The sequence below is a fragment of the Harpia harpyja genome, chromosome 4 (assembly GCF_026419915.1).
Source record: "Harpia harpyja isolate bHarHar1 chromosome 4, bHarHar1 primary haplotype, whole genome shotgun sequence".
Lineage (NCBI taxonomy): Eukaryota > Metazoa > Chordata > Aves > Accipitriformes > Accipitridae > Harpia > Harpia harpyja.
The window spans coordinates 30,758,956-30,903,134 of NC_068943.1; the positions used below are offsets into that span (position 1 = coordinate 30,758,956).

General features: G+C 41.6%; 1 protein-coding gene and 1 long non-coding RNA gene across 23 annotated transcripts; one reads left to right on the plus strand and one right to left on the minus strand.

Annotated features, from left to right (window-relative positions):
• Positions 1-5,408: 5,408 nt before the first annotated feature.
• TSC22D1 (TSC22 domain family member 1) lies at positions 5,409-102,387 on the minus strand. 22 transcript variants are annotated; one of them, XR_008235002.1, is made up of 7 exons: positions 98,428-101,285; positions 69,723-69,829; positions 66,940-68,484; positions 66,024-66,313; positions 63,960-65,512; positions 62,727-62,918; positions 60,933-61,754 (listed from the first exon to the last, which is right to left on the minus strand). XR_008235002.1 is itself a non-coding variant. In XM_052786082.1 (4 exons), the coding sequence occupies exons 2-4, from the start codon at positions 101,250-101,252 to the stop codon at positions 6,581-6,583; spliced, it is 3,135 nt and encodes a 1,044-aa protein (XP_052642042.1). In that variant the 5' UTR covers positions 101,253-101,285; positions 101,924-102,387; the 3' UTR covers positions 5,409-6,580. The 22 variants fall into 22 exon arrangements, 6 of the variants coding, with proteins under 6 accessions (XP_052642042.1, XP_052642041.1, XP_052642045.1 ...); XR_008235000.1 differs by having other exon boundaries at positions 63,960-64,202; positions 64,699-66,313; XR_008234999.1 differs by having other exon boundaries at positions 63,960-66,313; positions 66,940-67,001.
• Positions 102,388-128,069: 25,682 nt separating this feature from the next.
• On the plus strand, positions 128,070-134,558 carry LOC128141091 (uncharacterized). Its single transcript, XR_008234897.1, has 3 exons — positions 128,070-128,547; positions 130,040-130,107; positions 134,088-134,558. It is a non-coding gene; the product is annotated as an uncharacterized LOC128141091 (long non-coding RNA).
• Positions 134,559-144,179: the final 9,621 nt, after the last annotated feature.

Here is a 144,179-nt window from a genome sequence, read left to right on the forward strand (position 1 = left end):
CTGCTGCTCCCTGAAGGCAGGAAAGCTCGCAGTAAGCCGCAAGCCACATCCACTCCCCGTGCTCACCTTTGCTTTTCACTTCTCTCCGGGTCTGGGGTTTTTGTCAACTGCATCTTTTTTTACAAAGAAGCCCCCACAAACCTCCCTTCTAACTGCTTTCACTTGTGATTTTGCAAGCCTTTATAATCAGTTTTTCGAAATGCTTTAAGACCACTGAAGCACTTTGTAACATCCTTCTGGAGCGTTTTTAAACAAGGTTGTGCTTCGTGTCAGGGACCAGCCTGCCATCGCTTAGAGGTCACCTTTACCTCTAGGGTCATGGAAATATTCCAAAGAGCTGTTCCTCACAGAGGCTCGGTGGTCTGGCCTGCCCAGAAGGTGTTTGGAACCTCGCCTCGGTCACTTCATAGGGTCACTGCAAGCAAGAACAGTGGCCCCGGAGCAGCCGGCACCACGGGATACGCACTTAGAGCACTGCAGACCGAAGTAAGTCGGTGAAAATAAAGCAGCCCAACTTCTTTTGGTATGGACATTCCTATCAATTCATTGTGCTTTCATGCCCATGCAAAAGGTGCAATAATTTACCCCTGGAGCACCTTTGGAGCTTCTTCATCCTACCTCCCGAGGCAGAAAGACACCACTCTGCAGCAACCACCTCCGATACGTTATAAAGCAGATTTTTGCGGCTCCCGAGTGATGCCAAGTTTCTAGCTTCTTTCCTGCTTTGCAAGGAAAAGGAAAGAAACTCCTACCAGCCTCCTGTGAGGAATGGGTCCTCATTTCAACCATCTGCAAGCAGGGCCAGCGGGGCAGGAGGGAGGACGAGCCGGGGGCAGGAGGCAGAAGTGCTGGGGCAGAGCCCGGCAGGCTGCAGTCCCAGCGAGCCCACGGCGCGGAGGGCACTCTGTTCTGGCAGCGGCCGGTTCCACAGAGATGGCGAGTTTAAGCACATATCTAATTGAATTGCAGATGTCTTTTCTGATGGCTATCTGGTAGCAAAGCTTTGATTAAAGCAGCAGCAGAGAGGCAGAACAGGCTGGTTCTCAGTAATAAAACTAATGGAAGGAAGAATGACCATTTACTGCAGCCTCCACAGGGAGCACAACGCCGGCAGATACTTTAAATAAGATTTTTGGGGCAGATCTCAGAGCTCAGCACAGATAGCCAGCTTCCAGCTTCTAGAGATCCTGATGTATGTTGGACTGGAAAGCAGCTGACAGTAATTTAAATAATCCACAAATAAGCTCATCTACCCTCCCTTCCCATATTCCATGATGAACAGCAGATCTGCTTTCCTTTCTGAAGGCCACAGAGGTTTGCTCTTCCTGACTTTGTTGTTTAAAGGCTGACAAATTTTATTTGCTGCCCTTTTGGTACTTCCAAGATTCAGGTGGATTTGCCCTGAGCTTGCACTTGCCAGATCTCAACCTCTCGTCTTTTCACAGTGCCTTTAGAGCTCCAAAGAGGGAGAACTTTAACAGAGCTCTCAGTCCACCCAAACTAGAAGACTGTAAATTGGAGTGTTATGACCTTTTTTTTTTTTTTGCCTGCAGCCACTTTCTCATAACAACTTGAACCACATCCAATATGTATTACCACATACACATCACTGAAAAACCACCCCCACCCAACGCAGCTGAAGAATCAAAGTTAAGCTTCAAGATGACCTAAGAACCTGGCTTAGCTCAGGCACAAGATCTTTGAGAAGTTGTTTTTCCTTTCCTCAGCTGGTCATTACGCTGTACCCAAATTCCCGTTGTACTACATTTTGGGGGCCTCTTGGCCACGTCCTACCCAAACTCTCTTGGCCCAGCACGACTCTCCTGGGGCACTTCAATGAACAACCACCACCCGGGACGCAGTTTCGAGGAAAGCCCTCACAGTTTTGCTCCTTTTCCCTTTCGAACCGCTGCCCTTTTCTGATGTATTTACAATGTAAGGAAGTTAGTTTATTCACAGCTTGGCTTTTAACTTCATTGTTGAGATTGGCTTTGCTCCTGTTGGAAACTGGACCCCGATTCAGGAGGGCAGTTGCCAGTGTCTGCTGGAAACTCCTTGCCATGGGATTTTCAAACATGCCGTTTGTTGGCCTAGCTCAGCACATACTAAATGCAGTGAGAAGAGTCTGCTTACTCATCGCAGGAGAAGGATCGGGCCACTGGCAGGTGTTTGTCAAGCATTTCAAATGCCTAAGCTCATTCCAGACTTCCCCAGAGCTCCCTCCAGCAACCACCACCCTCTGTTTAGTTTCATACATCCGAAGTTACGCTGACCAGCAATGGTTGGAATTGGGCTAATTTCCAGCTTAGGCAAAGCCTTGGATTTATAACTTGTTTCAGGTTCACCCCAGCAGAAAACTCTCCAGAAAGTTAAAATGCATAATTCCAAAGAGAGAGGAGAAAAGCAAGAAATAATGCAACGTCTGTACGACGTGAACTGTTACTAAAGTATTCAAGACGCTTAACGAGAGGTTTTGCGAATGCATATATTCAGCTAAACAAGTATGCCTTCAGTCAGCGAGCTCAAGTACTGCTATTTCACCCTACAAGGAATAAATAATAATTAAAATTCTTTGTATTGAGATAAATACATTCACTGTAGCTACAGAAATCAAGGGTGGTAATTCCCAAATAGCCTTGCTGGGTTCTTTCTCCAGTTGAAAGACGGGAAGCTGCCTCCCAGGCATTGATTTATTCCATAAGAATTAGGGAGAGGCATCTCTAAGGCACTGCATTTACTCCACTGCTGCTGGGAGGTTTTGTCTCGGTGCTCTCCGGACAGTTTCCAGGCGTGTTATTGAAGCATATTTTTCTTCCCCAAGTATCTACAGAGCCCCCAGAATTTGGACAATCTGGACTTGCCTTAAAATTATTTGCCAGAAATTATTGGTTAAAAAAAAAAAAAAAAAGCCATGAGAGGAAAAAAAAAATAGTAACTTGGTCTCCCTGATAATTTGCTTATATCAGTTTATCATATTGCTGTTAAAACAAAGCAAGTGTACAGCTAATTGTCAACAAGAAGTTAAATGACAAACAGCTTGAATATAGCCTGAAGAGTTACTGAATTGGAGATATGCAGAGAATAAAAAGCCTTATGTATAAAAGACGGATTACATTTAATTTGATTCTCACTGTGGATGAAAACCTGAGCATCTCAGAGTTTGTACAAAGAAAAATTCTGGTGGAAAAAGACGACACACTTGACTGTTGATAACATTTGATTTAAAGCGCTCTGAAAAATGATTTGTTCTAGAACAAAAGCAAAAATCAAAACAATTCATTCCAGAAGTATTACAACACACACAACTGACTGAAACATCTACTCTTTGTTTGGGTCTCAAGTGCCATTTTAGTCAATTTGAATCCGTTTCATGGAGAGAGGCTGCAGTTTTGGCAGAGCTGTTGCTAAAATCATCTCAGCAACAAAACGTTGCTCTGCCTAACTTTAGCAATCAATAAACAGCTCCAAAAACCGGCTCCGTAGTTCTAAAACTATTTAGTACCTAAGACTAAATGAACAGATTTGCCAACATTGAAGCACAGTGTACTAAAATTATTAATGTATTACCTAACTGAAAACCTTCAGACTTCCAGATACTATATTAAAGAACAGTTAAAAAAAAATAAATCTTGGATTTAGAATACACTCAGGCTGCTCTTCAAAGTAAAACAAATAAACCCAGAGGTCAATTTCTTTTTTAAACAAAAAAATAATTCTTTGCAAATTTTGGTAAGTGAAGCGGGTGAAAAAGCCGATCTGCATGTTAAGATTGACTTTTTTATATACTCAGTGTTATGGCCTGGAAGTGCTGAAGAGACATTCAGAATATAAAGGCAACTGGAGACAATTAAGCCATTTAAAAAGCACCAAAATTAGCATTCCTTTTGTCGGATCCAAATAATTCAAGTGCTGTTCTGTCACAAAGGCTATCATCAATTTCTAATTTTAGCTTAATCCATGAAAAAAAGCATCTCGCATTTCTCTCTAGCGTTTCCTTATTAAGAACACTCTTATATACTGAAATATCAAGAACACAAACTACGAATTCAAGTTGACACTCACTCCCACAGAGACACTCTCGTGCGTGCACTTTGAAATACTAATCCCAATAAAGGTAATGCAACTACTTGTGCTGTGATACAGCTAAGCAGTGCCTGAACTGCTGAACGATGAGTACCCAAAAAGCAAGAATTTAGCTACGAATCACACAAAAAGGTGATCTGTCCTGCCTTTGAACCCTCCGCCTTCTCGTTTCCTCTGCTATACCTGACTACTCTCAATAACATGAAGTTCCAAAAGAATGGTATCTCCTGATTTTCATTATATGGAGCAGGCAGTCATACAAGACCCTATTAAAAAAAAAAAAAAGATTGTAATTAACCCTTACATTTTAAGTTAAATTAATTCCTTGTATTCAAATTCTAGGACACCATTTTCAAGGTCAAAATACTGTCCTACTACTCCAAGTACTGACTATTTTAGCTCATTGTGAATACTCTTAAGTATCCAAAATTCACATCCTCAACACCAGCAAACACAATCCACTCTAAAAACTGCAAATTCCTTCGCTCCCCGGGTTGCAGGCTATCAATCACAACGTACCTAGCCATTCACCTAGACATTTGTAGGTTTAGATTCAGTTGTATTTTAATCATCATTACTAAAGAGGAAAGGAATTTTTTTTTTTCCCAAACTGAAGGGAAATTTTTATCTTCACACAGAACTGGAAATTCTTCTCAACAATTTCAGAGGGCAGAATTAATACAACATGCCGAGTTCACATGATTTCAACTCACAAAATAGCTATGAAATAATCAACGTAGGAGCTGTGGGGGTGAAAGCGAGAAATTCTTGGCCATTGAGATTTCAGCCTGGTCTCATCACTGGAAGTTTCTGAGAGACGGCAGTGCTATGGCTGACCTGCTGGGGAAGCTGTAATGCTCGCTGCCTTTGTCACCCTGAATTAAGGGTGTCGAAGCCGCTGCCAGCGTGGGACGACCTGTGCCCAGGCAAGGGTGCAGTTTGCCGCTGCAGGGAACAACTGCTGGTCGAGATTTATACGTTCATGGCTGATCATACAGATGTCTGTGCTCCTGCTTACCTACTACTCCCTGTATAGAAGGCAGCCAACAGTCCCAACTGTACAGGATTGGACCAAAACAAGGAGCTTTGCTTAGTCAGGCCCCCTATTCTCCCCCCCTCCCCTTCATTTGACTTCAAGCTCACTGCTTTTTTAAGAAACTGTGGAAAGCAGGAGCTGCACTTTTAGCTGAAACTAAAGCTCTGAAGCCAACAGGCAGGATCTTGCACCCAGACCTACGCTTCCTGACCTCACCACTCATGTAAAGCTGCACTGCAACGTGTTGAAAGCGATTGCACTTAACATTAGTACAATATACAAACAGTGATTTATCAACATTGTATGCTTTATTGAAAGTTGACAAGTGCAACAGTTAAATACATTGACGTGTTACAACTGTTTAGAGAACATGCACAAAAACATATGCATACTACTATACAGATCATATGCAAAAAATCCATACTGGGAAATCCAATTTTTTTTTTTTTTTTTTTTAAATTCTTTGCTAGCAGGGTTTGATAATTTTTGGAGTGGTTTTTCCTGTCTTGAACCAAACTACAATGAACAAAGATTTACTTCAAGATAATCAGCAGCCAGGGAACTTCAGAAGTTACACAAACAGCATAAATCTGCCAAATTCTGAACAGTTGCGTAGGTGCATTCTTATTTATGTAGCATTAAAAAAAAAAAAAAAAAAAGACTTTCCAAACTTCTTCAGATCAGCCAATGAAACAACTAAACTTCAATCTGTACAACCTAAATAGTTACAGTTTTCTATTTTACAAAGTAATTACACTAAATACACAAATATACAGTAGGCAAATAACCTTCATTGTAATTATCCTATGACCCAACAGTACGTCACCTACCTGCTTTCTATATATAATACAGCTTTATGCACCTGTCCACTGCTTCAGAAAACGGTGCAAATATTTGCACTTAAGGTTTCAGGTGACAGTTAAGTGTTAAACACTGAATTTACCTTTCTCCCTCTTCCTCTTAGATCCTATGCACCAGTCCTCACTTTGGAACCCCAGTGCACTATGGGGGATTGAGCCATTGCTTTTTACTCCAGTCTATTTCTTCATATTTCCAAGCTCGAAAAGCACTTGTATCAGTTATATCACTGGATGAGTGGAAGATTTAAAAACAAACCAAAAAAAATTCAGGCATGCAGCTTCGTTTCTCAGCCATTTGCAGAAGCTGCTCAAGTCCCCAGTGTACTTGTGCTAATTCTCTGGAAGAAGTTTATTTTATTCAATCAACCTAAGAACAAAGACTCCTTCAAGCCAAAGGGGGAAGGGAAGAAAGAGACAGACAGGTGAGTGCGTAATACAGGGGGGGAGAGGCCTCTCCTGATGAGTGCAGGGCATGGAGTCCTCAGTCTGGGTTGCAGTGTGCACTGAAATGGATGAAGGGAGGCTGCAGCGGACTCCCGCTAGTCCTTCTTGCTCTGGGCAGTCCAGAGGCCAGCGATCACGATGGCGATGACATCTCGAACTACGCCGAAGGCCCTGACCCCTGTGATGCCGGCTGAGCAGGCTGCTGTGTCGTGCCTTGTGACTGGGAAGAGGAAGGCGGGGAACCAGTCTGCAGCTGTGCTTGGAACTGGGCAAGCTGCTCCGGGCTGGCAAGTGTTTTTAGCAGAGTGTTTTCTTGCTCCAGCTGGGAGTTCTTCTCTATCAGCTCTTTGATTTGCTCTTTGAGGACCTCCACTTCCTCCCTTACCGCATACATCAAGTGACTCTTTACCAGATCCTGAAACGCAGAACAGACCACGTGCGTTAGGAAAGCAGTCCAGCGCCCGCCCAGGCTCCCTCCCAGCTCAGCCGGAGATCCAGCGGATCCACCTTCGCAGAGAGCCGGTGCAAACCCAGCTCCGCTCAGGCGCAAGACAGCATCCCAGCCAGGGCCTCGAGCCCCTTGCTCATGCCCCCGGGGCCAGACCGGCGGCCCTTCGGCGGAGGGAGTGGAGCCGGGCAAAGCCCGGTTAAGACGTGCCGGGGCGCGGCTGCCCCAACCGGGGCCGAGGACGGGGACCGGGGCCGAGGACGGGGACCGGTCACAACGCCGCTGCCTGCGGCCCCGCCGCACACGTGCGGCCCCGGAGCCTGGCCCCGCCCCCACTCCGCCCTGGCCCTGCCCTCCGCCCTGGCCCCGCCCCCGCCCCGCGCACCGGCTGCAGCCAGTTCTGGGCGCAGGTTGCCGCATTTCCCTCCCTCCCGCCGGCCGTGCGCGGCCGCCGGTGACGTCAGAGCGCGCCCCGGCCAATCAACGCCCGAGTTATTTATAGCCGGGAGTTAAAGCCTCGGAGTTTGCCTAGCAACAGTCGGCAGAGGCTCCCGTGAGAACGGCTCCGGGCACCGCTCCAGTAACAAAGGGCGGCCGGGCCCCAGGCGCAGCGCGGCGGGACCGCGCCGGGGGCAGGGCAGGGAGGGGGGACGGTCGGTCGGACCGGGCCGGCGGACCCCGAGGGTGAACCGCCGGCTCCGGGCAGCCCGACGGGGAAAAAAAGCCGAGGGCACGGAGGCGGAGGATGTGCCTCTTTAGCGGGGGGTGGCCCGGAGCGGGATGCGCTGGGAAGGGAGTTCAAACCAGTAAAACGCAAAGCACCCCAAAATACACTCCTCCCCCCCGCAAATAAATGCCGCTTGCTGCCCCAGCAGCGCCCCTCCCCCGCCGCATGGAGCCGGGATCAATCGTTTGGGGAGGCAGGAGCCAAAAGCGATGCCGTCATTCCTTCCCCGGCATCGATAGAGAAACGTGCGCATTCCTCCCCGCAGGAAGCCTTTGATCAATTAAACCACCACCACCAAAAAAACCCAACCAACCAACCAACCAAAAAAAAAGCAGCCCCCAAAGCCAAACCCCTGCGTCCACCCCTCCCTGCTCGGCCCCGCTATAAAAACCGTGTCTGCGCACGGGTTAACCATCGCCCGCCGCATCCCCATATTGTTTACTGCTTTAAACACGAACGGGGTTTTATGCCCCAATCGGTACGTACCATCGCTTGCTCGATTTTGTTGTCGATAGCTACCACGCTTGCACCAGAGGAGCTGCAAGAGAGAAAGAAAGAGAGAAAAAAAAAAAAAAACAACATACAACATTAGCGGCGGCTGAATTATTTAAGAGACAAGAGACGCGGGCATTGGTAGCCAGTTGGCTGAGAAAGTCATCCTCACGCTGCCCTGCCGCCGCCGCCGCCTCACCGGGATGCTCCAATGCAGCAAAGCAACCTGTGAAGCCGCCCCGACCCCCACCACCACCACCACTACCCCCCTTCCCCGCCTGCAGCCGGTTCAGATATCCCGGCGTTTAGCCCCCCAGCAGACCACAAAGATGGAGCTTAATCGCAGGGCTGCGGCAGAAGCGCTCGGCGCCGGGGATGGCAGCCCCTCCGGGGAGGCGAGGCGGGCGCCCGGTGCCGCCGCTGCGGCGGCTCCCCCGGACAAAGGAGCCAGCCCGGCGTTCACCTGCCCCGCTACCGCCGCGCCGGCGAGAGCCCCCTCGGACACAACACGTATTTACCTACTGTCGAGCCTCAGGGACGAGTTGTCGGTGCCCAGCAAGGACGATAAGAAAGAAATTGAGAAGTGTCTTAGTTGATAAACTCCTAGATCCATTGCCACTGGTCTACAACATCGGGCATTCATGCAATCGCGGCCAGAAACGCTCCCCGGAAGAAATCAGGTCTCCCTTTCTCCGGACGGACGGACGGGCGGGCGGCGGGGCAGCTCCGCCGGGCGGCGGCGGCGGCGACGGCGGGCGGCAGGACCCTGCGGGGCGCGGGGCTGCGCTCGGCCAGCTCCCAGGCCAGCGCTCCGCCGCGCCGCACAAAACCTGGCCATCCCGGCCCCCCCCATAATTTATGCGGCGGCGCCGGCGCCCATTGGCTGCGCCGCCACCCGGGCCCCGCCCCCCCTTCCGTCGCATCTCATTAGTAGCGCTCCACCCCCCCCCCCCCCCCCCCGCCCCGGCGGCCGGCAGCGCCCTGCGCGCCGCGCAGCGCCCACGCGGGACGGCCCCGCACGCGTGGGGGGGGACGGGACGGACGGGGGACGGGACATGGCACACGGACCCACGACAACACACACACCTTTGAAACCCTGACAGGTTCGCCGTGCCGATTTCCACGCGCGAGAACGAAGGGGGAATTAAAAAAAAAAACAAAAACAAAACAAAAACAAAAAACACCGAAAACCAACCAAACACCGCAATAATAATTACGGGAGCGGAGGGGAAGCCCAGCCGCCGCCGGCGGGAGCGAGGGGCCGGCCCGTCGCCGCGCCGACACCGCCACCTACGGGCACTGGGCAGCGCCGGCAGCGACCGGCCCCGCCGGCCCCCCCCCGCCGCAGATTCGCGCTCTGTCCTCCGTGGGGAGGCAAATTTTTAGCCCCGGAGATTGAAACCCGTACCCCGCTTCGGCTGTGAAAGGTGGTAAAAAGCAAGACGGGCGCACACCGTATGCGGGTAAACCCCTTTCTGACTCTTACGGAGCCCCCAGAGCAGCAACCGTCCCTCCATATCCCTTACGCAGGCCTCATTAGCCCATAAAACCATTCATGGAAAGAAAAAAAAAATATTCAGGCATCAGATCATCCACAAAAAGCGCGCACAGCACAAGCCTGCGGATTTCTAGCAAGCCAGCCCATACTTTTCTTCTACAGCAACCTATTCACTCACATTTAGATTCTACCATACAGCACTGAACGGTCTTAAAAGTTGCAGCATGTCCGTTAATCATTTAGGAAAAATTCTTCTCCCACCTAACTGCTGTGTGTTTCTCAACACACGTTATGCTCTCACATGTCATGGAACACAGCCACTGCAGTCACAACCCGTCCAAGGGACCCTCTCCACCAGTGACAGTTAGAAGACCCAACAGTTAGAATTAGACCACTGCAAAATACTGCCACAAGAAACACCCCACCTCTAAAAACCGTTATTTTCTAGACCTGCACTTTCATCAGGCATTACATGACTTAAAGGCACAAAAATGAAGTAAAAAACCTCTTTGATTCTCTACTGCAAACTTCTCCAAGAAATAGAAGTCACATCTATGTCACAGGTGTTGCTCCCAGAGAAGCAGGAAAGCCAGGAGGCACAGAATAATCATCTTAAAGCTAAATTTAGCATTTGCGTATCTGCATCATCCTTCTTAGTTTATTTATGTTGTCCTAGCACACTATTCTTTCATTCAATAATGCCAGCAGAGTAGTACAAACTAATCCTATTCACGAGAGAGGTCACATTTAAGAGTTCCTCATAGCCGCTTTCCTGCTACCACATACGATGCACATCCCGCAAGGGCACAGCTCTCATCTTGCCCTTCGGGCACCTGGGGAAGCTGCACAGGATAGCGCCTAACGGGCAGAAAAATTAAAGGAAGTTTTTCAGAACAACCCTTGCCTGTATTGACTTGCAAATTTAATAGCGAGTAAATTAGAAGCAACGCATTAAGACATATGCATCCACCTCCTGACAGACAAACACCCGTAACCATACCTTGTACGTACGCTTCAACTAACCACTTTCTTTGCAGAGGTTACTTACTACACACAATGGTACTCATCACATTCAGTGATCAAGCGAGCCATTTAATAAACAGCTCCAAAAGCACATCATCTGTACCAGAACCTGTATCAACTCCTGTCCTAGGCTTGGTCTAAATTAATGTTTTATGAAGGGTTGCGCTTGAAAATCAGTAACGTCTCAAATGACTGCTCACCATGGCAGTTACTGGGGACCCTAGAATTAACAGAATTGCAGCTGGACACAAGCTCGGGGCAATCTCAGTCCCCTGAAGCTCTTAATCAGAAAAGGGCAGAGTAGGTGTAAAAAGGGAGAAATCCCATTTCTGCTAATTACGTCCTTATAAAATGACACACTCAAGATAGCAAACTCACATGCCTGAACAAACATACCCTTGAAACGCCTGCTTTGCAGTTGCAGTACAGACAACAAACATTTGTATGTATATTTTTACATGTACAAATGAAAAAAGTCACAATGCGTTGTTGGTGCTGCCATAATGATAATTATTAAATGCCATCATGATAATTACTAAATGCCATCATTCCACTTATGACAGAAAAACGATAACGATTAACAAGAAGTAACATTGCCTTCTTTAATTTACATTAGTATATCTTCACGAAGAAGAGATACAGATATGATCCTAAATCCAATTCCCACTAAATTCATTAACCATCTTCCATTAACTTCAGTGGGCTTTTAGCAAATTCTTTCATTTATTTTTAGATGCCTACAAGCTGAGTTGCAATTCAACAGAAAGCTGTCAGCTGCATAACTAGGACTGCATATTAATATGCATGTTCTGCTTTGCCCACCCTATAAAAAGCAAACTGTAAGTGTCCCTTTATGGCTGAGAAAGCTCAGAGCTCTCAGATCATCTAGGAAATAAAAAACAGGACATGTATTACTTTCATCCCCAAAATCGGGTGGGGGGCGGGGAGCACCACTAATCTCCGATATTCGCCTCAACACCCCATCGTCTGCCTGATGAGGACAGAGACTGAACTCCGTATTTAAAGGTTGGGGGTTTGCTGTTGCTTTTTAAAAATATGTATCATTTATGAAATAAAACAATCTACGGAAGATCTAAGGAAAATAATCCTCCAAACTCCCTTTCCCCTTGCCTGCTCATCACTTTGTCTCCCCTCCTGCCTCCTCCACCATGACATTCAACATGCACTTCACTCAGATTATGGTGTTTTTACTCGCTCACCCTCCCTTAACAGCACTAGAAGGGAATCAAGATGACTGCTATTGTGTTGCTCAAAACCTTCTAACCATCTCTTTTAACACCTAATTAACAGATACTACACGATATTAGACTCCTGCAAAAGCTTACAGTTTTACATTCCTGGGAACAGAGGTGAGAAAGGCTGCAGAACTCCACATTTCTGTAAAGCCACACGAGGGACATTTGTCCAGAGACCCCTCACACGGAGGGCCACTCGCTTCGGAAGCCTGCATGTCTACGGAGCACCCCGGGTGTTCACAAACTGCATAAAGTAACAGAAAAAAGACTCGAGATGGGTGATTGAGAAACGAGTAGGGCAGAATACAATACAGTGCTAAACAAGTAGTTCACCGGCATCTCTGATCCTCAAATAAATTAACTGCTTAAGTTGAAACATACACGGTAGTCAATGACTTTTTAGCAACTTCACCTTTTGTAGCGTTTCAGTTCTTAAACACTGTTTCTCCCACTAAATAATTTCCTCTTGTCTCAATTCAATCATGCTAAGCACTTGAAAAAAGTGCTTTTCATCTTGAGCACATAATGAGGTAAGCTGCAGCACAGAATCATTTTGTCTCTATGCAAGTCTGGTTTGGCACATATTTCTGTGTGCATGTGAAAAAATTCTTTACTTAAATTTATCTTTCAAGTACCTTGTCAATGTATGCTGCCTTTAGATGCCAACATTAAAAGCCCTAGACAAGCATCTCCTGAACTTAAAATAAATCTTGTCTTTTGACTATGTTGCAAAGACACCACACCAGAAACCATATTAGAAAACAGCAATTTCTGTCACAACGCACTTTTATCTTACACGACAGACAGGCTCAGATCCTGTGGACTTCAGCTGCAGTTTTCAACTATAAAATAAAAGTACTGAAGAGGTTAAAAAAAAATCTGTTAATTACTCAAGAAAAGACTACAGTAATTAGATTCTACATGACATCTGACTTGACATTTCACTTGGCATCTAAAAAATGGTCAAGAAGTGGCAAAGTACTATTCTGCCTTAAAATTCATGAATTCAAAACTATGTTTATTGACAGCAACCACCCCAGTATCAAACTTACGCAAAATTGCTCCAAGGTAATAACCTAAAGAGGAAACTCTGGCTGCAGTTGACATCAAGGACTGAAGGATTATTCCTTTCAATAGGCTGTGATTTTTTTCTTCATCTCAGTAAAGGTACAAGATAGGCTGGAGAAGCTGCCCAATGAATTTTTTTTTTCCCCACAGTAAGTGAAAATTATGTTTTTAACAGACTAAGGACAAAAAGAAAAAAAAGAAAAAATCACTTTCAGATAGTCTAAATAAAGATCACAGCAGCTCAGCCAACCTCCTTTTCCAGCCTCAAACTTGTAGCTAGGATCTTCATCTAAAGAAACCAAGCCACTGAGAACTTATTGCTCAGCACCAAAGGCTAACACATATTTTATTTCTAGTTTGAATTCTGCAGATTTCAATTTACATACCTCTGCTAAACTGAAGAACCTCTCGCTACCAGATATTATTCTCTCAGTTTTCCTAAATGTGTGCTTTTCCTCCCCCACAGTAAAGTTATTTGCATCTATAATTTGGTTTGCTAGGAACTGGGTTTTAGTTCCATGAAAAACAGATAAAAGGGAAAGCTATGCAAGATGCTAGTGAAGTGCTGTATTTGTAATTTTTTTTTTTTTGCCAGATGTGCAAGCATAACTAAATAAATATTCAGCAGAAAGAATACATACACCCTACTGGGGTTCTGGAAATAACTTGACAGTATCTCTAATCGCAATGCGTACACAGAAGTATCACGCTGTGCTCTACGCACAGGAGACAGAAGGCTGCATTTAAAAGCAAGAAGATAACCACCTAAGATCAAAAGACAAACAAGGAGTGGTTCTCACTGGCTCCTCTGAGAATATCCTCTTTCCCTTTTACAGGCAACTAATTGCTAAGTCAAGCCCAGTTGGTTTTAATGAGAATTATAATGATTCTACCAATTTTAATGCTGACAAAATAAAACATAAGGTCTGTATCAAGTACCTGGATGTAGACAAACACAGAGATAATCCACTCTTCACTGGTCAGAGGGAACTCTGCAAGGAAGTATGAACCATCTTAAAGCAATTTTGATGCTCGGAGAGGGACACGGGGCATCCACTTTCCTGAGATCATCCATAGATGACCATCTAGCAATGCAGTCGGGATGAAGGACCCTGTTTCTGTGCACATCCATTGAGTTTCAAAGCCTCCTCACAGAGTCAAGTCACTTGACTCATTAAAAGTAAAAGCCCTCCTCAGTATCCCATAAACCGTCCTTGACCAAGGACTGCAAGTGGGAAAAGATCCACCAACTGTGTTAGCATCCTGAAAGTTTTAAGTGAGACATCTGAGCCAGGAATTGATTTTCTTTCCTCCAGAAAGCTGCACACAACATCACTCTGCATGCTGACACTGTCCCCAGGATGGAAGGGGAGAAAAACCGTCTAGTGCCATAAAGCAGCATATGTAGAAAAGTGATAAAACGTTACAATCTTTAAGTTTCACTACCTGAAGCATGGAGCTGAAATTTGCTTTTCCTTTATGTGAAATTTGGTTTAAATTATTTTAGATTTAACATTTTTCATAAAAAGAGCGTTCAATTCCCTAGTCTTACACGTAGCTTTCACGTGCAATGCTTTTCTCAAAGCGAAGGAGAGCATCTCGAAGTAAAAACCACTTACACTAGCATTTAATCCCACTTGTTCTAACTGTACAACAGATTTTTCAACCGTGTATTCCAAAATTAAATGAAGAGGGGAGGAAAGAGAGTCACTGGAGCATTTCAAGTTACACCTAACATAACAAAAGAAACATAGCAAGTATAGGAAGTGGTTTGGCATGACGAGCATTTGGAAAGCCAAAGTTCTCTATAATATAAACAGCATCTCTGACCCAGGGGGTCAAACAGCCCAGGAGGGACAGTGGCTGACACCCACCCACCCCACCCTTCCTTGATAACACACAGTGGGATTTAGTCATCAAATTAAAAAAACCAGCCAATTTAACCTGTAACTGAGAAGCGTCATCTTTTGTTATTTTTTAAACTCTTAATATCTTCTATTTCCTTAAGGCTACGGAGAAGTCACACCAAGTCACAGGAAATGGGACTACATCTTACTGACTGGTGCTAATTGTGGAAGGGGGCGGGGGGGTGGGGGTGGAGGACCTTAAGTCCCTCCATTTCCCCTGTCCCCAGCCCCCTGTAAAGCCTACACCTGTTATGGTTTTTTTTTTTTAACCACTTAATCCCTTCCTTCCTCTTTTCCCACCTCCTCCCCTCTTTCTAATTGTTTCCCTTGAAACTATATTGAAAATCTTGGATCAGCTAATAATTTAGTCATGCTCATTAAGAAATTATTTATATGGCATAACAGCTGGCCTACACGTCTCACTGAGTATCATTTTCCCTTTGATGGCCACTTTTCAACACTTGAAATTAAGCCTGTATTTCCCACAGAAGTTATCACACTAGAAGCCAACTCAAAGTTGCCAGGAACAAAGCTAAAACCCCTGCATTTAACCAGCATTGTCCTATGGTCTTCAGAAAGTTTGGAAAGAAGTTCCCTACTCCAGCTTCTATGGAAATTATTAAAAACAGTCAACGAAGATGAAAGGAGAATAGTACGGAAACAAAATACAATGTAAGACCGCAGTGAGGGAATGGAGCACACGGGCCGTGGAATCCAATCTGCCGTGAACGAGGATGAAGGTCTGCCACTGCTTGGCTTTTGACGTGGCAGATCACTCATCACCACCCTGTTGTGCAGAACAACTTTTAAGGCCGTTCTGTTAAATAGTAATAAACCTCAAACACTGCTACGCAGTTACACATGTACTAGAACAAAGACAATAAGGTGAGAGTTCAATGCCACTTTTCCTCCTCAGCAAACATGCTAAGACGACAGACTTCTATCCACTTGTCTGTTTACACTCCTACAATCTCAGTTTCTTCGCAATCACTGGCAAAAGGCTTCAGTATCAATGAACAACTAGGTGAACTGCTTTCAAATTAAATCCCCTGGCTCTAATGCATGCATATTACACAAATTTGTAATACCGCATTTCCTAATTTCTGAGTGGTCAAAACACTCTACTTCAGTTGTGCCTGAACCCACAGTTTATCATCTTTTGGAAACTTCCTAAAAAATTTAGAGAAAATACCAAACCTGCTGTTCCATCCAAGCAGAAGTGCACTTAAACAGGCTGAATTCACTCTAATGTATTTTAAGGTATTTTTATACCCAAATGGAAACTTTCCTGTATAGAAATCAAATCCCATGTATCTCCACCCATTCAGGAAGCATTGGGGGAATTTCCAGAAACACATAAGAATGACCTGATTTACCAGTTTTATTGCACAGTGTGGTATATTCCAAAGTCTTGCTTCCCTTTATAAACCACCAAGTCGGGCATTTGCTGGACAATTTCCTGCCCAGCCTGTGCTTTTCTTTTTTTTCCTCCTTTTCTTGTGGAAACAAGGATATGAGAGAAACCCAATGTATGCCTGTGCTTCAACTCAGTTCGGCGTTGAGAAACAGGTACAGCTAGACCCTGGAATGGGAAAGTACTCCCAGGCATAGCTTCAGTGACTTAAGAGACACAAATCCTGCTGACTCACTATTACAGAAATCCCAGCAGAGTATCTCCATGTAAAAAACATTAAAGCTTCCCCTACTGAAGAAAGAAATTGTAAAGCAATACTGGTTTGAAACAGAATGCAAGATACCTGGGAAAGTACATTAGACTATGAAATGAGGTGTGCTTTAAAGTTACTTAATTACCTAAAGACAGATAAATAGATATTTTAATCTGACCTGACTGTGCCTTATGGCTTTTGAGATGTATTACCCACTTCAGCACAACACTACTTTCCTGTAATCCTGCCACACTGCAAACCAAAGAGAACAGTCAGAATACAGATGTGCCGGCTCAGCATGTTTTGAACATGTCCCTGGAGCACCTTCCAGGCCAGAGACTGCAAACAGCTGGCATAGGTCCACATCGCCTATGGAAGGCTTGTATATCCTGAAGTCCTGGTTCTCCTTCAGGTGGGATTCAGTCTTCCTCAGTACCCTACTGCTGCTCTAGAGGAGACTCGGGCAGTAGAAAGCCCTCCTTTTCCACAGGACTGTATCTTCTAGCTTGTAAACAGCAAGTACCTCGAGACCATCGGCTCTGTGGTGGCCACTGACGCCACTGACATTTAGCCACCCTTGAGCCAGACATTCTGCAAACAGAAGATACACTCTTAATCTTTTAATACACAGCTTGCAAAGGAAAGATTACAGCATATTATTTCATACTTACTCAATAACCAGGTAATCGCTTTATGCAGAGTTGGCTAAATTTATGAGTGGCATCCTGTTTACGAAGCAGCCCAGTCCATTCCCTCATATTGCTGATGGCTGTTTTCTGGTGGACATCCACCTAAAATATGTTTCATTAGCTGTTCCAAGAGTCTTTCGTACAAAACAAGGTCTGAGCTCATGTATATACTGTGTCAGGCACCTAACACTTCTTGAAAACAATTACCTCATCCTCCAGAAACCACTGCCATTAAGATGACACCTTGAACCTTTGCGGCTTAAAAAACCCCACCAAAACTCAAAACAAAACAAAACCCAACCAACTCCAGTATCAGAAGTCTGAGATGAGTAACCCACTTAGTAACGCATGGGAGTCCAAAACAGCTGCCAGGGATGTTTCCTCATTCTCAGGCAGGGTGTTAGCCCAGATGCCCAGTGGTCCCCTCTTCCACAGCATCAACGCAGCGAGCTGCCACACCGCTGTCAAGTTATAGGAAGGAGAGAGAACTCCTGCTGTGGGACAGGATCTAAAGCCCCTCTTCCAGCTCCACTGTTGGAGCCAGGGAATCACTGCTGCGGTGTCCCACCAAGCAGAGGACAATTCACCTCTTACAAGAACAACCCTAGGCAGCCTTCCCTCTGGGGAGGCACTGCCTGCACCCACACAAGGTACAGAAGGGGGGAATTCCTCTCGGACTCTTCCCAGCCACTACTAATTGCTAGAAGCCCCAGGCAGGTAGACCGTAACAGCAATCAGCAGTTCAAGTACAAGCAATCATGACAGCTATAAACAAAAATATTTGTTAAGTGAATGTTTTGAGTCACAGGGTAGCACTGGTGCAACTGAGATAGGCTCCTGCCTTGAATTAGTTTGCCCAAACCTGTTTTTCAGCCCCATTACTGAAGAACTCAGCATTTTAAAACAAGCTGTTGATAAACTAAAACAGGTAGAAAAGAACCATTGAACTGATTCAGAGACTGGGGTTGAGGGAATTTACTTATACTGATAAGACTAAAAGATGTCAAGGTACTTCAAAGGATTCTTGAAAACCCTGGAAGGACCCAGACCTGATTTAACTAGCGTGAACAATTACTTTTAAATAGAGTAAATACTAGGTTTCAGGGGCTGTCAGATTTTTGTTTTTATTTTCCATATTAGAGGGCATCTATTTAATATTTATCTAATGATGAATTAAAGTCTGCCTTTTAAAAACAGTAAGAAGGACTATAGTGGGTTTTCTATCCCTTGGTATCATCAGATAAGAGACTGGATGCCCTTTACTCACACGGCAGCTCCAGGATAAGAGGGGGATCAGGCCCAGTCAGCATGGGTTTACGAAAGGCAGGTCCTGCTTGACCAACCTGATCTCCTTCTATGACCAGGTGACCCGCCTAGTGGTAGAGGGAAAGGCTGTGGATGTTATTTTCCTAGACTTCAGCAAGGCCTTTGACACTGTCTCTCATGGCATACTCCTGGAGAAGCTGGCGTCTTGTGGCCTGGAAAAGTGCACTACTCACTGGGTGAAAAACTGGCTGGATGGCCGAGCCCAGAGGGTCATGGTGAATGGGGTGAAATCCAGTTGGCGGCAGGTCACGAGTGGTGTTCCCCAGGGCTCGGTGTTGGGCCCTGTTCTGTTTAATATCTTTATCGATTATTTGGATGAGGGGATTGAGTGCACCCTCAGCAAGTTTGCAGACGACACCAAGTTGGGAGGCAGGGTCGATCTGCTTGAGGGTAGGGAGGCTCTACAAAGAGATCTGGACAGGCTGGATCAATGGGCTGAGGCCAATTGTATGAAGTTTAACACGGCCAAGTGCCGGGTCCTGCACTTCGGTCACGGCAACCCCATGCAGCGCTACAAGCTTGGGGAAGAGTGGCTGGAAAGCTGCCCGGCAGAGAAAGACCTGGGGGTGCTGGTTGATGGCCGGCTGGATATGAGCCAGCAGTGTGCCCAGGTGGCCAAGAAGGCCAATCGCATCCTAGCCTGTATCAGGAACAGTGTGGCCAGCAGGAACAGGGAGGTGGTTGTTCCCCTGTACTCGGCACTGGTGAGGCCGCACCTCGAGTACTGTGTTCAGTTTTGGGCCCCTCACTACAGGAAAGACATTGAGCTGCTTGAGCGTGTCCAGAGAAGGGCAACCAAGTTGGTGAGGGGCCTTGAGCACAAGTCTTATGAGGAGCGACTGAGGGATCTGGGGTTGTTCAGTCTAGAAAAGAGGAGGCTGAGGGGAGACCTTATCGCTCTCTACAACTACCTGAAAGGGGGTTGTAGTGAGGTGGGTGTTGGTCTCTTCTGTCAGGTGTCTGGAGATAGGACAAGAGGAAATGGCCTCAAGTTGAGGCAAGGGAGATTTAGGTTAGATATTAGGAAAAATTTTTTTACTGAGAGGGTTGTCAAACATTGGAATGGGCTGCCCAGGGAAGTGGTTGAGTCACCATCCCTGGAGGTATTCAAAAAGCAAGTGGACAGGGTACTCCAGGGCATGGTTTAGGGGGCATGGTTAATGGTTGGACTTGATGATCTTGAAGGTCTTTTCCAACCGAAATGATTCTATGATTCTATACTAAGGTACGCTTTAAACAAACTGAAGTTATTGAAGTTCGGATAGGGACGACCTAGATATAATAGCGCAAGACCCAGTAGTTCTTGCCCCTGCCTTCAGTATTGCTCATGTCTGTTAACCAACTACAGCCCACCTTAAGCATCCCAACAGTTAGCAGGTGCATCCAGCACGCCCTTCTCCCAGCTGATGCCATAACTAGAGGCTCAAAGATCTTCTGACTTGGTTTTTCCCCCCCGCCGAGGCTCACATCATCTGCGTTTCCAACCAAGTTTCAAAAAGAAATATGGAGGATGCCACACCACCATTCATTCAGTATGAACATGGAGAGGTGCTGATATACACCGGATCTCAAGTGGACACAGCCACTTGTCTGTGATCTGCACTACAAGAGAAGTAGGAGCTCCTGCACTCCCATATAATCGCCATTTCCAGCTGCCTAGTGCTAGACAGCTACCCAGTAGCACAAAGACATTAGGGATCACTTTTCCAAAGCACTTTGGTGGAGCTCCAGTGCCTGAACTCTAGATCTTGGACTTCATTCTGGCAGCCAACGCTTAAAATGAAAAAGTATAAAGTATTTAATTTTCTGAAGAGTAATAGCCCTTCTCAGTAGGCTGTAAACTGCCCTTGACCAAGGACTGCAAGTAGGAGAAGATCCACTGTGTCAGTATCCTAAAAGTTTTAAATGCGATGCCCGACCTGGGAACCGCTCCTCTTTCCTCCAGAAAGACGCACACAACTTCACTCACTCTCAAAAGAGGTTCTGCCTCTAACCAGGAGAAAGCCAAATGCTTCTTTGGATTTGGCACACGCATTCAGTAGGGTCAGTTTTGGAAAGAAAATACAACCACATGCAACATTAGCCAAGAACAGCTGCAAGAGAGGTTAAAGTTTCTCCTTCATTTGCAATTTATGGTGACATGACAGTCAGCCAGCCTTAAATCACCAGGAAAACAACTAGAGCAAAACCAGCATCTCTGCAAGAGAAACTAGAGGAAACAAAAGCAAGTGAGAAGTAAACAGGAAGTAGCTTGCTGAATAAGAATACAGGAGAAATCATCCAAATTTTCTATACAACACTAACAGATGCAGATTTTGGTTTATGATTAGAGGTGCTACATCATGCTGCTATGTGCATCAGTAAAAATCAGTTAGAGCAAAACCTCTTAATAATGCAGAAAGGTTAAAGAAAATCACGTCTACTCCATCACACTTTTTTCACTACGCTTTTGTGGAATAGCGTGGTTCATGGTAGGAAACAATCTTCTCAATACTGCTTTTCTTGTTCAGCAATATATGACGACACAGGTCATTGCTGTATACACACGCTGCTCAAGCATAACATAACTGTTGTCATTATATTTCAATTGCTATTATAGAAGATTTCCATTATGCTGGTTCCTTAGGCGTTCAGATGAATTAATTTAGTGTAATTTTTAACATTCATTTGAAACTTCAAGCATGTTTTCAGATACTGTCAATTGCTGAAGAAATTAAAAATGAGTTTTCAAAAAATAGTTTTCCAATGTATAAATGTATATTCTTTAAAGAGGCACCATTCACAGGGGAAAGCTATTCTCCACAGGCAATACCACAAACATAACATGACAAGAATATCACGTGAAATATATTAACTGGTATTTGTCAAAATTTACATGATAAGAGCAAAGCTTCTGGATTTTAAGGGCGTGGCATAACAAAAAGCACCAGTTCAGAGATCAGAAGTTATGAAGAACACATTCTGTGCTCCCTCCCACAGAAGGGTATTTGCCTTCTGTATACAGAACAACAACTCTGCAACATGAAGAGTCATGGCATTTTTTTCCCCCCACTGTCATATATTTTTAACTCAAACTAATTCTTCCCATTCACCAAGTTAATTGGTATTTCTTTTAAACACTAGAAAGGAACCAGATCAAAACCATGTATTTCATATTTCACTGTTTATACAGAAAAGGAGGTTTAATAAATGTAACTTGCAAAAGACTAAACTGTATTTCAATGCCTCTCCAAACATTTAACAAAACCAATTAACTAAACTTTTCTTTAAACATGTGACAAGACAGAAGACAGTATATATTATGTATGAAAAATATTTGAATGAATATGAACTTGTTTGATAATAAGTTTCAAATCATGTTAAAATTCTTATTTTTTTGTTTAGCATTACATTACTTAAGATTTGGAATAATTAGAATAACTTTTTTTGAAAAGAGGAAAGAAGAGTACTGTAATGGCAAACATTTTATAATATGGATTATTTTAAATATTGCGGTAAAGATTTCAAGACATGTTGATTTTCAGTGAATAAATAAACCACTCTGCGTGACACAGTACCCTCAAGCAGTATGACACTCCTAGCTTGAAATAGTTTGAAATAGTTTTAACAAGTGCCAAGCACCTTGGTTTAGGAGAAGCATTTTTAAGTACTTGCTCAAACAAAATAGTTTAAGAAAACATTAAAACAGAGGAAGACGAGTAAATCACGCATCTAAAAATTAAAAACTTTATAAATACCTTTTTAGATGCTGTTCCAGTTCCAAGAATAACACTTTCATGGTTATTTGGTCAGAGCCTTGTTTCTGGAGAAGTGTCACTTTCATTGATGTATCTATTTAGTACCTGCTGATTCGTTTCCCCCAGATGGAGGGTCCGAAGAAATACTTCTCGGTCCTTGGCAGCCGTAAGATTAGCATTAGCATTCCACTATTAACCACGGGTCCTGAACTCCACAGCTCTTTCAAGAATCACAAAGCCTCGCCCGTTAAAGATTATCCACTTGCTTCTATTCAAAGTTTGCAGAGTTTAATAGTGGTTGGTCATGATCAACAAAAACAAGAAGGGCGAACAGTGACGACACCACAGATCCTGAGATCACATGGTGTTCTGTTACATAAAGCATCAAGAGAGATTAAAATCTTCACGATTAGGTTTTCAAATCTCAAACAAATGCATCTTCTTTCAGCACTGCCAAATTCGCCAAGTCTCAAGCTGATTCAGCCTGCTCCCACTTTTTGTAAAGCACATGTTAATTGCTACAGGTAGCTAATTCTGCTTAGAGAAAGGCAGCTGAGTTGTACTGTTACTCAAATCAAAGTTCCAACACTTAATGGCAACTGTAATTAGACACAGAATCGACAGTACCCACTTTGGCAGAAATACTTTACACAGGCAAATCCTATCCCTGACTGCTATTATAACAAGAATCTGTGACAAAGTTACAGACATGCATCTAGTTACAGTCTTCTGCAGGCCAGATAAAGACAACGACTCATCACGTATCAAGCCCAAATTCAATCAAATATTGCATATTCTTCCTCGCAGAAACACAGCTCACCATAAGGAATTTTTGGTGCATTGTAGGACATCTATACCATGTTAACTACAAGCCTACTTGCATAGGTAGCATTATCCAACGTTGCTTCAATGTAAACGTATTCCTTCCTCTATCATGGTGAACACTTTTCAGTGCGAACAAGAGTCAACTGCCCATGGTACATTGTAGAGAAATGAACAACCTTCACTTTCCTAGTCTACACGTGAGCTGGAGAGCCAGAGGGAACCCCTTACGATGGAAATAGCCGGCTACTTGCAGCATGTGTGCAGGAACCCCCGCCACAGAAGGGAGCATGGGCACTGATGTACACTCTTCCGTCAGACCGAAACCACAAAAATGCAGACAAAACCAGAAATCAAACCTAGCAAATGTTACTTGGGCTTACCGCTGACTGCTAAAGCAATGTCAGATGTGTTTCCTCAAGATTTGCCTTGTAAGACTATGTAGGAAAGAAACCAAATGGAAAGGCCAAACAAGTTGGCTCAGAGCACAGCCATGTACTATTTAACTGCATTTCTGTTGTACCTTGCCAAGGCACTGAAGAGGTGACTGATGGTAAGAGAAGCAGGTAGTATACAATAAAAAGAAAATAAACTGGCTTGGGGGAGGGAGGGGTAAAACCAACCCTACTTATTAGAACCAACAAGTCTACCATCACACGAAGGAAATATTTTGGTTAGGAGGTGGAAAGGAAAGCAAGCAAAAAGAAATAATGCAAAAAATATTTTTTTTCTGGGGGTGAGGGGTGCAGTGGGATTAGTTCCCCATTCCCAGAGCCAAGAGGAAATTCAGGTAATTTAAACTGGGCATCAGAGCTACTAACTATGAAGCAGCACAGAATATTTCTAATGGTCTTCCCAGAGTCTGGTATGCCTGGCTTATAAGGACAGAGCATCACGTTCCTTTTAAAGCACACCAGGGAGATTGAAGCAGACAAGTTACACTTAACAATAAATGTTTCTCCCATTACATAAAATCCCTCTCCCTCAGCAGAGTATGGAAATGGGCAACAGCCACGGCTCATTTGAGCATTCTCCTCTCACTCCCACCAAAAAGCCACGGAGGTGGGACCACTCAGATGGCGAAGCGCTTGTACTCCAGGATCTCGGTCCTTGGAGAACAGGCAGACAGGTATAGTGGCCCTACGAGAGGGATGCTTGCTACTCCTGAAAGCTTCAAGTGGAGACTAACATGGTACAACCACATATAGAAGGCGGGGGGGGGAAATGATTTGTAGAAGGAAGTGGACTTTCAACAGGTTTTCAAGGAACAGTAAGCTAGGAGTAAGTAACAGTAAGCCATCTTTGTTGCCTGTATTCCCCTCTATAAAGCTGCACAATTGACATTCGCTAGGAAGACGATCTTTCTCTGTGACTGTTGTGCATATAGTACATTCACTGGTCACAGCTGTTTTCCAGGATGTCTAAAACAATGAATCCACATTGTGCTGTGTTGGAGCAGGAAAGGGATGAAAGCAGTGATGTTAGCCTTTCCCGTGGACAGTCTTTACTTTCTCCTTTCCTATTCCAAGATGCCCTCTGAGCAGGAGCTCCATCAGGGCTGTGTCAAGGCAGTTAAAAACAAGATACACTAAGTTGTGCACATCTGACCAACACATCACTCAGCTCCAACACCGCTCTGACTCAAATCTGGGTTTCCTTTATAGCCAGAAGGATCATTAAATGTTAGATTACATGGTGGGGGGGAAATCAATTTTTTAAGAGACACAAATCTAAGCACTGAATATAATTTATGAAAGATAAATAACCAACTGTACTATCATCTCATGCCCACTCAAAAATAAAAAAAAATACTGTAAAAAGCTATCTTTCCAGCATCCTCCTCATGAGCTTATGCTAAAATCCTTTTAATTTGCTCTGCTTGTTAAAAGAAGTCATGCCAGAGTCAGTTTGAAAATGAAAGGCAAATATATATAGGGAGATATAGATATGCATGCATGATGCAGGACTACTGAATATATTCAGCTGCTTCATCCTGCAGAGAAGCCCACGAAGAGAAGCCATAGGTAGCTCCATCTCTGGTAACACTCAATGACTTTCCTCATACTTTAGCCCCAATTCTAGTGATGACTTCACAGTAAGGCAACACTCACAGGCTTCATTTGATGCTAATTCTCCAATTATACCAAGTAAAATGGTTTCTATACCACTGATCTAAAAGCAGCTAATTCCAACTTATCACCTTTTTATTTGGGGGGGTTGTGCCCCAGAGGAGTCTTACCAGTTCCATTTATCACCTTCATGAAAAACAGCAAAGGATTTGCTTTGTCAGTTACCAGATTGAAACCAAATTAAATGTTAAAACATAACCACTTCAGAGGCAGGTATTCCAGTAATTTCGTGATTTTTCTCGTAAGCATTCCCATAAATTTGACAATTCTGGTTACAGTGCATTCAAGTAATTAAAAACATTGTTCAGTTATGTGTAGGTCAACAACTTACAGGTAATAGAAACCACAAAGAAATTGTAAGTCAACTGGATTAACTAAGCAATGGAACATTTTTACTGCTTTGAAAAATAGCCTCTAGCTGCAACTGAAAAATGCCTGAAGTACAAGGATCTTCTTTCTTCTCCTGTCACATTCAAGAATTCAGCACCAAGCTATGCTTTCCTTCCTTTGTCCTGAACCATTGTGGCTGTTATATAAAGTGACAGATTGCGCACAGATGAATTATCACTGTGGGTACACTAGGATGTCAGATATGCGTAAGTTTTAGCATTTAATGAAACAAAAAACAACAAGATTTCATGCATGATAGCATCAGGGTACCTAGGTTCCCCCCACCCTGCCCATACCTCTTATGCCCAAAGGGGAGGAGGGAGTGTATTTCGAGATACTTAACTTGCAGTACTCCTTGACAGTTTTGCTTAAAAAAAACCCCAAACAAACCAACATCAGCCCAAGTTTAGATTTAATTTGGTAAGTGAATGAATCTGGCATTCAGCCAACAGAATTTACTGTTTATGTCAGTCTGAATGAAGTGCAGCACTTGAGCACAAATTCCTGAGCATGTCACACATCACTGAGTTAGCTGACATACCTTCATGGGGTAAACATTTAGCAGGTTCATTTTCCGCATGCTATAGAAGACTTCAGAGACAGCTTGAATAATCCAGACTTTACCATAGGAAAAAGCAGAAAATAAAGCACAAGCCAACCTTTAGACTACATCCATAAAAAGCCCTCCGGTAACAATGTCAATTTTGATGCGATGCAACAAACTAAGAATGAATTTAAAATTCCGATGTGCATACAAGTGCTTGACAAAGCAGAAAATATACCAGACAAACATTCAAGCTCTTCTGGAAGCTTTAAAGTTACAAACATGCAATCCTTAAGATATTTAAGGGTTAAAAAATTACTAAAAGAGTGATCCGAGACTGATAAAAGCCACCAGTATTCAGGATTCCCAAAGTTTCTTTTGTGATTACAGCACAGTCTCCAAGACTACTACTTTAGGGCTTCAAAAAGAAAAAACTTTTATATGAAGCTACAGTGCTTATTGTTATTGGAGATGCCCCAGATACAATTTGCATCATAATATGGGGTTTAATGCTTTGTTCCCCGCCCCTCAACTTAAATCAATCTTTATGGAGTACTTTGGCACAGAGTGTTTTGCAAGACTGCTAGTCAGTGACAGCAGCACACAAAAACCAAATCTGACTTCACAAAATACTCATTAGAACTCATCAGTGAAGCAATGCATGCTGGATTATCAAAGGAAATAAAACTGAATGAGAAAAGGTAAAAAGTACAAAAAGCTGTACAAAGACATCTGCACCATAATGAAAACCAAAGCACTGAAGTGAAAGACAAGTGCGTGGATGGCGGGTTGGGAACTATCTCATTCCCAAATGCTAGCAGCAGTCACTGCTGTACCTTTGCTGTCTTTGTATTTTGAACAGATGTAATAAAGTGCAGTTAGAGAAGATAGCTTTATTTCAGTCCATCATTAAGCAACTCAAAAAAAGTGTGTCTTTAGCTATTAACATCCTAATTGAACATCTGAGGAATATTCTTACACATCCTTCATAGTCATCACCAAGCAATACATCAGGTAAGGCTTTCAGTTACACAAAGATAAGCATTACAATTGCACAGGATTAGTCTGTTGTTTTACACTTAATTTTTATTTTCATCTTGGTACCACTCCATACATTGCCAAAAAGCAAATCCTCCCTATGTGAAAGATCAAGAAACACATACAGGAAAAATCATACTGGGTCTGAAACACCCATATAGCCCAGGAGCCACCTCTAGGCATGGCCAGAGGCAGAGGCCTGGGGGAGAACCCAAAAAGGCAGGCAGATAAACACAACTTTCCTACAGTATCCTCCTGTCAGCAACCAGCAGCTTGAGCAGTTTGTGCACAAAAAGGAATAACTTAGTGCTTAATATCTCAAGGGAACTTTCTTCCAAGAACTGGTCCAGTTGTTTTCTTTTAAAGAAATTACACACACCACATAGTTCTGAGACTTTGAAAAACTCTGGTTGGCTAATTCTGAGTTAATTACCCAGGGAAAAGAGAGTTTCCAAACTACCAAATACGAAGCATCAATCACCCTGGCTACTGAGGAGATATGAATTTGAATCTCTAGAGCAGACCTGACTTAAAGAACACACATTATGAACACCTGGAAGCCACCACAAGCATGAAGGAGCAGCTACAGGGAGTCAGTCTTCTCCAAGAACCACAGTGAGCTATCTGCAAGCGAGTGCTTTACATTCCACTAACTGAAGTCACTGAACTTCTAGCATTCAGTCATACAAAAGAACAAATGTCCTCAAAGTGTATTCAAGCTGCGAAACTACGTTAGCATTGGGACAAAGAAAAATGTTTTAAAAATTGAGTAAAATATCTTCAGGGGAAGAAATAATTTTGAGCATTGGTACTGAATATGTATTGCCAACTGAAATATTTACTGGTTACTGCTTTTTGTACTGTAGAGATCAGTAAAATCAGATTCAGGAGACATGCCTAGCACCTCTACTTCTACAGGTAAGGCATCTCTTTACCCTGGCTATGCTATGCTATCCTAGTCTAAAGGGAGTGCTCCTTTCCTTTGCTGTAGCACCTGTGAAATCCAAACCACCAGAATCTCTGATTAACCAGGAGCCTGATTAACATGGACTGACACAGCAGCTCCACATTTTTTTGCTGCAAGGGATTGTCAATTTATTTTGCACATTACATCAGCTGAATGCAAAATTAATAATGAAGGATTTATGGACATTCAGCTAGATTGGAGGGGAAGGAACCCCCAACACACAAGCACATGCGTTTGGTTGTGTTGGGTTTTTTTTTTTTTTTTTGAACCTAGGTATGCAAAAGAAAACTTCAGAGAACTATGAAGCTGCTAGTCATACAGTCCATGAAATAGAGCCTCACAGTTCAAGGTAAATTAATTTCAACAGACAACTGCAGCACGAAGCAGGACTCTCAAGCCTTCCTACAGAGAAGGCTTTCCTATTGAGAAAACCTTCACAGGACTATTCCAACCCAATCTGCATCCTGCCCACACCTCCAAACTGAGACTGGTCACAAGGTATGGGCTAACAGGAACCAGTTACAGCTATTTCTGGTTACCAGAAACTCCTCGGTAACACAGGAACTTTATGAGACTAAATTACACCTGACATTCCTTAAGCATTTGGTGACATCCATATTAAAGGAGTAAGTTAAATTACAACAATGTAGTTTAACTATTATTGAGAGAGGAAGAGTTTTTAACTCTACAGCAATCCTCCTCCAAGTTGTTCCTTTCTTTCAGATTCCAGACAGCAGCCTGCACTCAAGCAGCAGTTCAGGCCCAAAAAGCTTTGGGCTCTGTGATGCTAGCATGTTATTTTTAACAAGTCAACCTGTTTCAAAAAGGAAGCAAGTAGCAGAACGATGCAGCATCACCTCTGAGACACTACACAAACAGAAATTCATACAGGAGTAACCAACCCCTTTTGGTATCGAGCACAGCAGTTGTAACATGACTTTCAACGGTCTAAAGCAAGCTGCGGAGACCAGACAGATGGGGCTTCTCTGCCACACTCAACTTTTTCCCATGGAGGAAGCAACACTTTGCCATCCTGATTCTCTTCTGCAATTAGGCCAAAGACTCTGCAAGGTGAGATCTAGCTAAAAAGTGATTCTCTGATGCTTAACCAGAATAAACCCCTCCAGAAACCCACTGCTACCAACAAGAAGGCCACTCTCCCAGGCCCAAGCATTCAGCTCCTGGACCACCAGGACCGGAGGTACGGCAGCAGGACCTCTCAGCAGCAGCACGACGCAGGCGATGCAGGCGCGGAAGGAAGAAGGGTGTCACTTGCTGCTCAAACTGAAACTTCAGGGTCTGACAAGTATTCTGTGCATAATCTGTTCTCATACAAGTAATTCTCACAGTGCTGTGAAACCTACTCAAATACACTGATTTCTCTGAATGTATGCAAGTGCTTAATGAGGTTTGACAGGAAAACAGCAGCAACAAAACAACACCGCAGGTAGCAAACTGAATACCTTGCCATTTTAAGCCACAGATACTGTAAAGTTTTTTCCTGCAATGAATCCCATCAGTGGCCCACCATGAATGATTAAGCCACATTAGTTCAAGTGTCAGCAATACCCTAACGTTAAGCATTAGTTCCTTCAGCAGGCATTAGAAGACACTGCTAATCCTACACTTGATTAGTTCTACTGTGAACATTTAACTCCTACACAGCTCTTACCCTATGTCTATTTTGGTATTCTTATAAAGTGAATGTATTCAGCAATGTTCATTTCAGAAAAGACTGAAAGTCACAACCTTCAGTTTTCTTATCTGGCCACGTAATAACAGCAAGCGGTTCTGAAATTAGCTGCTTCTGACAAAGCATTTTCTTCTGAAACCTTCTGACTATATTTTCATTTCTTCCCTTATCAGTAGGGAACACAGAATGTGACAACATTGCAGATGTGCTGAAATACCCCTCTTTTAAACCAGAAATTGGGACTTCAGTTCCATAACCAGTAATCATCAGTCGTTTTTTGAAATTAATTGCTCTAATCAGGTAAGTAAAAGTGATGGAGGTTATTTGGGAGACCAAAATAGAGGTTTGGAAGAGTATTACTGCATCTCACAGAGGAACAGAGATTATTTTTATATACGCTACTATTAACGAGACTGAGAAATGTATTTATCATTAAAATAAACATTAAATAACAGAATCATAAAAAAACCATCTAACTACAGATTTGGAAACTAGAAAAACATGTCAGTGAACTAAAAGATATAATAGTGAGGAGAAAAGAATAGAAATAAAAAGGCAAGTGGAAGCAGGGAAGGAACAGGGAGAAAAAGTAGACAGAGGCAACAGCAAGGAGAGCAAGGCATTAAAGACAGAAGGGTCAGGAACCACATGAGGGAGTGAAGAGGATAAAGGAATTATGGGCTAAATATACCCAAAAGAAAGGTAACAGCAGATGTTATTTTTTTGGTACATTTAATACAACATCTGAAAAACAGAAAGAGCATTTCTGGAAGTGCTGGGTTTTTCTGGAAAAAGAGAAATATAGGAAGGGAAGGATTAAGAAACTAAATCTACAGCGAGCAGCTGCCAAAGCCCTGCAATTTCCCTTGGCAGACCAGCACTTCGATTCATTACCCAATGCCATGACATCACTGTCTTACAATGACAGCTTTTGGAAAAGAGGAAGAAAAGGGAAAAAAAAAAAAAATCAGAAGTTTCAGATTCTCAATCTCTCTTCTCTGCATGAGCAAAAACAGCCAACCTGTGACAACTCTCCTTAGTGCATGCTCCAAATACAATGTACTGGAGAAATACTTCAACCTGTCCAAGGTACAAGTAGTAAAACAGTTATGTTAGCCAAGATCTTTACGTGGCTCAGCTTACCCCACTGGAAAGGGCTAAGGTTGCAATGCTAGGGTAGCTTATTCCAAAACAACTCATACAGCTCTGAACTGTGCTGCCCTGCACTTTGTAGCCATGCACAAAAGCCTCTCCACCATCAAGTTTCTCCTGCCTGGAGCACTGCAGTTCAGTATCACACCAACAGCCCACTAAGGCAGCTGCCATTCCGTAGAGGTGGGTTAAACAGTACAGCAATTAAAAGCAAAAAGCCAGCCCACACCCACCTTTCCACAATCACAACTGATTCAAGTCACCACAAGCATGAGGATTTTTTAAGAGAGTGGCACTCTGTGTGAGCTCCAAACAATACAGGGCTATTTTCACTCCTCTTCAGAGCGTGGGGAGGAAGAGAGAGCGAGCAGGAGTTTGAGTGGGGAGGACAGATGGACGGACACAAAGCTAGTTTACTGACCTATCTGCATTTCAGCTGTAGTTAATAATGGCTAACACTTCACACTGTTCACTGAAAAAAATGCACCAGAAGCAGTAAGGACTATGGGTTCTAAATGTATTCCAAAAAGTCTCTGTACCTCTGGCTTCTGAATACCAATTTATCAAGTTCTAAGAACTGAGAGTTCTTGTTTCCAAGGTGCCTGAAAAAAAATCAAAGTTTATTACTCTCTCCTTCAGCGAACAGTTCAATATCCCATTAAACATTTGCGGTGATCCCTATTGGTATATACATACCGATCTAAGTCCAAAGATGTAAGTAATCTGCTCAGGCATTCATGGCAACAGGCTTTCCATTGACAAAGGCTGAACTTTCCATGTTTTAATAAAAGGCACGAACGCAGCTAACAAGACCAGTTAAATAACATTCTTTTCCTCTCACTCCATTACACATATTCCACTATTGTATTTCACAATGGGCTCCAACTAATTGCCATGAAAGGTCCTCCTACTTCATCCCACCCACACGTTCTTGCCTTCTCCTTTGCATTGGATCTGATGGAAAACCAAAAATTATTACCTGCTATACCATGTGAACAATATAAAAGTGAAAGCAGAAATGAGTGACTGGCAGAGAGGGAAGAATGAGAATATAAAAACATTTTTCATTCAAGGCTGCTTTCCCCTTCCTTACACACACACACAGGCCAACTCCACTATCAGCATAAGGTCTTCAGGAAACACCAGACAGGAAGCGCTACCACCAAAAAGCAAACATAAAATTTTGTTGTTATTATTGTCTAACTGGATGTTTTATTGTTGTTGTTGTTGTTAAAAGGGGAGAAGAAACAAGAAAAACAGATAAGGAAGAAAATATTCAGGCCATTTTCCTGGCTAATCATCTTTTCTAATGATGCCCATCATGGCAGTAGGGTTTCCCTTTCCCAGTCTACAGCTAAGTGTGGCATGTCTGATTTAAGATTCATTGCAAACTGGCAAGCAGAGGGCATGCTCAGTAAATACAGATACAAACAGACTGATATTTACCTGTGTCAGAAGTTTATCAGAACAGTTGAAGAACCACATTCCAAAGAAGATAAGCAGGCAGGCAGAAAGGACAGCAGAAAAGAGAAAAAAAATCTAAATTATAATCAAAGCTATCATATTAAGAGATACACAACAGCAAGTACAATTAATATTAAACCTGTTACTTCAAGGTTACTTGAGAAGTGACTGAATCATTTGTGCCTAGGAACAAAGAGGTATTGACACAGATATAGCATTATCCAACTATTTTATTTAAAAAAACTATGGCTAAGTCATGGATTTGTCACTGTGACACTGTCTGGTCCATTCAAAGGAACCCTTCAAGAAAAGCACATGATTAAAAAAGTCTGTTTGCAATTTTACTGAAAGTAATTCATATATTGGCTATCAAGAGGTGCTTCCCAAAGCTCACTAACATAGGCAAGCTTTGATGTCTAGAGGGTAGCACCCAGCCTAAGGCCCACTGTCCCTGCCCTTCCCTCCACTAATCACAGCGGCAGCCCAACACAATGAATGTCCCGCACTAAGGTTAGCTTTTATAAGTATCCTCCACTCTTATAAAGCAGTTTTTCCAGTGGCCAGCATAAGCCAAACTCTAAAAGGGAAGCTCATAAAACAAACAAAAAACCCACAAACAAAAAACCCACAAACAAAAAACCCACAAACAAAAAACCCACAAACAAAAAACCCACAAACAAAAAACCCACAAACAAAAAACCCACAAACAAAAAACCCACAAACAAAAAACCCACAAACAAAAAACCCACAAACAAAAAACCCACAAACAAAAAACCCACAAACAAAAAACCCACAAACAAAAAACCCACAAACAAAAAACCCACAAACAAAAAACCCACAAACAAAAAACCCACAAACAAAAAACCCACAAACAAAAAACCCACAAACAAAAAACCCACAAACAAAAAACCCACAAACAAAAAACCCACAAACAAAAAACCCACAAACAAACAAAATCAATTCAGTGGACTAAGAGAATTCTGGTAGCTAAAAGCCATTAGGCACAGCACCTAACAACATTCTGACTTCACAAGGTTACTCAACCTGATGCCCTTACTGTGAAAGAGCTTAGTAGCACTTTTTCTGTTCCTGTGCTTTGTTCTCCTGGATTCTGACCCTGTCCACTTCTCCTTCCCCACCTCCCCTGTATTCTTTTCTCTGTCCTTTCTGGTACTTTTCCCTTTTAGTACACTGGCACACAGTAAACCTTCCAGGTGTTTCCCCGCCACCCACCAGAAGACACAATTGGCCACCAAGTTCCAAGCATGAGGGTAGTGTAAGGAGATCGGTTGAGGGTCAAGGGCAACAGATACCAAGCATGAATAATTCATCCGAGCTATGGCTGTCTCTGTAGAGAATGGAGAAAAATTGTTCCTCCTAGCGTACCACACTGTAAAGAAAGCTGAGATCCACAGCACACAAAAAAAGATCAGTCTGGCACCTCTAAAAAAGCCAAAGGTATTGGGGAAAAAAAAAAACCCAACACCCAGCAATTAAAAAACTTTATATATTATCCTGAACGACACAGACTAACCCTAAAACCATTTTAAGTTCAGATATTTTTACATTCAGCTCAACAGCTCTCAAGAAGTGCTCAAAAATCCAACAACTCCCATTGCCCTCCAGAAGAACAGCTGGTTTATGTTTTTTAAAGACCCGAACCTTTGTTCAATTGCACAGCAAAAGGTATCTGAAGAAACTGGAACATTACCGTCTTAAATCTGTTTTATCACTTGGCTCAGTTATTTTCTTGCCAACCTGAATTAGGGGAATTAGATAGTTTTCAGTCTCAAATTGCTGATTATGCTCATGTATAAAAGTAAGTTTTTACTAGAATTAAAAGGTATTCCACCTAGCACATTTTGTTTTTTAAAGCAAGTGGTTATTCATGCTGACTTGAGACTCCCTTCGTTCACCAGTTAGGGGGCTGCTTTTTTCTTCTTCAAGGCCTCTATTTGTAGAATAGCTCAGCTGCCTATAAAACACTCCTATGTCTCCATACAACAACCATGAAAGACAAATTACCCATTTTTGATACAAACACTCCTCTAAATGTACAAAAGCATCTTTTTCTGGTTTTCTTATTCTTTATCTCTGCACCAACTTAGTTTTATATTAAGATGAAACTGCCGCTGATAACAGGCACCTAAAACAGAAATGCACCTCTTAAAAAAAAAAAATCAAAACCCAAAACTATCCTTTGACCATGTACATAATGTTTGCGGAAAACCAAAGAGGTCATGCGTATTTTTAAACTTGCCATATAGCACACTGCACACAAAAACAGGAATCAGAAGTGCACAATGATTCCAGAAATGTGACCAGAAAGTCTGCAGTCTCACTGCAGGAAGGCTCAACATTATCCACGCCAACCCTGCCCCGGAGGGCTCTTTATATGTGGAATTAACTTTCGCAGTCATGACAAGACAAAAAAGCCTCCCCATTTACAACTGGGAACTTGAACATGAAAGATATTTTTCTCCCACTCACTATTTCTCTCCCAAGCATCACGGAATTCTATGATTCACGATTCTACTTGGGATTTATTCAATGACAACAATAATTAAGGATACCTTGAGAGTACCATACCTGAGCGAACTGTTCCAATACACTACATGACTGACAACACAGCCTCAGCAGAATATAACCCAGACCTGGCAGTTTTGAAGCTTTTTCTGCCTTTCCTTCCTTTGATGCTTCCCTCCTGTCAGGGTCTGTGGGCTTGGAGAGGCAGTCACTCCTCTAGTCAGAGACACACAGCTGGTTTGCAGAGGTCGGGCAAACGCCTAATGATGACTTCTCCCCAGAAGTCTAGCTCTAAATATCTTCTATGTTAAAAGCTAAATAAAAATTAAATTTAAGTAAGCAACCCCAAACCAGTACTCTGCAGAATCAATCACTACCATACGTAAATGCAAAATAGCCAGATGTGGCATCAGAAAAAGCAACTGCAATGCTATTAGCTACTTCCATCAACCACCCCACAAAATATAAGGTATATAAGGTCAGTGGAAAGCTCTGCCTAATTTACTGAGTACCATTTCACAACTGTCATATGCCAGCAGTCTGCATCCCTGTAGATCATAGTGGAGCATCACCGCTCCTTCCCTCAACCCACTGTTGTTAGTTTGGTCAGATGCAGATACAGCTGTGTTTCTGACTACCTGTACATGCAGATAGGAGTTATTCTTGACCAAAGCTGTTCTGGTTTTTACTGGCTATCAAATGGTGTTCAGACTGAATCCTGCTTCTGATGAAACAATCTACTTAGGAGTAAAATTCAAATCAACAGTTCAGGACATTTAAGATCTCATGGGGAAAATGAAGACGCCAAATTGTGCAAATGCCTCATATTCTGCCTACTTTGTTCACTCTGCACAGCCACCACTGAACTCCACCACCTTTTTTCAAGGAAATGAGGACTTGACCCTCTTCCCCTCTGCAGGGCCTTTCCGCTGGTACCGCATTCATCGCGGCTGCACTCCAGAGATTAAGCTTCCACCAAGAAAAAAAGCCACAAAACCTCAAGTTATGGCCAGTTTCTCGCAATTCCTGAGGATGCCACTTCCACACGAACACTGCTTTACTTATCCTCTCCGCGTTAACTCGACAAAATTTGGAGAATTTAGAAAAAAGTCTAGGGCCGAAACGTTCCTTCGCTGCTCAAACCGTTCATTCGCACCCCTCGGCTGCCGACGGCGCAGGAGGAAGGAGGGAGGCCAGCAGTAACTCAACCCCGCCACCTCCTGGCCGCTGCCGGAGGGAAGCCGCGCTCCTCTCCGCCGCTCCGTGCACGGTGGGCTCGTCCCCCCACCGGCTCTCTGCACGGATACGGATTTTGGGGGGCAGAGGGGGGGACACAGAGAGGGGGGACGGGACGGGACCCCTTCCCGTAGGCGCCGGGAGAGCTCGCCCGGCCGCGGGGATCCGCCGGCCGGGCCGGTGCCCCGCCGGGGCCGCGAGGGGGCGCCGTGGTGCCGGCCGCCGGCGGGCCGGGCGCCGGTTAAAGCCCGCAGGGCTGCCCCGGGAGCTGCGGGCACGGAGCGGCTTGTATACCGGCCCTAAAAACTCGCCATAAAGCGAACAAATCGATCACGATACACCCCCAAATAAAACGGGATGGAGCCGTCCGAGGTCTCCTTCGTTCCTCCGGAAAAAAAACGTTGCGTCGCCCTGAAAATAGTCTGCAAACACAGACCCAACCGGCCAGTTTTGCCTGCGTTCACACAGGGAATGGGCCAGAAGTACAGACACAGAAATATCTCTTTTTTTTACACAGCGGCTGGGTATGTAAGAGCCTCTGACCCCCGCGACAGCACTCGGAGGTGCTGCAGACAAAATCCAACTCGCAGCGCAAAGCGGGTTCTTGGATGACAGTGGAGCATGGCCTGGAGATGGGACACAGGGACCTGCCGGCCACATCTGTCCCCAGCTGCTCTCCATCCCCCCCCCGGCCCAGGCCACGCACCTCCTACCTGGTTTTTATATCCTCCTCCAGTTCATTTTCTTTTACTACAAGGTCAATGCATGAAGACCATGCCAAGGGGAAGCTTGCAGGGACAGAGAGCCCTAGAGAAAACCTGAGCAAGTAAATCTTCACCCTGGGCCATGCTGCCACCAGCAGCTCCCCTTGTTGACTGCCCGGAAAAAGTGGGTGCCTCCGGGACACAGCACCAACCCCACCAGCGTGCCCCTTCCCCAGGGCATCCATCAGAGTCACTTGCTGCACTTTCAGGTCTAAAAAGAGCTCAGGGCCAAAACCTGTGTTGGTTTTCCTGCTGAGTAAATATTTAAGGCTGTGTGCATGCAGAAGCCCAGATAAATCTCCGCTGTACTTCAAGTGCATAGAGGAAGCCAGCGCAGCTCTGATTGCAGGAGCCTGCTTGTGAATGGGGGCAGAAAGAGACCGTGATCCGAATCAGACTGGGAGCACACCATGTTTTTCTTGGGAGAGTTAACCTCCCAAACACCACAGCGGACAGGCTGCAGTACACCACACTTGCCAACTCAAGTCAAGCTAGAACAATGTCCTCCCTTCCCTCAGTCCTCTCATCAGCGACAAAGCCACAGACAAGGCTAGCAAGGTACTGGTGTCACACCAGAACATCCACACTTGATGAGAAAGGAAAAAAAAAAAAAAAAAAAAAAGAGCATTTCAATTTATGGAGGCATAACTTGTAAGAGAGACCTACTTCCCCCCCCTTTCAAAACACTGGATTCACAATATGTTTAAAAATCCTTCTCCCTTCCCCACTGAAAAGCCAATGTCACTTCTCAGATTAAAGTAATCCTTATACTAATTGGATTACTAGATTCCCTCCGGTGTCTTCCTGAAAACTCCCCTAAATTTACTACTTTCCATTGCTAGGAGGTCATTAGCTTACCCACAACAAACATGCCCACAGCATTGCAGCTTTATTGAGAAATGACCCTCATCCTTTGTGCCAGCCTCACAGCATATGACAGAACAAAAAAAAAAAAAAAAAAAAAAATCCAAAGAGTTGTTTTAGCCAAAGATGCCAAAGGGTCATTGCACTCTCTCCCCCCAACCCAGTCCAGCTTTGCTCACTGGCAGTTACCTTTGAGCAAGTACTAAGGCAGCAAGACGCTGCGCACTCAAGTCCTGCCACTATTCCCATGGATACTATGAGGAAGAAACAAGTCCTTGCTGAACCTAGATTAAGAAAACGCACACAAGCATGTGTGTGTATATAAGCACACAAGTGAGGTTGTTATGTCAGAACGCACAGATTTTAGAGAGTCTTAATTTCCGAGACTTAGAAGTATATTCTAGCAGTGAAAAAAGTCAGATTTTATGATTTAAAAAAAAAAAAAATGCTTCTTATGAAAGATAGGAAGCTTAAAAAAAAAAATAGAGTACTCCACCATGCAACCATTTTCAGTGCTGATAAGTATGTAATTCAGTGTTTTTCCTTTTTATGAACACCCAACACTTGAAGGTATTGTTTTTTGTTTTTTTCCTTCCTTTTTTCTGTTTGTTTGTTTTAACAGAGCATCAGCCAACATGGCAAAGGCTTGTTCTTCAACTGCCAAAAGCATCACTAGTATAAAAGTGATGTCAGCACTGTTTTGTTAGTAACGTTGGCCTTCCTCGAAGAGGCAGAGCATACACATTGCCAGGTCAAGCATTAATGGAAACTATTGTTAGTTTACTTAGCCCAGCAGCGTGAAAGCTCCTAAGACAAGACAACATCATCAAAAAAGCCCTGGGATCACCTCAAACAATCACTCCAACTACTTCTGAAGATCCATATGCTCAGAAATCCAAGTGACTGAAGACATGGCAGAGGTAATCACAAAAAAAGGGATTAAGTCTTGACTTTTTTGCGCTCCTCCACCTCACCTTCCCCCTCGCTGACTTACCTACACACGCACTGGAACACGGTATTTTGCAGAAAAAGATGTGCCTGCAAGATTGTGAACTCAATTAAAAAAAAAAAAAAGCCTTTTTTCACAGTCTACCCTTCCAAATTTAGTAATGAATCAACTGTCATAACAGGATTTGACACAAGAGTCTGAATCTTTTGTTACTGTGCCAAGCTAGAGCTTTGTCTACTACTGTAGTTTCAATACTGCACGTAGACTCCATGAGTTATCTGATCAAAATCGTATTTACACTTTTAATTATGAAAGCAATGTTTTATTCAATTATTTCAGTGAATTGCCTTAGTTTTCCTGGTTACTTTCTTAAGTGGCTGAGTTCTTTCTACTCTCTACTTTGCATAAAGTTACAAGAAAACTCTCTGAAAATGGACCTTGACCGGGATGCACAGAAAGAAGAATACTGAAGGGCAAGCATTCTTAACTGACCAAATGTCTTTTCCTATAGGTTCTGCCAGTTAGAGAATTGAAGTTTACATCTTTAATGTATGGGAACAAGTAATGACACAGCAGGTCCAATAAAAAGAAAAAAAGCAAGAAAAGTAGCTAAAAATAGAAGCCTTCGAAACCACTTAGTGAAGTATAATAATCCAGGTGCTACCAACCACAGAATAATAGAAAAAATTAGATTGGAAGTGTTCTTTGGCTTTCATGTAGACCAACATCCTGCTCAAATGAGGGCTAGCTTCAAAAGTAGATCAGGTTGCCTTCCGAAGCAACTGAACAAGAACAGACAGACCTCAAAGTTCATGAGCACTACTACCCTGACAGACCACCACAAGTTGCGAGGTGCCATCTGAAAGACTCAGCCTTAGGAATGCTGAAGAGCAGCAAACAAAAACGGTGCAGACTTCATATGGACCTTGCAATTCACATCAGCAACCCTCAACTAAAACAGCATGAGTTATTTTCTGAAACAGCAGAAAGGAAAAGAACAGAGCATCAGAAGAACTAGCAATCGGTTCCCAAATATTACAGTTCTAGGATATGAGAACCAGGAAAAACTGTATGGCTCATCAAAAGTACAGTTACAGAAGTACAGCAGGCAACTCCTCAGAACATACCTTATATTAAGCTATGTTTTAAAAATTACTTCAGCTATTTGGCTTCTGCACTCCTGGTTGGAGGCCAAACCAGAATCTCAGCTCTCCAACAGCAGTAGCCTTTAGCATGTCATACCCATTTTCTTGCAACAGTTTAAGCTAAGAGATCACACTAGCCTGAAAAATAAGAAGTATAAGTCTTCTCCCTCCTGGATGTTTTTAAGGAGAGAAGTCACATTCCCTCAGTCTTCCAGGGTAAACAAGGCAGCAGCTGAAGAGAGCAAGAAACTCAGCACATGAAACCTTTTCAGAAATGCCCAAATTAAATTTGAACTGCTGGGGGGGGATATCAAAGTGAAAAGACGACCAAATACATCAGTCACATAGAAGAAGGCAACTGGTTTTATGGTATTGTCCCAGATGAAACCCTACTTGCTTGCCTTGCAAATGTAAATATGACTAGGTTCTAGCTCCAAAGCACCCAGAAACCAAGAACAGTTTAACTGTTTAACACCAAGACAGTGTAACTGTACCACCATATCATGCTAATAAGATCCAATTACATATTTAAAAACAACGGTCGCAAACAATTATGTTGTAATTAGGTATGATGTCATCATCCAGGGTGCAGACAGCACTGAAAGAGGCTATATCCAAACTGGCAAGAGAGATCCTATTTAAAAAACAATGGCAAGAGACTGATCCAAAACTTTAATGCTCTGAAGACTGCAGACTTAAGACTAAGTACAATCCATTTTAAAAATGCCAGGTCTGTTTAACAGGCAGCTATAGGCAATATTAAAAAAAAAAAAGCAGGTGAAAATTAGAATACTTTGGTCTTAACTTTATGTTAAAAACCTGCCTATGAATCTGCATGAGTTTTATATGTTTTGGTGCTGTTCTGTAACACTCAAATGACCACTTCTACAAACACCTGCATATCTTGGGACTATTCCCTTCATAACATATCACCCTGTTTCAGTCCAAATGTTTAGATGAATGCTGCCCGAACTAAACCACGATTAACAGTTTGTTAAAGTGCAAAGATACATATTTGATTAGTAACTCTGTGGGTACTGCTCTCTACAGTCCCTTCTGGAACTCAAAAGCAAAATAAAGCAGAAAATGACAACAGAAACACTGACATTAAGAGATGTAGAAATGAATTTAAGAGACATAGAAATGAATTTCACCAATGGCTAGTTCAGGAAAAAAAACCACAGAAGAACGCAGTGTACATGAAGTATGAAGACTACATAAATGAACTGGAGACACACCTTAACCTTATATCATCCCATTTAAAATCGCCATGTTACACAACTACAATTTTAAGTATTTTCAAAGTCTATTAAGACCCAGTTACTTTTTGAATCCCAAGCACTCTTGCCTGCACTGACTGCCAATAGTAACCACACACTTAACCGAATGTCTTTCTATAGCTTCTATGAGTTAGATTGACATTTCTACTGTTTCAATAACTTGATGGTCACAAAGTTATGACAGAATTTTCCTTTATTTAATGCTAGAAGTTGTACTCCAGACTGAGCTCTAACAGCAAGGTTAGAAACGTGCTAGAAATGTTTGCAATACATGTTTGCTGAGGTTAAGAATAGCCCAAAGATAAGCAGTTGCCTAAACTTGGCAGTTATGAACTGGGACTCTACACAGGCACAAAACATTCTTCTGATGCTCAGACTCATTTGTTCTCAAACACCGACTGTCCCGGCTCCAAAGCCGTACAAAAGTTTAATGAGGTGACAATCCCCTGCTGTCACAAAGTTTTGAGATATTCAGGTCACAGAAAAAAAAAAACAAAACCCAACCAAAAAAACCCCCATGGGTAATCTGACACAACAGGAACTCACTGAAGAGAGTTAGATAATAGGTGCTGGGAGTTAGGTTTTTCTCATAAAGATAAAAATCCTGGGTTTTTTCCCAACTTTAAAAGAGAAGGCTCACACTTGGTAGCAGAAAACGTGCATATTTGATCCTTGAATCTTGGGGAGGATTTAAGAAAACCTCTGATAAACCCATTCTTTTCAGGGGAGTCACCATTCATAATCATTTCTTTACCAAAGCTCTCACAGAAGCTTCAAACATCTTAAAGACAGTCTTACCTTTATATGCATCCATATTAAAACTGGACTTGGAGATGTAGGTTAGCAGGGAAAGAAGAGGTGTAGCAATGCATATATCATCCATGGTGATTGAGTAAGTCTGTCTTTCATCAGCAAGAGTGCCATATTGAATTTATCTTCATTAACAGCATAGAATTTCCCATAGCATTTGTGGGAAATACTGATTTTGCAAATTTAGTAGTATTTGATCTCACATGCCATCTCTACCATTTCTCCTGAAGCCACTGTAATGCTATAGCTACTAGAAAAATAACTTAAAGTCATGGCAGCAATAAAAGAATTCCCTCAGCCCATAAAATACATCCATTTTGTCTACAGCGAAACACGTTTTTTTTTTATTTTACGTTCCACTTTCAAAAATAAAGTATACCGAAGGCCTTGTTTGTACCAGTAGAGCCCATCAGACTCATTATTTCCATTTAAAATTGATGTAAGAACATTCATAAACACCCTGAATACAGACACACTAACAGTAACTTGAGTAATTGTACCTGCCCGCTCCGCATCAATTTTATTTATCACCAGTTAGCGTAACATGTAAGGGTCCATTAAGTTCAAATGCTTCCATGTTAGAAAGCTGCACTGAATCATTTTTCAACTGATTGTAATTAAATAGGACTTTTCCCTAGAATTGGTGATCAGTTCTGAAAGCAGATCATGCACAACAGGACAGATTCTTCACCTAAATTAGTCAGACATTGAAGTTCTTTCATCTTCTTCCCTTTTTTCATAGATTCTTACTAGGAAGTACCCAGCTTTCCATTCATTTTAAAAGCAAAACCAGAAAAAATGGCATTTTGGTCTCTGAAAAGACAAGAGTGTTCTATTTTCAGTAAAATCTTCACATCAGTATGCAAGACCATTACACTGTCATTACGTTTCACAATCATTAAGAAAACAGAACTTCCAGATTAACAAAGGGCAGACACAACAATCTGGACATCTCATCACATGCAATGGACAAAAATTAAGTGATCACAATTTAGACTCAAGCTTTACTGTCTCCCTGTCTGCACACAGAAGACAGCTTTTCATTCTTCTCTAAAATAGCTGCATCTCAGAATTAGCTTTCAATGGAAAGTTACTCTAGCTAGTGATGGATACTACCACTATAAATACTTACTTGAAATAAAGTGATGGAATAAGCTGTTAAACTAAATGGAAGACTTGTTTTCATCCTCAGATTGACTCTCAAACACACTAGACATAATCAACAGTATGATCCTCAAATATTAGCTAATAAAAATGCCAAAAAACCATGAGAATTAACAAAAAAGTTAGCAGAGTCAGAAAGGCAGATCTATAAATATTCAACATCTACCAAAACACAGGAGAGTATCATCAACACAGAATAGCCAAAATTACATATATAGCATAAAGAGTATCAAAGATTTTTATTCCTTTCTTGCACTAAAGAGCATAGAAGAGAGTGAGAATTTCATTCAGTTTCTCTCCCCCCATATCATGGGATAGAAATTTCATGTTTTCGTCTAGATAATTACTACTTTTGTCTTTTGTGAATTATAGTGTCACCCATTTCCAACTGAAACCAATGCATTTATTAGCTTAAGCAAGAAGGATTTGGGCTTCAAGTCATTAAGTATTTCAGAAATATAGGTTAGCCTATCTATAATTAGCATTCCTGATGATTTAAACATGGTTTGATGATTACTAAATTCATCGTCTTTAAATAAACACTTCTGACTCAGCATCAGCAGAATAGAGACATTTTCATCAACTAATTTAGCTTAAGACTTTTTGGCAAGCAAGAATAGGAAAGAACCAATACTTTTATAAGATCAGTGAAGGCAGGAATAGGCATGCAAGTATGCTAACAAGTAAAAGGGAAAATATTATCATGAAACTGAATCCAGAATCACTGCAGACAATTGTTCCCATACTCCAGTGTTCTGCATTTTCAAGTGAGTAATCAGTAAGCAGACACTACATAGACAAAAAAAGTTCTTATCTAAGTATTCAGGTAAGGGACCTACCCTTTTTTTATTATGATTAAATACTAACATGCTTTAGAAGTCAAGTTGTATCTTGTAGGAGCTAACAGAATATAAAATGCAAAACATTTATTTCAGTACTTAGTGGTCAACGAGGATGAAGCTAACAACTTCTGAATCAAAGATTTAATCCCATAATGGAGCCACAGTGTTCAGTTGCCAACGATGAGCAGCAGTCATCTCAGCAAGTCACCTGCTAAGCAAGCCAGGAAACAATACAAAAATAAAAAGCGCCAAGTATCCATAGTGGAAGAATGTACGAAGAGTGAAAGGACATGTGCCCACTAAGATCCTCAACAAACAAACAAAAACCAAAATCAGGTACTAGAATTATTTCATCGGTTCATTATTGTCCAGAATTGAGACCTTCCCACAGCTCTCAAAGATCTGACCCATATTCCGAGGCCAGATCCAGAACTTCACAGGTCATCTGAAACACAAAATCTTGTTTCCAATACATCGGTGTCACACAATGTATTGTCAATCTTTCTAAACACTCACAAAGAGATTTTTTCAAAGATTCATATAATCCTTTACACTAGTTTATTGATAATACATACACACCCCAATAACTGCACTAGAACACAAGTCATTTTGCATATCAAGTCTTAAAGTCTGTTTTGTCTACAGACTCCTTGGAAACTTGGTTTGCATAACACATTCCTTCCAAAAGACTCCTCTGCTGAAATTACTTTCTGGTTGGTTTCTTTTTCTTTTATTAAAGATGAGGCAGTTCTCTTCTAGTTTCAAAAACTCAATCTAAATTTTTTTATCTTGAATTCAGCAGAGGACCCTTCCTTCCATCTTCATGAAGCAGGCATTCCACCCTACAGATTTTAACCGAAATCAATCCTTTCCAGATTCAGTAACCCCCTCAGCTTTTATATATTGCATTGGCTTATTTATTCCACATGGCACATGAACATATCAGAGACCTTTAACTCTCTTTTCTAGTGTGTTACATCAGTCTTCAGCTACTAGGCTGCATACCGTTCCTCAAATAGCACAAGTCATTCAGATTTTTTAGCAGTACTTACACATGAAGCAAACCATTCCTTATTTTCCCCTACATCAGTTGCTTTAAAATAGATGAGACCTTAGAACGATGCTGAGTGTCTAATGTGAGCTTCTCCAAAGGTCTGACCATATTTTAAAAACAAAACAAAAAAAAGGTGACAAGCGTATCTGTACTGGGTACAAGAATATGGCTGAATACAATAGCAACCTATTTACACAGTGCCTGTGACATTTTGAAACAGCCTTGCAGCAAAATATCTGGGGCTCCACAGAGTGCAACAGCATCAAACATTCACTCACCTGCTTACTTCAAGTAGCTTTCCACATTCCCTGTTGGTTTGGTTTCAGTTTTTTTTGTCTGGTGGTTATTTTTTCCAGCCAAATAAGTGCTAAGAGAATTCACCAAAGCAAAATATTTTTTAAAAGCTGTCAACTTACACAAGATTAGACAGCATTACTAAAGAACAGTTCAAGTATCTAGAAGGTTTTATGAATAATGGCTTTTGTTCAGAAGAAGTTTTTTATGTCATTACAGAGAAACTTATTACAGGTTTAATATGATTTGCAACCTCCACTAAACCAAAATAGAGGACTATCTCGGGAACTGGAGACACTTAATTACATGCTGCTTGTCTGGATTTTTCTTCAGGGGATGCATGTGGGGAGAAGGCTTCAAGGTCAGATTTAGGACCCTGAATTTTGCCTAGAGTAGTCCAAAACCGAAGCGTAACAATAATAAATAAATGACAATATGCTACCAAAAAGATTTCATTAACATTCTGAAAATCCACTTAGTAGAGGTCTAGCAGGGGAACAATGCTGTCAAACACTGTATGCCCACTTAATGTTGTATTTTAAACCAAACTTTATCTTCCAAATTATGTATGTTCAAAGTTAGTTATAAATGGTGTAATCTCGGGCTTCTGACTTTCTGTAAGCCACAGCATCCGTAAATCTTTACATTAAAATAATTTTGTTAGTCCATTATACTACTAAATTTCTTATGCTTTTCGTCAGCACAGTACATTTGAAAACTGAAGTCAGTATCTCCTGAAGTAAATGCTCTCAGATGTTCAGTTTGGGCTTTAATAAGGAGAGATTTTTCAAAGAGCCTCAGCATCTCTTCTCAGACCCACATCCCTTTATTCGTAGCTGCCAAATCCAGCAGCCCAACGGAAGCGACGCAGCCCCAGCTCCCTGCCCCAAGGTCCAGCCCAGGAGCGAAGCTGAGCACACGTTCCCTATAGGTGCACACGCAAAAACACGTGCACAGCACATACGTACACGGCTGGCCACACAGGGCAACGCAAACTCAGCACTTTGGGAAACACAAGCAGCACCACTGGCCTCCTCCTGCTCCTCTCTGATCATGGTTAAAGTCCATTAGGAGAATATGTACATGTGTGCGCACACATAGAGGGAACATGGATACCCCTATAACTGGCCTTGGGCTCACTCTGGGTCTCCCTAGCAGCTGTCCCCAGACCCTCGGTCCCCCCAGCTGCCAGCACGTGGCACACGAGCCCCTGTGGTCCCACTCCAGTTGCTGGTACTCACACCCCCTTGCAAACATGTAGATGCACTCGCTATGGATCCCTCCAGGACATGGCCTTGGACTCTCCGTCTACCCAGCAGCAGGTCCCCAGAGACTCTTGCCTCCGGTTACTTCATGCACAGACACACACACACAAACTGGGGTCTCCCCAGCAGTTGGGCTAGACTCCCAGTTCCTCCAGTAGCCAACTCCTCCAGCTGTCTCCTGCAGATGCACACATGTTTTGTCTGGACTTCACAGCCACTCCCAAGCCTCTTCTACTCCCTGGCTAGTCCTGCTTCGTAGTCCCTCGCGATCACACGCTGACACATGCACTCCCGCTTGACCCAGCCACGTGGGCCCTTGTCGCCGATGGACTGACTCTACCTGCTGACACTGAGACCCCCACAGGCACACGCAGTAGGCAGCCCCTTACCCAAGGAAACAATTAGAAATATAGTTTAATGAGAAGACAGGCCAGATTGTGCCGATGAGGACAGGGCATGGCCAGACAAACATACAGTCCAGCCACCTGCTTACACACAACCAGCCCCCTTTACCCCTTGGCCCCTCTATTTTGCCCATGGTTGTTCTTTCCCCCAAAATCACCCCAACCCCTCCTTTCCCCAACCTTGCTCCCTCCCCTAAGCATCCCATGCTGAGCTGTGTACAATCCCAAAACGTTCTTCCCTGTGTCCCATAACAAGTCCCACAGCGACTCTACCCCCCTTCCCAATCTGCAAGCTGACCCCGCAGAGTCTCTCCATTTTACTCATCAAGTGTCTGTCACCCAGGTCCCCGGGGCTGATATCCCCAGTGACAGCCCTGGCAGGAGCCAGGTCAGGGGCTTCTTTCTCCGACAAGGTTACTGGGGTTCCCCCGCCTGCCGCTGTGCCTCAGGGCTTCGCCGTGCGCACGCAGACAAGCCTTTTAATCACATAACCTATCACCCTCAATATCTCCAGACTGAACATCCAAAGCCGTTCCAAGAGTATTTATCAAAGCCACGAAAATAACATTTCAAAGTTCAAAGCTAATGTGTTTGGAAAATCATCATGTTCACCACTTGTTTTAAGTTGTGGGGTTTTAGATTAAAAAACACAAGCACATTATTTATCAGATTTACTTACTCAAGTTGTTGCTCTTAAGTGTCAGGTGCTTGCTCATGTGTAATCCTAATAAACGTTTTCCAACAGTTATCAGGCCACTTAAGTAATACAAAAAGCACCACATACCTTGTTGACCATATCATATTATATTTGCTTTATAAACACTCATGACTGTTAATGTTATTGCTAAGCAACTGGACTATCTACCATACAGTATTTGCATAGCACTGTCTATCAGCAAACAAATGATTTTGAACTCTTTTAGTTCACAATTCACAGAATTACACCCCTAACTAACACTGTACGGGTTATTTAAACATTTGATAAACTATTCAAATCATCAGATGACAAAAAACTCATTCACCGCTAGCATTTAAAAGATTGGAACTGTAAGGAGATTAAAAAATATGGGAGGTTTGGGTTGTATGGGAGATGACAGGAAAGCTGAAGTTTTAATCACACAGCAGCTCTGCAAGGTAGAGGAAGCAAAACTAAAGACATTATCTGGAATTTGTGAAGTACCTTAGCAGCTGCAAAGATGCAAATCTATTCATGCACAGAAGAAAAAGAATTAGTCAGAAAATGGAAGAGGAACAGATAGAAAGGAACCAGGGCTGTGTTCCTAATGTTGTAACTGAAAAGCTGCCCTTTTCCATTGTCTCCCACGTATTACTTTCTCCAGTAACCCTAATTGTGTCCTTCTCTACCAATACGTGGGGCAGTAGCTCTATCAGATCCCTCTTCCTTTCCATTTTCTCTAAAAAGCAAATGTTTATTTGAATTAAAACCTCACTGTTTCCAAATTATTTGATCCCAATGAAATAATTTACAATCTGGCAAAACAGCTACTATTACTGAATTATACTCTAATGCCCCCACCCCGATTTTCACTGTTACATGGTGCATTCCCTTGTGCAAACAATTCTACAAAAATTCATATTCCAAGAGAGTAATGAGCTTGGCCAGACACACTGAGTGAGGCCGCATGGCTGGGCAACCCCACTAAGGGCAAGCAAAGCAGGTTCTTGCAGGGTTTATACAGGGAGCAAGATTTTAACAGCTGAATTTCAGCGAGCGGCTCTGAAAATCTGATGTAACAAACAAGTTGTGCTCTCAGCACCGCAATGATGAACTGAAACACTGTCAGTCACTGCCATGGAAAGGTCAAATATACAGTAACAGTCAGCATATCATTTTAAATGCCCCATTCTTCCACGCAGAAGCATCACCTCAGTTGAATGGTGTAAGCAGCCATACACTGGCTGAACAGCAGCAGGAGGAGCTCACATATTCCTGTTACTGTCAGGTCAAAACAGTGGGTAATTTTAGAACTACTCCACAAGAGACACGTTTAAAATAGACAGATGAATGATAGGAATTTGGAGTGGTGGGTGAGACTACAAAAATTCTGATTACCAAGTGTCTGGAATTGAATGCTCTACTAGCTAGACATTAACCCAAATATTAGTTAGGCAGGTTTTCTAAGCATGGAGCTTCAGAAAGTCTATGGCCACCCACACAGCCATATGCTTAGGTTATACCAGACATTCCCAACATAAATTGCCTTATTTTTTGGTTTGGTCCTTCCCTCATCATTATTGATTTCTCACCTTTACTATTATCAGGGAAGCTGTGGCATCACTGTTAGCAGCCTACAGCTCAACACGGACATAAGTGCAAAGAATCACACACAAGAGGATATACAACTGATTTAAGCTGCTTTTGCACAACCACTGACCTGTTAGCATAGTTTGTGAAGTTTTCAGGACAGACTATATCTTTTCCGTATTGAACATGAGAGAGGAAGCTTCGGTTTGCTTGGAAAGTCAACATTATGACAGCTGGGGTAGAGGGAGGAAGAAGTTGTAAGAAGGATGTCATACCCACAAAGTGGAAGTGGGTAGCCAAAAGAGAAGAATATTGCTACGCTTTTTAAAAGGAAAAAAAACTTCCAAGGTAATGCTCTTAAAATTTTAAAGCATATGGCTAACAGCAAGAATTAGAAGTAGACAGAGTAAGGCTGAGGAGAAAGGACACAACTCCCTACCTCTCCAGCCCTACAATGTCTACTTAACATGCACTGCACTAGTAAAAACATGTTCCCAGTAGAAGAATTTAAATAATTGCTTCCTCGGGTGAAATAGTTTTACGAAACAATACACATTTAATATTTATACAATGACAGTACCTGGCATCATACAGGCCTGAAGTCTTTGTGGACAATGGACTGCACATCAACTGTCTTCATGTTAAAATGTAAGACATTCTGGAGACTATACCTCTGAATTTTTCCAGGGAGAGTTGGGGAATACAGGAGGAAATGGTACAAGACAGACAGATCCTTTTAAATACATTACATATGCTTACTCAGATCAACAGTCATAGGTTTTTAAATCATATCATAAACCCACATTGTTTTTCAATATAACAATAGAAGAAAGAGAAGGGAAACAAAGCACACACCATCAGTGTCAATGGAGAACTACTCACGTACTGATATACTGGGATAATTTTAGTATTAGAATGCAATAGTGTCAAATTTGTACTGGTTTAATTCCATTACCAAAATAACAAGTTGGACTAAATTTAACTCTAAGTCCTGGCACATCCGATTATGCTAGAACTTGGATATCACAGTGATAACAACATGAAGGCATAAAAAAAAGGGCTTTCAAGAAGGTATCTTTAGATACATGTAACAGTTACACATGGCCTAAAATTCTCAGAATGAAGTATTACAGAAAGAATTAAGAGAATTTAATCAATTTCAATGTTGTTGATGAGAGAAACACAAATTTAAAAATCCCTAGTCAAACTGTTACGGTTTTACCACTCAGGTTACAGAGGAAATGACTAACTTAACATCACCACGTATCTGTTACATTTACATCAACATTATTGTAACTATTCTTTGTGCAGATTCTACTTCCATGTAAAATCAGAAGTGCAGTACTTAGTTCAAAGCATATGTATGACAGAAGGAAAACAAAGTCTTTATGGCTCAGCAAAGACCATTTCCTATTCTCACTTACACTTTCAGTCCTATTTTAAAAGGCAGTCAACAAGACTTCAGTAAATTACTTCAGTAAATTGTGGTTCCTTTATTGTAACAACTAATCTGCTAAGAAGAATTTTATTTGGTCTACGTAACGTCAAAATAAGCTCTAGAAAAAGGATTGGTAGAAAACAAGAACTCCAGCCTCAGATTTGTGTTAGCACAATTAAAACCTTGCAACCAAGCTGTGTAAGATGTTAAGTCATGTATCTGCACAAGCAGAAAGCACATATTTCTGCATGTGAAGCACCATCTGCAAGCAATAAACTCTATCTTATTCTGGCCTCCAGGAACATGAGTAACGGCCTTTCACACAAAAGATACACAGCTGGAGGGGGTGCCAAGATAAACCTGCAGTACTTGTGTTTACTGTACCAAGTCCTACACAGTCATTAGGAGTTCCCACAAATAGTCTCTCCTAGAAGCCCATGTCTCACTTCTTTCTACACATGCCCCAAACTACACCATATATTCTGACATGCTGTAACAATTAGGTTTAGTATAACCCAAAAGCTGTTGTTATACCCCAGGAAGAGAGGAGGAGAGCCCCCAGATCTCTACGTGAGATGTTAGAACAGACCCTCTTAACAGCACTAGCAGGACTGCTTAACACAGCATTTGGGGAAGAAGCACTGCCTTATGTATGCACTGTCATCCTTCCAAGCAACAGTGATATCAAATAAGCATGTGTTTAGAGTTAGAAGGTACCCCATAATGTGTAAGACAAATACAACAAGCAATTATGTCTACCAGAAATACCAACATGCCCTGCAAGGGCACATCAGCTCACAGAGCATAAATCAAGACAAAGATTCCTAAAAGGTAAGATACCATGAGTTTGGTAACAGTGTTAGATAGTACCTTGTCTATCCGTAAGGACCACAATGTCTGTATGAAAATTCAGTAACCACCTCTCAGGGAGGCTGCACTGCAGTTAACAGGTCCTCTGCTAATGCCATACAGAATTCTTATGCCTTCCCTACAAACGGGAAATGAAAGTGGTATTAACGAACCCTCTTGAGTTTTTAGATGAATGAAAGATCTTTTTATGAAAAAAATCTTCTTATAGATGGCCTCAGGACTCAAAAGCATCTCCTCAAAATAGAAATCTTGAGTTGATGCTCTTGTAAATACACCACAAAAGCAGGAGAGCCACTTCAGCATTCAAGTCCACTTCTAAAGCTAAAGATTTGAATAATTTTTTTCCCTCCAGTGGGACCTTTGGTCTTGGTCTTCTATATTGCTATGGTTGTGACTGAGAAATACTCAAGTCCACCACATCTGAAGTTTAGAAAGTACTGAAAAGTTAAGTTGCAGGTCATGTTATTTCATTACCATTTCTAGAGGACTTGATTCCCACCTTCCTCAAGCCCTAGCCCACTTTATTCCAAGTTTCACTGAGCTAGCACTCAGGTACTAAGCCATAGGAGTGGCAAAGCCACCTCTCGATAAGTAAATCTAGTGTTGTTTTGTAACACAAGGAAATCCCTTCTAAAAAAAAAAAAAAAACAAACAAAAAAAACCACCCCACATTTACAAATACTTGTTCCAAACCAGGCTTGCACTCTTCAGATTCATTTACAACCTTCATCTTTAAACAAGTTAGTAACACATCTGTTGTTCATCACTGCAATAGCTACCATGAGCAAGCAGATTCAGCAACTTACTACTTTGAACTTCACAATTTAAGATTGAGAACTAAAACCACCAAACACCACACATGGTTTAAAAATCCATACTGCTTACATAAGCCATCTCTTTTACTTAAAATGCAAATCAGTGACTAACAAAACCATGCTAATACTTTATTTAAATATGAAAGAATTAACTGACTTAATGCCTTGTTAATCAGCCTGTGCTCAGCATTTAAACCTCACTGCCCTTACAGGGCAAGAGCATTCAGGTCAAGTCAAAAAAGCAGCACACAGGAGTAACAGATGGCAAAAAAAAAAAAAAAAAGCAGCTTCCTACAGCCCTATCTAGTGACAGAGGAGCACCACCACTGCAGTGACTGATCGCCGCTCCTTGTGGGGACAAAAACATTCAATTACACATTAGTGCAGAATCATCAATAACTAGATAAATGTAGTGTAATAATATTGTTTTGAAAGGCTGGGGAAAGTTATTTTAAAGCCCTTATCTATTTAATGATTAAATGCTGTGTTTGATGGACTTTAAAGCCAAAAGGAAGAAATTGAAGTTCTGGGTTCCCAAAGCTGTTTACAAAAGTGATATTCTGCACCAACAGAACTATACGCTATATATGCTATAACCATCTATAGAAATATACACACATATCTATATATCTATTTATATATAGACATATAATCTCACTTGCACAGAAAAATATACCTGATACTCCAACATACACTTACAGACTGCAAAAGCTTGCACTGAATATAAATTCATGCTTTTAACTTACCAAGCACTTAAAAAGATATCAAGAGTAATGGTTTTGAAGCTGTAAAAACCAATATCCTCTCTCACCAAATGTCCTCACTTTAAAAACAGTCATCTGCATCCTTAACCCAACCTCCTTATAACCAGAGGAATATCTCAGTCTGCTTTCTGCAGGCAATCACAGTAGTTGCTTTAAGTTTGAGCTTATTTTGGGTTTAGCTTTCATTTTAAAGGTCAGTATGAACGTCTAGTGCTATGAAGCAGCTCTTTAAATAAGTTTAAGACATCAGAATTTAATTTACCACTTTTCTTTCATGCTTCAATAAATGTCACACAATATACCATCTCCAAAACTCCTCCTCAGTGTAAGAAATAAATACACAAAATAGTGTTATTCAACTACAGATCCCTTTGTAACCTGATATATACATACTTGTGTATATATATGCACACCCCCATACAGATAATACTCACGGGTTGGAAAGATACTACTTTGATTTCTTCTATACACAAGAGCATAAAATGTTATATAAAACACTAAAAATATGTATTTAGTTCCCTTACCTGTAAGAATGCTTTAATTTAGCAAAAGGCTAACACAAACTCACAGCTGAAGCTGTCACTAACAGCACCGTAGAGAAAAAAAAAACAAAAACATATAAACCTATAAACTAAAAAAAAAATAAAAATCCTTCCACTACCTTTACAGGAAGAAGACACTACTACAAACCCAGTCAAAAAAATAAGGTCAGTGTGCCAAATAAGACAGGAACTAGGCAACAAGGGCAGAGGGCTTATTAAAAGTAGGTCTTCACTAGCAAAGCCTCACACCACTCAAGTACAAACTACTCCTTTTTAAAAAACCTCAAGCTGTGGGGGGAGAAAAAAAAAATAATCAGGGTAGAATCCCCAGTCTTTGAGGATAATTATTTTTGAGTCATGTTAAAAAGAAAAAGAAACATTGTATCGTACATTATATTGCACTTCATATATAGGTCTGGAAACTCCCACCGGTGGGATTTTTGTCTTTAAAAAACCTTGTATGACAGCCTATGCTTAAGTCAAATTTTGAGGGAACAATTTTCAATTTCGGGTGCAAGCGAGGAAATTCAAGCTCCTTTGGAGTGTAGATAAAAACCCTTGCCTTATAAACCAAATGAATTAGTGTTTGTACTGAAATACAATCCATGGCACTCATTTAATAGGCAAAGTCTCCTTGGCATTGAGAGAAAAAAAGGGGAAAAAATGACATCCTGAATTATTGTATACAGACTAAACTGAAGATTAGATTTGAGGGGGGAGGTAGAAACAGCATTCATATCATATTACAGACACTATAATTCTAGGTTAAAAGGTAAATTCCTGTATTTTGATACAGGTCAAGGCTTTTTTTTTTTAATCAAGATTAATATATTTCATACATTAGGTTATGGATCATATTGAAAGCAATGAATTTTCCAGGTTTATCTAAACTGCAAGGATTCTCCGATGGGTGGGGGGAGTTTGCTAAGTAAATAAAATTTCTCCATTATGCCAGAAATTAAAAAGGAAACACAAGAGCGAAGAAGGGGTGGGGAAATATGGGACTCTGGCAGTTTTATTGTATTTGCTTTTAGCTAGAGCAGAAAAAAGTTCCTTCAGGCAACAAGAACACCTGCCTTTCAGAAAGCCAGTTACTAAGTGATTTACTCCAGTGCAGTCCACATAAAAAAATATTCCAAGGAGTGTCCCGAGAATAACTGAATATCACATACCAATCAAATTGGTGAGACTATTCACCGAACCAAGGCCTTACACAATGTGGTTCTCAAATATCTCCAATCTATAATTCTGCACTCTGTGCAAAGAAACAAATACAAACAGCTAGTCAAGTCATAACATCTTACATGTACTTCCGTATTTATGTAAAGGCAAAAAGCAGACTTTCTTTATGAAGTACACTGAATTGCAGAGCAAGTCAGATTTTGAAACAGTAGGCACTGCAAGAGGGACACAAAACAGACGGTAGTTCAGGGTGACAAAATGTGGCAATATAAACCATTCTCTGCTTAAGCGTAAAGGCAAGTGAAGATCCTAGATTTATCACATCCATGGCATTAAAGCCCTTAGAAAAAGGTTTGACTTGCAAAGTCATAAGGAATGGGCAAGGAGCATAGGCCTTTGTACCATTTTATATTGCCACCAAGATTACAATTTTAAAAAGCCTTTGAAGAAGGCAGAAAATTAATCTGAAACAATAACTTAAGTGCAACTACAAGCAGGAATTTGGGTGTTAAGATTACCTGGAGAGACAAGCAAAATGCTCTGCAGCTGAAGTACTGCCACACTGGAAGCACTGGTTTGACTGCGAGCGGTGGAGACACATGCAAGTCTTCCAAGTAATATGTATTTTTGGAGAATGTGAGGACTGATATGGGGACAGAAGTTTCCTTGATTTTTCTTAAGCATTTATTCTCTGAACAAACGTAATATTGCTGTTCATCTTTCTCATTTGCAAAACTGCTTTATTAAAAAAAACAGTTCTGAGCTAGTTAAAAAGGAAGTATTAGAGACCTGACTAGTGTACCCTTTCAACAGGGATAGATGGGAAAAGTCTCCAAAGCAGATGCAAGTACAGGGAAGAATAGCTTAAAAAAAAAAAGTCAATAAAATCTAGCATTAATACAAGGGAACAGATACTTAAAAGATACCAGGCACACAAGTATAAAAGGGAACAAAAATGTCAATACAGAAATCACTTCTTGGAACACTCCTCAGCACAATACGTAACAGAATAAAGCATTATTGTTCCCTAAAATACTGAAAGAAAATAATTTCCTCAGACGCTTTGTAAGTAATGTTTTAAAAAGTTCAGAGATCAATCAAGCAATATATGAAAAATATTACTTGTGTTCTACGATACTATAGAGGTAAAACTGAGAAGAGATTGACACATGAAAAGCTAAAAAGTTTGTTACAGCACATTCATTTTTACTACTACTCTTAATTTATTAGGAAAGGAACTAATATAAGTTCTTTCTGTGAATGTCCCTATTCTCATGTCCCTATCAATTTTTTTAACCTATTTCTAATTTCAACCAGATCTAATAGAGGGTTACAGCTTCCAAAGATACACAAGCTCTTAAAAAGTAACATAAATATAAATGGACAAGTCCAGAAGCCCTTCTAACTTGTCCTTACTTCCCTCTTAAAAAAAAGCTGCAGCATTAATTCAACTGTTTTAGACACCATTGGGTGATAAACATAACCAGTGCCCAAGGCATAATAAAGCTTCAAACCGGCGCTTATACTTTATTAGACACCAGAGAACCTAACCACACAAGCTACAAATATATAGGAGTCCAGACTTTACTGGTGTCATTGCTTGTAGGGGGGGAAAAAAAGCTTAGCTGCTGCCAAGTGATTTTCTGTCAAGTCTACTGCCTATTAAGGGAGAGTTTCTACATTAGCTGGCTGCTTGTTATTCCAATCCCTGCACTGTCCCAGTAACCGTCTCAGCCTCAATTTCTCTGTAGTCCTGAAGTCACTCAGGAACATCCCATCTGTACACAGCAACTGTGCTGAAGTCAGCTGTTCTTCATTTACTTTTACAAGCTGCAGTCTGATTTCATTTCTCCATTGTTTATACACTTACTCAAAGATTTTGCAAATTATTTTTTCATGCTTTCTCATCTAATGCAAAGTTCTACCAGAGATCAGGAGGACATTTTAAAAGGTATTCCAAATTTTACTACTCTGAAGAGTTCTAAACACTAGCCAGCAGCAGGTGTGTGAAAATTCCCTGGAAACACTGGAACGGATAAGGATGCTTTCCCAAGTCATGGTGTATATGTGTTCAAGGTAATTTCCACTGTTTCTCAGAGATACATGTTTCACATTCACATGTTACTTCACTTATACTCCACATTAAACAGTAATTCCTTGCCTTCCACAATACCCTCTCTCACCAGTAAATGCCAGGATATACAACTGTGGGACAACATAACGAATGAGAACAGAATTAAACTTCTTCCTTAAGGAGCTGAGATTTCCTGATTTTATGCCTTAAGCCTTCTCCTAGCCATAGGGAACCAAGCTTTGGAAAAATTGGTAAGAATCTGTTATTTGTCAGCAATTTCTGCAAAATCACATGTCCAAACAGTCTTTCCGTTCTTCCTGTAGCCCCATGCAGAGTACAGAACAGCGTATTTTATCTCCTGTTTTTAACAAAGGTTTCCTACCAACAAGAAGCAAAACGTTTAAAGCTCATGCTGCCTAACCAGTTAAACCAATTTTAATCAAGGTAACATACAGAAAAAAGTGCATAAGCCGCAGAAAATTCCATCATTTACTAGTATTAAAAAGGTACAAAAATATACTTATCTACCACTTAACCTATAGCTTCTCTAAAGCATTGTTTGACAAGTCTTTTAATTTTTCACCAGAAAAGCTAACACCAGAAAGAGAAACAGTAGATTTCCATATATGCCATGCCAATAATTCTAAAGATTACCTAAAGTGATACTAATTTCTAAAGAGTACCTTTCCTCAATAGCAGTTTACATTTGCTGGCAATCTTTCTGCATTAATATTATCGCTATTTTAATGTGGGCTCCAAATGAGGCAATTCTACCTGGCGAATAAGCCTCAGTTCAACTCAGCACAAAGCTAAATTTTGGGGAAATCTATCTAAATCGCAATTCAATCTTCAAAATTCAATTATGATCACATGAACTATATTTATAATCATAAAAGTTTTGTTATTTGTTCAAATGCTACTTACTTCAGAATTAGAGATGATATCTTTACCTGAATTTGGCAAGAGTGGGTCAGATACTGGTAAGGTTGAAATTGTTGAAGCAGTTACTAAGAAGAAAACCACCCCAAGCCATATGCCTCTAATTGTTTGTGCAATATCTCACAACCGTCCATCAGGATAAAATCATTTTGCCCACATACAAGTGATACCCATTTGTGCAAGACAGATTTCTTCACTTACTGTTCTGTAACAGCAGCCTAAACCCCGCACATTTTCCTGACCTCCACTTGATCGGTACATAGAAAAAGAAAGAAACATCAGTTTCTACCGGGGAGAGAAAAGGAAAGCCACCCATGTGTGAGTGGATCAAGGAAATGAAACAATGTTTATCAGAACAGTAATTTTATATTCTTCAAAAAATATTAGCAAGTGATTAGGGAAACATCACTGTCATCAGTAAAAGAAGCACAAATTTAATAAGGTCTTCAAAACTACTTTTTAAATAGTTAATTCATCATGCCTTCCAAGTCATTTAGACAACCCAGCTTAAGTAGCACAACCCAACAATTCCTGAAACAACCCACCAACTCACCTCATGTTGCCGATATCAATTTATGGACCTGGCTTAGGAGCTGTGCAGCCACGAATTCTTCATAAAGTCCATGCAAGAAACAAAACTGGAATGGTTCAACCGTTTGTTACCATTGCTTTCAGAGAATGCCTTTTTCCAGTTTTCAATTAAAAACACTTTCCTAAACTAACCCCTAAATCCCATTCATTCTTTAAAGGATCAGTAACAGAGGTCTGGCAAACCAAGGTATCAACTTACTTTCAACTAAAAAAAAAGAGCTGAAAAAGGATTTTTGTCACTACTACCTGCTCAAATCCCAGCGCCCTGCCAACAGGACTGGAGAAATGAAATCCAACTTACAGCACACCACTGCTGATGGAACCAGTCTGGCTTTCAGAAGTTCACAGAAAACAGTTGATGTTTTGTTACCCATCTCCCTCACTGTAAAGTAAGGGAATATAAACACCCCAGAACCTATGCTCATTTTCTCCTTTATAAAATTAACATCATTTTCTGGTTTACAAAAGAAACACATTTTTTGATACATCTCCCTTCTTTAAACTACTCTAAACTGACAAAGCATCTCTCACACATGACAGGTTTAGCCCTGGTTGAAGTAGCAACATTAGCAAGATTTCCCCCCAAATTTCCTCATCTTTAAAGATTAATTCTTCACTCTCAAAGCATTCCCATAACAGAGAAAGAGTTGCAACATAAGCCACAGAGGGTGGACAGAAGGTGGAAAGAATAAAGCAAATCTTTCAGGTTAAACAAGATAGCTCTTCTGGGATAGGAAAAAAGGAATTGTCAACAGCCAGGATTTTACTGACTGGCTATGAAACAATTAGGAGGAGCTGGCATCTGGTCAAGAAGATGTAAAGGATTACATGAAGTGAGTTAGGTAGCTCAGATGCTCAAGGAATCTTAAAGGGAATAGAAAGAGGAAAAATAGGAACACTACAAGTCTATTTTGTGAAATTCTGTTAGTACTGGGGATTAAAAACCTCTAAAATCGTACAGTGTTTTTCCATGTTTCCTGGAATTCTGGAGTCAGAAGAGTCACTCAATACTCATACAATTATTTTAAGTACAATATAAACAAGAAGAAAATGGTTTTAGACATCTTTATTATTTAATAACACAAAGGCAGGAGTTATTGCTCTAAAGGTGTATCAAGAATCCAGAATTCCCGCTGCAAAACTCAGAGCATGATAGTAATATGCTAACACAACACTGATAGACAAGAAGTATCAAAATACTGACGGTAGAATAGCAACAGGTTTTTTGGTTTGGGTTTTTTTTTTTTCCCCTAATTGTGACTGCAGGGGGGGGGGAGTAAAGTCATTTTAGCAACTGAGACAATAACATTAGAAGCAGTTCTCAGTGCCCCTGTTATTTTACTATAAGTATTTTGTGTTCGTAAGTATGTGATGGTCTTAAATTTACATTATACCACAGAACAAAATGACCAAAAACTGTGGCTGAGGCAAGTATACCTATTAAGGAAGGCACAAAAGATATCAAACCTTAAATGGACCAGAAGTTAGAAAAACAGGTATTTTCAACTCAAAGCACTGCTGGTACAGATCTCTAGCCACAGATGTTAGTATTTATTTCTAAGACTCACAGATCTTCAGCTTATAACTTCTAGATTACTCCTGTTCAGCACACAATTCATGTCTATACCTATAACTACTCAATTTTAAGGTCATCACATACCTATTTCCACATATTAAAAAAAGTATTGAATTTGATACATTAAACTGATTTCTCTTTAAACTTCAAAGTTCACAAGTGTTACTGTGGTTGCATAGTTTAACACATGCATCTGACTATCAGTTTTCTAAAAATACCAGGTTATAAATCTAGCATTTTACTTGATAACCACAGAAGCAGCAAGGCAAAGAAGTTTGATATTCACAGCAAAAAAAGGATATTAAAAAGCCAACAGAGAGCCAAATTTCAGAAAGTCCAGTGAAAATGGCTCACTACATAAGTATGTACTTAAACAGCACCATCTGAACAATTATTTTTAGAATGTACTAAGACTGCAATGCATTCCAGCATAGTAAGAAGTCACAACCGCCATGAAGCAGTAGCCTCAGGGCTACGTTAAGACCGTTCAACAATTTAAATACGCTGGTGAATTTAATGAAAGATCTAGGCATTAGTTAAAAAACAATGTTTTGTGGTAACTGATTTAAGAAATTAATTGGATCCAAGCACAAGCATCTGACTAGTTTACTCCAACTGCCAGAAGCAGAAAACTGGAAAATAAAAGTGCTCTTTACCTACTGCCAGAGGGTCCAGTTCACCCTCCTGCCACCCCTTCTCACACTCAGCTTCAGAACAAAGCTTTCCCCTTCCCTAATCTGAATGTTAAAAGTAAGTCGTATTCTTCCAAAACTAATTTCCTATAGCGAAAAGAACAAAAGCACATGGGCATGCGTGCGTGTTGTTCACTACTGCCAAACATAAGGTTTTTATTTGAGATCTCGCAAGACATTAAGTTTGACTATAGAATCCCTTAGGGGGAAAACAATTAAAAGCTTTCTGCTTTCTAACAAATAACTTTCCACTCTCAAAGAAAAAAAAAAAACCACCTAAGTTTTTTCCACTTTCATAGCTCTCAAGACTTCCAACCTACCTTTTCTCGACACGAAACCATAGGAAACCTCAAAAGATGCAGTACTTCCCATATTGCCATTGTGACATTTTTGGCTCAAATTTATTTGAGTAAACTTGGAGAGGTAGAAGCCTAATTAAATACCATTTTCACAAGAAGCTTTATTATTTCCCATCATTTAAATGGACTGTAGTAGAAAAGGCTTTACAAATATAACAATCTGAACCACAGCAGAACCCTGTTTTACAGATTCACACGGCATCTCCTATGCAGGGGACAGCAAGATCCGATCACATTAGACCTGTGAACTCTTAAACTTGGATTTATTGACTTGATCTTCAGATAGGAAGATGCCAGGTTTAGGTTTTGTAAAAGACATCTTCATGACACTGTAACAAAAGGACCATGGGAGGCCAAACAAATTTCCTAAAGAATGATGCGTTATAAGTAATTTTCTGCCTAGGCCTCCATTTCTAGGGTGGCTCTGTGTGATGGAAAAAGTAGTCATTTCTTTCCCAATCCCATTTTTGTCAGGAGATCCTGCTTAAGGAAGGCCAAGATCCAAACCCAGTCATCTTCCAGCAACATAAATGGCTCTCAAGATCTTCTGCTGAAGGCTTGTGATGCAGTATAAAGGTTAGAAGGTGTCCTGAAGCAATTTGGAGGGAATGAAGAGGGAGAGAAGAGTCACAAGATGCACCAAAGTAATAATGCACGTAATATAGTTCCAAATGACTTCAACTCAGCATGAAAGAGGAACTGGTAAAAACTCCTTAGAATTTCATTGCCAGTTTTCAAGTGATTCCTTTTGCTAAAAATCAAAAGGAAATTTAGAATAAACTTCCTGTGCCAGCAATGACATAGCTGGAGAAAGAAAGGTCTGACCGATGTTTGCAAGGAAGCAGCTGTTGCTCTGCACAGCGTGAAGCGAGAAAGGCAGAATTTACCTGAGCTGATTCTACTGATTCCCCTTCTCTGCACCTGAGGGATTGCTGATCGTGTGGGTTAGTAGCACATCCCCTTAATCGGGGTGTTCCAGTCTATTTCCTTCACATGGACAAAGAAACAGGACTTAACAAACCCAGCAGCCACAGGCTCCTCTGAAGGAAGAATGTATTTACACATTTAGAACTGGGGAACTTTTTCAGCACTGGGAATCAAGTCGGATTTCAAACCCATTTGGCAGTTTCCACCTTATTGCTCATTCAAACCTAGCACTGGTGTAAAGAGACAGGGAGGAGATGAACATTGTGTGGCTATGGGCCATATACAATCACTGGCCTTACCTTGGCCCCAGCCACCAGTTTCTGCTCTTGACTTAGTTTCCTGTCTAAAAAGGGTCAGACGAAGAATGTCGTTAGTACTTCAAAGAACTGAAGTACCAATATGACCCATGGACAGGAAGCTTACACAGAGGCATAAAAACCATTCCTTCCAAATGCCCAGGACATTTTTTTCTCCTCTTTCTCTCCCCCACATTTTTTCTTTAACTGCTCACACTATTTCCCTCTCTCAGCCTGGAGAAGTGGAAGACAACATCAACAAAAAAAAGCATAGAGAAACAGCATAAAGTCCATCCTTCACACCTGAGCGGATGGCAGTTCAAAGGGGCCCTACCTACCTGCAACCCTGTTGTTTGCTTCAAGAACTCTCTTTGCCCAAGGAAAAAGAGACGAGCAAATCCTGGAAGCAGATCCTTCCCCAAAGGAAGTTTCTTTCTGAGTCTGCAACCTGGAGCTTTTGCTTGAGACTCAGTCCTCTGAGCGGGTTCTTTCTTCAAACTCTCACACTGGTTCTTTACTTTTGTGGGCAGCTGGAAAAAGAATGAAGCCGTAGGCTGAGGCAGGGACTCCATACTTCCAGGATAGGGAGGCAGAAAGACTGGAGGGGAAGGAAAAGTGCTAGTTGGTAACTTCTTGAATAATGATCTGCATTCCCTCATTTTCTGCCACACAGAGACATACACATAGTCACTGCAATAGGGGAGGATGACAAGAGATGAGTACTAGACATGCAGTTTTTTCATGCTCTGATGCCAAAAAAAAAAAAACCCACAAAAACCCAAAACCAAAAAACCAAAGTGTTGAGCCATGAACTTTCAAGACTTTTAAGACATCTACCAATAGATGAGATCAATCATAAGATGTTTTGTCCAGAAAGTTCTCTCAGTTTGTTACAAGTAGATGTAGGTGGGGAGAAAAAAAAATAAAATAAAATTTAAGTGCTCACTTCTTGGAAAAAATTCCAATCTCTCCTCTGTTCACTTTCTCTGAAGTGAATTAAAAATGGCATCTATTGCAATGCAGTGAACGTCTCCCCATAATCTCTTTAAGAAGAAACGATCATACTTACCTGAATGTTTCCCTCACCACTTACTTCCTAACCCCACCCCCAAGTTCTCTGTAAAGGCCTCACTCCAATCTCAAGTCTTCTACTCTATTTGCAAAATCAGATCAATCAAACACTGACAGCAGTTTAATGCTCTTGTGACAACCTCTGACTTAACCTAGGCACATTATGATTGCTGTGGAAGCTAAGAACCTACCCAAGTTCCTGGATCAGGTTTCTGGATTTCTAGAATATTCCTCTTTTTTCCTGAAAACCTAGATGCCCTAGGAGTTAAAACCTAGATGTCCTAGGAGTTAACTGTCATTACTTGAACAACATTAATATAATGCATAAGAGAGCTTTTCTTCTTCACAAATCCTGAGAGCTGGTAAGACTCCTGTGAAATTTTATCAGCAGCATGGAGCTAACATGCAACAAAACAGAACTAGAAGTCACTGGACTTAAAACACAATTATATGCATAGCCTCTCATGTATGCATTTACTCGTTATTATCCATTGCAATACCTTTTGCACAACAGCAACAGTGTCTGGTATTTGCAAGTCGGGCAGCCGTTGTGCTGCGTGCCTCAGATGAGGCACTATCATTTTACTTGCAGTGCTCTTCATTGCTCTCAAGACAACAGGTAGAGTATTATCTAATAGTTAACCAAGGAGGTATGCTAGTCATTACGTCTGATGCAATTTCACTTAATTAATTTGGGGGCAATTTTGGTGGTGTTTCTTCATTCTCTCCTTTAGAGAACACACCTAAACAAAATAGCTTTATATGGTTAGGTATCTCATGTGTCCTTCAATTATAAGCTTTCCCCTACTCAAAGAAACTTTCCTTGATTGTGCTCCAAATAATACAAGGAGAAGTTGGAAAAAAGCTAGGCTTTGTCATTAAAACCAGAGCAATAATATATTTTTAAAAAGGCATCTTTAATTTTTGCAGTTAGAGTAGCAGACAGGAAAATTTCCTTTTTATTTTAACAGGTGACAGATAAAGCTGTCAAGGACAGAACCCAATATCCTACAGTAATTAAAACAGAAAAATCAGCAAGCTTCTTCCAGAGAAACTGCTTGGGCATGCAGAAAGATACTCTGCTTCTTGGTTCCTCTGAGGATATTGAATACGGTGATGGTATCTCAATCTAAGAGATTTACTCTAAATAGCAAGACTATATCACAGAAATAATAGGATTGCCTTTTGGTGGAATTTCATGACTTTTCAACAACATGAGACTGAGATGTGTTCCTATACCTTTACAATTTGATACAACATTGCCTTTTTGATTATTTCAGATCAGCTTTCAAAGGTTAGAGACTCAGGTTCAGTCTTTTCATCCCACGTGCATTTTTTTTTTTGTGAAAGACGGTCTTTCTGTTTGGAAAGAATAACTGACCAACACACACACATAGGTACTTGGCCAACAGATGTCCCCAGGCTGACGTTTACACTCTCCTCTTCCAGTAAGGTAGAGGATACAAGATAAAGATAAAAAGATAAAACATAATAAACAGAACATATTCAATGCAAATTTTTACTGCTCTGTACTTGCTGGCTAAGAAGCTATCATAAAAGGACAGCATAATTAAAAGCACATTTCTTCTTAACATTCTCTTGTGAGTAGAAGGTTCTTTTTTACCAGGTAACTTGCAATACCTTGAATCTCAGGAACTTTTCAAGTTGCTAATACTTGTTACTTAGAATTCATAACTACAATGCCACATAGAGCATTATAGGCTTAATTTCAGGTGATGTGTTGAAGCCTACAAACACTACTAACACTTCTGAAGTCAATATTCTTTTCCAGCTCTTAAGCAATAGAAGGTATCAGAGCAAATCAACCCAGATGAAGCAGCACGACCCAGCTTATTGCAGGTTCCTTTCAAACAGGAATCTGCCTAGGGCCTGTAATATCAAGACAAGGCTGTCTTTGAGAAATCCTCTTTCACCAGGGAAAGATCCTACTCACTGGAAAAAGACTCCAGATCACCTTCAATATACTGCACAGTATGAAATCACCTATTGAAGTTTCAGGAGTGTAGAAGAGAGGATTACTTGGTCTTATTCTCTTCATGTAGCAGTTCAGTAGAAGACACAAAGATCCAATGTAAAATTTAAGAAGAAAAAAAGAGCATTTATGAAGATTTTGTCCATTGCTGTTTTCCCTCATGGAAATAGCTGAACAACAAAACAGTTTCTGGAAGATCAATCTGAAACATGCTGTTAGGAATAACTTGTTTTTAAATGCCTTTCCTTACACCAAGGTCACAGTATCTCTCCTTTTCCAAGAAAGGGAGAACCCTTTACTTCTGATTTTTATCCTTTCATACATCTTTCTTCCCTTGAACAGACTTGTCTTGAATTCTAAAGAATACACAAGGCTGATAATTTTTGTGTTCTAGCTATCAAAAATACTAGCCTGATTATTTCCTATATGCAGATATGTATTTCAGGCATATGATGTTGAAACAACAACATCTTTCTGCATTTTGAGATGAGAAATGCTAATAAATGCTCCTTTGCTCTTCGAAAGATTTAAAAGAATGGAAAAGAGGTCTAGAATAGACCATCCAAAGTACCTGAATCCCTCATGGGAATTTTGGGAGAGGTTTTTTTGTTGCCTCGCATCAGTCATCAGAAATGATTCACGCTACTGAGATGGGTAAGATGTATGTTCAGCTCCTTAAGCTGGCTTAACAACAGCTCTTCTCAGTCACTGTACCATAGAGTTTGCTGATTTACCTCAAGTGCAGGCTGTGATGGGATCCTTCTAGTTGGAGCAGGAAGAAATTATGGCTGTGATGACACAAGAACAACATATGTTGATGATCTTCAGATATAGATGAAGTCAGGAAAGGCACTGGTAGTTCTGTTTGTGAGCATACAGAAGATGGTAAGGAATCCTGTAATCAATGTTCTTATCTCCTTTGGGCAAAGAAAGGAATCTCTGCAACGTCCTTCCATAGCGACCTGGCTGTTGATAGATATTCTGGGAGGAAAACTCCCTTTAGTGCTTTCACCCACCTTCCTTCTCTACACGGCAGGTTTCACTGCCAGTGAAAGAGCCAGTGAAGAGTGATCCCCATTTTTCTGCATCAGTGAGCAGAAGCTCAACAGCCAGTAAAGAAAAGTTTAAATAATCGTGAGTAAATTCTACAGAATACCATCTGCAAAATAAGCAAAAAACTGAATCTATGTATTTGGTAAGTGGTATAGAATATAAGCAACAATACTTTTTTTTTTTTATTTCTAATACTGCAGCTCCAACAGCTGCAGGATCCAAGTGAAAGAACATATAAACAAAACAAACTGCCACACCTGATTGAAGTTACCTGCAGCTAGATCAACTATTTCTCAACCCTCAAACTTAAATTTTAAAGCATCATGCATTTATTTTAGATTTAAAGTGCAACTAGCCATATGGAGTATCTGCAGTTCCTAAAATGAAACTTGTTCTAGGTTAAGTAGTTGTTGCCCTGCTGCCATTAGTCATACCTCTAGAAATATGTGCAGGCTGCAAACCCACTGCAGGATCTATGCACCAGCATCCAGTTGAACTGTTATTCAAAATAAACATTACAAGAACAACAAATTTTAGTAAAGCATCTCTCTCCTGGAAACTAGCACCAACGTGACATGCATATTAAAGTATCAACAGGAGTGATGTAAGGCTGACTGTTTAAATTCCAAGCTACTGACACTATGAAAAAAATACTAGTTTCTCCAACCTTCCTAGTTTGGGGTTTTTTGGAGAGAAGGGGAGGAGGGGACTTGATGAGAAAGAAGGGAAGAAGTCATTGAGCATTACAACAGCTATACCAGATAATGTTATCAAGTCCCAAGATGAAGAAAAGGCAGCAAAACATTGATCAAAGTGTTGATTTCAAAAGATTGTGTCACACAGCCCATCATTAAAAGCTAAACTTGCAGAAAAATAGAACAGTAGGAACCTTGACTTTCTGAATTTCAGAATTTGTTTTAAAGCAGTTGGCCTCTCTCCAGAAATGTTTGGTGCTCAACTTCTCTAAAGGCCTACTAAAAACCAGAGAGGGCCACAGCGTTGTCTAGATTATCAGACAAGGCGTCGGACAATACCTACTCAAGACCAGCGTAGGTACCAATCCCTGAAAGACACTTCCTATTGCCAGTTTAGGAGTGGTAAAAAGCTACGGCTTTTCTGAACTCAGGATGACAAAGAATTCCAAAATTGTATATAACTGTCACAGCAATACCCATTTGAGAAACACAGACAGTATTTCTTGGCGCATATGTAACAGCAGGAAAATGCTAGGGCTATAAAATTGAACGATTGGTTGATTATAGAAAATACTACCTTTTAAACATAACTCCCATTAATAGATGCATCAATTTCATAGATTTTAACAAATACCCATTTCTTTAACGATGTTATAATTACTTTTCGTTTTTAAAACTGTTTACATCACAAGAAGATTTTTAAATGTCTTTATTAACACGCTTTTTGTTTCTTGTCAACTTTGTATGCCAAGTACAGTCGAGAGCAAACCTTTTTTTGGCCCAACTAAACCACATTTTAAATCAGTTTCAACAGACTTTACTGGCCCTAATATACATTTGTCATAAAGACAGACCTTCATTCAGCCTTAGGGAAATTCTATGCTTCTGGTCAGAGTGCATGAGCCAATATTTAAAAAAAAAAAAAAAAAAAAAACAAAAAACCACACCAGTGTTTCTAAGACATTGTATGATGTCAGATTGTTCACTTTTTTCCTCCTTAAGAAAGCCAACTATAGCAACAAACGTTACAGTATTTACGTATACCTTGAAGAAACTACATATAATCTGTAGTTTAATATTAACAGTGTCTTTGTACTTTCCTTTTTAGCTCTTAATACATGGCTTGCTTGATTTAATCCAATTCCGTTTACATGCAATTAGCTTACATGAATTTCTTACACTTTTCTTTTTTTAAAGCATCATTTTTCATAGTGAGTTCTCAATCTTCACATAATTCCCTACACTTCTCTGGTCAGGGTCTTTCAGCCAGTCTATCTGCAGAACCTGGAAGGTGAAATACTACACATAAGCAATGTTAAGAGGAGCAATTCCAGTACTGTTCAACAGCCACACCGTACTGGATGCCTGTGATTTGGGGTTTTTTTGGGGGGTGGGGCAAGGTCCAGACTGAATTTTCGGGTGAGAATAGCTCAAGACTTTTCTCTGCAGGTTTTGACCCTTGATCATCTCCTTCATGACTTTCCTCTGGTGTTTGGGATCTCTGTAGAACTCAAACACAGCAAAAATGCCCCTTTCACGCAGTATTTACTCAAACATATTTTTTTAATAGATTAATGTTAGTAAAGGGCAACATGGATGCACGGGAAAATAAAAGCTAAACAAATGATTTGGTTTTTTAAAGTCACCAGTTTTAAGAAGTTCTACTTTGGAAGCACTCAAAACATGCATTTCAGAATTGAGCACTTACTGTGTTACTTTCCGTATCAAACAGTAACTTCTACATCTTTTATGTTAAAAGAACTTCCTGACTCTAAAGCTTACAAATTTAGCATGCAATCTGACCAACAGGCTTGGTCCTTTCCGCATTTTCAGTAGCGGTAAGAACTCTACAGCCAAAGCTGGACTGAGTTTTCTAGTAACTGTTACTGCTGAGACACAAACTGATGTCAAATGCTACTGTAAGCTGTATTAGTTCTCCAGCACTAAGCAGTGCGTGATATAACTAAGGCTTATTTTTGTCTAACACAAGCTGGTGACAGCAGAGACAGAAACCCATTTAGACTCATGACTTGCAAATGATGCGCAAGCACACCATGATACCTCTGCAATATATAGTCTGACTCTAAGGTTCAAGATTCAAGTTTAGAAAGTCTCATGTGCAGTCAGTTACATTTTAGATTAGAGTTACATTTTTTTATTTTTACCCTGTAGGTGTTAAGAATACACAAAAAATGCATTCTGGATTATCTTGTACTGCTACCCACCACACAAAACATGCTGTCTTTAATTAGCTAGTTAAATGTTTTCTGAAGATTTGCTGACTTAACTTTCCTTACAGACTAGTGCCTCAAATTCACCCATATTTTATTATCGAATTAAAATTGTGTCATTCTCTCAAATACCACTTGGAATAAGACCACCCCAAGTTTTATAATAAAAATGTTCATAAGTCAACTGAGGTAAAGGCCATTTGAAATGTATCATTTGGCTTTGTTAAAGAAAAACTCTTTGCATTGAGTTGTCCCTGTATCTTCTCTCCATGCAAGCACCTTCACACCTACCTGCTTTGATCAGCCAGAACTCCCAGCTTTTGCACTAGAGACAATTAACTTTGGCAGTGCCTCTTCACAGGCATACCAGTGTGCAGTGTTTGACTGTCATTCTGTATCTGTTGAAATATTAGCACTTGGTTTAGGTTGCGTGTAAGAAGAAAAAAAAAAACAGTATCAAGTCATACATAAAAAAATACATATGAAAACACAAAGATCTATTTCTAGCCTAGGCTTACTACTTTCACAAAATTATTCAGAACAGGGAAAAAGACAGACACCAAACATCCATACCAAAATAGAAACTTACCCCACTGACTGATCTGGGTTGGAGAGTGTTTAACCATACATTGAATCTCACAGGACCCTCTTTCCTTCCAGTCAAGACTCCATTGACAAAAATAAACACAATCCAGGGCAGAAAAAAAAAAAAGCTTCCCACACACTCAGGCAAACACACAAGACGCTATGAAACCTCTTAAAAAAAAAAAAACACCATTTGAATCATTACTGAACACTTCTGTATGATTAGTATCTACAATATGCACAGTTTATTTTGAAGCAAGTTTGACAACAACATACATCAGAGATATTCTTGACATGACTCTTTTAGCATGAAATTAGTTGCCTGATCTCCGATTTCTGTGCCAAAATGTAAAGGCCAGCGTTTCCTCAAAACGGCTGTTATATTTAATAAAATGCTTCTGCCTTTAAGTTCCTAAGATAAGCTCTCCTATAAAAAAACAGCAAGGCTCTTTTCCTTCCATCACATTTTCTTTTTAAGGCAAGATTCTAAAATTAGCTTGCAGCAGGACCAAGAGATCTGCATTAAAGTTCTCATGTTTTAGCTGTATATTATATGCAAACCATTGTATTTTCTACTTAATGGCTTTCTAACTACCAAAAAAAGTAAAAAAATCTCACAAGCATTCCATGTTGCCATTATGTCTACATGCAAAAAAGTTCATATTAGAAAACTCTTAACACACTCTTAAGTCAAACTCCACCTTCTATTTTACTGAAATGTACAAAAAGAATAGTGCATGTGACAAAGCTTCACATAGCCAATGTAAAGAAAACCGCAACGCAGATGCCTAACAAAGTAGAAGTCCTTCATTGTTGGCATGTGTTCAAAATCCATTCTCTAGAGTTAAGCATTACATTATATATAATTCAACTGAGAATGAGAGTGTTTTTAAGTGTAGTTACTCTTCCAAATAGCTATTTCCCCAAGTTTTAAATGATGCTTAATTCACAGTTTAATATCTGCATAACTAAAATCCCCATAACAATTTTGCAAACTAGACCAGAGTTTAACATTGCGTAACTGCTTTTTCCCTCCTTTTTTTGCTGGACAAGCATTATATTCAGTATTACTTCATGTATATAATTTTACATGTGAACATCAAGTAATTTCCTGTTCTTTCATTTCCTAACTATTTTTATTGTAGACTTCAGTCCAGCAGAACAATTCCTCAAACAGAACTGCCAACTTCATACTTCAAGATGCGACTTACTGTAACAGTCTGCTATTCCTAGCCCGAGCAATCTTTTAACGTCCTTTTTCAAGTCATCAGGGAATTGTCATTTACCAGTCAAGTTCTTTCATTCTGTTTTATAAAATAAAGCATGCATATATATTTAAGCAGCCTGCATGACAGAAGGATCATATATGGTACCCAATAAAATGCATTCTAATGGTATCTGCGTAGGCAACTGCACAACTTTATTGGAGAGAAGCTATAGGAAGGACCTGGGTGAGAACTAAATGGCAGACTGGAATACAGCATTAAAACATTTTTTTTCACATGAATTGAATGCAGGCTTCAGAAACACAGCATATTCAAGCTTATGCTAATCAAAAGTTTGCTTTTCCAGCAATATAACTTGATATTATGACTCAATATTTTCATTCATTCATTAAATTTTTTCCTTCTTGTATGTAGACAGAAAAAAGGGGTGTTTCCATACTACTGCAGTTCTTTACGAAAACATGCAATGAAACATATATTCTGCATTCAACGGAACTATATGGAAGATGCTTCCCATCTCTAAGGCGGGGGCAGAGAGCATTGTGGGGGGAGGAGGACACGGGGAAGGGATACTCCACAACTCCAGTGGAATCACTTGAACACCTGTTAGCAGCATGTTCATTGGCAGATCATTTGCAAAGAGCCAATAATTTAACCATGATAACCTCGGCCTTAAGGAAATGAATCATTAACTGGACTGTACAGATTTTGAGCTCCACAGTATCTAGAGCTCTAACTGTAGTAAAATAATGCTGAGTATAGACTAAAAAAAAGTATGCAAACATATGATGAATCTTTAACTGCAACTTAATAAACAGTGGTAGAAGACATTATTGAGAGAGTATAAGTACTTCAAAAGGAAAGTAAAGAGACAAAATGTAAATCTTAACGCTGTTCAAAATGTAAATCCTAACATTCTTCTCACTACAGACAACCACTTCATGTCTTCTTTTCCTACAACACAACACATATTCCTTCCCTCTTCTTTATCACTTAAATCAAAGCAAATGGATATTCTGAGCAGTGTCCTAAATATTAATGTAAAAAAATTTTGTCTATTTAGCAGCTAGCTATTACAGAAGTCAGTATCATCTGAGTACCTGTTTTCCATCTATCAAGGCAAATTTAAACTATGACTACATGTTCATTTGGAGCATGAAAATATAGTGTAAACAGAGTTAATCTGAGGTAAAAACATAACACTATGGACAAGAACATCAGTAATCCATCTCTACATGGCCTACTCATTAAGTACACAACTCAATGGGAGGCTCCAGAGTTAACTATGAGGAAGCCAAATTCACCCAAGCTTAACAATCCAGTTCGGAATTGCAGCTAACATTAAACGCAAAAAACTACAAGTTACAGGAAAAGCGGGCTTATAGCTATCGTAACAATAAACTCATCTCCATGTTTTATTAGAATTACTCATTTTGTTTAGTAAATGACTAAGAGTTACTAGAAATTTCTTCAGTTTACATACACAGTTTAAAACTTGCAAATTTCTAGTTATTACACTTAAATGGCTTGCAGTGATAAACCACTCAGACTCCACAAGATCAGTGGCCATTACGCATAGTTCTATCTCAATTTTGATTGGGTCTTCAAAACAAAAACAAACAAAAGAACATGACAAACCAAGTATTTCTGCTGCGTGTTCCCTACAAAACAACCTCTGAAGCCACTGTTCAATTTAAATCCAGTTTGAGACCTCAAAGAATAGGGGTGTCATGAAAACAATGGAGTAGATGAGCACGGCCCTATTTCTGCCTCCACAAGCACAAGGCAAGGGATGGCAAGAGGCATCCCCAACATTACTCGTTCCGATGGACAACGACCAGCTATCCAGGTAGCACATCCCAAGCTGAGAGAGCAGCAGACCAGCCTGTTTTTTTCAGGCAGCCAGCAAGCCAAAAGACACAAAGCAAAAGGGAAACTACAGTGGGGAAGGCAGAGGAAAGAGGTACGAGAAGAACTTAAATTATTGGGGCAAAGGGAAGAGCAGCATGGCAATAGCAAAAGGATAACTGCAGTGCCACAGTCGAGGAGACTTCTGACAGAAACCACTAGAAGCCCTACACACAGCCCCCCCCCCGCCTTTTTTTTTTTTTTTTTTTAAACTCCAGTACTCCTGGAACTTTTTGTTTGCTTCTCAAACAAAAATACCCAGGGAGGGGAAGAAAACAGACTTGAAAGTCAATTCTTTTAAGGTTGGTTCCTACATCCTACACTCCCCCTGTAGCAGAACCACTGACTGGAATGAACTCCACTGACTGGAACGCTCTTGCAGCATTAACTTTCTTCATTTATGAAGCCACTGGCAGGACTGGAGCCAATGTTATGGGTATAATACTTGGGCTTCAACATTAGCCTGACTATTGCATCAGCCAAGCTATTTTTAAGTACAATTCAGCTTTTCTTTCACGATCTGATGCAAGCCTATATGTTTTTTGCTTTGTTTTTAAACACTGTTCAAATGCAGTTTGTTCAACACCACCTTATTTGCCAAATACATACGAGCCATTCTAATATCATACAACATCTACCGGTGAGAACATTTATTAAAAGCAGTGATTGCTATGCTTGACAAGAGAGCTGCTAATATTAAAATGTAGCCTTCTAAATAATATGCAAAGCTGGCAAAATATTTTTTGTTATAACTTCCATTTTACTATTTTAGGCTGTATGAAGGACAGTACCAAAATGTTTGGCATCACTGTGCAAAAAAGTTAAAAGGCATCACAGGTATTAAACCCTGAAACCAAAGCTTTTCTAACAGAGGCTCACACTAAAACAAATAAAAAGCACAACAATTTACAGTGGAAATTTTGAAAAATCAGATTATCAAGGTTTAAATGATCAAAGTAGGGGAGTTCTCAGAAAGACAACTTTCAGTCTTCAAAACTTATAACCAATATACATTCTTATTTGTGCTGTACTTCAAACAGCTTGATCAGTTAATATACAGCTTGACATTTTAATGCAGTTTTAACTTGAAATTTGTACATGCATTTTTTTTGGATGATCAATGCACACATTAGCACTTACCAGAGCTGGCAATCATGCATTTAGAAAAAAATTAGGTCCTGTCAAGAATATTTTGCAATAGATACAATTGTTCTTCCCCACATTTTTTTTAATTGCCTGTATTGGGGAAGAACATCATTAAGTTGCCAGTTTTTAAGCACCCAACATTTTAAAAAACCCTTCCCCTTTAACCAACCAAAGCACGGACGAATGTTTTGAAAGTGTTCTCCAACTGCAAATGGTTTTGAGTGCCCACTTTCAAGTATCCTTGGCTCAGCTTCAGGAGCATTATTCCTTTGAGACCATCAATACAAGTGCATTTTAGAAAATTATGAAGTAAGACTAGTCTGTGCTAGAATAAATACCATCCAAGAGACAGCATGAAATAAAGAATCAACTAAAACCAAAGGAGTTTTATTAGAACATGAAGCTGCAATAAAATGGAATGCAACAGATGAGTCAAAAGTACAAGAGAACTACACTAGAAAAAAATGTTTCTTCCCAATCCTCTGGGGTCAGGGAGGAACAAATGCCCTTCACTATATATTACCTTAGTTTTTGGTTTATCTAACCCAAACCAAAGTTCAAAATATTTCCATAGAAGCAAAACCACATTTATGGAACATTTATGAAAAGTAGTGCATACTCTCTTAGAAAGAATTCAACATAAAAAAAAGCTTAGCTAAAAGGCTACTTGAAAACAAGAGTTTGGGAGTTCTCAACCTAAGACTGCAGCAGAAATGCAACAGAATTCTTTATGCAGTTTTGCTGAGCTTTCCCCAGTTCCTACACTGTGTATGTAAAAAAGCACCTTCCTACAGTTTTCAGACAGTTTACAACCTCAGAAAAAAATTTTAGAGTCTGATTTGTCAGGTAATTTAACTCAATTAGGAGGCTACAATCACTGGTTTGTTTCTCATGCTGGCTTTATCCTTAGACTTGCTTTCATTTTCAGCAAGGTACATTCAGGATGACATTTGAAAGATTGGCAGTTTCTCAGCCATAACACTAATATATCTTAAAAATGTATCATGGGAAACCAGGCTTATCATGTGTGAAACTCCTGTTGTCATGGTGATAGAATCAGACCCCAAAATACAGGACCTGGCAAGGGGAAGACAGACTTGAAGATATCTTTTCTCTCCTGTTTCATTTAATACTTAACATCCTAGCTTTTTGAAAAAGTTTCACCAAAGTTCATGAAAAGATAATCATCAGGCTCAAGACAGGGTGTTTGAAGAACAACACGCAGTTGCCAATTCCTCCACCTTTGTTTTGCCTTGAGTTATCTACCAAAGCCATTTAGCAATTCAACAAACAGGAAAAAAAAAACCCAAACAGTTTGAATAAATCTGAACAAGGATTCCAAAGCATATTCCATTTTCTTGGCTCCAATACACCCACTCTGGTCTGCTCACTGGCCAAAGTAGAACCACAAAAAACCTAACAAGTTCTGAATTACTAGTATAACTAAAGTCTGAGCATGTTATTTTCACTCCATTATGCACTTACACCACATTCTCTACTAGTTCAGAAGACACAAAATGAGGAAAGGAAAGCAATGAACAGAAACTTTCCAATGCTAGAATATCTGGAAACAATAGGTCTAAAGTACCTCATTAGGCCTAGTGATCCCTTGAGACTTACTGAGATGCATACCACAAGTCCAACTGATATGCCTCTCCACTTCTGTGACGGTCTACACCTGCCTAGCTGCTGCTTCCTCTGGAAGGAGTTTCAGAGCCTGCACAGGTTGACAGCTGTCCAGAAGCTTGTAGGCTGCTGCCCAAAGCAATGGAGTAACAGAATACCACAAAAAGTGGAAGAGTTGGCAAACAAGTTGGACAACAGCATGTCAGCAGGTTCTCCTGCGATACTCTGTCAAACCTTTGGTCGTTACTTCAAGCTTCTGTTCTCCTCTACAAGCACCAGTGAAAAGGAATTCAGAACATAAGAACAAAACTAAGACTTTTTCTTTCCTTAGAGGTCTCCCCAAAAATATGCATAACAAAATAAAAAAATCCCTCAATCCCAAAGGATTGAACTCAAGGCAGCTTTGCTGATTGCATTGTGGATTCCAAGACTGGAGGAGCCAGGAAGAGGGACACGGTATGTCTTTCAGGCAACAAAGGGCAAAACAGGCAAACATTAGTTAGATATCGCAGAAGAAACAGTAAGTTTCCTTATGGTCCTTCTAGAAATTTTACTTTACAGAGCACCAGATGTTCGCACTCTCAAACCACAGTGTAGTGGAAAATTAAATTCATTAAAAATAAGTATTCACCATAGTACCACTTAAGATATAAAACTGTACACAAATTCTATAGCTTGCTAAGACTTACTACTTTTAAGTCAACCTGGCAATCATATAATGTATTAGAATAAACTAAATACAGACAACAAACAGTGCCAGAATTGTGGGCTTAACAGAGATAAAATACAACGGTGAATTCACCACACTTCCTTTCTCTTCCCCTTCCCAAAACATTCCGTCTGAAGCCTTCAAAGAAAGCAAACGAACAGATCAGGGAGGAAGGCAAAGATACAGGCAGCCAACACAGGTAAAGGGACCTTAGGAAGGAAGCAAGCTGTTTGAAACAAGCCAGCCATTGGAATTTACAGCAGTATCTACATCAAGTTTCTTGAAAAATGTTTCTAGGGAAAAAAAAAAAATCTAAATCAAATGCAGGTGTGTCAGGTATAAGTTAAAAGTGTTCTAGAGAAACAAGAATTAACTGCAAGCTTAAGAGGACTAATACATGTCAGGCTTGCAGTCTACACATCAACCTAAGATAGTTAAGGTTCTCAGTTTCAGTTCTGTGATAGGGGAAGAACATTATCTCTGTTTTAGTGAAGCACCACCTTCAGTTCCTGTTTTACCATCACAGGTCCCAATTTTTATGTTAATTTCTTCTAAAAAAAAAAATAATACAATAGCATCACCAAACAAGCTGTCATGTTTCATTGCTGCATAAGTAACATAACTTAAAAAAATAATTTAGAGAAGTGTATTGAATTTTTCACGAGATCACTGACTTGTTGAGGGTTGGAAGGGATCTCTGGAGACCACCTAGTCCAACCCCACTGCTCAAAGTAGGGTCAGCCAGCAGAAAGGAGTAACAAGCTACAAAAGGAATAGTAAGCTGCGAGATGTTCCAGTGTACCAACTTCTGAGACTCAGAAGCAAGCAGGACTAGCAACTAACAGACTACCTTCCCCTCTTCCTGCCCTTTTTTTAAAAGGTGGGTAGCAATAATACTTGTACTTCATTATGGGTAACAGAAGCTGCATTTAAGAGACCTGTATGCTAATTTTTGGAAAAGCAGGTTTTTTTCTTTACAGGAGCTAACACATATTCAGTGAAGCACAATTTGCCACAAGGCCATTAAGTAACTATATTTAACATATCATTCTGACATCTCATTATCAAATCAGTAAACTTTCTTGTTTACACGTGTCACAATTTGATATTTCCCAATTTAGGGCAAGCCTTTCTCTATCTGTCAAGAACCTCTTCCAGGCAATATACCACACCTGCACTGATGGGAACAGTCTATTATTGATTTGTAACTAAAAATCTATATACAGCAAAACTAGGGCATCACATAAAAAGCTTGCACTTGAAGTTTTAGTTTCAAGAGTGTAAAATGTTTAGTAAAGATGGTAAATTCTTCTCCAACTGATACAGACCTGAATCTGTGCAATAACTGTATTTTTTAATTTATACCTACTTGTTTTGAAACTGAAAAGCCAAGAGACAGCTACAGAAAATATGTGAATTTTCTTTTATCTGTCCGTATGACTTAACCCAGGAAACACCAAAAGACGTGAAAAAAAGAATGTGTGAACAGAAACAGAAGCTTCAAAGAGCCAGTTCCAAAAAGAGCAGAGATAGCAAGTAATATTCAGGGACACTATTTTTTTATTGTCTTCAAGAGATTTTCATCAGGATGCTTTGGGACACATTGCTTTTGAAGAGAATACATGCCAAGACTACTAAATAAACCAAAAGAGCAAGAAAGCAAATAATGTAACCTCTCTTGAAGCATGAATATTAGCATGAGTTTTTTTGGTTGGGTGGGTTGGTTTGTCTGGTTTTAAGTGTTGAGTTGTATTAACTCAAATTCATAAGCAGAATTAAGGAGACTAAATTGCTCCTCCTTAGTTGTCAAGTAAACACTTAGAGTCACTTGGGACCCTTTAAAGACAGTGATTTATTTAAACTGGGCCAAAGACTTTGAAATTATCACAGGCATTTCATATTATATTTCTATGTTACATATTATAAAATAAGGTTTTAAACATCAATGATTTGGAGATTTTTAAAGCTATGATGTCTGTTCTAGTTTTTATAAACTAAGTCACATTAATAATAAAGAAAACACTATACTGCAAATACAGTAGAACAGATGTAACATGATTCATGAATAAACCCAATGGCTTCAATAAAAACTCTTTAAGTACATATAAGTTTTCAGCTACAGCTACATTATTAAAAACCTTGAGGATATAAAAAGTTTCAGAAACCAGTCAAACAAAAGTCAAAGTTATAAAAAAATCAAAATCCTCAAAAGGAAGGTATCCAGATTACTATTTTGGGAGTTCACTGGTGCAACAGATAGATGAGAGGTTCGAAGAACAAATACAATCAACTCTCTGTCAAACCATGACAGTTCACATTTCCCCCCTCTTCCTAACGTTCCCTTGGAGAGCCATTCAGACAAAAAAAAAAAACCCACACATAAATAAGCAGTTGCAGTACAAAATCTCAATGAATTTTTAGATGGCTATAAGTAAAATTCCAACAGAAAATTCTTCCCTGGCTACGTCATTCTTTTTCCTCCAGGGAAAAATGGGTTCCAAATATCTAGAAATAATAAGCATTTTGTCAAAGGCTTTGAAATTAACCCTGCCTAGATATAGCACAGAAATAACTATCATATCATAAATGCTAAATATCTTAAGAATCCTTTTCCTAGATCTATGCAGCATTGCATGATCAGGTATCAATTAAAAAGTTAAGGAAATATTTGCTTGTCCATCTCCCTTCACAGCTGGGACTTCCATGCATTAAACCTCAGGTGTTGGGATTTTTTTAATTAAGTAGGCTTTCTATTACACAGCTAATTATTTGAACTGATTATATTAACCTTTAGAGGACAAAAACTATTAGTACAAACAAGAGAATTTAACAGCTTGTTTTGATACTGGAATGTGATGTAAGGTTCTTTTGTGCAGCAACTGAAAAGCTTAAATAACATGGGGGATCAGATCACCCAAACCAAAATAGAAAAACAGGGTTACACAAGTATCTGAATCAGGTTCCACAGTCCTCAGAACAGTTCCTATTTTCCATATGAATTTCAAACAATGCAAAAATTGCATTTCAGTCTCATTCCAAGGAATAATACACTTATTAGTAAATACAATCACTGAAATTCTACTACTTCTCCATCTGGTATCTCCTAAAGGTTCTGGATTTTGGCAGTTTACATTTTAAAGTAAGTCACATAATAACAAGAGTAACAAGTTTTCAGTATAGATCTACATAACATGCAAGTGTTTCTATTCCCTTTTGCATTTTTTAAGGGCACTGACATCAGGAGTCACTGATTTCAAAGCAATTTACACAGCATGAGTTACACACTGAGCCATTCTGGCTTCCTTATTTTTCCTCTGAGCTTTGTCTTCATCCTCACTCTACTTACATGATTTTTTTTTTTTTTCTTTTTTTCCCCCTACATAAAAGGACTTTGGTACCATTTTGGTATAGAGTTTAACAAAAGTATTTAAGCCACATTAATTAACCAAACCAAAGAATCTAAATACTCGGCAATACTAGAAACTCAGCAATCCCTTTCATAATTTTCTTCCATTAGTCTCAAACCCCTCATTACAAAAGCATGATTCTTTCCAAAACTCGAACAGCAGTGACAATTCTTTTCAAAGACAAAACAGAGTCAACACTTACTCTTCTTTTCAATTACTCGGAACCAAGAAGTGTATCAGGAGCACCTTACCTTAAGTCCTCATCCAGCAGAAACAACATTCCATCCATCCTCACAGCCCACTAACCAATACTGCATACTTCAAACACTTCTGCTGAAATCATAACTGATTGCATAACAGAAGTTTTTGCAAAAGACACCTATTAAAATTACTGGCACTAAGTTACTCAGCTAATTAGATTTATAAACTTATCCAACCCAGCAGCCAGCGTTCTACAGAATTACTTGGCTAGTTTAGAGCAGTTTAGCCCCTTATACTGTTGAACTGTTCATCGCAGGCATATCCTCTTGTATGCAGGAAGCAGCACATAAAGATAGAATTCTTACATGCACATCTTAAAAAAAATGATTCCACAGTATCATAAATGTGGAAGATAAAAAGACAAGAGTAACACTTGTAAGATCAGCAGAAAAGCCCTAGTCAATGACAGTGTGGAAAATGTTTCTGAAAAAGGAGCTAGCCAGTTTAATTAGATATACCTAAACATACTGAGTAAGTACAGCAGCTTAAAATAAAGGGCTAAAATGCCACATACTATTACAGAGTAATATCTGGAGGAAGAAGATATATTTACAGTCAATGCACTTGGCTTTATCTTCCTACCTGCCCCTCCCCACCCACCAGTGTTTATAAACATTCTCTACCAGAAGATCTCTTTCATAAGAACATACTCCTTTTAGTCTTGATTATCAGCACCCCTTTCTTGTCCTGCATTTTGGCTACTTAACCACCTTCATGAGCATAGTTTTCCCCGGCAGTCAAGCTTCTACTCCTGATCTTCAAAGGCCCAGCTGTCCTGCACTGCTCAGCAATATACAAATTAGCGTCTTTTTCATGATACAGGTCAAGTCCAAAAACCACAGATCAATAAAGTCACCAACTTCTTCAGACCCCTTTCTCCTAGGACACTTTACAGAGATATCAACAAAGGTATATTAGAGAGGTACATAAGGTCAGGTACATTTTCTTAAGAGTAAAGCTACACATAAGCAGTTTATACATGTGGTTGCATCCCCCTCCAGTTTATCTTCCAAGAACGCTAGATGCTCATATTTGTCCCTCTTTCAGTAGACATGAGCAAGATGTGGCACGTGTTAGGCGCCAACATAATAAGACATTATGGTTGTTATTTCTTTATGGGTATTTCATTCCACTTCTAACAACTCTGTACCTGTTTCCTGAGAAGTTTAAGATACTCAAAACTAACTGAACAATTAATTCACCACCTTACTGTTCCCATAACCACAGCATTTTACAGTATCACCTAGACAATAATATGATGCAAACTTCAAACACAGACTATCCAGCATGAGGAAGAAATAAATTTCCTGAATAGTAGTCAAAGCGTAAATAGAACATTTGACTAATCCTATTTTAGTTTGTGTTATACAGCACTTTCTAATCTCATATTCAAGATGACTCATTAAGGCCATGGAAAGATAGTCTGCATGAACTTATTACTGAAAACAGGTTATAGACAAAAAAAACAGATTAAGTGTGGAAACTCATGCAAAGACACTAACACTAAGCAAAACCACATTTACTAACTGGTCTTATACATTAGTTATATGTCATACAATGACTTGGGAGTATATTACCTTGGGTTTTGATTCTTGTATTTTAAGCCAAACATAGTAATTCCCTCCAATACTGCCTGATGGTGCAGCCAACAGGGAACATTTGAGATAGTTTGTATTTGATATCTACAAAATGTTAAGGTAATTTATTTGCTTTAGTAACTGCGATTAATTTTAAAAAAAGAAAAAAGTAAGTTTTGCCAAACTTTTTATATTTAAAACAAGATCAACAGGCTTCCTTCATTTCTGAATTTATTACTCATTTTACTGCTAACTTGCAAAATAATTGCATTATTTGTGTATAATCCACATCACACCCCTCTTGAAAACCTAATCAAACATCCTCTCCAAACACCAGGTACAATCCCTGAAAAGTCTGCAGACTCCTCCAGCTTTGAAGTAGGGTTCCTGGAACAGGTGCTGTAGATGAAATACAATACTAATATTTAGCAGATAGCCACATGATAAGGAGAGAAACAGGCAGATACAGTACCTGGAGCTTGTCTTAACCCAGGTTTTGACTTAAGTCCTTCCCACAATGATACTCTTTTGGGGATCATAATCAGGTCTTGTCCAAGCACAAACTCATTAAGCAAAACATACAGTTCCACAGACTGGACAAGATATACACATTCTACTCTGTGTAAGTATTCTGCTGTTGGATGGATTAAAACAGAAATACAACACAATTAAAAGAAAGCTATTTTCAATATATTACAAACTAGAAGTTCTAAATAAAGTCAGAAAAAAACTAAGTAGATTACTTGTCTCCTTTAGGGTTTAGTGAACTCTGACGTGCTTGCTGATCTGCAGAGCACCTGATACGCCAGCAACTCCAGAAATCTCTAAGTACTGAAAAACGTGCTCCAGAATTTATTAGTAGCATAAAGTCAAATTCCTCCTCAATTTTACTTACTTAAAGCATTTGAAAAAGCAGCACTGTGGTGAGAGAGTGTTTTGAAAAAGTTACACCAGATTTCAGAGTCCTGGTAACGCTCCTTAAAATGACTTATTAGTGCCCTGGTTGCAAATGTGACCACACAGGCATGAATCAAGCTGAACTGTCCTGTTCTCTTTTTTTACTACAAAGACAGTTCAGAGCAACTCTGGTAACAGCATTTACCTGACAGAATTGGAAGGGGAAGCACAGGAAGCATTTCACATCTTTTATTCAGAGTCCTTTGCTGGCAGCAGTAAAATTGAGAACCTGGTAATTTTAAATGCTTGCTACTTGCCTATTTATTCATTAGCAACAGCTAATGGACTTATCCACAGACACTCTAAGAGGGGTTATCATAACAGAAGGCATCTTTCCTCCCCTGAGGCAGGATGTAACTACCAAGGATGACTTTGGGAGGAGCAGGGAAGGAGGCTGCTAAAGGCCATCTCTCCTCCTGGTACCTGCAGCATCCTGCAAAAGGACAAATGACATTCTTCAATTCCATCACCTAACCACTAACATTTTTATGTTTATAAAGAACTCCTCACCTAGAAAGACCTACCATGTAGCCTGATGTACAACCAAGCATTTGAAAAATACACAAGCAGGGAGAACAGAAAAATCCAACTGCTGAAGTTTATTTCTTCTTACCTCACTGGCGCAGCTACCGCTTTACTCTGTACAACTTTAGTAATTCTTCACAGCTAGCTACCCTGCATGCACTCCTATAATCAATTTAATTATTTTGTGTTGCCAATAAAAATTGTTGCTACCTAGTGTGTCTTTACAGGATTTTAAGCTCACTCTCAAATATTTTGTTAAATAGGCACATAATTTTAAAATTTTAGAAAATTTAAACATCAGAAGCTGCCTTCTGAAGACTTGTTTAACATTTAAAGCATTTTTCTTCTTTTACAGGCCTCCTGGATGTTTGCCAATGAGGCTCTAATGCCAGTGCTATAGCATCCAAAATGCTATTTTAAGCCATTGTTGTTATGACCATTACATTTTTCAAGCACGAGAACAGCTTCCTGAAAAATAATGACTGCAACTAAGTGTTTTTGTTGTTAATGAAACCTTAAATATCTTGCTTCTGCTTACATGTCATCTTAATTTCTGACCTATGCTTCGACAGAGGAGGACAGTTGTTACACTTTTCCCTACTTTAAAGGTGCAACAACGTCTAAACTTTTGCTACTCCATAAAGTCAATAACACATCACTGCATCCCAGCTAGCTTTTAGCAGCTATGGGATCAACTGCGATCATTCGCATTTCTATAAACAACAGTCAAGGGTATGTATGGCCGCCTTCTGTATGTCTGTTTTTCCATTTGACTGGATTAGTTTCCTCTCCTGCCCTCACACTTCAATACTATTTTCAATAAAGTTTAAATAAAAAGAATTTTAAGTTTTAATTTATTTCTAGTTTGGAATAAGAAGGTATGGAGCAGTACCCTGTCTTCAATAGTTGCCAGCACCGACCACTCCAGAAGTCACTGAAAAAAGTGAAAGTAGCAGCTACAGTACATCTATCTCAAAGACGTACTTGCTTCCTGGGAATCAGCTAGAAATAGTCCCAGAAGCTGAAGCCAAAAGTCATTTAATTTTTCATGTACTATTATAATTCTGTATCATTTCCTACATAAACATACACGTGTCCACATATTTTTTCCTTTAAATGCTGTTAATTTCTAGGCCTCCACAGGATCTTGTGGCAATGAGCTCCATGGACAAAACCTTTCTTAAAATTAGCCAAAGCAATTTTATCCGTGTCCTCTTGTTCCCAAATTATTTGAGGGCACATAAGGTCCAGATCTTGTTCTAAACTAGTTCTCATTTATAATTAAAAGTACAAAAAAGTGGATGTGTTATCATAGCTTTAGGCTCCTTATGAGTCATTGTCTCAATCAGAAGTCTGACGGAGGTTTACCATTCAGCTTTAGAGATTTGTTTCTTGGTTTAGGTATTGCTTTGTCATTTCATTTTGAATTCCTTCTAATACCTGTAGATCATCTTTAGTCATTTTAAAAAAAAAAACACCACCACAACTGAATTCTGAGATATTGTAGGACAGGCTCCAGCAACACAGCAGGCCTTAACTCAGTAGCTTTTTGTTTTCAAAGGCTCAAGTTAAACCACTTGTTTAATTTACATGATGGACATTCTGGGCTTTTTATCTGTCCACACCAAAACCAAATGACCATTTTGGCATATTTGGCAACAGATTTGGAACTCTTAAGCATATTAATTCACCACAGTAATAGTGGTAAGAGTGGAAAATCCTTAGGAACACAAAAGTGACCAGATAAGACACTCCATTGTACTTGGAGAACGTACGCGTGAAGTAAATTACTCTATTACATCTATTACTTATACTTCTGGAAGGTGCTGGCCTCAACAGTTAAGCATCAATTAACACAGTCGCTTCCAAGGATATACAGCATCCCCACAACACTCTAGTCATACTAGCCAGACTCTACAAAACCCACTCTAGCTGGCCAAAAGCTTCTCCACTAGTCACTTCTTCCTATGGCAGTGGGCCTCTGGCCATAAGCCATCAAGAGGGAGTACAGAGAAACTCTTATATCCCCTCCCAATAAATTATACTTAAGGTAAGATAAGCACATACATTTCTAGATACCTTTGTCGTAGAAGGCTAAAGATTCAGAGTCTCCATTGCAAACTGCTCCAAAATGCAAACCTCAATTCAGGATTTTCAAGTTCTCAGCTTCACAGGGCTCTATTCAGCTTCCTTCTTCAGCAGCTCTTTCTTCTATTACTGTTATCAATTAGTTGATTAGATGAATTAACGCAAGTATGTCCTTCAAGAAGATCAAGCTGCCAAGTCAACAGCAGCCATCCTGGCATTTTAGGTGTTCATTGTCATGTTTCGAACATGATTTTTATTCAGTTTTAGTTCTCAGAAAAGCCAGAACTGAAGAGACAGTCTTAATTTTCATGTTTCATGTCTGTGCAATCTTAATTCAACCCACTAATGTCAATATGCTTTACAGAGAGAAAAACTGGTTACCTTATCAGAAAAAAAATTGCAAATCTCTTTTCAGATACTGCATTTCAAACCATTTTTTACCAGTTTGAGATTACAAACAACCTTTGTTTACCACTTAAGGACAATCTCACAGAAACTTGTCACATTCACTGACAGACACTGTAATTAAATAGTATTCAGACATGGCTGGATCTTCTTTCATAAAGAAAAAAGCCTATTTTTCCTGGCAATTATGTTTGGTACATTTCTTTTGTTGTCACTTTAGGCAGATTAGACTACCAATGGTAGTTACTCCTTTTAACTCTTATTCCTGAAGCAAAATGTAGATCTTTCCAGCAACCTCATGATTCCTGAAATGGCTTTGTTTCTAAATCTTGCCTCTTCATTAGAAGCAGACAACATAAATCAGTGGCTGAAAACATGCAACTGATGAGCAAAAATTAAAGTGCCCGGTGTTCACCTGTCATGCTCAAAGTATTTTGCACAAGGACAACTCATTTTAAGAACTTCATTATAGAAGTATACCTTAGGATAGAGTATATATTTAGTACGTAAAATGCTACAGAAGATAATCGTTTCATATGATATGATTTTTCATATTATAGTTACATTTTTAAAAATCCTGTCCAAGAAAGTTGAAGTTTTTAGTAGAAAAGGCATTGTTTAAAAAGTTCTAGCATATAACTTACAGAAGCTCTACATACACATATTACAGTTTACTACAGAAAACCAAAACTTACGCTTGAACATTTCTGAACACAGATCTCAGCACCAAGTTGCCTACGCCAAATTGTGCAAAGCTACACGGCAATAGTATTCAGCGAATGCAATCTGTGTGACTGTTCTAGTGATCACAGTAACAAAAGCATGGGAAGATTTGTCTGCATATAGACTTAATGCAGAAGAAACCAACTTTCCTCTTAAGTCACAGACAGCAGGTCTAGTGCCCATCAAAGTACTTCTGTTCCAGAGCTATCTGACAGCAACTTTGAGAAGTAACTCTAAAGAGTACCTGTAAATTCACCAAGTTACAGGATTTTTAAAATCCAAAGAAGAAAAAAAGAAAGTTTTGGATTTTGGATAACTGCATGGATCTTACATTGATCTGACTTGATCATCCATCTAACATAATATGCAAACTCCACCATTTAACAAAAAGATATCCCAATGTTTTGGGGGGGGGGGGGGGGGGGTTGTTGTTCTTACAACATAAAAATGAACAAAACATTTTTGATATTTATAAAATGTGCATGTTCCTGAAACATTAAGAATAGTTTAGTCTCTCATGTTTGGAGGTTGGAGTTGGAAGGAACTCTAAAAATAAACTTTAAAAAAGCAAGCTTCCTTAAACATTTCTCCAATTAAAAAGTATTAAGAGGGAGGTTTGCATGGCTTTCTTAAACACTTTTTACGTCAGTAAATACCAAGACAATCCTCTATTTTAAAATACCTATAAACACTTCACACAATTTCAACATGCTTTACAGAATTCTTTGGAGGACTGTTTGTGACACTTTCAGAGAAAGCAATTTTATCCAATAACTTCACAGGCACTAAAAAAGCATGTTCTAAATATTTTAAGTATTTGGACAGTAAATATACACGTTAAAGACTCCCAGAGATTGGATTCTGATAGTCACGCAAATGCAAAAAGTAAAGATAACTACTGCTAGCCACAAATGTGTGCTATATGTTAATATTTATTCTTTCCCCTTCCACAGATCACAATACTCTCTAGAAGCTGAAAATATCTTCATGCAAATCATCTTCCATTTACATGTTAATTTCCAATGAAATAAAAAGACTGCTCAATTACTTCGCCATGCTCCAGCATAAGCAAGCAGCACTAAGAATCTACACATCCCAAGAGCAGAGTCAGTAAAACCTTAGAAAAGAGGCTAACCCATGCTTTCATGACAAAATGGTGACTTGAATAATTTTCAGTGCAGTAGTATTCCAGAGATGGTGTACTTCATTATTAATAGGGTACATCTCTATGGGAATATACAGATTACTATCCTGCTTTGTTGCTCTGTTTTTTTATAAACTACTAAAAACATTTAAGATTTTGCCTGCTTTAAAGCATCACTGTCTTAAAATCAATTCAGAAATTATATGGACATCAGACAGCAAGTCCTTTAGGATCATCTTTTCTGCTCTTTGTTACAAAGCAGCCAGCAAAGCGGAGCCCCAGTTCACAGCTAGGCCTTTTAGCTACTATCCCATAAATAAGAAGAGGCTGTATTGCCAACAACTACATATACTTGGCTCTAACACACGCATGCCTGATACCATTTCAAAAATTAAAATCACTTTCCCCACCAGAAGAAGAAAGAAGAAAACCAAAACCACCATCATAAACATTTTACACCTTCTTTCCTCCCTCTTCTCTCTCCAATCAAATACATGCACGAGAACTCCTCTTTTTCACAAGCAATTACAGAATTGGAAGGAGTCTCACAAACTTGGAAAGAAAGAAAAGAACATGGAGGCACATGCACATCCTGCACCAATCCCTGAGCATTTATGAGTAACTTGCCATTTCACCCAATTTAGGATATTAGGCCTACTAAAGAAACACTTGGCAGCGCAACTTGCTGATCCATTCTTAACATAATAACCTCATTCAATAGATTAAAGAGGTACCTTTATACCTTGAATTCATTTGAGTGCTACAGTAAATTATTTAACAAATACTTAAAATATGTAGTCATTAACTCATGGTTCCTTTTATTTTATTTTCACTTGGTCTTATTTTGTAAGACTGCAAGAAATGAAACTGTAAAAGCAGCAATTGCTCCTTCTCTCACCAGCAGGTTTCTTTAGAGGGGGTTTTTTGTTGGTTTTGTTTTAGTTTTTTTTTAATAATTAAGCTTTATATGGTCTTATATACATGTATACAGATACACAGCGTTCCAAATTTTAGACCAAAGAATTTAAAAAAAAATTAATCAAGATGTTTAGTAGATGTCAGGTTAAGGCCAGGTCAAGATTTTCACTAAACAGCTTATAACATAAACAAACCATAATGCTGAATATAAACTAATTATTACTACAAAATCCTTCCTTGCCAGAGTTCAGAGATGCTCAGAGTTTGAGAATCCTGTACCACAAGTGACATCAAGGGACAATGAAAATTAACACCACGTGCAAGTTTGACACACACAACAATCAGGAAACATCCTGAGTTGTTCTGCTTCCCCTTACATGCCTTTCTATAGGGCAGGCATTGCTGCATGAACCCTCACGAAATCCTAGAGTAAACGAAAGCATTCCCCTTCTGTCAGGCTCAACCTATAACTAAGAATTAAAATGCTGTTTATAGTCCACAGACAAGACTTCCTCAGAGAAATACAGAATCTTTTCACGTGGTACAAAAATACATTATGATACTCAGACACATACATCCAGTAAAGTTACCAAGCTGAAAATAATCTTCCAGGAAATCTATAGAAGTTATTTTTTTGACTATGCTTATCCCAACTCAGTGGCAATATAGGCCAAACAAGTCACTCACTATTCAGAATCCGCCCAAGAAATTTTTCCTTGCTCTTCTTTAAAAAGAGAAGTATTTCAAAATTGCAGTCACAGTAGAAGTCAAAGCAATCATACATGAGTTACTGGGTTAGTTTTTAATCACAATCTTCCTTACTAGCCATAACAGCACTAAATATATAGAAACACAAATTTAGTATGGTTACGTTTTGAATTCTTTGATTTCTACAGCTTCTTATATGTAAGTTAGGACTGTCAGTCATCACCTCTCTCATCTCTACACAGCTGTGAGAGTTGGGTGAAGTAAAGGTCAGAGGAAGCTTAAAAGGCATTTAAGTTTGACAGGGATTTCATCCCTCTACATTGCACAGGGAGTTCAAAGTTACTGGAAAAACATTAAAAGTTACTTCTATACCATACATTTGTTTATAACAATTTAAAGGAAAATACCATTTCTAAACAAAGCACAAGCAACTCGCAACAGATACTAAATTCAGAAATGAAACACTTTATGCAATTGAAGGGACTGCTTACTAGATATGTAAGCACCAAAGAAGATTAACACTTAGTTACCAATAACTAGGACTGTTATTGACCCATGAGACAATGGATTACAAATAAAAGATCAACAATGTCTGAAAAAAAATGGTGTAACTTACATTTGATTTGCACCTTCTGATCTTACAGGAACGAACCAAGTGTAACACTGAGGATACAGAAATAAGCATACACTAATAGCCCTGTGCACTGAAATTACCTTATCTGCATAACTCATCTTTAAGAACTACACTGCAGTATAGTAGTAAAAAAGCTATTATTAAATGCATTAAGACACTAAGACTGTTATTGAATGTGTATCCACATCAGTACTGTCCCTAATACTTAGCACAGTACTTTGATACTGTTGCTTAAGCAACTGCTGGAGAAGTTCAAGTCTTGATTACACACAAAGAAATCGGAGCCCTGAAAAGTTTCTGCTGGATATCCCTGCTAATTAAAACAACCAAAAAGACAGACATACAAACAGAAGGTTGGGCAAGTACTTAAGTCACACACAAGCTCAAACAATTTGCCTGGCCAAGCGGTTTAGCACACTTAAGCAGCAGGTTATAAAACACACTACAACCAACTTCCAGTTGCTATCAAGTCTATACCTTAATAGAAATACTGTCTACTTTTTTTTTTTTTAACAGATCACGGGCCCATCCGTACCCTTCTGTTAAGTCTAAACTTAGAGAAGACCTTCTGCTGCCTCTTTTAACAATTTATAAAACCATACTCCTCCACTATACTCAAAAGAATGGGTTATTCAAAAGCATTTGAACAGTTGATCAAGATACTCCTTAGGCTTTATTAAAATAAACATGAAGCACAGATTTCTGAAAGTTTCCTTGAGAAAAAACAAACATCAGTGGTACCTGCATTTGTTGCTCTTCAAGGACTACAGTCAACTTCAAAAATGTGTTAAATCTCTAATCCTTAATGATAAACAAAACCTCAAACTACTTTACTTCCTACTTTGTTCTTCTAATGCACTTTCAAAATTCTGTATCCATTTCAGTTTGTACAATACCTACAAACCCGAGCAAGGAAGGCTAATTATAAAGGTAGTTTGTTTAGGTAGCCGTTCTCTGTTGAACAAAGAAAAGTTACTTTGACTATTCTGGACCATTGCTAACCCTGCACTGCAAGAAGAAATATAAACTGGGACAAGAACTTCAAGCCTGAATGGCTATAATACTTAAATATATGTCCTGATTGTCAAAGGTACTCAATATATGAAGCTTCACCAATACTAAGTACCTCAAAAACAGTATAATAAACACTGAAACACGAAGAAAAAAAACATTTAAACACATGGCAACATGCATTGGCCTAAATGCCCAAATATAGACATACCTACATGTGAATTTTTCCCACTTAACACAGTGGTGAAAGCTTGACTTCATATATGAAGCACATATGGAGCAACACTTCAACTGAAACATATTCCTGTGTTTATAAAGCCCAGTTTAAATGTTTTTTAATAATTCATATAGCATTATTTTAAACTTACAGTAGTAATGTTTAGGCTCAATGTACACTTTCTCTAATTTTAAATATTATGATAAAAACACTAGTTAAATTCTGGAAAATTACTAACTGAATTAAAAAAGGTTAAAACAACTTAGATGAAATCAAGACACTTAAGTGTAAGTTAAGACTGTGGAGTAGAAAAATACTGAGGAATACTTTCTGACGTACAAAAAAAAATGCCAAAATAATTTAAAGAAAGTCTAATAACAAATTAATTGCTTGAAGAAAAATAGTGAACAAGTTTACTGTGACTTTTCTGCTCTACCGAAACAAGTGTTCAAGATTTTACCTTGCCAGTGTAAGAAATTTCATAGCATTGAACACATTCAGTTAAAGCATAACGTTGTATTTGAACTATGATGAGCACCATTCTTAATCTCTGCATGGCACCAAAGTCAGAAGTTCTCATTTAGTAGGTACTAGCAAGTCATTTAGTCCATCAGGTAACCAACAATGATAAAATATCTAACTATCACTGGCAATACTCTAGAGTTTACATGTATGGATAGGATCATTACAATCTCTGCCTGCCAAACATTTATAACCTCTCAATCTCCCTCTCAGGAAAGTCTATCTAGCTTCGGTGGAAGATGGAGACTTTGCATGTAACTGCAACCACAAACCAAATCCTGCTTCAAACACTGATAATGCATAACAGGTGTTTGGAGGCTTGCACAAAATGAGCTGATAAGGTTTTCTACACCACAACTGATGGTAGCACAACTATCTTTGTTAGCAAATTCCAAAGGCAGACCAAGAGTTAAAAAGTGTTGCAAGACATTAAAGCCAAAAGGATGATCAAGTGCTCCAATTTGATACCATAATTATGCTGCACTTCCATCATGCAATTCGTAACTCCATGAATGCTTTAGAACAGGCTAAAATAAAGTGGTATCTCCAGTCACTCAAAAGCTCTCTCCATCTTAGCTTTAGGCTATGGTTTCTTGTACAATCACATTGAGAATAAACTAGTTCCTTATTTACCACTACCATGAAATAATTTATTGAATAATCTTACCCTTAGTCCCTGCTTAGTATGCTGTTAAAGCATGATTTTGCTTAATAGCATTGCCTTTGGTGGCCTAAGTGCAGTAAATGAAAGGTATAGGTCCACTTTTAAAAAAGTTTTTAGTCATTTGTTAACGTATAATACATATTACACACAGCACATTTTAGTCTCATAAATTAATCAAGAATAGAAAAGAACCAGTGCGTTAAATCAATGACAACAGATACACAGTACTCTCTTCCTTTTTTTACATTTCACCTACACCAAACTGCAAACCCAGATCACAAATCATTCCCAAAAAGGTCATAGCAAGAATACACTTGCTATTATTACAGATATTCAGATGTGCGTAGTTTCTTCTTCTAAAAGACTATACTAGCAATACTACTGTTTACAACTTGACCTGCTTCCGAAACTGGTAAAGACAGGTCTGAAAAGGCTTTTTTATTACCCTCTGTAAAGTGAACAGCATTATTACAGGGGTTTTTTTGTAGCATAGATGTGCTACCTGTATGTCTTTTTATTTACGCTTAAGCAAGATACATTAATGTTTTGGGGTGGTTGTCATTTTTTTGAGTTTTGGGTTGGGGTGGGTTTTCTTTAATTATCTTCCCCTCCCATCCTCCTAACTTTGCTCGCTTACCACCGACTGTTACAATCATTACTCTGTTGTGGCATTATCTACATCACAGTAACTTGTAAAGGCTGAAACACTTCACTACCACTACACAAAGTGACAAACAGATAATTCTAATTTCCAAATTAGCCTGTAACGTAAAGAATGCAAATCAGGAGACAGTAACATTAAATATTTTAAAACATTTTGTTTGTTTGTTTTTACATACGCACACATAGATGATTTAGTCTGCTTACACACTGACAATTACCAAAGAGCAGCCAAAACTGTAGCGCTAAGGAACATTTTCTGGAAATCACGTTATCAGTTGGAGAGACATTTCTCAGCATCTGCAACAATCTTCCTTATCTTAAGGGCTAAATTACGCCTTTTACAACCCCCTGAAATCTGTTGGTTCTTCCTGTCTTTAAAGACAATGCAATACCAAGCACTGTAGCAATCCTTAGTTCAAAGCATATCATGGCATGCAGAAAATGCCATCTATAAAAGACACCAGAAAAAGGTCCATCCAAACAGGTATTGCCACCTACAGCTGGCCAGCAGACATACAAGGTGCAGACCCTATATTCCTCATTGTTCTTTACTTAGACCAGAGAGCTAAGTCAGTTCCGCCAACAGTAGGTATTTTATTTCATCAGATGAAATGAGAAGCTGGACTTGTCAGCGTGACACAACAGCAACCACATTTTCTTTGCCAAAGCGCTCTCTTTTTACTCATGTGACTTGCCATTACTGAGGGTAACTAATATTTTCAAGTTCCATAAACAGCCAAATTGAAGATTTGACTTTTTTAAAAGTCAACCTCCTAGAACTCAAGTTATGCAATTTTCAAATTGGTGGCAAGACTCTGAAGCAAGTTTAAAATCTGAAAAATGGAAAACAACACTGCCCCTAGGATGCAACTAAAAAAAAAAAAAACCCACCATAAAAATCTATGCTAAGCCACCATAAATCCTTTGTTGTGAAGTATCTTCTAAAAGTATCTTCTCCCTCTTTCATCAAATACAGAAGCAAAACTCACAGCAAATAAAAAAACCCATATAAACTCTAAAACAGCTTACAAAATAAAAACAAGTATGCAAAATAGTTACCGCATCAAAAATAATGTTTAATTGAAGCTTCCAGTTCTATTTTAATATGTTTATTCACTACTGCTTACTAACATCTTCAACAAGTATTTATCTGTAAAAGTCTCACTTGTACTTGATCAACCTTCCTACTACATACTTGCATACATGATGAAAATTCACCCAATCTCCTGACTGTACTAGTTACTACTACCAGAGATACTCAAAGGCTGTTCACAAGTCTTCCAATTCTCACACTCAGCTTTAATCTTTCAGCCTCTCCACAGACCTAGTAACAAGTCAAAATATACATCCTATACAGAAAACATTTCCTCCACTTTTTTTTTTCCCCACTCTGTCCAGCTGTAAAGGGATCTTTTAATAAAAATGTCTCTTCAAAAAGAAAATCATGAGAGTGTCAGACAATGAAGAGTACTTCAAACCTCTATGTCAGTTTTATGTGTTTATCATCACCTGCTCCTTTCTCTTTTGCTTCAGTGTTGGATGAAATGCACAAACAGGTGAAAACAACTTGCATCAGACTAAAGAATGAAAGCAACTCTACAGGAAATACTGTCAAGGACAGGGAGACAGTTTTTAGTTCTCTTATCTTTCATTCACAGAATCTGCTTTTGAGTAATGGTAAACAACAGTTCAGATTAAGTTATTTTTAAATTCACTTACAGCAGCCTTTATAAATGCTGTAAAATACACTGATTTCTTTAAGTTTTCACTTTACAGGTAATTTAAGAATTATACAAGTCTGTACAAAATCTTATTGCAAGCATCCATAGCATACTAACGCATTGTCTAGGAAGATGTAAAACTGATTTTGCAACACTAAGTATAAATACACAAAAGAATTCACTGCAATATAAATATGTATTTTTCCATACTTAAGTTTCAAAAGCATAAAAAATAGAAATCCTCTTCTACACTTCTAGAGATGAGATACTAAGCCCAAAAGACCATGTCTAAAATTGACAGGATTTAATAACTGAACTGAGTAAACCAAGGTAACTGCCGCAAATCCAAGAAACTATATGAGAATCATGCACTAGAATGAGTCCATACCATGATTCAAGCTAAAAAAAAAAAGATACTTAACAACCACAAAACTGGCCTGCATTTTTGTAGCTTGAAATATTAGAAGAGATGATGAATCTACCAACATACAAACACCTATGGCATACCCAACAGGCTGAAGAAAGACTAGTCAGAAGAACTAGGTGTGGGGTGGGGTTTTTTTGTTTTGTTTTTTTTTTGTTTTGGGGGTTTTTTTTAATACAGAAACTATAATGGTATTATTTGTATCCTCTTTAATAAATAAAGTGTGCAAATTAATTTTCCATACAGCATTCTGCCAAGCAGTTCATTTTTAACATCTCTTATTTCAAGTCAGAGTGAAGATTAAAAAAAAAAAAAAAAAAAAAAAACATGCATACTGGGGAAATAAAGGTTACATTTTCAAAGAAGATACACTCCAAACTGTCTATATTTAAAAGGCCATGCCCTGATAACAGGCATAGAAAGAGCTGCAAATGGTGTTCTAAAAACTGAACAGGGCTAAAGACTTACAGATACTGGCATGTCTTTAAAGGCAATTATATACAGGTTTAACGAAAGCTGGGAGTTAATCTAAACAAGGTATTACATGGGTCAGATGTTTTTTCAAAGGCACACTAAATGGAATTTTACAGCTTCTTCACTGGCCCAATTATGTCATCACTTAGTTCTTTCTCCTACCTTTTCCCTTGCCAGGTTTAGAATCTCTTGGGATGTATTGATATAAATCTTCAGTGATATATGTTTGCGTGCACATGACACAGAGAGAGAAATGGGGATTTTATACATACATATTTAGAGTATACCTGCTTCTTAAATGTTTATGTACTTTTACAATACACTACCCTTTACCTCCTGTAAAAGAGGGAATAATCTAACAAACAGGCAAAAAACTCTCAAGAGAACTCTGGTTAGAGACATCCGATGGCCAGAGAAGTGAGGAGCCAAGCAGAGTAACAGCGTTATCTTGCACTACCTTTAGTGAGTGATGAGGTCTAAGCTCCAGACTGAAAGAAGTTCCAGTCAATATGACAATATAAATAAAACCTTGCCCTGAGATCCCCTGGAAGCGGAAACAGAAGCAATCTCACTAAGTTTTTAGTGTTACAGACAGATACACAGGGAGAAGTGCTGCTGTAAATTATCTAATAGTACACAAAAGTGACCTGATCACTACTGCCATGCAAAAAACCACAATTATTTTTGGTCTCCATTTAAGAGAGTCATATCCTGCTCTGCGTAAAGAATCTAAATGATTTTCCAACTGCAGCTAAACAAAAGTGTAGTCTACCTGGAGATGACAGATTGAACAAAGACGCAATGTGCATGGGAGAAGAAAGGATATGATCTTTGTCTAGCCAAATAACAGAGGAAGAAGGTATTTCTGGCTATTGTTACCCTGAGGGATTTAAACATTCTGGAAAAACTACCAATCATGACAAACAGCTAACATATGCTCTTAAAATCAGGGTACAGTCACATGCTAGATGTCATTTTCCAAAACACTGAGTATCACTGAGATATCTCTTACTTAGCTAAGATCCCCTGAAAGCTTAGGGGGCTTTTTTCATTGGTTGGTTAAAAAAACCCACAAAAAAAAAAAACACAAAAAAAAACCCACAAAAAACAAAACACCAAACACAAACCGGACCCATGAAGAGAAGGATTAGTGTCCTGGTTTAGAAAGATCGAAGGAAGGAAAACCAAAAAACATTTCTGAGAAAATTGACTGCTAGTAGCATAATGGTGACACTGTGGGCTTTAACACCTCAATCTGTCTTCTACCACCTTCACGTACTTACTGACTAAAAAACATAATCAGAATGAAACAGTGTTGGAACTTGTCTTCTAGCACTCCTGGAAGACAAGCTGCTACTCATTATAGCTCTCTGGCATCTTAGAAAGATGTGATGAAAGCCAGTAAGGCAGTCAACACCTCATGATCAACATAATCAGAGACTGCTGATAGAGTTAGTATTTTCAATATTAAGAAAAGACTCCAACCTCTCCCAGAAACCCATTTTATTATTTATTTTTTTTAATAAAGTTTGGCCACTGATATTACTCCTCATTTAAGTTATGGCACCAAGAAGATATTTAAGTACTTCACCTCCCATTGCTATGGTATTTTTCCCACCTTGTAAGCGTTTAGTGTTTTGTCTCTTCACCTGAGTCTCAGCATTTCTTTTCTAGCATTCTTTTCTGTCCTCTCCCATGTTCTCAAGGCAGGTTATCTACGTTAAAGTTACTTCTCCCATTAACGTAGCTTCTTCTTAGACAAGGAGTTCTTTGGAAGAACCACCACACTCTTCCTGTCCATTTGTAAACGCGTATCACAAGAGGTCCTCAATACAGTGAGGAATTTCCACACATAATTAGTATCAAACAATTACACGTTAAAACTGCTGTTCAGATCGCTTCAGCCTGCACATGCAAGGACCTTTCACAACTGACACAGCTTCTCTGCACACAGTGTCAAAGAAATGAGACTATTCACATGCACGTGCCATTAAGATCAGTCAGCGGTCATTTATTTCAAAAGGTGAAGGTGGGAAAACGTGCAGTTTCTTACTCTGAGTGCACAGAATCGGTGTACCAGATTCAAGGCTCGCCACCCCTCCACAGGCCTGAGCGGCTCTCACAATGGAGTAACGCTTTGAAGCAAAACCACCAAGACCAAAAGTGCCTCAAGTTCAATTTAAAGAGCCACAATGGTGTTGCTGAACCTCCCTTTTCCCACCATACTCATTTGCCTACAGCGTCTCTTGGCTGTCAAAAAGAGAAGGCTTCTACATACACCACAGGCTCGCAACTGGTTCAACCTGAGTAAAGTTAATACTTGAAAAAGAGAAGCTGAGGCAGGATGAAGTCTAGGCTTGTGAAAAAAAAAAAATCTACCTAAGAATAAATATTATTTATTTCAGTATAATAAATAATCTAAACTACAATCACCACTAGCATACCCACATTCCACAGTATTCTTTTGTCTTCCTCTATACAATGGGAATATACACACTGTCACAGATTGTTAAACACAATTTACCCACACAGTAGTTTCAGAGCATAATCAATACAACCCACCCCCTCAAGAGAAAAACAAGTATTTTAACATAATACCTACATGCGCTGGGACCTGAGAAAAGAAATATTTCTAATTAGACAAACACATCACACCGCTTCATTTCATAGGATGGCTGTAACAAGACCTGCAAGTTAGTGCAAATCAAACTATCAGACAGTCTATCTTTTAATAAAGTTACAGGCAGTCTTACCTCTCATCCTCACCATCTACTCCGAGAGGCGTTGTCAATGGCAGCACCTTCAGCGGAAAGAGGGAAGCAGAAGAGGGCATGTTGCTGCTACCACCATCTGAAACGGCTGATGCTCCAACACCACTCTCGCCACTGGCAGCTTGAGGTAAACCCACTAAGGAAGGTTCTGTAGGGCGTCTGCCGTCTTCAGTTTGGCTTACAATTGACTGAGCTAGTGATTGTGCAGGGAACTGGGTAGAGCTTAGCGGCATCTGCTGTGGCACACTCTGTGCCACTGGCATACCTATACTTGTTGATATCAAGGGAGGCTGACTAACACTTTGAGCCAAATTCCCATTCTGCACAGCCGAAGCTTGTGCCATATTCTGTGGCTGTCCCAAACCTATAGAAGCAGAAGGTATGCCAGGAGGCACAGCTGAACCAGCTTGACTTGGTGCAGGAACAGTACTAGCAGAAGGTATAGGGCTAACCGCAGGCAGCTGCTGGCCAGTCATCCCTTGGACTACAGATTCCACTCCTTGTGCCTGCGGCTGTACAGGTAACAAGGTGTTTTGCTGAGCAATGACCATTTGCTGAGGAAGGCCTGAAGCGCTAGCCTGCAATCCCTGCTGCATTATTCCTGTCTGCACAGGCTGCACTACTTGTGAAGGTGGAGGAGCAGCCGTTGACGGCATAACTGGAGGTGGAATTTGGTTTGCAGCAGATGGTGGTTGCACCACAGCGGCTACGCTTCCTTGCTGCCCAACATTCAGCATTTGACCACTGGTACCTACACCTGGTATCGCTGCTGGAGCGTGTGCAACAGGCTGAGCCGGGGCAGCGGCTGGATGTGCTTGTACTGAAGGCTGCATGCTCTGTGCCTGGGCAACAGGAACCGGTTGCCCTGCTCCCACCCCTGTAGAACTAGGCTGCATGGCAGGGGCTGGAGTTTGAAGGATCTGCTGATGTTGAATGTAGTCTGGCATAGCCCCCGTAACAGAGTTTTGGTTCACCGGCTTAACGTGACCTGCGGCCATCTGCGTAGGAACTGTCTGTTGCTGCTGTTGTTGCTGTTGTCCATACTGCAACTGCTGCTGCTGCACAACTGGCAAAGTCTGCGCCGGCTGAGAATACGGTAGCTGCTGTTGAGCCATACTTTGAATGGCAGGTTGCTGGTGGCCCAGAGATGGGGATACACCTAGTATATTAACTGGGGCTGGCTGAACCCCAGTAACAGTGGTTAGACTGGCCTGTGCAGGAGGTTGGACCCCTGGCTTCTGCTGTGGATAGTTTACTTCTTGAGAATGCAGCTGGACTTGTGCAAGCTGTGATTGAGAAACACTCTGTGGTATACTAGATGCTGGAATTGCCGGAGGAGCAGCGCTGCTAAAATCCATCTGCTGCGGACCCACACCTTGAAACGCTTGCTGCTGTACCACAGTAGGTGCTCCCATTTCTCCACTTCCCACACTTTCTGTATAGTGACTCAGTGTGCTTACATTGCTGCTAACAGAACTCCCACTGGTGCTCTCCCTTTCAGAAGTCACTTCAAGCGGGTTTTGTTTTATCGTCTCTACTGCTTTGTTTACTGCTACTCCTTCTGAAACTGCAACAGTGTTTTCTTTATCATAGAATTCAGTGCATGTCCATCTACCTTTTTTGAAAGGTTCAGAACTAGAATCTAATTTTACAACCCTAAACCTTGACGTGCCAGATGCAGGCTGCTGCTGGCTTGATCCCACTGCCATTCCTGCAGCTGGATTAGTAACATTGTTAATGACACTAGAGGAAGCACTCGTACCATTGCCAACACCACTCAAGATATTCACATTAACATTGCTGCTAGTTCCAGACAAAGCATTTACGTTACCAGTACTCGTGATGTTGCTTAAATTTATAGTACCAAGCATGCTGCTTGCCACACTAGAACTACCGCCACCCATATTATTTAAGGTACTAGTTCCAGTAGCAGGACTTACACCTAAATTGCCAGGAGTACTTGTAGTGCGGATATTAGACACGACAGGTGCTGGGGAACCAGTGGATGATGCAGCAGAAACTGGTGCAGTTGATATAACATTGTCAGAGCTTCCAGTTGTTGATAGTTTCCTAAACGATGGACTGGGCAGTGGTCCTCCAGAAACTGGGGCACTGCCCACCCCAGGATGCGATGGATGATGGTGTCCATGATGGTGGTGGTGAAGATGGTGGTGGTGATGAACGTGATGGGGGTGAACACTGCCATTGATCACAACACTCTGCTGTGGGTGATGAGGCAGAGGAGCATGCTGCTGAGGAATATGAGGCTGGTTTGGAGAAACAGCCCCTGGAGTCTCTGCCTCTTGGAAGTTATTTAAAGTCTCTTCAGAGGAGCTCCTCTCAGGTTCTCCCAAGTCAGTGGCCCTGGATAAAGAAACATCCAAGATTTCTGAAGACGACAGGTCTTCAGTATGGGACTCATCCAGGTCATCGTAGCTTTCTGTATCTTCCGCTATGCTGTTATTAGAGCTCATGCTAGCTGATATTTGAGCAGGGGTCACACTGGTAATTTGGAAGCCACTTTTCTTTTTCATTTGAGCTCCAGTCTGTGCAAGAGGCTGTGGCTGGAGCTGAGACTGCGAGAGGAGGTTCAGGCTTTGTGGAGGAGGGGGTGTCGGCTGTGGACCCGCTGATGAAGATGCTGCAGGAGATGGAGGCGGCGGCTGGACCAGCAAAGGCGGCTGATAATCCTCGGCGGAGAGGGCAGCGCTCCCAACGCCGGTACCTGGTGCAGTGGGAGCAGTAACGCAGCTGCTGCCGCTGCTACTGCTGCTGCCCCTTCTAGGAAACATTGCCGGGTGCGCCATCTTCCTAGCACTAATGTCTGCGGCTGAGTCAGGCTGGTGCATTGTATCGGGTGTATTTTAAGAGTGCAATCCCCCGGTATGGAGAGAGACATACACACACACACGGTTAGCTTTGCGCTCACGGCAGAGCAGAGAGACACCACACACAACCCCCCCCACCCACCCCCCGGCTCCCGCAGAGCACGGGCTGAGGCGCCTCGGCACCGCCGCTAACCACCCCCCTCCCCTCCTTCTCCTCCTCCCCTCCGAGACAGGGAGGGGGCGAGGACCGGTCCTCTGCCGCCTCTAGATTAGCGCCTCTGAATGTGACACTTTCAATCCTCCGCCATTCACTTTCTTTCTCCCTTCCCCCCCCCCCCTTTTTTTTTTTGATTTCCACCACCACCCCCCTCCTCGGCCGCCCCCCCCCCACCCCCACCACCTACCCCTCTCCCCAGGGGGGGGGTGGGCAACGGGCGGAGGAAATGCCCGCGGTAGCCGGCCGGCCCCGGGGACGAGCCCCTTCCTCGCCGCGGCTCGCCGGCAGCCGGCAGAACCGCCCTCCCTACGGTGGCCGCCGCCGCCGGGCCGCGGGCAGCCGGCGGGCCCTCAGGGCAGCCCAGCGAGGTGGACGGCGCCCCTCGCCATCCCCGCTGTAGTAGGAGGAGGAGGAGGAGAGCGCAGATACGTACAGGACTGGCACACGGCAGGGCGGCAGCGGCAGGCTGAGCCGGGCAGGCACATCCCCGTCAGTGGCAGCCATGGAGCTGAATCATTTTGGGTATTAAAGAGACGGAATAAGGAGGGAAGAAAAGCAGCAGCAGCCCGACAAGAGAGTCCATGAAAAGGAGGGAGGGAGGGAGGGAGGGAGGAAGGGGGAGCCAGCCAGGCAGCCTCTCTCTCTCCTCCCTCTGTGTCTGGCTGTCTCTGGAGGAGGCTCCGCTCCGCACACTCTTCCTTCCCCCTCCGCCTCCTCCCCCTTTATAACAGGCGGCACCCGCTCTTCCTCCGCAGAACCGCGCACCGGGATCGAGCCCTCCTCCTGCCGCCTGCGCCCGTCTGCCCCGTCCTTTCTTCCCTCCGGGTCTCTCCCGGCTTCCCTGCCGCCGCGGAGTCTCTCCCGGCCCCGTCTCCTCACGGAGCCGCGGGAGGAGGGCGCTGCGCGGGGCTGCAGGGGGGAGGGGAAAGCTCGCCAAAGGGGAGGGCAGGCGAGAGACAACGTAAGATGGCGGCCGCCGCGCACGCGCGCCCCGCTGGCAGACATAAAGCCCGTCTGGCCGAGGCTGACGGAAATAGGCTCGGCTTCGCCTGGCGGAAATTGCCGAGCGGCGCCGAACCCGAGGAAAGGGGGAGGAAGGAGGGAGGGGTCCTCCGCGTTGGTGGCGTTGCTGGTTGGGGAGGGGGCGTAGGGCTGTGGCCATGGCGGGCGGGCTGCTTGTGTCGTGTGTCCCCCCCTAGGTGCCCCTCTCTGCCTCTTCTTCGGGCCCGCAGCATGACTGTGCCTCACATGACCCGCCGCCGCCTTCCTCCCCCTCCCCGTTGCAGATTTATTCAAGTTATTCATCACCTTCTTCCCCCCCCGCCCCTCCTCGGTCCAGAATATTCCTGCCCATTCCTTCTCCCCTCGCACGGGGAAAACGGAGGCGCCTCGCTTGAGGGGGGGGACGCCTTCGCCTTTGTGCCCCCGGCGGCCTGCCCCCCCCACACACACACAGCCGCGGCGGGGGTCGCGGTGGGTGACTCTCCTCACGCCCCGAAATGGCCGCCCCCCCCCCCCCCCCTCCAGGCGCTGTTCCCCGCTCAGCCGGGCGGGCGGGAAGGCTGCCGGGGCGGGAGGTGCGAGCCCGGTGCCGGGGCGAGCACTGAGGCGGCGAAACGGTATCGGGGATGCGGGGCAGAGGGGGGGGGACACACACCGCCGGTACCGAGAGGGGAACGACGCCCGGAGGCAGCCGGGTCAGGTGAGATCGTTCCTCGGCATTCGCAAGCGACATGGGTGGGTGGAGGAGCTTCTGAGGAGGGCTCGAGAGGGAACGCGCTGAAGCGCTGCTCCGAAAATGATGCCGTTCAAAGGTATTTTTAAGTTTCTAAACGGAATTGAGGTGAAATCCACCAGCCTTCCCTCGATGTTTCAGTGCTGGCGAAGAAAGACCGTGTGGCCCTTCTCAGAGCCGGGCGGTAAAGCTCGACGTGCCCGTCACGGTACGGCTGCTCCAGCTCTCCCCGTCCCAAACAGAGCTTCTCCTCCTCGTGGAGCAACGACCGTCTGATCTCTGAAGATTTTCCTTCCAGGAAAACCTCCAGGAGATTTTCCTTCGCGTCCTTGCAGCTGTCAGCTTGCACAGGGCTGCCCAGCAGGTAGACGGGTATCTCGTGGCCACACAAGCCTGACAGGTTGACACCATCACCACCTCTCCCACCGGCAGGACCCTCTCCAGCAACGCTTTCTGCAATAAATTGGGCGTCCTGCTTCCCTACGGAGAGGGGGACAGGTTCTCTCCCCCTTTTCTCCGCCAGCCTGGTGGTAGGGTGTGCGTAAGTGCCCAGAGAGCTGCTCGCCTTCCCGCCTTGCACATCCTTGTCTCCGAACGCGGGCATCCATGAGCGGGTGGAGGTGTCCCAAATTGCCGCTTTGAAATTGGTCTGGTTTGCGTGGAATAATAAAACGTTCGCAAGACTTGACTGGCTCAAGCTAATTCTGTCACCTGACTATGAAGACCGCTGGTTAGGACAGTCAGCAGGGCACAGGGGAAAAAACAGGGCTTGGTGTTTGCTGCAGTGAATATTTAAGCACATCATGAAGAGTAGTAGAGCTTGAACGGGAGGAAAGTTGTGAGAGTCCAAGGTATTATATCATAGAGCTGAGTCATTAGAGGGTTCTTGTGGGAGATGTAAATGTTAGTTCCTTCAGGCAGAGACGAGATTTGAGTCTCCCATGTTCGGCGTGTGGCGTTTAATCACTGAGGTACTAAAAAAGCTCCATTTTGTGAAAAGGATGAGGATTCAAGGTCACACACGCAGTGCGAGGTTTTGCTGCCTGTTCCTGAATTTCACCCTTCCATCTTGCTTCTCCCTGTTAACCTAGCTTATCTAGCTCTCACTCGGTGTGGGGACAGGGGTGGCTTTGAGAAAATCCCACCTTTTGCAGCCTAATTCCTTTTATGTCTGGAATGCAGACATTCAGCTCGGGTCTCCAGATATCTGAAAGGTAGACTTGCAACCCTTGCTCCGTCCGTGGCTCTAGGACACTGCCTGTATACACACACTATGAAATCATTGACATGTAAGTAAATAGGATTCTGCCTTTTCTGAGAGCAAGACAATATTATTTTTTAAAACTGATAATCTGGTGGAACAGCTTGGAGACTATGCTACCCACACGTGAGCTCCATGCAGGAAGGAGCCTCTGTGTAACCCTCACAGATTTCAGGAAAGATCACAAAGGTGCCCACAATCTGTCTACATCTTGATGCAACACTAAGGCCTTATATGTGTCTTTAGTGAGATACTCGCATATGTAAACATTTTGGAGATGAGAGCCCAAGGTTGCAAGCCAACTTCGATTATAAATTCCTCTTCTGTTTATAACTTTCCCAGAACAATTTCCTTGAAGAATTAAGTCTTCTGTAAGTAGTTGTAGCTCAAACATGATTTTTTGAACGTTTGAACAAAGTCCAACTACTTTTAAAGCACATAGGCTATGAATACAGATGAATCTGTTTCTAACCTTAAAAATTTGTGCAAAAGTGACTCAAAAAGGATTAAGCTATAAAGTTTGTATGCACCTAATAGACATCAACAAGCCTGAAAAAGAATTAAAACAGTAGTATTGTCATTGGTTAGATGTTTGCTTTTACCCATGCTAACTAACTTGTATTAATTCTGAATAGTTCTTAAGTCTTTTGGGCTATAAATTTCTTTGTACAGCATGTGAAACAGTTCTTTAAATTGGGCCCATATAGTTCTCTTCTTACTCAAGAGAAACTGAAGAAAAAATGAAATTTAGATAACAGTGTTAACTTATCTGCACAATGTGGTCACTGGTCAGTTGACAGTCCAAATGTTGGTCTAGACTAGACAAAGCACATCTGAAGTGGCATGTTTGAAATTAATTTTTTTAATGCATTTCGTAAATATGAACATTTTCATGGTACACTTTTTCTTTGCTTATCCATTTTCATCAGGTATATGCTTACACTTCTCATTTTTTGTACGCCTTAGTCTAAGCATGAAAATGGGATTCTCAAAGATTTTAATTCCTTTTCATATCCATTAAGGTTTATGAAATTAAACTTAAACCATTGATAATTTAATTGTTATGAATTGTGTTATTTAGTTGTTCAAAGTGGGAAAAGAAATTTCATCATATACCTCATTCACAAAACACCAAATATTTCAAAATTCAGCCACAACACAATGGACCACCTTCGCATATGGACAGTAAGTGAAATCACCCAATAGTTTTTTCCAAACAAGTCCACCTGCTGTTTTTTAATGAACTCTTATCAATTGGCTAGCTGGAACCAGAGGTGCTTGTGTCATCACTGGATGGATCCAGCACCTTGTTCACCGTGGTCACTGCTTGTGACTACAGGGCAGATGGTCCTGCAATCCTGTCGTTACCTCGGCTGGAGACTGAAGACTGCTGGAGGGTTGCCAATATAGAGGAATCCCCTTGGATTGCATCTCCTATGTCCATGCTTCCCGAATGGGCACGCACAGGTGGGCTTGATGCAGCCCTTGCTGCCAGGTCAGGAGAGTGAGTGTCTGGAATAACTCTTATTTCAACCTTAAAATCTTATCATTCAGGTTAGTGCAAGAGAGCAAGGTCTTCACAGTGTAAATATTTAGAGATCTGTCTCCCATATATTTCTTCAGACAGGAAACAAGAAGCCTTGTTGCCACCACAGCTTCTCCAAGGATACCAGAAGCAGCAGTATTTTAATATTTTCTTTCTTTGGCTCCTTTACTATTTGACACAGTTGTATGCATTCATCCTAGCATATGCAGTAGTTTTTGTCTTTGTACTGCATAATTATAAAGCCAACAAACAGGAATACTATGGGTTTTTACTCAAGACGGTCAGAATCATGGCAAAATGGTTTGATGTGTGTTTTAAATCCTGTGTGACTACTTCATAAATAATTTTTTGAAAACTTTAATGAAAAGAATTTTTTTATGATCTGAAGCTGCCATTGTTAGTTTAGACAGGAGGCTTTTCTGTGTTAATATTGCTGACTGTAGTCTCTAAGTTGATTTACAAAGATGTATGCAATTTTTTTCTTCCTTCTTAGAGAAGCACTCATAAGAAAATTCTCACTTTTCAGCTCTGAAAAAGTTGTAATTCTGCTTCTGCATTTTCTTAGAATGTTCAAGTCAAGTCTTGATCTTCCTTTCTTGTTTTGTTTTTAGTTGGCTGGTTAGTTGGTTGATTGGGTTTACTGACTGATTCCAAAACGCCTACTGAAACATTTTTCAGTCCTTATTTTAATTCTTATGAAATAATGTTGAACTTTTTGGAAAGGGAAGTTTTCTCGCAAGTTCTTATTAAATAAATGCTTGCAGAAATAGACAATTCTAGCAATCTTTAAAAAATCAGCTTCCTTTAGACTAGTCATGTCTACTCCAATGCCAATATACTCAAAACCGTATCTTTCTAGATAATCGCGAAGAGTTGTTTTAAAATGCTCATTATACCTGCACTTGGAGAATGTGGCCAAGTAGGTCGTCTTGGTTTTTTGGGGGGATTTGTCCTGGTTTCGGCTGGGATGATAGAGTTAATTTTCTTTCTAGTAGCTGGTACAGTGTTATGTTTTGGATTTAGAATGAGAATAATGTTGATAACACACTGATGTTTTCAGGTGTTGCTAAGTAGTGTTTATACTTAAAGTCAGGGATTTTTCAGCTTCTCATGCCCAGCCAGCAAGATTTTATGAAAGACTTCTGGGCTTCTAGAAGCTTTATCATCACTTTAACTTTCAACTGTATAGGTGTATAGGCTATGTGCCCTGTATTGCAGGAGCAAGGGTTAAAACCAGCCCGTGGCTGATGCATTACCACCTAAAAGTCCACCATGATTTTATCACTGTTATCATCATGCTCTCCTTTACTTCTCCATTTTTGCTTGCCTTTGCAGTCAACTGATAAAATTGCATCTTACAGAAACACCAAGTTCTGGAAAGTATTTCTGGGATACCTCAACCTATAACTGTAACGGATGCAGTTCCATTGTAGTCTGAGATCATTTATTTAAGTGTTTGTAGAGTACGGGTCTTAGATTGTTAACTGCTTGATATGTGATTAGTCAGCTAAGTGGTATATATAATTAAGCTGAAGATCAAATAAAATAGATTATCAAATCATTGAAAAATGGTCCAGTTGTTAGAGAGACCCTCCCTTTTTTACCTCTGGAAAATCTATGAGCAAAGTGCGAGTCAACCAGTTTTTTAGATTAGTTTTAGTTTCTATGAATTAATCGTAAACATTTGCACAGGACTATTTAATAGTGTTGGAAATGGGAGCTCTTGGTTTGTAGTTCTCAGTCACAAGGATTGTGTGGAATTGTTTTCTTTTGACTGACCCTAACCCTGATAGAGGAAAGCACTTAGGAAAACGCTTTGTTTAAGAATGATGCTTTGTATCCCCTGACTACACTGGGAATTCTGTGATGTCTGAAAGTTCTGCAATTTATATGTGATTTTCTTGAATGATCAGGGGTGAGTGTGTCTGTTGTGATGAGGCACAAATTTTTAAAATCTCAGGCTAGGAATAAATAAATAGATTTTTTTGATTTTTTTTCCCCCCTGAAGCACCAGGCTTGTTCAATGCAGAATTCTTTGGAAAAGCAGAATGTACAGCTGGTTAGTATTTAGCACAGCCATGCAATTTTTGTCATTATATCATCACATAGTAACTGGAGGCAGATAGGCTGTCCTAGTTGTGAAGGGTACAGAGAAATCCTTCTTGAACTCATTTAGTCGTCTGAATCTTGTGTATCTAATTTTCATCTCCCTTTCGGCTGTGTCAACAGTATTTCTTCCCACCTAAAAGATATTCTGTGGAAGCAAATATTTGTTTGCACAAAACCAGAATTTTCTATTGGACAGTACTTGAGCAAACTTAAACTTTGGGGTTTATATGCATTAGTTGTAGTGGAACTGAACTCCTTACTGAAAGCAAGCACAGACTGGTCATGAGCACAGCAGAAGCAAACACAGTTTTTATGAGTAGTTACTTGGTATGTTTTTCCATAACTCCAATAATAAAAATCACCTATACTACATTATTTCTCTGCTAAAGGACAAACAAACGTATTCACGGTAACAGTAAATATAATTCCTCCACTCCTGTGAGGTCCTTGGTTTGTTTCCCTACTTTATAATTTTTCAGGCATCTTCTCTTTGATTATCCCTGCATTTTAAGTTACTGTATGTGACACTTTTGCTTCTGCGCACATACACTGACAAGCCCTGAAAAGTCAAATTAAATGTCCTTGTGACAAAATTCAGTGGGAAACAGGTTTAGGATTTCCAACTCAGGCACCAGAAAAGATTGCCTTTATCAATTTCAGTAGAACAAAAGATGTGCAGAGTCCTAACAGTTCAAACACATAGTCAGAGGCTTAACTTCAGTCATGTGAATAGTCCCTTTGACTATTCACTTGTGGTCACTAAACCCCTAAAAACTTAACATTAAATGTGTAAATATTTGTAGGCTCAGAAGACAAAAAGATGAGGTGTGTGCTAAGGTGTGGTCTTATGGAGCTTTAGGATTATGTTGACCTTTAGCTGGTAACAGTGTTGAGACCTTATCAACAAGAAGGTTACTCCATGTGCTGCCAGACCAGGTATTCTCCAATATTTTTTGAAAGATGCTAACTTTTTGTCTAGTAAGAGCTTTGTGTCTTAGCTTAAAAGCCAGCCCTGCAATATTTCACTGCTTTAGGATCAAGCCACTTTACATCATTTCCAGTTTTACTACCCATTAAGGCATTTTAACTGTTGTTAGTAAGAGACTAGAAAATTGCCTATTTTAAATAGGGCATCAAACAAAAAAGCATGTTTCTATTGGTTAGGAAGTGCTTTATTTCTGCTCAGTCTTAATACCTTTATTAGTAGTTCAGCTTGGAAGCACTGATGAGAGTTTAAAACCCCTTGGGGTTACTTGCCACATCTCACTGCCGAGTGAATTGTTAGATAATAAATGAGGAAATGTAGAAATAGTGTCAAAACACGCCTCAGACTGTGCTGATCAACTAGCCTGTCCTACTTGAATAAGGGGCAGTATGTCAGTGTGCCTGTCCCGTGAGACAAAATACAGCGACGCCGTAAGCAAGGGAATTGCTTCCCGCAGCTAATGATGTCCCCTGTCCGGTATCACCCCAGTGACTCAGTTGTCTCTTTTAAACCATCTGTAGGAAGCAAGAGACAAATAATGGTCAACATGCATGCTAAATCTAGCTCAGAAACATCCAGAGCACTTGCTCTGGAGTTAACAGGTGTCTTCTCAGCAGCTAGCGAGGATGGTCAAAGGGGAATCCTGGGTGGGAGGACTTCTAACAGCTCCCTGTTGGCATGGGCTGCGGGAGATGGTACTTTCTTCATGCATAGAGGAAGAAGTTAATAGGATACAAATGAAATTCACAGACATGAAGGTGAGAGGTGGTGTGGAAACCAGACAGGTCCAGGAAATAACATGCGGACTTAATATTTCCAGAAAAAGTACGTTTGCTTAGTTCACACACTTAGTAAACACGAAATTAGGTATGATTTTGGAATATAAAATGGATGCAAAATAACATTTTTAATGTTTGGCGACATTCGTAAAGATGCAGGTGCTGGTATACCCTAGGAATTGTAATAATTTAAGCACACTGTGTTACTAAAAGTGTATTGGAGAACTGGAAATAGTCCAGAGAAATGCAACAAAAGTGATGTTGGAAAAAACTGGAGTTTCAGCCATAATGTGTGTTAGTTTTGCAAGTGTCTGCAGGTTGAGGCATTAAATCACAAGATAATAATCTCTGACTCTTTAAGAGAGGGGGGTGATATTTCAGACCCAGATTCAGCTCACCCCCAGTGAGGTACCTGAATTAGAAGTGTTGCTGTAAAATTTCTCGTAGAGAACAGGAACCTTCACCTACAAGCTCGGCATCCTCTGGAGCTGCTCATTTTGCTCCATTGACTGCTAGGAGAGCCCAGGGTAATTAGATGTCTAGAGCGTGTCTCTCAGTAGGGACCTAGAGTAAGGTGGGAGAGATGTGAGCCAATGGCAAAAGAAAAAGAATATTTAGACTGAACACCAGAACAAACAATTTTGAAGATACGTTGGACACTAACAGTGAAATACAGCCTGTGAGAAAGCGATAGCAAATCAATTACAGGGACACTCAAGTTTAGCCAGGATAAAATACTAAAGAGTTGCCTGTTGAGAGTAATCCTATGCTGATCAAGAGAGGGCTCATATAATCTGTAAGATTATTCCTACCATTAATATATAACAATACTCTTATCTGGCAAAGGACAATAATCTATAATTTAAGGCTCTTACCTGATACCAGGATTAAAGTGACAGGCGATTATCCAGTGCAGGAAAGAATGTGATTTTATTTCTCAACATTATGCTGGGAAATAAAATCACATTCTTTATATAGATAAATATATGTATGCATATAAACAATACACATATATGTAAATAATTATAAATGTGGGTTTATATGTGAATATATATACACTGTATTACTTATCTATATAAGTTTGTTGGGTTTTCTTTCCTAACTGAAGCTTGGTGGTGCTTTCAGTGTCTGCTAATTGACACTTCTGCATCCCCCTGCTGTCAGATACCATTAGCTGAGGGTGCTCTGAGCCAGGTTCAGCCTGGCCTGGGCAGCCGAGAGCTCCTTCACGTGTTTCTTGTCTTCATTCTCACAAAACTGGACAGCTCGCTACAGTCCACATAAACACGACCTCCCAAACCAAATGCTGGCAGGTAGATGAAAACAGATTTGTGGGTTCAGACCTGGCTTCATGTTGCAGACATTGCCTGCTCTTCTTTGCTATGGCGTCCGCTGCATTTGGAGGCGGTGATGCTTCATGTTGATTTAAAAAGTGTTTAAGAAGACTAAATCTGTATTCTACAAATTTCTTCATTGTTCAGCTTCTATCGACTGTCCTAACGTGCATTTAACCTGTCATTTAAATTATATACCACGTTCCTCAGCACACTGAAACGCATTTACTGCTGTGCTGATTCTGGGTTTTTTTCTTCATTTCTTCTATCCTACTTTTCACTTCTCCTTTTCTTTACCTCTTTCTCATTTCTGATGCTTAGATTATTTTCTTCTTCTGTGAAACTTCCCCTTAGCCTAGATCAGCTCTAGCACATCTTTGCATAGCTGCCACCACTTTCAAAATGCTGCTTTCAGACTTCCAGTTAGACTAGCTTCTTCTCGGGTAGGGTCACAGAGAGGTTATGCTGCTTCTCGGCTAATCCTCTGAGGCCTAGAAACAGGTTTTTCAAGCAGAATAAATAACTGCTGAGCCATTACACTCCTTACAAAGTGTTAAATAGCTGATTTCAGTGTTTTTGTAGACAATGATGAGTGAATACTGCATTTTGTTCCTTTTTTTAGCCTGCTTTCCTAAGGAAACAAAGCTTACACAACTGTTCTGCCTGGCTGTCCGTCTGCTTGTCTGTCAGCCTCTCTTTAATAACTTTGAACCTGTTGGTTGGTTTCAGACTGGGATAGAGATCGCGAAGGTACGCCGGCCCTGAAGTTCATGCGTTTCTACAGCTTGGGAGAGGACAAAGTCCCAACACACCGCTCTCATGGGACAACAGGCATCCATCCCCACGGCCATTTGGGATGGCAGTGGCCACGGCATCGCAGTCCAGCCTGCGGGCTCTGGCCGGCCACCTCGTGTCCCTCCCCGGGGACAAAGAGCTTGAGTAGGGGGGATGATGTGGTGAGGAGAAAAGCGTCGGTGAAGTGGGAAGGAAGGAGGTCTGCTCTGTATGGGGGACAAAAGTCTGTAGGCAACTGGGTTGCGTTATTGTTGTTCGTGGAACGAGTGTATTTATGACAAAGAAGAAAGCGTGCAAAAAAGAGTTTCCTTCACAGGAGTCTTTCCCTTCTTGGAAAGGGTGTATGCACATCATAGGTTCACAGTGCGTGTGTATTCATTTTTCAGTTGGGTGGCTCAGTCTTGGGTTTGGGTCACTAGGTACCACTGAAATACAAACAGGAGGTGTTAATAATATTGCAGCAGGAATGTTAGACTTCGTTCTTTAGTACCCAAGAGATGGAGCCTACAGCTTGCAATTTTCAGAGTCTTCCTGGGCATTCAAGTTTTCAACTCCTCAGAGACTTAATCTTCTCAGTATTGCTACAATTTCCAGCTGTTTATTCTTGCAGGACGCTGATCTCCAGATATCCAGTATCCAGATACTCAATAGTTGTCCTCTATCTCTCTTTGTGCTGTGGAAGATGAGACTTTGCAGCTGCTGGTTAACAGACTTCGTACTCTAAGATTTTAATGTCTTTGTGCTTTAGCTCTGGAGGTCATGGTCTGAACTCTCAGTCATGATCGCTAATAGCAAATAAGGTAAATCATCTGATTCACATGTTAAGCGATAAAGGTGCACATAATTACAGTATCTCAAAAAAACAATCATGGTGGCAGCTAATACAAACAAACTAGAGAACAGAATATGAACAGCTAAATGAATGCTAAAAAAAACAACTCATGCATCTGGCATCCAGGGCTGAGAGCTGCTATATCATATCTGAAATGGGTTGCTGGTGGGAGTGAATTCTAAATAAGGTACCACCAGCTAAACAAGTCATTCTGTCAGCAACAGATTTAATGAGGCCTATTTCCTGGAGGTTTGCACTTCATACTTGGATTCTCCATTGTCTAATACGGTAGCAACCTTGATCCAAGCTTTTCTTGTGGATGGGGCACTCCTAACCCCTTTCCTGTGGAGTTTCTCTGCCAGTGGCTGTACCAAATCAAACGCCCCCAGGGAACGTTTCTGGCCACTTGAATTCGATCCTCTGTACTGTCAAATTGTCCGAATGGTGCTTGGCACAGTGCTGGCCTGCGTCCATAGCAGTCTCCCAAATGGCTCCTCAACACAGTTTGAGAGCGAGCTTTGGCCAAGGACATTTTCAGCAGGTAGTTTGCATTTGGCCACCCTGTTTCGGAGGGCAAGAGCATTTAGTAGTACGTGGTATGGGCTGTTCACTGCCTGCTGCCCTTAATGGCAGAAAATGGTCCTGGAAAATTCAGTGTAGGAGTGTAGACATACTCTCTGTTACCTAATAGGAGTTAGACCTTTTCCTCAGGACTACTGATACACTAATAGAGCTTTTATCCATTAACAAACTGCCTATTTCTACAGACCCATAGGAAATAAGTGTGTTAGAAATCGCTGCTCTGCTGTCAGATTTGGCTGGAAGTGGCTGAGAGCCTCGAAGTTGTTAGCAGGTGGCGGACAGTGATGGGAAGGGGAATTCATACACATGCAAATGTACACACGCATTTGTGCATATACGTGTGCTTGCATAAAGGCTGCAATCACAAACTTTTCCTAAGGAAATCAGGCTAGAAATGTGGTGGACAAACACAAACTGGTCGAATCTGGCGGAGCGTGCTCTGTGACCAATCTTGGCAGTTTTGGTGGGGTTTAATTAAGGTGAGCTGTAATTTCTCAGGGAACCTGGCCCTTTGGAGCTCTACATTTGCTTAGGCCCCTTGAATTACTTCAGTTGAACTGAATATTAAGCAGAAAAAAGGCCACTAAGAACTAACACATGCTTTTTGAACACGTTTGACTACATTGTGTAGCAAGCAATCTATGACTGTGGGTGTGCACAGATGTACATGAGCTGCCATTAAACCAGCTCGGGGACTCTCAGCAGTGTAGTAATCTGAAGCTCGACACAGGTAGTAGAAGCCACTTGAGTGATGGGGTAAATTCTTGGTTGGCGAGCTTTTCCTGAGCTAATGCATATGTTAGCATATGCAAGGTGGCTCATACAAGGTTAGGTCGAGGATATCGCAATATGTCAGGATGGCCTGCACCGAAACAGTGCCAGCACTTTGCACAGTCTAAAGCTTGTGCTGTTGTTGCTGTCCATTTGCAGCCTGAAGTACCCTCCTGCCCTTTGAAGTTGCAAAGAAAACCTTGAAAATACGATCTGCTGTAAACTTGGGCAGCAAATCTTCCTGAGTCTGCAGGCAACTGAACCAAAGGTTGCAAGCGGCAAGAAAATAGCTTGTACTTTCTGTAGCATGAAATCTTCAAGAGGAGGGTTTAAGAGGTCGACAATGTTAGCTGGTTCACATCTTGCCTCTTCAGTAGATATAGTTTATGCTCACAGCCTGAACCTGCTTCTTATGCTTCCCTTGATACACTATCCCTCCCTTCATCTCCTCCCCCAATGCCTGAACATGGAATTGTTGAAACGCTACCAGCTGGGGGTGGTTTACTTATCCAGCGCAAGGGGAAGAAAGAACATGCGAAAGCTGGTTTTTCACCCGCATTCTGAGCAATTTCCAAACAATCTGCGCTGAAAAGGAAAAGATTCCTCATGAATTTCCATGAGGAATCATGAAAATCCAGGTTCTTCATGATTTGGATGGTGATTACGTTTTTTTTTCTATCAGGAAACAACAGAAGATCAAAGTGGCAGCCTTAAAGATAGGACGGTGGAGCTAGCAAGGGTGCAAGACATTACAGGCTCTCAAGATGGTATTGTTCAGGGCTGTCAAAATTAAAGACAATTTATGCACTGTAAGAGCAGGCTAAAATCAAGGCCTTGCAACTACAGAAGAACCTAAACATTATAGTAGTCTAGCTGCTAGAAATATCTCATTGACTGAATGTTAATGCATCTGTGGGATTTTCAGGAGTGCGCATTGAGGGCAGCAGAAAATGGAATGGAGTTTAATCTGGAAGGAGACAAGAAAATGATGTCTTTCTCTGTTAGAATCAAAGCCAAGGAAAATTTGGATGCCTTCCATTACTTAGGACTGACTCAGCCTCTTTTTTGAATTTAGTGTAGTGTCTATTGCAGAGATGCCAACAAAGCTATCCATCAAAATGCTGGGAGGAAAAAGCACAGGTGCTCTCCTGCCCCAGCTATTTATAGGAAAGGCTTGCAATTGCATGTGATACAAATGCCCTGGTTGAGTTTTTACATTCCAGAGCCCTAAATCCAGCTCTTTGGCTGAAAACAGCTCAAAAATTATAATTGGCTATCAGTTGTAGCTGTTTAGCAAAGCTGAAAAAACAGGAATTAAATTTAGCTACAGGGGACTGGGAAAGGAGAAGTAAATTTGGGAATCTTTGTAGAAAACATACCGGTTTGAGGGAAAGATATAAGGGCACCAAAGAAGTTGCACGGTATGTTAGTATAATAGTATTTTATCAAAACCTGTACATTCAGTCATATGCATATTTAGGATGCAGAAAATGCTATGGCTCCTAGATGCAGACCAGGATTTGGATTGGCACGTCTGTCACTGAACTTCCCAGAAATTTTCTATTTGTTCTCCTGCCGTTTGAGGAAATCCCAGGTAACTGTTTTTTTTCTGAGATGATGAATATTGCTGTGGGCTTCTGAAAGTTCTCATAATTTGTTAATTCTTAAGGCTAAAAATTATAGTAAGTATGAGAAATGTCTGGGATTAAATCAGAAACGTTTGCAGGCTACTGAAGGAATCATTTAAAGCTTTGCATAATGATATATGTTAACATGTTGCTTCTCTTCTCAACATGACTGCTATTGTCTCAGTTGCCATAATAATTGTTTCACTATATTTTTAACCACTTCTTTAAATAAGTCCAAGCAGACTGCAAAGCCAGCAACAAATAAAGCAATTTCAGATTTTTACATCTCTCAGGAATCTTCCAGCAGTTCTGCTAAAACTGATGTGCAAACGCATTGACCTACTTTGGCAGAGATCTCCACAAGAGTCTTACAGGACTTACAGTCTCTCTGCTCTGTTGTTATTTCTTTCTATATTCTCTAAGCCAGTGATTGTTAGAAAGCCACCTAATCAGTTGTTAAATTGCTGCTGGACAAAAAAAGTGCATTTTTAGCAAAAAAAAAACCCAAAAAAACAGTCCCTATTCTGTGCTGTGAGAGGGATTCTGCTTGTGCAAAGGCAGCAGACTCTATGCAGACTACCTGCTCACCTGAGAAGTTAGTAGAAAAGACAGCATAAACGAAGGGTGTGGGCAATAAATCCCAGGATATTCAGTTTTGCGAGAATACCAGCCGTTTCAGAGCCTCTGCCTCAGCTGATCTAAAGAAATCACGTCTCAGCAGTACTCTGTTCTGTCTTGTGCAAAACCCAGTCTTTCAGAAAGGCACTCGAATACCTTCAGGGAGTTAATAAGGTGGGTATAACTATACCCAAATTTTGGGGGCAACATACCACAGAGAGCATTTAATCCTGTGCCTCTTGTTTCCAGTGTGCCCAGTAGCTGGAAACGTTACTCTAGGGGAGCGATGAAGATAGGCTTCCTACTGATGAAAGGCTTTTTCTACAGAGCAGAATTGCCCCTGCCAGCGAGGTGCCCAGCAACACTGTCTTAGTGTCTATAAATAAAGTGCTGCGACCATTTTACTCCTTTTGTTCAGCAGCATGGTGGAAAGTGAAAGCCCTACATCTAATGTATTACTTTTTTAACCTAGTTTCCAAAAGATTCAAAACTTCTGTGAGTGAATATTTTTCCCATTTTTTTCTCCAAACCCCAGCAATTATATATATTTCTGAACAATATGCGATTTTTAGCATATTTGACAAAAAGATAGAGGACCCAAACACTTTTCATTAGTACAAGATTAGTGCAAGTAGAGGAGAAAGTTGTAGTGCAACTTTCACTCCTGATATGACAGGAGGATGGAGAGAAGAGTGTAAAAGAAAGAGAGAGAAGCTCTCTTTTTTTAAGCATATTGCATAAAAACCCTATAATTGTAGCTCTCCCGAATTTCACAGACACACAGCCGCAGGGAAGCAGGCTTTCCTAGTCCTGCTGAGACCAGCTTGCAACCCTGCGCTGCAGCAGCTGTGGAGGGTGGTTGTATAGCCATTACTAACACAATAGCATATGCGATGATGACTTTATAATACTGATGTAAGGTAGGTGGGGAGGTGACACGCCAAGCCCCACACCTACCGTAATGTCATAACGTCCCTATGGAAAGCCAGCGCTCGTCTCCCACAAATCCAGAGGCTGTCAAAATGCTCTGTATGTAATTCCCGGTGTGATAAGCAATGTGTACACTGCTATGACGCTATCAGAAGTTCTCCATGCAAGTCATGCCATCTGGGAAGGGCAATCTCATTCCGAAGCGGGAAGGTAAGCCTGGCACCAGCTGTACATCCCACGTCCAAACCACTTTTAAAGCATACTTAAAGTATGCTTTAAAAAATAGTGCAGGGTTCCTTACTAGCTTAGTAGAAGAAAGGATTTTGTGAACTCTAAGGTTCATTGGCACACAGTGAAACCCTGATACTGTTGGCTGCAATGGCAGTCTGGGAAGATCGGGGTACCAAACAGAACAGCACCTCAGAAACCAGCTGCTCACCAGTTCTGGCTTCGACTCCTGGGGTTAACATCATGCTTCAAAGAAAGCTTAAGTGACAGCTTGGGCATAGGCAGCTATCAAACACGGTTTAAATTCCTGGGTGGTGTTTTTTTTTTTTAATGATTTGCTTCCATAGCAATGTTTCCAACTCATAATCAAAGGTGCAAACCTGTGCTTAGTAATAGCAAAACTAGCTGCTTTTATTTGGAGAGTGTCCAAAGCGTCCGAAAAGGATTTGAGTGAATCTGATGGGGTGCGGCACAATTTTTTTTCTCTGGTGGAACCAAGCCAAACAAAGAGGCATTTGCAGGCAGAGCATATGGGTACCTTCAAGCCCTGAGCAGTTTGGCAATCCCAAGGCATATCTCCTATCAGAAAGGTCAGCTTAAGACCTGGTCTTGCCAGGAGAGGTGCACAGAAGTCTTTTGCCTGGTTTATCTAGCGTGTCTCTGGTGAGAGGCAAGCAGTAAAATGACATCCCACGGCTCTGAGAAATATATATCATCACAATGTATGTTCACAGTGTTTATGATGAGTTACTTGAAATACACAGACCAAGGAATGCATGATTTGGAAAAAAAATACCAATACTGGTTTCCTGAAGTGCTGAAATAGCACAAGATAAGCTTATCGAATGAAAGCCTAGCTCCACTGAAATCCATAGGAGTTTTCTTTGGGATTTCAAAAAAAATTTATAATTTCACCATAAACTAGTTTATAGCTTCACTAGGTAGGGACTACAAAGTGAAACTATATCCCTGTACAGTAGACAGGTATTTGCCAACTGGGTTTGGGTTGGGATTAGAAAGAAATAAAATTTGCTCTGTTCTTTCCTTTCAGTCCTCTAATTAATTTTTGCTTAGTTCGCCACTGCCTTCTTTTGCTGCAAAGAGCAGACATTGAATTGGGATTGTATGTGTTGACAGTCCCGGTTTGAGCCTTCCCGCGGGTTGGCTGAGATTTAACAATACATTTTTTCCCATGGTATTTTCTGTCACATATTTTTTTAAACAAACACTATTCTGTCAGCTATAGAGGGCACGAAGAAAAGATGCGCTGTAAAACAGCAAACAAAAGGCAATTTCAGGTTCAGGGTTTGCAAGATTATATAATTATATTGGCAACTCTGCTTTTCTATAATCTCTTTATGAAACGTGTATTCTATTTACTCTGCTATTCAAAGGAATGAAGGCAATTAAGGAACATTTCATTAAAAAGGATGACTCAATTTACCTTTGGCCACAGAAGCATAAGCTCTACTGACGTTTTACAGAGTCACTGCCAACCGATCTGGACTTTGGCTTCAGTCTAGAGGAAAGGGACACCTGAAAATGAGCCCAGCTGTGCATCTACTTGCTGCCACCCCAGCTGTGAAAACTCTGAGGAAACGTGCAGAGCAGTATGATGTCACACGGCAAATATTTAGTGCCATCACACTAAATGTGGTACTTCATGGTCAGAAGGAACCTGATAAGGTAGCTCATTTTTCCAAGAGAATAGCCTTATGGTGCAATTGCTGTTGACACCATCGGTCTGAGCTTGTTCCCTTTGAAATCAATGATAAAATTCCTGTTGTCTTGAACAGGAGCAGTATGGGGTCGGGAAGCCATCGAGCTAAAACACCATGCACTGCTTTGAAAGTTAGAGAAGCGTTAAGGTCAGAATAATAACTTTCATTAAGTATGACAAAAATCAATGCCATTTGCACTGTCCAGCTATTCAGCTTGTTGTACATGCAGATTATCTGCATCTGGTTATCACACTTTGTAATCCCAGCCTGGCACTGACTGAAAAAGTGCTTTACAAAACATACAGCCCAGGGCAGGAGACTTCATAAAGTCAATGTTTTTATTGCTTTTCTTATTGATGTAACAACCCTCTTGTCATGTAGATTTTCTTTTCTTTCTTCTTTTTTTTTTTAAAGAGAGGGAAAAAAAATAGATGATACAAGATGATAACTTAATGCAGTGATTGCTGGTTGTCCATGGAGAAGCATAAACTTGACCCGGGATTTGGAATACAGCCAAGAAAACTGCTGAGAAGACGGATCCTTGGTACCACGTGCTGCAGGTCACCGTGGGACCCATTGCAGAGCCTGTCCGTGGGCTCCAGCTCCATCTCTGCAGGCACCAGTGTCTCCCTTTATGGGAACCACTGTGTTAGACACCAGGAATCCGTACTGACAGCTCTTCAGGTGGGAGAAAGGTACTTGCAATTAAAAACTGCAGGCGTGGTAGGTGTTACAAAATAAAAAAGAGATGGGGCAGAGGATGGAGGAATCATCCCGAAAGAAGCACTTGGATTCCTGCCACTCCAAAGACCTACCTGAAAGAAAAAAAGTTGAGGATAGAGACAGAGCTGAATCAAGTCCTACTCCAAAAGGTCTCTTGACGTGGTAGCGGTGCATCTCTTGCTGCTGGTCCATTAGCTTGCACGCTGCTCTGATCACCAATGGCATCAACATTTAGTTCAGGATGGCGTGCATGAGGGAGAGGCGATTTTGCTTGCTGCAGCTTGTAGGAACACTCTGGGTCCCCATATTCCTGTACTGCAATCCATTACTTCCAGAAGAAACACTGGGCTTATTCACAGGCATTTGCCCATGGGCTTGCAGGTTGAAGGTGGCTTGCAAGTCGATGAGAGCTTGCAGGTCCCTTACCCCTGGCCTCTTTCTTAAAAGGAAAGTGGCACGGTGCCTGCCGTAGGCTAACCGCATGTGCTGGACTGATGCGGCTGCCGCTGGATTGCAGAGGAAAAACTGGCCGGGATGAAGCTGGACCTCCCACCAGCAGCTGTTGTCCCTGCAGCTCCCATTTCTGCTTGCATGGCAGCAACCACAACCTCACCTCATCTTTCTCCTCCCCACCCGCAGCAGCCTAGACCTGACCCCTGGGGCTGGCGAGGAGGAAGAGGTGAGGGCTTGCTAGGGATGAGGAGGAAGAAAGGCAAGCAGCTCCAGGTGAGGATCTGGGAGGAAGAGGGTCCATTGCAGAGTGGGGATGAACAACCCCAAATCCCAGGTCCAGCTCTGTTGGCTTCTGAAGTTGGATTCCTTCCTGGACAGGAAGGTCAGCGGTATACAGCGTTGTTCAAACTACGGTGACAGAAAACCTAGTTAAACACAGGTGATGAGAAAAGCCTGGTGGGACGAGGTCAGAAGGAGGAACAAACTTCTAAAACATATTGGGCAAAGCCTGACTGGCAGCTTCCCTGCTTGGCCCGCTGCAAGAGAAAATGTGCAGTACGTGCGTCTGAACTCTCCTTCCAGAGGTCACGTACTGAAATAGTCTTTTGAAAGGATTTACACAAGCTGAATAGCCATATTTTATTTCTCTAATAATACTAGTATTTGTAGCCAACTGCCATAAAACCTGTAGTATGAAATACTGTGGCATGCTACTCAGGATTCATCATAGCAATGAGTCCATGCAAGCCAGTTACGTCTTTATGTGCTAGGAGCCTGCTCGCTGTAGGAGGTATTAAGTTACAGTGAACATAATGAAATGCTATAACGTACGAGCCTGGATGGATGGGGCATTTTCAAGCCGACAACCCATCAGCAGCAGGATTCAGGCTGCTACAGGCGTTACGACACTGGGCCTCTTTGCTCTCCTAAGCTCTTAGATAAAGTGGCTTGTTATTGCTTCTTCCCCAGGCACAGCAGAAAGTTCTTACTGTGTATGTCTCTTAGCTGAATTAGGTTGGTACTTGGCCAGCCTCGGTCACAGAATTTTACTGAAGAAATCTCATGCTGTTGGCTGCAATAAGTGCTTTATAAGTGGGTGATCATTACCAACATACATTAGATAGTAGAGGAGTTATCGTTCAGACACTGTACTCAGTAAAGATAACTGAACAAACATGTCTGTAACATTGGCGTGAATATAAAAACCTATCTATTGCAAGTTTCTCTTTTTCTACCTAGTGTCATAAAATATGAGATGGAGTGTAACATTTATTTTACATAGCAGAAGAAAAATCGCTTAAACAGTAGTATTCATTATTCAAAGAAACCCTGTTTTTCCTTCTTTATAACCCCCCCTCCAAACTCTCTGTTATTTATGGTCCCACCAGCATTACGTACTGTCTGACCATGCGGCACAGCTTGTCTCTGACAGCTTGGTTGTAAGAGGACTTTCTTAGGAGGTGGAAGAATCTCTTTGCACCTCAATCTAGAGGAGTTCAAACCCACAGTGTCCACATCCCGGGAGACAACCATAGGTCCACAGGTGGTGCAGTCTCTGTTCTTGCTGAGATAAACCGCTCTGCAACACAGGTTCACGGAAGCAAGACGGTAGGACAGGCTGAGGAAGGCTTTGAAAGCTCAGGGTTTAGGAACAGAGGATCTTAGGATTTGTTTTGTGTTTTACCCAACACTAAATGCAGATGCTGCCCTGGGATCAAAGACCTGAACCTCAGGCTGTCCTTTCCTATGCAAGTTCTTTGCTCACTGGTGTTACTAAGAACATACCTCCATGGGTTATGCCATTTCATTTGTGGCCAGCAGAAAAAGACTATCTTCTTAAGGTCATTAATTACAGTAGATATTCAATGTTGGGGGGGGGGGTATGTTCATTTAAGCTAGAAGTAGTATTTATTGAATTATACCTCTCCTAATTCTGGCTTCTAGGAAGTGAACATTCAATTCTGAATTTGAGGAAATCAACAGCTTTGTATCCTAACTACAGGACAGAGTTTTATCCATGACGTTGACCAGACTATTCTCCATTTGTATTGGTATAAACCCAGAACTACTCAGTTAAAATGCAGTGATTTATAGTAGAGGCTAATTCACACAGTTTTAACCAATACTCCATCTCTATCCCAGTATTCCACACTTCCGAACAAATATCACAGAAACACTGTTCTGCAGGAGGCTGAATATCCTCCCTTCCAGCTCAAGGTCCAGCCCGCTGCTCACTGCAGTCTCTGGGAAGTTTTCCATGGCTTCAGGATGCACTGGAGCTGGCTCACAGTCTGTTCCTTTAAAGCGGCAAACTGGTTTAGCTAGCACAACCAGCGCTTTGCAGACAACTCAGCAATTACGGGATCATATAACTACAGTAAGAGGCTGAGCTGCAAATTACTGTAATTATGAATATTTCTGTTGCAAGGCAAATTTACAGCCAGATATGTCATGTCAAAATTATTTTATTTTGTGGGTAATTCTAATTTTGCAATACATTTCTAGAACTTCATTTTCCTGTTAAACAGCATTTTAATTTGAAGAGTCTATTACAGTGGTTATGGTGGATTATTGCTAGAATTCAGAGGCAGATTATGAAATGCAAACATGCTCCATCACAGGCTAAATCCTGATCCCAGACAGAATAGCACAGTTGGGAATGGCGATTAATATCATTATAACGATACTGGACAGTGTCTCAGGAGAGGCTTGGTTGTCTCTAGTTCCTCCCATACACCCAGATAAGGCTCCCTGTGCAATAAAAGGGGAGAGACAAGCACCTCCAGAGAGCTCAGCCTTTGGGGGTGTTCATCTCGGAAAATAGAAGGAACGTGGGGTGAGGCTGCTCCCAAAGTGCATACCTGGCTTGAATGCCAAAAGCAAGGCAGCGGGTCTTTTGTATGACTTTCAGTAAGTCTCTTTATCTCCCAGCGCCCTGTTTTTTAGTTCTTCACCTGTACAGGGAACAATACAGACGTGTTTTGGGAGGATATATTCACTGACGGCATTTAGGTTCCCAGAAAGTTTGGTAAAATGGTCTTGCTCATTAAGAAGGTAGCAATTTCCCAAACATTTGTTTATCTCAACCAGACGTCAGGTAATCCGCATCACTGCTAACACCACCTCTGACCGTAGCTCCAGGATTTTGAAAGCGGTACAGACTGCAAAGTGGCGATTTCCACAGGTTTAAGCATCTCCAGGTTCCGGCTACGGCCCCGTTTTTTGAGTAGACCTCCCCATTTCCAAAACATCACCCTCTTCAAACTCTTCCCGAAGCTTCAGGCACTACCCAAGTGTTACGGAAGGCGATGTGCAAGCACGGCCCGTTTTTGGGGGGCGGCACGAACGAGCGCGTGGCCTTTCCCTGCCCCATCCCTGACCGACGTCGGGCAAGCGCGGCGGCTTCACCGCGCTCCCCGGTCGGTCGGCACAGGCTGTGACCCAGCGCCAGTGGAAAGAGCCGCAACCCTGGGGCAGCCAAAAGCAGGAATGACCTTGTCACCTTTGTCTTCATATCTAGTTACGTTAAGCTCCCTGGCGGGAGGAAGCCAAAAAACAACCGTCTCCCTTGCCAGCTTGTTCATTAGCAGTTAATGGGACAGCCTTGACCCTTGTTTCCCCCTGCAGCCATCCTCCCCCCCCTCCCTGTTGATTGCAGGGGGCTTGAGGCATGCATGGCATGCGGGGCCAGGCTTTGGGGCATGATCCCGGCCGGTCCCAGGTGGAGCCGGTGACCTGGGATGGTTTTTTTCAGGAACAGCTGCAGGCTGGGGCCGTAGCTGGGAGCTGGCTGCGTTCGGAGGGCTTGCACCGCCAAGATGCGAGCAAGAGGTGGTATGAGCTTTCAGCCCCCTGCCCTGGTGATGGAGGGTACTTTTCTCCTGTATCCCTAAAAGTTTTGGTCTTAGCAGTCATCACTGATACTCAGGCGATCCCAGGTCTAATAGCCTGTCCCTGAGAAAGTAAAACTTTGTTTTGTCTCCTTTTTCTGATGCGGAGGTAGCTGATAAAGATAGGGGGCTGTGGATTTACTTCCACTGGACTGTTTTCCTGCTGGCTCAGGTGTCCGACAAAATCTCTCATCTAACTGTTAGGTGTGTGCAGATAGATCCAGAGCATAGGAGTGAAAACTCAGACCAAGATACGCAGCCATTTCGTAGACCAGCCTCACTCACCGCCTTACTGGTTCACAGCTGTTCCCTGCAGTTTGTGTTGTACTCACAGATTATTTTCACATACCTCATCTAGGCTCTAAATTGGGCGGTGAGGCACTGACTCTGACCAAACAGTCCGCAATGGGATTTTTCTCTTGGTTTGTCCCCAAGCTAACAAAAATGAAGCCTCTGTGCTGTATGGCCAGTCTTCCCCTCCAAAGACGTGACCTTACCTACAAACCGGTCGGTGCCACTGAACCCATCCTGTTTCTGAGGTGCCATTTGCAGGATCCTACCCCTTAAAAGCCTGAGCCTTTATTTTAAAAAAGAATTTCAGTCTTTTCACTCCCAAACGCTGTAACATCCAAGAAGCCTCACAGTGGAAATGGCCTTTGCTGGGTCCCTCTTGCCTGCATGCTTTCCAGAGAGATGCTTTGTTCCAGCAGGAAAATTGGGAGACCCTTCCAGCGAGCGAGCCTTGTAAGCACGCTGCCGTGGCAGAGGGCTCTAACAAGTGGCAGCTGGGTAGAAGTGACTTTTCAGACACTGAAAGGGTTTAATGAAGAGCAGAGATTAAAATGGTATAACAAAATATTGACATATCGTTAACTTCTGCATTATGTCATAGCCAAATCACTTAGCATCAGTATTGCATGTGGTCTGGCCGTGCAGACATCCCCTCCAATGAGGCTAATTCCCATCAGATTGACGGCTGAGACCTGCTAGTCCCCTTCACGAGGTATCAATTATTTCTTCTGTGCACTCAGAAAGTCATTTGGTCCTTTTGATATGCAAGATGACTGTTAAATGAGCTGCTGAAGGACTACTGCTGCTTTTCAAGCTCCAGCCTCAGCAAGAGACATTCCGACCTCATCGCTCCTTATCTCACTCGTTTCCTCATGCAGCAAAGGTGATTGATTGAAGTGATTTCTGCCCTGGCTGCTCCTTCCCACCTCCACACTGCAATTTACTGTCCAGCGCTTGTGCCGGTGCAATTGTTTTGTGGGGGACAAGCAGTAAATCAGGTCACTGAAATATTAGTGCTCCTCCGTGGGATGCTGTCCATGATTTCGTCCAGGAGCTGGGCAAGAAGCTGGTTGTCCCAGCATTTCTTTCTGATGTCCTTCTGCACGGGCAACTTCTCAGAGGTGTCCTTCCACTGCCAAGAAGGTCCACTCAAACCACTGGGCAGAGCACTGCACCTGCATAACTGCTGTCCTTCTTTCTCATATATGGCAAACTAGATTAAATTCCTCATGAAATTCACTAGCAATTAAACTCATCATTAATGTAAATAGCCAATTTAAAATACATCCAGGAGGAGATATTTAAATACACGCTTACTGGTCATTTATGTCTATTACATTACATTAGGCTGGAAGATCCATCTGTTATTAAGCTTGCCCAAGACTTCTCATTAAATAAAATTGTAACAGTTGTTATAATGCAGAATTTGTTCGTGCTGGTTATCTGCCTCAAGCGAAATAGCCAAATATTTTAGTTACCTCTAAGAGTAAAGATAGAAAAAATATACGTGATCTCTTGTGAAATAAACATTCCCTCCATTTCCTTTGAAAATGTGAGGTGAAAACCTATGCATTTTTCAAATTTTAGAAATATAAATGAGATCAATCTTCTTGGTTTTTTCTCAGACCTCCCATTTGCACTGGACTACTAGACTGAGGGATAGGTATTACGGTAGCTGTTTTAGGGGTATAAAAATTATTAACCTAAGGATGCGTCTACAACAGAGTTTTTGTTTGCACTGGGAGAGTGCTTCTGAAATGCATCCCCCAGGCATCCCCACTTTCCATGCTGTGGTTTGCATCACGGAGTGGTCTCCGGAGGCACCAGCTGAATCCCTTGCTGGTGAAACTGAACCAAAAGATGTGCCCAAGGGACACTTCTGGTGTGCTAATGGGATGAGACTAGAGGGAGACCAATGCCTATAGTGTAAACATCAAGTTTTCAGCACCGCTTCTCCCTCTCTCAATCTGCTCCTAATGCACTGCACTGCTTGCTTAAGTAGACATGGCCTAAGTCAGTGCTAATCATCAAAGCTCACCTGCCGTCGTGGAGGTGTCTGGATACACCCTAGATAACTCACTTAGAAAACTCACTTCTTTGCAGTTCAGGTTAGAGAATAGGACTCCACCCCAGGCATGCATCTATCTCTAATTCTATCTACCTACCTACCAATTAGGACCATGCCTATGGAGGCAGCTTAACCTGCTTTCAGACTCCAAAAAGTGCTTTGGCAAAACATGTGTCTGTAAATAAGAATCTCTGCTCTGAAGAGTGGAGTTGCAGCTCCTGAGTCCCGTCCCTCTTGCATCCCGGGAATGCCCAGAAACCTGCTTCCTGGCACGGCACAGCGTGTTGTCTAGGTACAAAAAGTAGCTAGGACTCAGGACTCGAGCAGAAACACTTCCTAATGGTGCTGTGTGCACTGGAAAGTAATTTCTGGAACCCAAACTATGTAAATAAAGTCTTCTACTGACCTCTTTCTCCCGTCTCAATTCCCAACCTTATAAATAACTCTTACTTCCACCTTCAGAATTTTTCCAGAGCTCTGCTGAGGCTTTTGGTTTGCCTATTTTTAGCTTTGCATTTATTGACAGTGGTTTCCTCCTTCTCTGCCTATTCAGGCTGCAGCCTAGAAAACGCAAAGGTTATTTGATTCCCAAATTGGCTTTCCGTGGACAGATCCGTAAAGTTTCTGAAGACAAAAAGAGAGGTCATCGTTTCTTTCCATCATGACTGGCATACACGTCCTCTGAGAGTCACCGCGGGAGCTACGCGCTGTCTGCCTTCAAAAACTTCCTGAGACCTGGAAATGTGCTCTCTGATACCCAAGTACAATCAATCATCTCTGGAGAAGCCAGCAACGAAGGCTGTCATGTACATAACAAGGAGCAGGAGGGCAAGCTGCATTTTAGATAACTCCAGTCAAAAAATATTATCACTAAATGCATAGGAAAACTGTTAAGATTTTAATAATACAGATAATTTTTCCTATTTCTCAGCAGACAGCATTGAATCACTAGCCTTGTGCTGCGCACATGTACTAGATATAAAACTGTTAGTTGGGCAAATTTCTTACTGTGTAGTTGGATGTAGTGCATGATAGGCTGTGTGGGATCATGCCAATTTAGAATGTTTGAGAAGTGCAAACAAACTTGTGAAGCTATATGGTATGCCCATACAGTTTATGGAGCTTAAGGGAAGACATACAGGTAGATGGATCATGTAGAATGCGGCTTTTTCTGGTGTTTAGTTTTATTCCCATTAACCAAAAGGAGGTAAAAAACCAAACCATGATTAGTTTTAGCAGCAGATTTTTTTTTTTTTTTTACGGTGGTAGTCCTTTCTTCTGGGGTAATAATGCAGAAAAATGGAAAACTACGATAGTGTCACTTTAAGCCATAAACAGATAACTGTTTGACAAACATAATCATTTATGTGAAATTTTATGTTTGCTTCATGTTCTGCTTCAGGCACAGAATTTCAGGCAAATCCAACAAGGGGGCGAAAATGACAGAAAAAGCTGCAAATTGCTACAAAAATTGATTTTTCAGAGGTATGTGACATAAGGCCTGATTTTCAGAAACATGCATAAAGTGGGACACATGATTAAAGAACTTGCTGAATCAGAGATTTTGTGTACAAAAGACCAGTTATGCAGCTAACGGGCTGTGCAAATAGACTGTGTGATTTCCTCACGCGGTTGTAACTGCATACAGAAGAGCAACACGTTCATTGCTGCTACAACTTACATGAACACTACCCGGGAAAATACGACACTTAGTATGGCAGCAGCTCCAAAGATTTTCCACTGTGAATTGAATTTTAGCTTCTACCTTGTCTCCGCAGGTAAGATCTGCCTTGAAAAGCCAGTAGGTTAGATGTGGTCTGTGGTAGATTGATCCTCCAAGACTTGAAGTGACTCAGACACTCGATCTGAGGGAGTAATTGATAGCAGCGATAGGTTGCCATCCAATCCTTGGACCAGCGAGAAGATGAGGATGATAGCACAGTTTGTGGGTGAGTTTCATGGCTGTTTCATGCCAACAGAGGACTGCCAGGATGGGCTTTGTCCAAGACCATGCTGGAGAACGTGCTCCAGCCTCTCCCAGTCTCTGCTCTGTTTCTTTTCTCATCCCTGGCTTCTTGTCCTGGTCTCCTAACCTTTCCAGCCTTTCCTATTTTCCAGCCTGTGAGCTATTTTATCTTTCACCCGGCCTCTCCTCCCAGTCCCAGCCCACAGAGCCAGTGGCCTGACCCCAGTCAGTCTTTGTCCCCCTCTCCTTGCGAGGCTCCTGGTCCTCAGATACCTTCCCCGTGACCCCCCATCTTTTTGCCAGTGCTTGTTTCCTCTGCCTTTGAGGCGAGCACCTCCTTCTCTGTGCAACCTGGGCACCGGAATGTCGAAAGGCCAGGAGAGACAGAAGCCGTGTCCTCCATTCGTGCACCGAGAGCCACCCTGGCCACCAGCAACAAGACGTGGTGACGATGAGGAAAGACCTGTGGCCCTGAGCCGGATCCAGCCCGCAGGGATGATGGATCTGCACTGGGTTTGGTACCTGAGGGCTTGCGAAAGGGGGTGAAGTGTGCTTACAGCAGGTGAGACCCTAGGAGAATTTAGCAACCACGTTCGGGCAAGATGGAGACACAACCACCGTCTCCCCCCCAAACGAGGCTATGAGAATAAATTGATTCGTAACCCCACAGTAGTGATGAGTGGCGCAGAAGGGACCATGAGGAAAGGAAGAAATCTGCCTCTGGGAAAAGCTTGGATAACGCGTGGTCAACGGGGTATTGGGCTATGCATTGAATAACGATGAAAAGCAAAACACTGAACAGCTGCTGGCTTGGTGGGCACCATCCTTTCTGTGCAAGGAAAGAGGCAAGGGCTTGTGGCTGGTGGGGGGACAGTGTATTCACAGTGACTGGAGGACATCACAGCAATCTGGCTTGAGGGCAATTCGGAGGAAGAAGTTAGAAATCTAGTCCGTGGGGAAAGGTTGTGCCCATGTAGCCAAAGATGAGAGATATGAATACTCCTTTATCATACAGTTAACGAAGTCCAGAGGCTTCTTGCAAAGCCTCTAAACTAGAAATTTGACAGTCCACTTTCATACCGATGTTTCCCAGGTGTACACCACTTTGCAGCCTAATGTTCCTCGAGCATATAGTTTTGTGTGTGCACGCAGAGCAGCAGTGTATAGATTCAAAGCAACGCCTCCTACCACACCCACAAATGAATAGCTGGGACAGACGATAAGGCAGATGTGTAAGACATTTGCGGTATGAAATGATACTGAATAAGCAAGCAGCTGTATACTGATCTAGCTTCTTTTTCCAGATGGTCGCAGCGAGCAGCATCCTGCAGGGAGCATTATAATGGTCAAGTCCTGAGCTGACAAAGGCTGAGTAAGTGTAATAATATCTGCGACTTGAAAGAAAGGATTGTACAATTCCTGCCAAGAACAGATGGCAAGATAGTGTTAGCCACAACTGATACCAACCTACTAGCAGGAACCACAGATCTTTATTGCAAACATATCTTATGACAATTGATGCAATCCCTTAATCAAAGAGCCTTGACTGTTCCTCTGGTTAATTCCCCCATCCAGTCAACATTACTGGGCAGTGTCTGGTATAAGGCTTAGCCACATGAGCAGCTCCTAGATTCCTATCTCATGAAGATGCTGGCTCGTATCGTGCATTACATCAGCCCGGTCAGATTAGATAGAGAAAGGGGCTTTATTCAGACTGCCTATCAGTGGTGCCTCACGTAGATGCTGTGACTCTTAAAGGATCAAAGGACTGATGAGTGATCCAGATCCCACACCTCATGGCATCAAGAGACGTACTTGTGGCACAAAAATTAGGCAGATCTTCTGCTGAAAGTGCCTACTGGGGCCACAGCAACTACTCGTCTTATACATCTTAACATAAACTGTGGCTCGGATTTTCCATGAGGGTCCCCTTTGGGAAATCACGCAAGTTCAATGTCTTGATGAGCTAAGAGTAGGCACTCGACTAGTACTGCAGATCAGCTGATGAGGGGTGACTTGATCAGCTTGCCGTCATGGACTGTGCCCTTAATCTAGACAAGGAAAACTATTTTAGCACAGGTTAGCCAGCTCGAGCAAAGTTAGCTCCTCACCAGCTTTCACTTCAGTCTGAGCCATACTTAAAATATATTAAAATTAAAGATATTCTTTCATATGAATGTTAAAAGGTAGCAGTTAGAACACGCTAGCTAATGCATTTTACAATAATACCTTTTGTCCTAAACTAAACAAGTACTCACCAGCCATAAGTAAATCACCCCCAGTGTTTTATTTTTCATTCATCCCAGCTTTCCTTTTTGCTATATGTGCACTCTCCTTTCGTTTCCCACGAGACCTTCCACATTTATACTTGCTTCAGGAAGCTGTTGCTCTCCAGCCTGCCATACTGTGAAATCGAGTTTGCCCTTGACCATTCACCCTGAAGCCAGCAAGGAAAGAGATGGGAAAGGTGAGGAGAGAAGGGAAGGAGGACTATTTTTTAAAGAGATACACCGGTGCTGTTTTAAAAACCACCCTTTACCCACATTTATAATGGCTAAGGGATAGTCAGGACATTGCAGATGAATGTTGAAGTGGGGTTGGGGAAAACAGTCCTGTCCAAGGGGAAAAGAGGATTCCCATACGGAGCGAATGCCAGACCCAGGCTGTCTCAGTGGGCAAGACTGAGTATGGACAAAGTGACTATGGGGCAGCCTGAACCTGCCCCTCTAAATCTGCCCCAGCCAACCTCCAAGCATCCCCCCAGATCCCAGCAGGTGCTAGAAAAATCTTGGTGGCCTCAGGGAGAGCCCAGGGCTCACGTCTGGTTTAAAGGTCAACTCTGGGTGCTCCGAGCAATGCCGGGCTGAGCGTCTACCTCCTTCAGGCAGCGTTTGCTCCTCTGCACACCACCGAACTTGCCCACTCAGCACAAGTCATCTTTTGTAATGTCAACTAACGTGCATTCATTTCCAAAACCCACAAATTAAAAGCAAAAGCAGCCTTTGAAATGCCAATTGCACTTTTAAGGGGGATGGTTTTTTCCTCTTCCATCCGCGGCGCTTTTCATCTTTACTGCCATACATTTATACAAACCGTCGGGGTTGGGGCGGGGGTTATCGTCGCTGCTGTTTTCTTTTCAAATGGCTGAAAACTTCATCCTTGCAGATCGGGCATAAGCTCAAACGCTCTCTGTGCCACCAGAGCCTGAACCCACCTCCGGGGCTGCGGGCAGGGCATTCGCCTTCCCGTTTTGTTAGCTCAGCGGTTCATAAAAACCCAAGTGCTTGTCTTTTGATAGTCTGCACTCTGGTTTATTAAGATTCACAGACAATACTGTTGCAAACGCCAGTGGGGATAGAAAGAGTCTGCACATACCAGCTGAAAAATAACAAAGTGACATTCACTCAGAAAATGAAACATAATACATCTAGGGAAAAACCAGCTGAAATGCAGATGTTCAAGGGGATAAGAAACCTAGAAAGTCAGAGCTCTGGAGGAAAGCCAGGGACGACAGAGAGTGGAGGATGCGCTTTGCAGGGCAGCGTGAAAGGAAACACTCGTGGCGATTTTGACCTGATATTATGTGACCCCACGGGCGGACGGGGCGATGTCGGTGGTACGTGCTGGAGCCCGCTGCCCACTTGCTTGCGCGTGATGCCAGACCGTAAAGCTGAAGGCACGGCAGGGTGAGGCATCCCCGTGCTGGAGCCAGGCTGCAGTTTGCTTTCCCCTGAAGCTTTTTGGCATTATACACCCACACTCCAGCAGTCCCAGTAATCCTGTCTTCAGCCATTGCTGCCGTGCCACGCAGTGACTAAGATCTCTCGTGACACTGACGACAGCAGAAGTGCTTTGACCAGACCAGTCCTTGAACCGGCCAGGTCTGCAGAAGCTCCTTTGCGCCTTGTGTTGCAACAAGAGAAATTCACTCAAGGAATAAATAAGGAGGTGCAATTTCTAAATGTTGGTGTGCTGCGACACGGCTGTAGGCATCAAAAGGAATTTACCCATCTATACAGCTGCTGATGGAAAGACTATAGATCAAAGTTTAAAATTTATAGCTTATAGTGCCATTACCTTAGGGTTAACCTTTCAGTATCTCCCTTGCGCTTCTTGGAAATGTAGGAAAGTACACTTCAAAGGGGCATTGATTTCAGTGGGACTCAAAGCAAAGCACACGCTCAGGAGGTAGGCTGAGGCATGACCTATAATGTCTTCTTTGAACAGTAGGGCTGGGATGTTTTATTTCAAGAGTATTTTGGATGCAAACACACTTACCATTCTTTAGGATCTGTTCTGCACTGGGACACGTTCCCTTCATCCTTCTCAAATGGTGCAAAGAGAACTTCGCTGGTCAAAAACGGTCGGGGAAGCATCGGCCCCACGCAAGCACATATCTTCCTGTGTTGCCTCTTTCCTACCCAACAAAGAAACCCCAACTGTGTGCATGAGGTCTGCAGAGAACAGGCGCGCTCCCTGCGGATAATCTCACACACCTGAATCTTCTAGTGAAATCAGGGCACTGATGAACCTCTGTGACAGCTGTAGAAGTTAGAAAGCTCCAGTGAATCCTAGCCTCAAGGAGCTGCTGGCAGGTTCCCTTTGCTTCCTTGCATGCATCTGGGTTCCACGCAGAGGGTAAGAACCCACATTTCCCAGGCTTACCTTAGCTCATTAAATAAGAGCATTCTTGTGACATAATAGAAAAAAAAAGGAAAAGCCGTACTAAAAGGTAAGTCAAATGCACACTCTGTCTCTCTCTTGCACCCAAAATGTAATATAAAAGGAATAAGAGATTTTACACTGAGATTCTTTTCATTTCTCTTTGCCAAAGTTCAGTGTAAGTCTCCTTCTCCTTGGTCTGCCCTTGCCGGTTCTCACTATTCATGGCTGAGGTTCTTGTGTGACACAAGCAACTCCCTGTGTCCAGACGTCTGGATGTCTGGACGTTTTCCCCAACATCTTTAACTTGCAAGGGCTTTACAACACCTTCCCTTACAGCCCTTCATCTACATCTGAACCTCTTTCTGTGTATTTCCTCACCCTGCTGCTGGTATTCCTAAACCCTCATCTCTGTTCAGAGGGCTCTTGCTCATTTTGAAGAAGTTTTTGAATCATTTCCAATCCTAATCTACTTTTAAAAGCAGAACACACGGAAAATGTTATGTATAAACATGGTTTAAAGCAGTTGGTGTAGCTAGCTTTGATGTCATCTTTTTTCATACTTTCCTAGAGGAGTCTGGATAATGATGTCTTTCTGGTGGATGTTTTCTGAGATTTTTCAGGTTTTTGTTACATATTTCCTGGATAAAGGCAGGATCCGTGATTTTTTCAAATTATTTTGATTTGCAGACATCTACCCCGTAACGCTGAAATAAAGAGCTGAAGCCTACCAAGGGCTCTTTAGTCTTCACCGCTTTTTACGAACTCCTTCGAAGCAGTCCCCTGATGTCCAGAAAAGCCCTGGGCTCGACCGTGTTTTGAAAAAATCTGAAGATGTCTCCATCTCGATAAACATTCAGGCCCAAGACATTTGAAGAAACAATGTCCTCTTTCTTATTCCCACCGTGGTGAGCGTATGTCCGGCTGTGCAGGGGTCTGAGCATCCCATGGCCCAGATTCCTTTCCTGACTTGCAATTGTTTTGCTGCGTGACCTATCTTCGTCATCGCTCCCCATAGCCCTGACTGCTGTCACCCTCCAGTCCTGGGAAAGGCACTTAACCTCTCTGAGGTTCAGTCATGACCTCTGCAAAAGAAATTGCTTCAGAGCCTGACACGACAAGCGCGCTGGAAGCTGGAAACAAGCTGCTTTTGCTCGTTAGCGGGAGTTCAAATGGAGGAAGAAATAGCATACGGTCTCCATAATCCTTCCTGTTGTCTGAATCGTGCCAGCCTGCCAAGAAGTGCTGCCCTGCTACCTGGCATGCCTGTTTTCTGGCCCTTAACGAAGAGCCCGTCGGAGACGCACATCTCGGCGCCTGGCAGGGTCCCAAACGACAGGCAGCTGCTCACAAGGCATTTCGGCTTTTTGCCCCGTGCTCTCTAACACCCAAATGTCGGTGGGGAAAATATCGAATATTTTCATACATTTTCTTTTGTCGTGAGGTTTTGCTGGACAAGCCAAGTCCGCCTCAACCCTCCTGGTGGAAATTAGAGCCCGCCTTCTGGTGTGCTGTTTCATTGCGTGAATTAAACCCCAATTGCCCGCTCTTAAAATTTCAGAATTCCCGCATGAAATCCTTCCCTGCGACGAAGGAAGTCGTCTCTCTTGTTTAAGAACTACAGCACATTGCTGCAGGTTTCATGTTAAAAAGTCTCTTTCCTCCTAGTAACCCTTCATGTTCTCCGAGACTCGTCTCTAGAGCCCTGCAAGGAAGGCAGATTTACGTGTCATGGTTTTGAACATTTGGTTAATAACAACTCGTTCATCTCCAAGAAGCAGACTAAATGCGAACAGCAATTACCGTAAAATAGTTTTCTATCAATAGTCTTTATTTCTGCATTTTATTGTGTCACGTACAGACGTGCTTCTGCTTCCCCATTGAAGATTGAGATGAATCGGCTGAGGGAGGGGAAGTACATGTTTAATTTTAGCTCTTTAGTACATTTTGAAACTAAACGCAAATGCTTTTATTGTGATTCCTCGTGTACAGGTTATTATTATTTATTCATTGTGTAGGAAGTCTTCCATAATGTGAATCTATGGTAATACCTGACACAGACAGACTATTTCTTGAAAATCAGTCCATTACAATTTGTTAACACTATCACACTCTTTTAATGTCCTCATTTTTAAGAATTTATCAATCAGTTGTGTCATCAAGGAACTCTCAATTTCTTCCTGATGACCACTTGTAGTAACAGGACAATTATTGATGTTTTTCTGGATGCCAAAATAAATATAGAAAATACTAGCTTTACTCGCATCCCTTCTGTGTGTGCTATTTGGGTCACCGCACAATATCCTAAAAAATATTTTCTCGTCATTCTACTTCTGGAACTATAAGTGAATAAGACCTTTGAATCTGTGAGAGTGCCAGCACATTTTTGCTGTACAAGCAAAATGAAAAAATAACAATAATTATTTTAAGTGTCCATTGAGCCACAAAACATCAAAACGAGAGTGAAATCTCAAACAGAGAAACAGTTTTCTGGGGACATAATGATGCTGCTGCTAGACAAGTAACCATCACATATACGCAAGACGTTTCTATTTCTATTGTCTTTCCCTTACTCTTTCCTACTTTGTTATCCAGCTTCAAGTGAATATCAAGGAATCAGTCAGCCCCATCATGAATGCTAATATTGCATTAGATGAAAGGTACCCACAAAGATGCAACATCCATGGAAAAAACACTATGAAAAATGAAATCCCACAACAAATAGATTTTCTTCCCACCTGAAATACAATGAAAGTGTTGCATTAGCAAATAATCCAGTGGCTTATAAAGATGTGCCTCTTAGCATTAAGAGGTAGAAGAAAAATACAGTATAAAACAACTTGAGGTCAATAAAGTATTACATTGCAGCTTATGGATGAAATTAAATCTCAGGCTCACAGTTTTTAAATTATGGTGCTTCTAATAAAAGTTACTGTTGTGGTTTTTTTTTTTATATTGCCTATTATATTTCAAAGAAGGAAAGACTGAACTTTTAGAGCAACTCATTTCAGCTTGCAATTTGTGTATTCTGTGCTTTTCCGTTTTACTCCTGATTTTCAATAGTGCCTTTGAAGAGATAATTAAAAGATATGAATTAGCTGAGGGTGAGCATTATGACCAGCAAGCTCGCCAAGAGGAAGGTCTTTAAAACCGCAAGACGGATGAGGAGCAGTAGGTACTCATGATAGCATTATTATTCTTTCCATTAGGCCATTTACTGCTCTTGATCTGTGACAGAGCTCCCACTGATGTCAAATGAAGTCGTACGCATCGATCCAGAGGGAAGAAAACGCTCTTGCAGGAGGAATATTTTTTTTTCCTTGCTCCCTGTGTGACAGAGAATTGATCAAAGCATAAATGCTTGGGCTGGGGAGTTCGGCACGGCAAAGTCAAGGCCTGATCCAAGGGGAGGACTTGGGCACCTCCAGGATAGGAGATGTGGTACCCAACGCTTGGGTGGCCACCTACCAGCTATCTCTGATGGCCCAAGTTAGGCAGCTACGTTACCTACACGGCATGTTTAGGGGTGGATTTGGTGCCTACAGCTCGACTGGCGAGCCCAGGGCACAGGCTCGGGATTGTCCACAGGTAGGATGGATGAAGCCACCCTGTTTTGGGGAGAGGTGAAAGAGTTCAGGCAGAAGGATGGAAGCTATGTGTGCCATCAGTTCTCAGCGGCCCCTTTTCCCTGCCGGTACAGATGGCACCCGCTGGTGTACAGACCACGGTCCTGCACCCGGCGGTGGCTACGAGAGCTCTCCAAAAGGCTCCTGCCCTTTTGCTGGTGAGACTGTCAATGGTGAGGGCCAACAGCCAAGGGACAGCTCGCTCCCCGGGGTGAGGGCATTTGAGCCACAACTCAACTTTTCAGGACACGGTGGTGTTGGGTTGATGGTTGGACTCGATGATCTTAAAGGTCTTTTCCAACCTGAACGATTCTATGATTCTATGATCCTAACTCCTCAGGAAAGGGCATCACCATAGTCCTCCTCTGCAAACTGGGCCATTAATGCAAGCGGAAAAGCAAGATTTGGAGGGCCACAAGGGAAGAAAGCTAGAATTTAGAGGTCCCTGTTCCCAGGGGTGTCTCTACATTTAACCTCCACCAGCCTTTACTCATCTCAGTGAGAAGAAACGTGGCTGCCACAGCAGTGGCTGGCTGAAGCCACTGAGTTCGGGATATTGCCTGTTGCACAGCCTACATGACCCAAACCGTACCAGATATCCCCAGCCCTTTAAAGACCAGCCTCGAAAAGTTGCGTGAACTGGAAACCTGGCATTATGCAGGGTTGGATGTGGTCAAACTGGCACTGCGCAGCGGCACAGCATCTCCCCCCGACAGCCCTTGTGCTCTGGAGATATTCAGGCCCAGCAAACTCTGTTTAGCCCCTTTGCCCTTTGAGTCATGTCTGATTTATACTCATCCCCCACATGTATAACATTTGTTTATTTCTGTAATATATTAAAATGCAGTAACATTCCATGCTTGGGGGGGAGCTTGGAGGGAGGGTAATGACTTACACATGTACTGTGCTACACTGGATCTTTTCCAGTATCATAAATAAGAGGGAAAGCAAGATTTTACAGCTCAGCCATTAATGAGAACAGTCCACTATTGCATACGGAAAAACACTTTAGTCGGTAAAAGCTGACACAACACTGATGGCATTTAGCTGTCCGGTATGAATCATCTTCATAGAATAAATTCCAAGAGAAAATATTATATCATTAGTTGATTTGTAACCTCATTGCAGGCAGCTGCAAATAAATGTTTGCATTGGTGTGCTCTAAAACAGGCTAGCACAGCTCTAGAAATAAGTTAATTAAACCATAGGTACTGGACAAACACAGCCTATCAAGGGTTAAGCCTTCTAGGTATTCCTTTGTGTTACCTGCAGGTAATTCCTTTTGTGCTTTTTTTTCCTCCTCTCCATGCTAGGTGGTTCGGAGAAAGAAAATCTGAATGAGCAGTGCGCAGGATCAGTGCTCTTTTAAGAAATGGGCATAACTTGAAACTTCCTAACAGCATAAAAAACCCCAGCGTCCTCAGGAAGACTCTCAAACACTGGAATGGAAATAATCTCAAAGGCAGAAATGAAGGTTCAACAGCTGTCCAGCTCCCAGGTTTGGGTTACACCGATGTCTCTATCCCCCACTCCGGAGAGTAAAGCAGCGTCTTTTTTTCATGTTTTTGCTGCTAACAGAAGTTCTCTTCAGTCTCTCACACAAAATTTCTCTCCAGGCTTGTTTATGGACCACAGTCTCTAGGTGGGGAGAGTCTGGGTGCCAGCACCTGCGTGGGATATATAAGTGCCTAAACACCTGCGTGGATCCCAGCCCTTTGGCCTTCCCTAATAAGATGGTTAAGATTTATGCCTGCCTACACATGCAACGCTGTTAGTAAAATAAGAGGTCACAGTCACAGATACTTTCTGTAGCTAATCATTAACATTGCTTGCATGCATTTGCCCATGCCTTGGGAGACTCAAAGGACAAGTTTTGCATAAACATACTAGCAGAACCATCATCAGTAAACTGCCGATTTTTTTCTTAGCATTCGGTGCATGCCTTTAAACAACCTCCAAGTTGTGCCACTCCAAGCCAGCACGCTCCTTTGAGCGTGGGAGCTTGAACCACCCTGAGTGTACGCAAAGTCTGAGTCTGAGATTACTTACACCTGGGGCTCAGTCTTTTCTCGCTAATTTATTCTTATAAGGATATTTCCTTTCTTTAAACTATTAAAAAGAAAACGAATAGCATGTTTTAGGAAGCTGCACACTGTGAAATGCTTGTACTGGTAAATAGCAAGTAGCTTTTAAAAGCTGGAAAATCTGAATTCTTGCCTGGGCTTCCACAAGGAGCTGATTTCACCCACGGCGAGCACTGATCTTTAACCTGCAGCAACCGGCAAAGCAGGCAACGTGCTCATCACCCCTGTTACGTGCGTTTCTGTGATACCTCGGGACTCTGGGCCCAAATCTTTCGTTCCATTGAGCTTGAAGAATGAGTGAAGTCAACTGTCCATGATCCAGGGTAACAAGGGAGCTGGGTTTGCCAAATAACGGAAAAATGCAGAAAATAGAGCGGCAGAGCCTGCTGGGAGGTTTGAGCTTTATGTAGCACAAAAGCAATTCTCAGATATGAGGTGACCTTGAAAGCCATTCAGCTCATTTTCACATGATCTAATTAGCCAAACTGGCTCCTGCACGTAGGAAGGAGCTCGTGCTTGTGTGTGTCTAACCTGTGCCTTGGATAAAGCAACAGGAAATATTAACTCTGTGCCCAAGGCCTAGATGTACGGGGAGTAGCAATAGACGGTGGAAGAAGAAAAAGGGAAGGGACACAGCAATAAAAACACAGATATTTCTGCATAGTGAGCACCCATCTAAGCTTTTGTGCTGACGCCAGCAGATGAGGATAAGGGCTGTCCTGCCATGGACAGAGAGCCGTGGGCTCTCAAACGGCTGTTGTTGTGAGTAGTCACTGTCCATACAGCAGAAGCACTGAAAAAAGCCAAGCTGAGCATCACTAAGTAACCACAATAAACACGGGAGAAGCACTGTCTCTGAAGAGCTATATAGGTGACAAAAACAGGAGCAGAAAGCTTAGGCATATACACAAAAGTAAATAGGTCAGTCTCTTGGGCCAAGCCATCTAATTCAGTACAAACTTGTTTGAACCCAAGCCAAGAGACTGCTGTCTAGTGAACCTGATATATCAGTGGGGACTGGCATGATCTCAGCCACAACCCAAGAAAGAGTAAAAAAAAATTTCCCAAATCACTGCTTATGTTAAACGAGAGTTACAGTGACTTCCCAGCCCTGCCACACTAGCACTGGGAATTTCATCTGTGCAGGGACTGTAGAATATTTTGGGCATCTGAAGCCTCTCGGTTCCTTTTCAGTTCACAGCTTTGCTCTGCAACAGTCTTATTAAGAAGCATGCAGCAATACATTTGCTTGGATATATAATTATATGCTGACAAGATTCCCATATAAGGGCATATTATTGATTAAATTAAAAAAATAATTTTCTGTAGAGTCATCTCTATATGTTATGCCAGACCTCAGATTTATTTTGGATACTGCCAGCAGGAAGCTTTGTTAATGAAATAGAAAATGGACTTGTATAAATTCTTACATATACACCCCGGAAAAGATTCCTGAGATTTGCATCCAAATCATATTGGATTTTTGAGAGATTCGAGCACTTAACATCTCTTTGTTCCTTATCAACATATAGTAGAAAGGAATGAATTATCTTCCCAGAAATTGCCTGATGGTTCTAATACCATCGACGCCAGAGGAAATGTCAAGCAAATCAGTCACCATATTCCAGAGGAATTACTGCCTGTGAACCAGGCTGTTAGACGCTCAGCCTTCCCACACTCGGCTTTGCAAGGATATAGGGGCTGGGGATTGACAAGAATACATCAGTTTTTCACCCAGACATTTTTCTCACAAATGTTGCCTAGCTAATTCATGGGGTAATTTCTACCCCTCCCTAACTTATGCAATTTGTTAGGTGCCTGAATGCTGTCCTTCTTTGATTAAGAGTGCAAACTTTGGGAGACAAAAACAATATTCCCTTTGTCTTTGTGCAGCACCACACACAAGAACAGGACTCGATAGGTAATTAGAATAATGACCATAATGGCTTAGCAAACAGAATGAACTCTTGACTGCAATTGCAAAGGATCCCTCGCCTTAGCTATTAAGAGGGTGCTACAGAATCGAGGTCATTGTCTCCGCAGGTGATCAGCAATTTAACAATAGTGCCTTGCACATGGTTTCCATCTCTGCAATAGCTAAGCGTGCAGTATATTCTTTATGAATCTCATTGGAACAACAACAAATCTCTCTTTCAGATCATTCATATAAACAGAGATGTCTTGGTGTACCAGGAATATTGTCTTTCTTCCGGCCAAGTAATAAGTGAGGTGATACCAAGGATCGGTTCAGGGCCTTTGATCTGTAATCCATTAAATATAATTTATGCCTCCTCACTAGTGAGAATTATTGTTACAGAGCCAAATGGATAGTTTCTGTGATGTCTCTGAAGACATTTGCTGTTTCTCATGGGATCAGCAGTTTGAATCATTTTGCATGTCTAGATGGTGGGGGCATGACTCTCTTTCAAACAGAGATAACTGTGTTCAAAAGGAAAGGCAGATATATTTTGAATTCCTGACCATGGTGGCTTCATCTGTGAAGTTAATGCTCGATAGGGCCTGCTCTCATTAACATGAGTTGGATATAAGGTGGATGGAAAATTGGCTGGATTGCCAGAGTCAATGGGTGGTGGGCAATGGTTCAGAGCCCAGCTGGAGGAGTTTGTCAGGTTTTGATTCAGGAGCATGACCTGACGACGGGACAGACTGCCTCATCAGTGAGGTCACCAGTGGTTCTAAGTCAGGGGGAGCAGTCAATAAACTCTAGAGCGGGGCCAGCGTGCACGGGGACCTAGGGAGGCTGGAGAAGTGGTCCAACAGGAACATTATGAAGTTGAGCATGGGAAATGCAAAGCCCTGCCCCTGGGGAGGGATAACCCTCTGCACCGGTGGTGGCTGGGGAAAGCAGCTCTGCAGAGAAGGACCTGGGGGTCCTGGTGGCCAACAAGGTGACCGTGAGCCAGCAGCATCTCATGGCAGCAGAGGAGATCAGCATCGCCCCGGGCTGCGCAAGCAGGAGCGCAGCCAGCCCTCCTCCCTTTGCTCCTTCTGCTCCGTGTTGGATGACCAGCCCCGCTGTCCGTGGGCTGGTCTGCCGTACCCAAGCCCGTTACACGTTTACACCATCCATCGGATGCTACTCGGCGTGTGGCAATTCTCTTTCGGTTTCGTCAGGTCCGGTCTCCGCTCGGGCTGGGATGCTTCTTAATTCATCCCGGTAGGTAACGAGGAGAGCGAGCTGTGCAGCAGACTGCGCTCGCTCAGCCTGCAGATTCCTTTTGCACGAGCTAAGTTTGGGCACAGAGCTCTTAAATAAGCTCTTGAAGTTTCCATTCCCTTTTTGGGCTAGATTATCCCAGAGGCTGAGGCAAATAACTACCTGGCTCCTCTCATCAGCGGGGGATGTTCAGCATCTTGCAGGCTTGGGTCCTTCAGATACACAGCTCTGGTGTAGAGAGCATGCCTGTTTTCGGCTGACATGGGAATTTGTGCCTATCGTTCACGGGTTAGGCAGGGAAAAACCCTCTATTCATATCTACTGCCAATGGGATGTCACAAAAAAAAATCAGACTAATGAGGCACTTTATAACAAAACTCGGTCGAGACTTTTGTTATAGTCAAATCAGTCTCCGTTTTAACAGTTCCCTGTGGCTTGTACATGCTCGTGATTATCGTGGGGATGAGTGCGGTCACTGACTCCAAACACTGCCGTCCATTTGCATACCCCAACTTGGAGGCATTCAGTCATAAACCCCGGATCTGCTGAGAATCTGCAAATGGGAGTTAGCAACTTCTCATGTGCAAATGCAGGGAAGTGGAAAGCATTCAAAACCACTTGGGTATGCTTGCATAAACCTTTTATGGCACACATTAACAGTTTGTGATTAAGTGAAAGGAGAAAAAACTAGACTGACCCCATGATTCAATAGCAATGGCATTTTAGAGAGTATAGGGGGGACTTCAAAACTGACCTCGAGACGTGGGCGAGGAGGTCATTCACTTCTGTGTGCACACTGCAGCGTACATGGTAAGATCCAGTCTGGCCAATTTAAGCACTTAGCTTGTACCTAGGTGTAAGGTGCATGGTTTCAACTGCTCAAATGTGCACTGGGGATGCCTACGTCTGACTAGTTGTCTGGATTCATAGAGGAGAGCAATGAGCTTGTTTTAAGGTGCAGCTGCCTTTTTACTGAGAGAGATGTGTGAAAGAGGTCAGGGGAATGGCTTCCTAAAAGTGCCTATGCCTGTCCATTCACTATGAAGGGTGACTAGGACAGGCCAGATGACCCACCTAGTAATAGATTTTATTAGGAGACAAAGAGAGATGAATCATTCACACCCTAGTCCCTTGAGAGTCCTGTAGTGTCAGCCCTTAAAGGATTCCAGCAGGAGGGCCTGTGTCCCAGCACAGTGGTCTACTCCTTGGTGAGATGTCTCCCTGGCTTGCCCTTGCTGGGGGTCTTCTCCTTCTGTTGACTTTGGAGGACAGCTTCAGTGGGTGCCTGCAATATCAGCACAAGCTAAGGGCCTGAAGGAGGCAGACTGCTTCCCAGCCACTGCCAGAGAGGAGAGCTTTATCAGCCATTCAAGGTCTTACCTTGTATAAGGGATATGACCCAGCAAGAGAAGTTAAGAACCAGAAAAGGTCAGAATTTTAGCAGGAGTTATTGGAAAAGCACTCCGTCAACCGATGACCCAGTCCTCTAGAGTATTTGCTGCACATGTAGCCTTTATTCAAGGGGTTAAGTGGTTTCTTCGACTGTGTGCATAGGACAGGGTTTGTTGGATTGGATCCCTTTTCATAGAAAGATTCACTATGTGCAGCAGTTTGTTACGGCATCCTCTTGAGTGCAAATCATACAGTAAAAGTTGCAAAAGTAGTTTCTACTATAAAGCCTTGCTTTCACGGCATGCCAAAAATGTTGCCTTTTCAGATGGGACGTTCCAAGGTTGATTGCAATCCAAAGGTCACTGCTGAAAAGTCAGGGCAAAAGGCTTTCAGTTAGTTGTGAGCTGTGATTGTCCTTGTACGTGCAGGGAATTCACTCATTTTCAACTTCCTCTACCACCCTCTGAAGTATGTACCACAGACCAGCGTGGTAAAGCCACGA

Excerpts from the sequence above, each read along its gene's own strand:
- TSC22D1 (XM_052786081.1), bottom strand. The coding sequence starts at position 101,294 with ATGCACCAGCCTGACTCAGCCGCAGACATTAGTGCTAGGAAGATGGCG. Across the intron at positions 8,137-98,427 it reads GTAGATGGTGAGGATGAGAG|CTCCTCTGGTGCAAGCGTGG; the intron begins GTAAGACTGCCT and ends TCTCTCTTGCAG. Across the intron at positions 6,839-8,084 it reads ACAAAATCGAGCAAGCGATG|GATCTGGTAAAGAGTCACTT; the intron begins GTACGTACCGAT and ends TCTGCGTTTCAG.